This window comes from Cricetulus griseus, chromosome 3 (assembly GCF_003668045.3).
Source record: "Cricetulus griseus strain 17A/GY chromosome 3, alternate assembly CriGri-PICRH-1.0, whole genome shotgun sequence".
NCBI classification, from domain to species: domain Eukaryota; kingdom Metazoa; phylum Chordata; class Mammalia; order Rodentia; family Cricetidae; genus Cricetulus; species Cricetulus griseus.
Window position 1 is genome coordinate 156,531,108 of NC_048596.1, and position 144,179 is coordinate 156,675,286.

A 144,179-nucleotide genomic window follows, 5' to 3' on the forward strand; every position below is an offset into this window, starting at 1 on the left:
CCCAGCCCCTCAATTCTTAAATAATTCAGCATAACTAGAGTGCTGTAGATCTAAAAGCAGTACTTTCCAAAAAGCTATGGAGAGAGTAAACAAAAATAGTCATAACTGCTACACAGAGAAACCCTGTCTCGAAAAACAAAAAACAAACAAACAAACAAAAAGCCATAGCTGCTTTGAAACTGACTGATGGGAAGATCTAAACTATTTTTATACTTATGGGTGTTTTGCCTACAAACATGTCTGTGTACTGCGTGTGTGCAGTGTCCTCAGGTCAGAGAGGCTGAAACATAGGTGCTAGGAATTGAACCCTGATCCTGTGAAACATAACCAGTATTCTTGACTGCTGAGCCATTTCTCCAGCCCCAGGAAAAATGGTTTTGAGACAAGGCCTTAATGTAGCTCAGGCTGGCTTTGAACTTTTGATGTTCCTGCCTCCATCTCCTGAGTGCTAAGATTATGTTTTGCCACTATGCCCAGTTGCCCCATTTATGCAGAGCTGGGAACCAAATGCAAAGATGTGCACAAACTAGGCAAACACTCCAGCAGGTTCCTAATGTGCAGCTTTAAAGAAAGGTTTTTACTTCTGGGTTTATCATTCATCATTGTGTTTGAAATCTAAAAATATATTCATCTTCTTTTTTTTTTTGAGACAGGGTTTCTCTGTGGCTTTGGAGGCTGTCCTGGAACTAGCTCTTGTAGACCAGGCTGGTCTTGAACTCACAGAGATCCTCCTGCCTCTGCCTCCCGAGTGCTGGGATTAAAGGCATGCGCCACCACCGGCCGACCTATATTCATCTTCTACACAACACCTTCTCCTAATTTTTACACCTGTGTCTCAGAGTTTGAGAGTTTTGGGTATGTCAATGAGTTTGGCTTTCATTTGGAAGTTTTGTTACAGAACACAATTCAAGGTGTTTAATTATATTCAGATGCCTAGGAGTAGAATGAGCCCTGTGCTCCCTTTCTTTTCTTGCATTGTTCTGTATGCCTGATGCCAAAGGAAGTCAGAAGAGGGTGCTGGGTCCTCTAGAATGGAGTTACGGACAGTTGTGAATTCCCACATAGGAATCAATCAAACCCTGGTCCTCTGCAAGAGTAACAAGTGCTCCAACCTCTGAGCCATCTCTCTTGCCCTCTGCCTGCCATGAACATACACATTCATGTACATATTCAAAGAGAATATGTTCTTAACAACAACATTTTTTTAAATTTTACTTTTAAATGTATTTGGCTGCTTCCTCTACATGTATGTCTGCACATGTGTGCAGTGCCTGGTGGCCAGAAAAGGGAGATTCCCTGGAACTAGAATGACAGACAGCTCTGGGCTGCTATGTAGTGCTCAAATTGAACCCCGGTCTTCTTTAAGAGCAACTAGTGCTTTTAACTGAGTCATCTCTCCAGCTCTTGTATGTATTTTCTTCATACTTGTTATTTGTTCACAGAAAATTATAAAATAACTCTCACACACCGAACTCAAACAACCTTTTTTTTTTTTTTTATTTAAAAATCCACCTCAAAATTCAGTTCTGGGTTTTAGTTTTTGTTTAAAAAGAAGCGAACATTTAAAAGCATCCAATGTTACTAGTCTATAGTTCATCTAGTTACGACCAGTTAGCCTGTGGACTGGGAAAACAAGTGTGGACGCGGAAAACAAGCGTAGTACATGGATTAGGCACAGTACTGTGGCCACTGGGCCAGAAATCAGGGTACAGTGTGTACCCAGGCAACAGTTAAGAGGTCTGAATGGCGGGAGACAAGCCTTGGCCACAGACATTCTGTTCTGTGTCCCCTCCCCAAGCCATGAGTGAGTCTCAGAGTGTATGTAACTTGGGCAGACAGTGGACAATGCTAGCTGCTTTCCAAGTCATATGGCAAAGCCAAGACAGACAAGTGCAATTACAGTGACACTAATTCATGGTCTGAACATCCACGCCAGATGGTGTCATATACAGGTGACAGACTCGGGCACCATTCCTTTGCTAGATTCAGAGATCTGGCTGGGTGGTGTTCACCACTGCGGGATTTCACAGCACAGCAAGGCTTCAATGGTTCGAGAATTGGGGCAGTGAACACAAATCACAGTACAAAATTCTCAATTCATTTACTCACAAAAGCAATAGGTGCTACATATAAGAATCACTTAAAATGACGATTTTTTTTAAAAAATGCGAATATAAAACATTAATTGCATAGGGATTTAAATATAAGGCCAAGAAGAATATTAAGTAAAAAGAATTATAGGAAGGGCACTACGGTGTCAAAGAGAGAATCTCATTAAGAGTAGTAATCTCGAATTACTGTCCACTTAATTCAAAATCACAGTATGCTGCTGTAACTGACAGTGAATGTCAACTGTTTCAGTAACTCTAAACCAATATTAGGATTAACAAAAACCTAACTGAAGCACTTTGTCTAAACCTGATCAGTGTATTAGCACGTCAGTGCCCTGTACGTACCTGATTAGTTATATAATCTACCTTTTGCAAATAATGTTTAATACATGTATGTGAACAAGTGTAGGAGCAGATCACCGATCCATGCAGTGGATGACTTGTGGGCTGAATAGTGTGACTAGTGTCAGTCTCTCAAAGGTGCAAGACCCTGCCCAGCAGGACCTTCACGCAATGAACAAAAAAAACACTGTAATTAACAAAAAATTACAAAGCTCTACTATTAAAACCTAAGTATACATGAGCCAAAGAACTAGGTCTTGACACCAGTATATACATTAGCCCCAGTATTTTGGAAAACAATGAGGAAGAAATCGAAACATATCCTATAGTTTAAGCTAATGGTTACCACCTTTAAGGGAAAAGTGAATTTGTGAACCTGCTTCTCATTGTAACGGTGTTAGCCTGTAGCTTCGGCTGGAATTTCCAGAACTAAAAGTAGCTCATTTCACTTAGTACTGTTATACAGAGTAGTGTGAAGAGACAAAAAAGAACTCCCAAGGGAATTCTGTTAAGGTACATCGGGAAGACCCAAACCAATGTTTTAAATGAAAAAGTGCATCAATAATAATACTACAGGTGTGTTAACTAGGGACAGATTTTCTCTGTGAACTAAAACACTATTTCCCCATATATTTACACATTACAAATTCAATACCACACAGCACCATTTACAATTCAATTTGCTTGAACATGTCTGAGAGGTCCTCTTCTCTGTCCCTGCTTGCTTGAGGCTCTACGGAGAGAGTAGAAGCATCGTCATCGTCTCGGGGCATTTATTGTTTTCCTCAGTTCTCGCTTGTTCGGCAGTGGCAATGCTGTATCTTCACTTTACACTCTTGGTGGGAGTTTCCGATTCTGTGGACTGCCTCCCATCTGTCCAGGCTTCCCGGGTGCTCTTCAGGGCTAGAGTCTTCTGCTGGTCCACCACGACATAATCCACCCTCTCGTCAGCCATGCTGCTGCCTGAACCACTGCTCTTTTGCTAAAAAACAACGAAATCCCCCCAAAGTGCCATTTGTGAGAGTGCTTCTGAGCAAAACTTTAAATAGAAACTGGGCATGGTAGTGCCCAGCACTTGGGAGGCATAGATAGTTAGGTGGATCTCTGAGTTCAAGCCAGCCTAGTCTATATTGAGAGTTCCAGATCAGACAGGGCCACATTGTGAAACCCTGCCTCAAATACAAGCAAACAAGCAAACAAACATAGACATATGCATTTGTGAAATTACATACAAAAGAAGACATTGCCCCAGTTTAACTGTATTGTCTGTCCCCTCCCTAACTAATATTCCCATCACAGATGAAAGTAACAAAAAACCAGGTTCATCTAAAATGTAGAGACTGGAGTCTCTTTAGCTTACATTTGACCTTTTGAGGCCTGGATCAGCACCACACCAACCAGCTTACTCTTAGCCCTAAGAAAAGTAATATTCAAAGGAAAACAAACTACAAAGGGCAATGCCCCTCCCTCTCTCCTAATGTGCAGCTAGATGTAAGGTAACTGAAAATGCAGTTGGTAATGCTCTCTAAGGCTCACTAGACAGCAAAGAAATAGCTAAGATTTGAGGGGAGTGCTGGGGAGGAGAAGCATGCCTCTGTGTGCCAAAGGCCTTTGCCATAGATGTGGAGCGATCAGTGCAATGGGGAGGTGCGTGGGGGGAGGCAGAGAAGGAGTGATGCTGGGGTGGGAAGGAGTGATGCTGGGGTGGGAGTGGGGTGGCTGGAAATCCTCTCCAAGGAAGCTGATGTGGTCCTAGAGTAGTAATCTCAACCGGCTTCTAGCAAGGGAACTAGAGATGTTTTACTCAGGAAATTCGGGTCCTCAAATTTAAACTCTGAATTTGCAATACAAACACATAAATAAAAATGCTTGCCACACTAAGAGGCAAGCCATAAAGAATGTGGGCTAGCAGAAAGGGTAAACATAAATTCCTGCCTCTGAGACTTCAGATACCGATATTACTATATCAAACTATAAATTATGTGCAGAGTATTAATGGGTGAGCCAGAAAAAGCACTAAACGTACAAGTAATAAATACAAAGAGATGAAAATCAGTTAAAGTGAATCAAACAGAATTTTGTTTCAGAGATAAATATGTAAGATAATGAAAAGCAACAAAAAAGAAAACAAAACAATAAAAAAACCCCAAAACAACAACAACAAAAAGAACTGAGAATTAGTAAACTTGGTGATAGAGCTAAAAATTATCTAAAATTAGACAGAGAAAACATAGGACAGAAAAATACGAAGATGTGGAAATAGAAAGTGTACTGTGTCTTAATTGGCAGGTAATAAAGGAATAAGCAGGGAAGCAATATGTTAAAGCTGTGGTGACAGACTTTTTGGGAACTGACAAAAGGTTATAGATGGGGGTGGGCTGGGCTGGGGTAGCACAAGCTCTACAGAGCAGGATCAGTAGTGAAAAGAAGTATATTATATTATCTACACACACTCTCATGAAATTGCAAATTCAGACAGGAAAGAGCTGAAAGCAGCCAGATGACAAAAAGGACATGCACAAAGGGAACCTTCCTTCACAGGGGGGTCCCTAAGTGGTAAAAGGCTCCATCAAGAACTGGTTGCAGTAGTTCAACTCCCTGCCAGTACATGACAGTGTTCTTTCCAACATAGGAAACAGAGCCTTTCTCATTCTGTTGGGAGACAGTGTCATGTCAACACAACTGTGCTGAGCTTTTCTCTGGCACAAATAATGACATCTAATATAAGCAAACTTTTCAACTGTTTTCAAACTTTATTTTTTATTTTATTTTATTTTATTTATTTTTGGCTTTTCGAGACAGGGTTTCTCTGTGGCTTTGGAGGCTGTCCTGGAACTAGCTCTTGGTGACCAGGCTGGTCTCGAACTCACAGAGATCAACCTGCCTCTGCCTCCCAAGGGCTGGGATTAAAGGCGTGCACCACAAATGCCCATCGAGAAGATGGTCTTTCTAAGTGTGCTTGAACCATCTACTGGGTGCATCTCACTTACCTTCCGAGGCGGTGTGGATTTCCCAGAGTCTAGGTCTAGATCTAAGTATTCGACTTGTTTATCTCCTTTGGGCTTGATCATAGAGCTGCTCCCTCCATCAAGGCTGTTACTGCCAAAGAGATTCTGAAAGCACAGCACAGCAAACATTCAGGAGACACACTCTCCCCAACCCCAGCTTCTTTCCCTGGGGGATGGGAAAGGTTCACTATGTGTCCAAGACTGGTCTTGAGCTCCTGGACTCTAAATTAAATTTAGTTAAAGCAAGACTTGGCTTAAGGAAAGCCAGCCGGCAGACGACTACAAGGGGAGGCTGTCATATTTCTCAGTGGTGTAGCTATCTTGCTACTGGTAAGCATCCCTTGCTCAAGCAACTAACCCCTTATCCATGCTTGTGCAGGCAACCTATCCCAAGCACGAACACATGTATGAAATTGTGAAGAGCAATAATAAAATAATAAAAACACTTAGACATCAAGACACAGATGGCTGCAACAGCTTAAGTAAAGATTCTTTTTTGTTTGTTTGTTTTTGTTTTTTGAGACAGGGTTTCTCTGTGTAGCCCTGGTTGTCTTGAAACTCACTCTGTAGACCAGGCTGGCCTCAAACTCAAAGATCCATATGCTTCTACTTCTTGAGTGCTGGGATTAAAAGGCGTGTGTCACTATGCCTGGCTTGATGTCAGTATTTTTAAATGAAGGATGCTTGGTAAAGACTAAAACAGTTTAGAAGATTTGTATATGTACCCAGCTCAATTACATTTTTATAGTGAGGGACGCTCATATGTCTTGTTTTTAAAGGGTGGAAGGATCTGGGAGGACTTTGGGGAAGGGAAGAATATGGCCAAAACATATTGCATGGAAAATTTAAAAATAAATATCCACATTTAATGTTAAGCTATTTAGAGAAAAACAGTTCAGAGTATGTTAACTGAAGGGTATGGATCATGACCGGCTCCACTTTCTTCACTTAATGCCCTCTGTTTCCTTTCTCTTAGCCCGATCCCTTCCTTCCTCAAGGGAACTCGGCATGATAAAATGACTCTAAAATCGGGTGACCAGAGGGCAACACAAAAAGCTTGAGGTGGTGAAGTGAAAACAGACTCTGGCAAGGACTTTCCGACCAGCAGCACAGCTCACAAAGATTAGAAACATCTGGGTGCCCAATTAAAGTGGCTGGCACCCTCTTTTCCTAAATTATGAAAAAACCAAAACCTCTGCAATACACAATCACACTTTCTTCCCTCTGAGGGACAGCACTCTCAACTTGAGTGGAGGTAACACTCTGTGTCTGAAGGTGACCAATGAAAACACACTCACATTTCACCCTGGCTGGGGCAGTTACTACAGTATTAAAAAGCTATAAAAGTGATATATAAATTCCTAGTACCCACACAGTTAATTCCAGCTAGCTGTTCCTCAGAAAACTGTCAGCACTCATCAGCCAAATTCCATGTCTAATTAACAGTAGAACTGGACTTTCTTTTCGTCTTAAAGTAGGGCTGAAATTTAGCTTCTAAAAGGAGTCTGTTGGCTCCTGGTCCAGTCTCAGTGGGGAACAGCCCATCTCCTCACTAGCCTTGCACCCAGTACTTTCCCCACACAGTTGTTAGAGAAATTCCAAGATTCTGAGACCCCTTTATAAGCATTCTGCACATTAAGTAACAAAACAAAACAATAGAGTTTGTTGTTTTAAAGTTCATAAGAAATATACAGAATTGATTGATGTTTTTGTTATTATCTAACAGCATTTATGGCAGTAGTGTTGGACCACGACTTGAATTTTAGGCGACCCGTTAAGGGTTCATTTGATGAATATGTGACTTGATCTTTACGTACAAATCAGATGTGGTATGAATTTGTCCTAACTTTTTGGAAACTGTTTTTGTTTTTTTTTTTTTTTAACAATGATTTAATAAACCCAAAACCATGTTAGAGCATGTGAATTTCCATGGCATTCCATCAATACATTGTGTTCCAACAGCTAAGAGTTCCAAGGAATCTTAAAATCACACTCTTTTCTGATGAAGGGCTGTGTGGGCCACTGACTCCTGGCAGTTGACAGCATGGGGAGTGGGAAAGGACACTGTTGCCTTTTCAGTTGTACCTGGCACACAGTAATTTCCACTTGGGTCGTTAAAAAAAAACTGTACATGTATGTGTTTGTATGTGGATATGTACATATGTGTGCAGGTACTCACAGAGGCCAGCAGAGGGCACCCTCTGAAGTGGGTGATAGGAACTGAACGTGGGTGATCTTAGCTGCTAGGTCACCTCTCCAGCCCCAACTTGAGCCACCATGGCTTATTTGGATATTTTAAAAATTCATCAGCTCATGTTTATTTGGACATATCAGGCAAATCAAAGTACTTTCCTGCCCTTCACGTCATATGGCACACACCATTTTAAATCTTATTTCTTCAGTTTGACTCCTTATTGCAATGTCTTTCTTTCTAGTCTTCCCTTTAGCCTAACTGAAAGATCAGAGACCTTCTGCATAAGACAATTCTTCGAGAAGCCCAGAATAACGTGGGCCTGGAGGATTTCATTGTAACACACTGCCAGTGGATTTTCTTGACAACTGTAAGAAATGGCTAAGAATATTTAAATGAACTATCACTGTAACGACTGTAAACCCCTACAGTACGGATGTGAAACACCCTTCAAAGGGCGATGTGTAGGAGGACTTCATCTTCACAAAGGCATTATTGAGGGTTTTTATGTCACTGGGTCACATCCTGAAGAGGGTGTGAGATCTTGGCTCTTTCTCACTTCGATATAGGTAGATCTGCCACAGCCATGTGTCACCACAGGCCCAAAGCAACAAAACTGAGCAACCACAGACACTCTTAACACTCTTTTGTAAGTTGGTTGGGGAGTTGTTTCAGCAGAGCAAAGCTAACACAAAACCTTCACGTTTTCCAATGATTCACAACTGTAAGGACAGAACAATTTGACCGTGGCTGGTATTAGACTGTGACAGTACTTAAAAGAAGTATGCAGATGGTAAGAGCAGTTGAAGATGATGGTTTCAAAGGGCAGCTCAGGCAGGGAGAGATGAACATGAGGACTACACATACCGGATCTTCACTGGACAGGTTTGGGTTCATGGGGACATAGTTTTCTTCACTGTCATGAGAGTCGCTGCTCGATGTCGTACTGTGCACAGAATCAGGTCGAGGGGACATGGGGAATCTAGAGGAGCTAAGGACAGAAATGAGCATCATGAATGCTAGGAACGGTTGTTAGATAACTCCCATATACACATAAGTGATAACATTAATTCTTTTAAAAATATTCATTAGTTTACAGTTACACATTGGACATTTTTATTATAACACATGAGAGTTTTGACTTTATAGAACCTTGGTAGGAGCCTATTCTCTAGGCTGTTGTTCGACCTATTGCCCTTGAAATAGGCATTTTATAAAGCTATTTCATAAAATAGACTATTTTAATTGTCCTGCTATCCAAACTCCGTATTTTCAGCAAAACACTTACTTCCGAGCGAAGCTCCTGGTGATGGGAGATCTGACTGGGGCTTGCAGCTCTTCCCACTCTGGCAGTGGCTTTATTTCCAGAGGTGCTGGCTTGGCTAGAAAGAAAAAGAAGAGAAGGTCTGGGCATGCAGGGCCTCAAACAGCAAACAAGACCCTCTCAATCTCTCAGTCCCTCAGTTTGTACTTGGTAGCAGACACTGTCTTACAAGAACAAGGCCTACAGCATCAGAGCCAAATGCTCAGTGACAAAAGCTAAAATTCCAGGCATGACCCTCAAGGTCCAAGCTGCATTACTACATGCCTGTTTCTTAATGAAAATACACACCTTGTAGATATACATTAAATGAGAATGTACAAGTATGAATTCCTTTAAAGTTGTGAGCACTATTCTCACTAATCCATTGTTTTACACATATCACCTTCACGGGATTTAATCATCTGTGTGAAACGTACTCCCCACTACTGAAGCATCAGTGTATAACAACACATGTAAAAGGATGTGTTGAAAGGACTGGAAACTCAGCTATACCCCAAACCAAAAGAATCATCAAAAATTTCCCCAGGTTTCCTTACATTTTGTTCAAAAATATGTGATCTTAATCAACTATCTTATAAATACCACGAGAGCAGAAAACAGTCATTTCAAAGCTACAGGTCACACAGGCTCATAGCTTAAGACAGTTACCGAATCCGAGTTAAGAGTTTTACCTATCTATACCCTTAAAATAGACACCTATAACATACTGGCTGAATGAAGGTGCCTTTTCTTCAAGTTCCATTTTTTACTTTTATTTTACATAGAAAGGTGAATAAGAGTTTAGCTGTCAATTTCAAAGTCAACATTGAAATTATTCTTTATTCTATTTCAGAACAGAAAACATACATATACAAAGACAGGAGACAACTGGGGCTCACAGCAGCCCATAAGCAAAAGCAAAACAACCTGCTGCTGCCTAGAAAGTTAAGGGAATAATGAGGAGACAAGGCTGACTATAGTGGACATGTAATCAAATATTCCCCGTGTAGCTACTGCCTGTCAGAAAGAACAGGCTCATTGGGCATCTTCAGATGTACTCTTTAGAAATAATATACTGGGAAGCAATTTGCAATAGAAGTACTACTAAAGCTCCCTTTTCTTTTTCTTTCAAAGAAAAAAAGTATAAAAATACACAGATTTCCCAATGCCCCATGTAAGTACATACCCTTTCTTCTTGTAGCAAAGTCAGCTATGGTTTGTGAATCAGTTCGCTCTAAACCATGGGGTTTGGGTCTTAAAATTTTAGGACTCTGACCTAATTGGTAAAAAGAAGACTCACTTATTACAATGTTATTTTTATATTGAAAAATGGATTCTGTTAAAAAAAAAAGCCACAGAGACACGTGCAGAAATGTGACATAATAAAAGCACAAACAAAAATTTGTTAGTGAAAACCATTCAGTCTCTCGGGCCATGGTTCATGCTTGGTACAATGAAATGAAGGAACATGCATGCTACGGCGTGACAGGCACAGGGGACCAGGAGAGGGCTGGGTTAGGGAGACAACCAGCTGCTTAGTCTTCTTTGCTTGAAGAAAGGGAGGAAGAACATGTACCATGTTAGTGTTTCTTCTAACATGTCTTAGGAAACTAGACAATGCAGCCTCTACTTGTGTTCCTCTGCAGAGAGCCCAGGTGGCTCATCCTTTGGAGTTCAGTGTTGAGTTCTCCAGGTCAGCTTGTGATCTTACAGCACTCTGGACCCCATGATCATACATGGAGTCTGTCCACTCACCTCAAGCAGATAGGTGCTCAGAACTGTTCTTAGATGGGGTCTGTTACTACTCTGAGTATTTGGACATGGCATGGGCATGACCATCTGAACACCAAAGACCACTGGCACATGGAGGGTCTATTATGTAACCACACAAACTGCAACTGGAGTTATCTTCGGTTTGTTGTTGACACAGTGGTAATCAGAGTAAAGCCAACTGTAGCTTTACTTTGCTCCTGAATTTTTCTCCTCAGAACTCTTTAAAATTTTTTGTTTGTTTGAGACAGGGTGTCCCTACTTAGCCCTGGAACTCATTATATAGACAAGACTGAATTCAAACACACGGAGATCCACCCGCCTCTGCCTCCTGAGTGCTGGGATTAAGGGTAGGCATGAGCCACTATGCCAGGCTGTACTCGCCAAACCTTATCTGTGTTTGCTTAAATAATGGCTGCTGTCTATGGTTTCTCACATTTCTGTAACTCCATACTTCAACTGCCTGTAATTGCTTTCCAGTATTTAATGGATCATACCTCCAGGCCAACAGCCTTAGCAGGGCTAGCACAGGGTGTAAGATTAAGATCTCTTTATTCCAGAAGACACCAAGGTAAAACACAGGCCAGAGCTAGGTTATAGAACCCAGCCAGCGAGGCCAGAACAAAAGGTGCAGCCCCTTAAGAAGCCCCCTTACGTCACCCCGGCTTTCCTTCACCATGCCCTTATGGGCGAGTCCTGGGTCCACCTGGTACCTGTCCCAGGACTATTGGGCGGGGCTAGGGTGTCTCCCTACAACAGGGGTTCAAAATTTCGGGGCTGTATGAGAAGCCTGGCTCCTTTGAGGAGCAGTATCTGGACTAAGCACACTAGGGAAGGGACAACTTTGAAATGAGAGGCATTAAAATAGAAGGAACAGGTCACTCAGGGGAAAGAGAGCCTGTGTGAGTTTAGGCCTGGTGGCTGCTGCCCAGAATGATCTCAGCTATGAAAACTAGTGAGACTCTTTACAAAAAAAAAAAAAATGTTTTAAAAAATAGAACATCAATCTTCAGAGGTCCCTTCTCCTGTTTCTACCAGGACAAACAGTGGGGTGGGGTGTCCACAGACAAATCAAGGGTCTAATGACGGGAGTCCCCTGATGTCCTCTGAACCTGCTAAATGCTTAGCTATCTAAGCAATGATTCTGTTTTAATGTCCCCCCCCCCCCGTATTTTATAGATTTTTTTTTCTGGGTGGGGTGGTTTCAAATAGGTAAAGCAGGGAAAGTTCTCATTTATATCCCCTTAAGTCTCCTCTATTAAAATCTTATTGTGGTAAAACAAAAAAACCTATGTTTACAGGAAGAAAAATAAGAATAAATTTACTATTTGGGTTCTTTCCTTCTTCCTTTCTTCCTTTCTTCCTTTCTTTCTTCCTTCCTTCCTTCCTTCCTTCCTTCCTTCCTTCCTTCCTTCCTTCCTTCCTTTCTTTCTTTCTTTCTTTTTTGAGACAGGGTTTCTCTGTGTAGCCCTGGCAGTCACAATGCAACCAAGAGGCACCCAGTGGCCCTGCTGTGTAAGACAGCACAATGGAGCAGGCAGACCCTTTCCATGAATTACACCAGACATGCAATGATTTTTGCAGACAACATGTAGTTAGCGGAGGATCTGTCATGAAAGCACAGTGAAGATGCCCTTCTCACCGCACTCTACATGAAGTGCTCTGCACTGGCCAGACTGTCCCCGGCTGTTTCTCAGACACAACAGTATCATTCAGTCCTTTTCTCCATGCCGTCACTATATCACCCACCAGTGCTTCAAGAATCCACATCCCTCGTTCCTCCTCTCTACACAAAGCTCACTAAATCACATTCTGTAAGACTGCCTTGAGATGCATCGTGGCCCTTAACGACCAATAACGAAAATGGACCGAGGACTTCTGGTAGCCAGTGATTGCCTGAACTCACCTAACCCTCTCCGAGCTCTTGAATGAAGGTCTGGTTAGAACCAAAAATTCAAGCTATCACTGAGGAATGAGGGAGACTGTTAAGAGTCACAAGAATGGTGACAGTGCCAATAGAATTAGAACTTTCTGAGTCCAGGTCGAGGATTCATTTTCTTACCACCCTGTGCCTACCTGGAATCCTATCACGGCTGTTCTACTTGCATACTTTGTCTTTTCAATTGCATTTAAACTATTACATAGGTAGTGCCTTCACAACTAGGAGACCTCTTGTTTGTTACTATAAATAAAATGTAAGTAGGCACTAGGGAGGTGGTTTAGTCGGTAAAGGAGGAGGAGGAAAAAAAAAAATCAAAAACTGTTATCTAGAAAACATTTGTCTCCCAGAAGCCAGTGTGCTCAGCACACTACCACAGGCCATGCTTGCTTCAAACACACAGGTACAATCCCTTTTGAAAAGCCCTGCACACCAATGGTATCCTCAAAGGTAATGCTACACGAGAACTCTCTGAATTAGCTTATAATAACATAGCCTACATTATTACTCTTCTAAAGTTCGCTATTATTTCTAATGGGCACCCCCAAAATTAAGGTAGAAGAAAAGTAACTCCCAAAGGCACTCTCTTCCCTAATTTCAGCAGGTAATTCTTGTGAAGAAAAAACAAAAAACAAAAAACAAAAAACAACAACAACAGCAGCAAAACATTTTTTTTTTAAAACAGACTCTGTGTAAGGAGGAATGCAATAATTTAATAATGATAATTCTTACACAGGGGAAACTGTTTCCAGCTAGTAAGGCTATGCTGTAAGAATATATTCCACACTTATTTCCCTTAAGCCATATTATCCCCAGTCTGATTTAGGATTCAAACACTAACTCCTGTTTATTAAAATGAGTGAAGGGGTTGAAGGGATGGTTAAGAGTGATTAAGAGCACTGGCTGCTCTTGCAGAGGACTTGGGTTTGATTCCTAGCACAATAAATCCCTATACAAACAGATACAGCTAGACAAAACACAGAGAAACTGTATCATTGGTGACTCTAACCTCTGGAAAGATGGAAGTAGCGGAGTCGGGGCAAGCCAGTGATTAAGCACGCACTTTTTGTGTGATGGCTTACTTTTACTGACACCCAACAGATTATTTTATAAAAGTTTTCCAAACTTCACTCCATTGCTTTTCCATTTTAAAAGCTAAGACTTCACAGCTACTGGTGCTGTTCTGCTCTGTTTCTGGTGACTTCTCTGCTTTTTGGGTATCTCTTACAATGTGCTTAAAGTGCTGCTTATTCAATGCACGTAAAATCTGGCTCAGAACAACACTCCGGGACAGGACAGTGAACGCTGAGCTACCACTAAATGTCGGACTGCAAAGAGCCGGAGCCACAAATCAGGTGTCTGGCATCCACAGCATCTCTGTCCTTCTACAGCTTTGATGAGGCAGGAGCACTTGAAAAACTGGCCAGTACTATACTATGACAGCTGATGTCTCAAACTGGGGCATAAACAAGACTAGACTATTCCTTGTTTGTCACAGACTCTTTCAAAGAAAGCAATCGCAAGAAAACAGCTGAGGCTCTGAGAGGAATCAAACGCATCTGACAAAATCAGTGTATCTTATGAGTTAGCTAATAAGAGACACTGAAATAACAGCTCAAGCAATTTATTGGGGGCTACTGAACTGGCAGCTAAAATACTCACTTGTTGCAGGAACAGTGAGAAGCCTCTCATGGCCAAATGAGAAGCTTGCTCCCAGCACACATATTCAAGATAAACTTAGTTGTGAGATTGTGATTCCAGTTTTTATTTTATCTTGGTTAGTGTTTTGAGACTGTATAGCCCTGGCTGGAACTTAGAAAGATCATGAGCACTGGACCCATCTGGTTGGAATCTGGGTTTTTTGTTGTTGCTGTTTTGAGACAAGGTTTCTCACTGTAACCCTGGCTGTCCTCGAACTCGCTCTGTAGACCAGGCTTGCCTCAAACTCACAGAGTTCCACCCGCCTCAGCATCTTGGGTGCTGGGATTAAAGGTGTGCACCACTGCCGCCCAGTAATTTCTTTTGTTTTTAATTACGTGTGTGTGTGTGTGTGTGTGTGTGTGTGTGTGTGTGTGTGTGTGTGTGTAGGGTATGTGTATGTATGAGTACAGGTGTACCTGGAGGCTTAAAAAAGGTTTGGATTCCCTGGAGCTGGAGTTATAGGAGAGTGAGAGCTGCTGGCCATGGGTGCTGGGAACTGAATTCTAGTCCTTTTCAAGAGCCATCTTTCCAACCCTGTCTTTAAAAAACATGTTTTATTATTATTATTATTAGTTTTTTGAGACAGGGTTTCTAACTGTAGCCCTGGTTGTCCTAGAATTTCACTCTGTAGATCAGGCTGGTCTCAAACTCAGACATCTACCTGCCTTCCCAGTGCTGGCATTAAATGCATTCACCACCACTGTCAGGCTTGGAACCTAGGTTTTAAACTGTGCTTTTCTTTTCTTTTTAAAGATTTATTTATTTATTTATTTATTTATTTATTTATTTATTTATGTATGTATGTACAGTGCTCTGTCGCATGTATGCCTGCACACCAGAAGAGGGCACCAGATCTCATTATAGATAGTTGTGAGCTACCATGTATTTGCTGGGAATTGAACTCAGGACCTCTGGAAGAGCACCCAGTGCTCTTAATCTCTAAGCCATCTCTCCAACTCCTAAACTATGCTTTTCTTAACAGTTATAGCTTCTCAGGGTGAGCTGACAAAGTATCCCTCATTCAGCAAACACTTTCCCAGGCCTCCTCCTTGGTATCCCATTGATTGGAATTAAAAGTACATGTGTGTATGTAATTTATGAGGCAGTATATGTCATAGTATGAAACAGACCTAAGATAACTACATAATAATACAGGACATGCCAGCAATGTCAGACTCAGACCCTCTGCCTTTCCCCGCTCCACCCTACCTCTACTTTTATATGGAGCCTAAAGATAACACAACTCCTTAGTTGGGGGTTAAAAGGCAGAGATTACAGCTAACACGAACAACCACAGGCAAATAACATGCTGGTTTAATGTTTTAAAAAGGATCTCAATACTTTGTGCCTACTGTGTGTACTGATCTTTTAGTGATCTGTGACCCACTTATGGATACCTTAATGTTCACTTACAATTTATGCCAAGAAGAAAACAATTAGTGAGATTTCTAACCGAGTTAAAGACAAGGACAAACAAAAGGGACAACAAAAACCCTGTGGCATTTGAACCCTTCCTAAAACAACTGCTGATCTTGATCAAGAAGAATGGGTGAGGGAGGCTGTGGGTGAGACCAACAGCGGGTATCTGCCTCAAGAGCAGCTAGGCTGCCTGGCCAGCTGTGTGTGCAAAGACAACCTGGACCACTTGAGTGATATCTAACCAATCTGGAGCCTACAATGATGGAAAAGGCAATTAGAAGCAGATGTGGACAGGGCAAGGGCACAGAAGGGATCCATGCATAGAGCTGAGGCCATGGAGAGGCGCTGCAGGCCAAAGATTGCAGGATCCAATCAAGGTGGAGAAAACAGGGAGGGAAAGAGATAGGGAGAGAACAGGTGGATGCAGAGACCCCCCCCCACATACAAGCGTACAGGGTGAAGATCACGGACTACCATACAATGTCAGCAGAATACATCCTTACTGTATAAGAATAAAACCAAACCCTTTAGTCCGAAGTAGTCTGAGTCTCAGGCTCTGGTCCCCACAACTACAACATCATTCGTGGTAATGATTTAAGCCCAGGTTAATAAGAAGTTTGCATAAACATTACATCTCCTGAAAAAGCTATAGATAGCATGTGGCTTTTCAAATGACTTTAACTCCCCTGCAAAAAGCCAGGAACCTATCATACCACACAGTCTAACTTTAGTTGGTTATCAAGACTAAGGCATATGCAAATGCTGTGCTGGGCACAGTGAGTTATATTGAAAGGACTTATCCAAATTTGTTTTGTTTTTGAGACAGAGTCTTAATATACATCTCTGGGCGACCTGGATCTATGTAGACCAGGCTGGCTTTGAATCAAAGAAATTAGCCTGCTTCCCAAGTACTGGGATGCAAAGCACTGGCCACTATGTTTGGCTTGCACCCAAGGTTTTAAAACTTGAGGAGACATTATCCAAAGGGGCTGAGAAGTTTCCTCTGGAGAAGAGGACCAGGCCAAATAAGCTCTGCTGCTTCAAACCCAACTTCCTTCGAAAGTCCAGAACGAGGGCATTCTGGAGCTTCTGCCTATCCCAGAGCCAAAGCAGACTTTTTTTTATTTTTAAAGTTATGATGTAGGATAAGAGAGAGATTGTACAGACATGGCCACTATTATTACATAGTCAATCAAGTGCATTATAATCTTAAATCTAATTTGATTCAATACAAAACAGCAAGGGAAGGTCATATCTAGCGTTAGGTTTGGTTTGCAATTCTTTATAAAAGCAAAATAGCTGGCAGAAATTAACAAGAAGAAGAAGAAGAAGAAGAAGAAAAAAAAAACAATCAAGAGGATGATACACATAAACCCCTAGATTTCAGGTCACTTTTGACATGTGCCAGAGTGACACGTCAGTGCAGTGGGACAGCAAGGCTCCGGGAGTCAGGTGCTTCGGGAAGAACAATACAGGTTCTCCTAGTGCTTGCCTGCTGCCCCCTTTGCCCTGGATATTTAGTTTGTAACCACTATTCTAGATTGAGGCAACTTGGAAATCCCAACCAGGCATCAACATATTCATTTACCAATAGCAGGATTTCTGTACTTAAGTTAAGGTCCTCGGTTGTATGAAGTGTTTCAGATTATTGCCAGTTGGTTCTGTGTTTAGGTATGGCTAAAGGCAGCCCTCCCTGCAACCCTCCCTTATCGTTTTACTAGCCACAGTCCCCTTACCTTTTCTGTCTGGCTTGAGGTTCCTATCGACTGGGGGTGGTTCACAGTCAGCAACAGGAACAGGCCTCCTGGGAGGAGTCTTTGGGCTGGACCTGAAGCCCAAATGAGCAGGAGGAGGGACTTGCATCCCAAATGAAGAAAAATCAAATGTCCCAGGGGTCATTGGCACATAATTTGGTTCCTGAATTGGTTCCGTAAAGCTGCTGGAATGTTGTCGTGGTGGCGAGTTGGGATTCATGGGGACATAGTTTTCATCCAGTTCTTCACTTGAGACACTTCCCACTGTCAACACATTTTTGATTTTCTAAAACACACATACATTTCTCTTAGTAAGCAAAGCCCCTGTCACACATGAAGACACAGTTATCAATCATATCTGCTCATAAGGGATCTGTAGTCAGTTTCATTTCATGGTCTCAGAGTCCTGGGGTACTAAGTTAAGAAGATTCAGAAAATGTCACAGTCAATTATACTTACAGACTGGTTATGGAAGCCTTCCAGGGAACTAGATCTATCGCTTGGAAAGGTTCGTGGAATATCATAGCAATCTTGAGAACTAGCATCTGGAATCAAGTAAAAACTGTCAGTTTTTGTTTCCATTTTGCCAGCTTGCAGGTGTTCTATTCCCACGTCACACTTGTCCGTGCACACAGACTCTTCAACCTTCAAAGGACACTCATCAAACAGGGTCTCAAGTGGGCACATTAAACACACACCTATATGTTTACCAGTACCATGATCTGACTATGACAGCAATGGAATGGCCAAGTCTGGCAAGAGGAGGGCTATCTAAAGATGGAGAAAAGAAATGGTACCCACCTTGAGGCTAATATTTCATTGACTTATAACTAGGTTTTACAGCCTCTTTGGAAAGAGAGAAGACCGTGTGTGGTGGGGTCACACCTACAACCCCAGTAATGAGGGGGTAGAAACAGGAAATCAGGAGTTCAAGGTCATTCTCAGGGCCACATGAGATCTTGTTTCAGGAAGAAAGGAAGGGAGGGAGGAGAGGGGAGGATGGCAGGGAAGGGAGGAGGGGGGGAAGGAGAGGATGACAGGGAGGGAAGAAGGAAGGAGCAGAAAATTTAAAATTGGCATTGGAAGGCTGAACACATACTGATAAAATATTTTTATGGTAATATTAATTCTTTGGCTTTTTTGCAACAACTAGAAAACTCTACCACAAAATACAGAAATGCCAACACACAGTTTTTAGGGCATTGCTCCTAAAACATTTTCTTTTAAATTTTAAGACTTTAAAATCTTAGAGAAACAATGATTCTAGCACAAAAAAACAGACACATAGACCAATGAACTAAGAAGGCCTAGAGATAAACCTAAGCAGCTACAGCCTCCTGATGGTTTTCACAAAGATGCCAAAAATACACATGAGAAAACACAGACTCTTCAATAAACAGTGCTGGGAAAACTGGCTATCTACCTGAGAATAATGAGACTAGATCCCAGGAGCTTATCCTGCAAAAATCAACTCCTGGTGTATCAAAGACCTTACTGTAAGACCTGAAAGTCTGAAGTTGCTGGAGGAAAAAGAAGGGGCAACACTGCTGTGTGTGCAGAGGCAGAGGCAGAGGCAGAGGCAGAGGCAGAGGCAGAGGCAGAGGCAGAGGCAGAGGACATTCTCAGCAGGGCATCACCACCTCGTACATAGAGCCAGCAACTGACAAATGAGACCCCGTGAAATTAAAATGTTTTTGTGCAGCCAAGGGAGCAAAGGGAGAAACCAATCAAGTGAACAGACAGCCTACAGAATGGGAGAAAGTCTTTGCCAGCTATACACCTGACAGAGGACTGATACCAAGAATAAATTCAAAAAACAAACAAAACTACCTAGCTCAGCAGTTCTCAACCTGTGGGTCTTGACACTTTTGGGGTCAAACAACCCTTTCACAGGGGGTTCTTAAGACCATTGGAAAACACAGATATTTATGTTATGATTCATAACAGTAACAAAATTACAATTATGAAGTAGTAATGAAAATAATTTTATGGTTGGGGGGGATGTCACACACCATGAGGAACTGTAGGTTGTAGGTTAGGAAAACTGAGAACCGCTCACCTAGCCAATAAATGGGCTAATTAAATGAGTATCCAGCACACAAAGGAAGAAATACAAAAACCTGTTTCACCTCACTAACTGTCAGAGAAATGCAAGTTAAAAATACATTGAGATTCTCCCTAGTTAGTATGTTGGTCATTAAACAAAAACAAACAGACTCAAACCCAAATCCAAACCAAGACCACAAAAACAAAAACAAACAAACAAAAAACAACTACTAAGTGCTGGCAAGGATGAGGACAAAAGAGGACTTTCAAACATTGCTGGTAGGAATATGAACTAGAGCAGCCATTGTGGAAGTCAGTATGGAGGCTTCCTAAAAGCATAAGTAAAAACGCATGTACCTTATGAGGCAGCTACTCCACTCCTGAGTATTTCAGAGTGGCAGATCAAACAAGTGCACATCAGTGTTCTCTGTGTCCAACAGCAGAAGGATGGATAAGGAAAGTGTGCTATATACACAGTGGGATTCTTTTCAGCCATAAAGAAGAATGAATTTGGGCTGGCCAGAAGGCTCAGCAAATAAAGGCACTTGCTGCCAAGCCTGGGGACCTGAGTTTGTTCTCTGGGACCCACATGGCAGAAGGAGAGAACTGACTCTTGAATGTTGTCCTCTACTCACCTACACATAATAAGTGAATAAACAAAGGCAAAAAAAAAAAAAAAGAATACCATCACGTTATTTGCAAGAAGATGGATGTCACTTGAGATAACTACATTAAAGGAATTGAATCTCATAAAGATAGATGACATGTTTCACAGTTACCAGATTTTATATTGATACACAAAATCGTATGTAACATGAAAGTAGAGATCAAGGAGAACCAACAAGAAGGGGAGGAAAGGAAAGATAGGGGACATAGGGACAAGATGGTCAACACATGGTATTCATACTGTACAAGAATTTAAGACTCTTAGAGAATAAGCCAGACTCATTTCCCACTCCTAAAGTCTTCAGCTTGTGTTTGCACAAGATGGAGTAAAACAAGTGTCAGCTAAGGTGGAAAGAGAGGAGACTCAGTGCTCTAAAAATTGAAAAACAGGAACAGCATAATGGTTTGATTTGAACAGCATCATCGCCTATTAAGACAAAGCCCCAAAAATTGCTGATAGGGGAGAGAAGGCAGAAAACCCAAGAGAGATATGACATAGAAGTGGTCATGATGACACACAGACACAGGCAAGGACACGGCTAGAAGTATTTCTGTTCAAACAGCCCACTTCTATAGAAGCCCTAGAAGGTGGGAGGGAAAGACCACAATTTTCTAGGCATGAGATCATCTTTTCTAACAGAGCAGGCAGGCAAACAGACAGACAGACAGGCAGACAGACAGACACACCCTTCAGGGATGCACTGACTCTGATATCAGGACTATATGTGTGGGAGCTGCAGGGCTACATTAGAAAAGGAATAAATACCCTTTAACACCATGTTATACTGAAAAGAACAATTATTCGGTTTTCCTGAATGTATATGTATGTGTCTGCATGAAGGTGGCATACGTGTACATGTGTGTGTGGGTTTGTTTGCCTGTGTGCCTACAGTGAGTGGAGACAAGAGGCATGCCCTCCTCAATCACTCTACTGGCAGGGTTACAAACTTGAGCGGGTTCTGAGATCTGAGGTCCTATGCCTCAGCATTAAAGGTTCTGACCCATTGAGCCATGTCTCTAGCCCCTCAGAGAAACAGACTTTCTATCACTGACCCCTAGTAGAGTGGAACCTGCTGGAGCTGACCTTTCCGTAACTTGTTCAAATCCACGGTGGAAATGGTATTACTCCGGGAGGGTGGCATGCCAGCTGTAGGGACACAGTAACTGCTGTCGGTGTCTGAGGCTGTGCGTGGGGTGCCACACGTTTCCACAGGAGACCGGTCATGAGTTGGATGTGGCTTTGGTGGCCGAGGTGGGGGAATATCAGGAATGGTGTCCAGCTTTGATGACTGTCCCAGCGTGCCTTCTGGAAATGTCCTTGGAATCTGGTAAGTGTTACCAGGTGTTGGTGGAATGTCGTAACTGATTGATACATGTCTCATCTGAGCTTCTACACTCGAAGTCCCAGATGGGGTATTAAAGACGTAAAGCTCTCCATCTGCTTCAGTACTTGACGGAGATTCCTTTGGCAACACGTCATGGGAATAACTCCTGGGCAGGTTATAGAGGCTGGAGTCTACAGAGACGGATGCAGCCCGGGATGGTGGGCAGTCATACAGCATTTGCTGCTGAAAAAAGCCATTCATCCCATGCTTGCTCTGGGAGGAAGCGGGAGTTTTATGGGAAGGGACGTTGTCATTGCAGTCTGTCTCGGAGGAGGTGAGCTTTGCAGAATCAACGTGGGTTCTGAATAAAATTGTGAATGTCAGAAATAAAATACGGTCAGGACAGACAGATACAGTTTTGACACACATATTACAGTTGAGCAATCAAAACATAGTTTTCTGTTAGATTGTTGTTTTGTGATCCAAACGATTCAAGAAGCATAAATGTTCTTTAGTTGCTTATAATTATAAACCAACAAAACACTGCCACCAAACTGCCTGAAGCATTCTCAGTAATTCTTATACTTGCCCACACCCAGTTGTACCAAGGAAACACACACACACACACACACACACACACACACACACACACACACACACACACACACACACCCCACAATCTTCAGCATGCAAAACAAAAACAAAAAACAAAAAACTGCCACTGTCCAGTTACACAGTTCATTTATTGCTCTTTAACCAGCCTTGACAAACTGTTCTGCAAAACCAAGTGGGAACTGCAGAGGACATCCAAGGGGATAACAGACTTCTTGTTGTCTTCCCTTCTGTCTGAGAGACATTCAGCCCATGCTATTAAGAGCAACAAAATCCATGACATGGGGTTAACTAAGTCCTAACAATCATGGGAAACCTCATTTGAGAGTAAACCTGCTTTGGATATATTGTTAATATCTGCAAAAAGATTTACTTTTATTATTTTTAAAATTATGGGAATGTGTATGTATATGTGTTTGGGTATGTGCACATAGGCAGGTACCCAAGGAGGTCACAGAGGCATCAGAACCCCTGCAATGGAGTTCCAGGTGCCTGTGAGCTGCCTGAGTAGGGCTGGGAACAGAACTCTGGTCCTCTTGCAAAGCAGAACATGAGCTTAACTTCTGAGCCATCTCTTCAGTCCTGTATATATCTTAGTAACACCTGGGTCTATGTTACATTTGCCCCGGCACCCTCCCACTTTGGGGCAGAGGAGCCCACTATGCTGCGTTACTTACCTCCTCTCTGGCTTTGTTACCCACTGCCTTTTTTCAGGGACTGGCCCCTCCCTCAGTCTCTCCTTAGAAATAAATGGCCACCAAAGCTACACACACTGCCTTAGAGGACTCTTTCTCACATCTTCACCTTCTCCAGGGGATGCTGACAGCTCTCTTCTGCTCATCAAACTCCGAGTCTCCTATTTGCAAGGTCCTATTTCTGCTTGGTCATTGTCTATAATGTACCACCCTGATCCTGTTCACGTACCCCAGAGCAAATTGCATTTCCCTTACAAACTAGCTGTCCTCCTTGACTTGCCTAGACAGAAGTGACTCCACTAAGACTCTAGCTTCAGTATCCTCAAAGCTTGATTCCCTGCGACCCCCTAATACCAGTCAAGCATTGAGTCCTCCTTCTCCTCCCTCTCTCCCCCCCCCTTATCTGTTCCCTGCTCTGTTCCCACTCTACTCCAAGTTCAGACAGATCTCTATGACGTCTGTGGTAGAATATTATTTTAAGGTGTGTAACTTTTGTTTATGCTGCATTTGTTTAACTCTGTGAAGCTGTGATTCTTTGTCTAAAACATCTGATGGTCCTAATAAAGAGCTGAATGGCCAATATGGAGGCAGGATCAAGGACAGGCAGGGCTGGTGGGCAGCGAGAATCAATAGGAGAAAACAAAGAGAAGCAAAAGGAAGAGCAAGAGAACAAGGAGAGGAGGACATCAGGGATCAGTCACCTAGCCACCCAGCCACGGAGTAAGAGTGAAAGTAAGAAATATAGAAGGAAGAAAAGTGAAAAACCCAGAGGCAAAAGATAGATGGGACAATTTAGATTAAGAAAAACTAGCAAGAAACAAGCCAAGCCAAGGCTGGGCATTCATAACTAATAAGCTTCTGTTTGTGATATATTTGGGAGCTGGGTGGCAGGTCCCCCAAAGAGTCCAAAAGTCAAAAGATCAAGAACAGCAACAGACATCCTCAGCACAGATCTTCCCCTTCCAATCTGCCCACTTGAGCTAAAGCCCACATTTTCAAAACATGGTTTCTATAGTATTCACTTAATTAGAGAAAAACCAATAGATTCCTAGAGGCTGTGGGACTATATGGACAAAGACTAGCTCAGAGTTTTGTTGTTGTTGTTGTTTTCGATACAGGGTTTCTCTGTGGCTTTGGAGGCTGTCCTGGCACTCGCTCTGTAGACCAGGCTGCTGGTATTGTACTCACAGAGATCCACCTGCCTCATTACTTATGTATGGTGTGTGTGTGTGTGTGTGTGTGTGTGTGTGTGTGTGTGTGTGTGTGTGTGTGTGTGTGTGTGTGTGTGTATGTGTGTGTGTATGTGTGTACACATGTGCGCATGTGTCTGATGGGGCCCTGGACAACTTTTTAGAGTCAGGTCTCTCCTTCCACCTTCACATGGGTTCTGAGAATTGAGCTTAAGGTTGTCCAGCTTGTGTGGTAATTGAGCTATCTTACTGACCCTAGTTTTCTCATCTTAAAAATAATACTCAAACTATCCTTGTAGATTTTCAAAAGTAACCATGCATGCTCTGAGATATGCATTTCATTTAGTCTACATGCAGGAGCCCTCAGCAGTTGGAGAAACGAGTATAAAGACGGCTTCTGACTCCTGCCAGCTTACACTCTCTTGGTGGGGAAGGAAAATCATCCAGTGATTTCCAACACCACAGGAACATAGAGATTTGGGCATTGCATAGCTAGCATAAAAACACAGAGAAGGCTGGCAAGATGTCTCAGTGGGTAAAAGCCTTTACCACCAAGCCTGAGGATGGTTCCTGGAACCTACACAACAGAAGGAGAAAACCAACTCCTTTATAAGCTGTCTCCCGTTGTCTACACATGCACTGTGTATGGGCAACTCCCCCACCCCACCACATACACACAAATATAAACAAACAAATGTTAAAAGACAACAATAAAACCCCACCAACCTAGAGTGATATAATTTCAATCTAAGAGACTGGCGACAGGCTTCCCAGAGGAGTGTGTGTATGCACTGAATCCTAGCAGATAAAAAAGAGTGTGTGAGACAATGTCTGAATGTATAAGTACTTCATGCTCATAGTCTCTGGCTTCTTCAGAAGGTTCATATAAGAGTTCCCAGGGCTGCATCTCAGGGGACTATGTCCTATGGAATCAGTTTGTATCTTAACAGCACTGAGCATAATCATGGGCATGGGGTGGCTACTTCATAAATACTGTTATTTAACTGTCACTTCAGCAAAGTATTTTACACAGTAATTTCTAGAACAATTTCTCCTGTAGAAGCAATGATGTACCAGTGAAATTCATGAAAGGCACTGTCATAAAAAGAAAATACACTTAACACTGGCACTAATCAGTTGGTTTCTCAAAAGCAACACACCACCAGAAAGTTACGGTAAGTCTCCAGCAAGTAAAGTCTCAGTTAGTTGCACAGGGCCAAGTTCACAAGTGTGCAATCTTCTATATTCACAGCAAACAAGCACAGTTGAGTTAGCATTTGACAGTATTAACTAGTGTGGACTTACACAATTTTCTTGCTCTTACAGGTAAAATTCCATTATAACAGGCAAAACCATCTGTGGAATGTTCCCAGCTCTTCCACTATCCCAGGGAATGGTTTACAGAAACCATTTCTGGAGGGTTTTAAGTTCTACATTTTTGTTTGTTTGTTTTGTTTTGTTTTCAAGACAGTGTTTCCCTGTGTAGCTCTGGCTGTCCTGGAACTCACTCTGTAGACCAGGATGGCCTTGAACTCAGAGATCTGCCTGCCTCTGCCTCCTGAGAGCTGGGATTAAAGACGTGTGCCACTAAACCTGGCAGGCTCTACATATTTTTTGAACAAGCATTCTCTGTAATCTTATTCTAACCAACAACACTTTTTCAACACTGAAAAAAAAAATTTTTATAAAAACAATAAAGCTTAAATTCCTCAACACCTTGTTTTTATAAACATCTTGTGTGTGTAGTATGCAGGCCACTGCCACTTTTGTACTGTGAACAAAGATACTAGCTGGCAGTCCTGTCACCAATGGCCACGCACGGGCTGTCAGCGGCAGATGCTGGCCTGTTTACTGATCTTCATTTTCCTGTTGTTCTCCGATCTCCTCTGCCACTTTATGCCTTCCAACTTCTCCATACTAACAGCCAAAGATGATCGACAGGACAGGGGTGTGTGTGTGTAGAGGGGGTGACGGCCCTGTACCAAGCAATGGGAAAAGGCCTTTTGTATCCTCTAGGCCAGTCATACACTCCACAGATTTCTTTTTTGTTTGTTTGTTTTTGGAGACAGGGTTTCTCTGTGGCTTTGGAGCCTATCCTGGAACTTGCTCTGTAGACCAGGCTGGCCTCAAACTCACAGAAATCCACTGCCCCTGCCTCCCGAGTGCTGGGATTAAAGGCGTGCGCCACCAACGCCCGACCACTCCACAGATTTCTATTTAAAAACCTGTAAAGTCAATACTTGGAGGTCAGCACTGCTTCATGGCCGAGGGGGAGGTTTGAAAGGGTCACACCTTTTAGCAGTCTTTCTGATTTCATGAAATGTCATTGTCCCCAGTCTGTCTAGCCTCTAGGATTTGCCATATTGGGATTTTACCTGTATTATTAGTTTCTCACACAGATCCAAAACTACAGCACACTCACTGCAATGGGATCGTTTTGCTTTCAAAATCTTCTAGTAGTAGGTACTCCTCGCCTTCTTCAGAAACAAAAGATGACCCTTGGCTGGTTTATAATCACATAAGAAATGGAGCAAGGTCACCATTTATAAGTCAGTGACATCTGTTAAACAAGTAACACTCGAGAATCTATAACAAAGACTGTGACTCTTTTCAAAGAGTCTTGTAGGTTCAACTGTGATGGCCATAATGGCAGAAACCGTGTTTCATCAACGAAAGACCTCCCAGATAACAGAAATCATTGACAAAGGATTGTTATACACCTATAATACAAACCTGCAGTGTTTGTTTTGAGATGGTTCCGTGTAAGTTTCAATGTTTAAAAAACCTAAAGGCTTTTGAATGCACACACACACACATACATGTGCACATATGCGCACATGCATGCGCCCACTCACACACATTTGCACCCACACATATATGATGGCATGTATCATGTACCTGGTGGGTTCGGGCTTCTTGCTTTGACAGTTGATCAGCAAGAGGTAGTCTTGTGGGTCATCCTGGAGGCCTAGAGTCTCTGGGTGAGGCGGGAGGCTGATGAGCTGGTAAGAAGGAGGTAGCGTGACTGAAGAGGCTTCCAGCTGGGTGGAGGCTGGTGCTGTACTTACAGCAAAAGGCGAATCAACCGGTGCTTGGGAGGAGTTGCCAAGGGGCTTCACGGGATCTGCAATAAAGTTTAATTTTCAATCTATCACAGTTTAAGATTCTGTTGTTGTTGTTGTTAGACTAAGTTACTTGGAGACAAACAGCTTTAATGCACGAATAAATGACAACAGTGTTAGTTAAAACAAAGACTACCCAAGGCCACAGGCAGTGCACATGTGCAGTGCTAGTTGTTCTGAAGACTGATGGGGAAAATTGCTCACACTCCAGAGTTCAAGGCCAATCTGGGCAAAAGAACAAGATGGAACCTCAGAACAAAGCAACACATACTATCTAAACAGCAAAATTTATCCGCCAATTAATTCTTGTCAAAGACATCTGAAGGAGACCCTTTCCTTTAGTCCAGGGCCCTAAAGAAGTCACAGCTGGGGCTGAGGAGATGCTCAGTTAGTTGGTAAAGTACCTGCCTGCAAGCAGGAAGGCCACAAGCTGAGATTCCCAAAAAAACAGGTTCCAAAGCCAAGCAGATCGCTAAAGCTCACTGGCCACCTAGTCTAACCCTCCAGACACAGTTAGAGACTCAAAATGGACAGAGATAGAGAAAGACATCTGATATCAACCTCTGGCCACCACATGCATGTACACACGAATACACACATGTCTATACCCACTCCCCATGAGGCCACAATAATATAACCCTGAAAACTATGTAGTCTTGAAACTATGTACATTAAAATAAAAATGTTCTATGACCCCAGCAGGACACATTTTTAATGTTAATTGAATTTAGTGTGCATAAATATCCTGTCTGCACACATGTCTGTGCACTGTGTGCATGCTTGGTGCCCTTGGAGGTCGAAAGAGAGCATTGAATGCCCTGGAACTGGAATCACAGATGGCCACAGGCTACCATGTAGGAGCTGGGAATGGAACCTGGGTCTTCTACAAGGACAGCCAGTACTCTTAACCATTGAGCCATCTCTGCAGCCCCAAGATATAGGCATTTTGTTTGTTTGTTTGTTTTTGTTTTTGTATCTCCCATTCCATGATGAGGAAATGTTTCCTAGGTCAAGCCAACCTTGCAAGGAGACACACTGATGGCCTTGATGGCCACAATGCTGCTGAGTGTTCTTAGGTCTGCTATCCAGGCTATACCTAGGTCATTCTTTCCTTTCTACTTGTCACTAGGCTTGGGGACAATCTGTCGAATTCAGAGGCTAGTAAAGACGAACTCTTAATCTTCAGCATCAGAACCTATGCCCTGTGCTCACACCCACACCAGTCAGTTTGCAGTATTTTCAGAAAAAGACAGCGAGCAAAGAAACAATTCCGAAATCCCTTAACCATGTTCCAAAATGATAAATGAAAATTGTGCAGAAAGATATAACTAGAAAATAAGTTGTACATCTAGAAACAAAACCCTAGCTGGTCTTGGTGGCACATGCCTTTAATCCCAGCATTTGGGGGGTCAGGGGACGACCCAGGCAGGTGAGTTTGAGGATAGCCTGGCCTACAGAGTGTTCCAGGACAGCCAGAGCAACACAGAAAAACCATGTCTCAAAAAACCAACAAAACACAACAAAGTAAAAAGCTCTCTGTAGTTTCTGATATGACAGAGTATAATTTTAAGGGGCCTGACAGACTTTGATTAAACACAAGGCCATCTATAGTCAAGGAAAAGCCAAATACTCAAGATGTGAACAAACAGAAAGGAGAAAGCTGAGGGAGAGTTAGGTGTTAAAATAAAATATGCAAAGAATGCTAAAAAGTGTTAAAGGGGTAAATGTTCCATCAACTCTGATTGAATGTAAGTCATTTAACCTGATGACCTGAGTTCAGTCTCCAGAACTACATGCTGGAGAGAAGTGCATATTGTTCTCTGACCTGTTCTGTGGCATACACACACACACGCACACGCACACGCACACACACACTCACACACTCTCATGTACACACAGGCACAAACACAAATAAACACCCTCACACAAATAAATGATGCCAATTTAAACATTTTGAACTGTGCCTAAATAGTCTCTAATTTAAGATTTCTGCTTAAATTTAGAGTCAAGCAACTGGTCCCCCAAAGACTCCTGTTTGACCTTACAGACGTGTGAGAATTCAGCCTATGCTGGGTTATAAGCTCCATGGTTTAGATCACTCTGCTCTCTGCCTTGTTTGGATTTCTGACTATTTACTCTCTCTATCTCTTAAAATATAAACACTGGTTCAAAGTTTGCATGCACATGTAAAATCACTTCCCACTTCTTAACTTAGAATGCACCAAGAGTATAAAGCATCCATTAAAGGCCTGATAAGGCACTGGAACAAACTCCTAATTGAAATTTACTGAGAAAGCTAATAGGGTCTGCTCAGGCGAGGCCTTCCAGCAAGCAGGCCTTCAGTGCAGAGGGGAAGTTATGATTTGATTAGACCCACAAAGAATAAACTGGCTCATATAGTCTATGTATTGGTCTATACTATTTAGGGCCATCATGCTTTGTGTTAAAGTTAAATATAGAGGATTGACTAGAATGGGGGGCAAGAGAGAAAAGGTGTTTTTTGTGGTAGTGTATATGATCAAAATACACTATGCACATGAATGAAAAGATATCAAACCTACTGTTATATATAATAAATATATGATAATAAAATTTTACTGTCCCAGTGAGATGGCTCAACAGGTAGAGGCATTTGCTGCCAGCTTGATGACCTTAGTCTGTCCCTAGGACTCCCTAGGACCCACATGGCGGAAGGACATGACTCCTTCAGGTTATCCTATGATCTCCATGCAAGCAGTAATTTTCTTTTCAATTCAAAAAGGTCAATCTGATAAATTGATATGAGAGATTCTGTAGTTGTAGTTGCTGTCAGTGAAGCAAACTGTAGCCTCCACAGCTTAACCAACCAAGTGGGACCCTGAGCCAACTTGTTTACTGTGTTTCATGTACAAAGTGTCTCTTAACTTTCCAAGCCTCTATCCCTCACACATTTCAAATACCTTCTTGGAGCCTTTTAATCCTTAGGGGATGCTGACAAATGCCATCATTCTTATCTGAGGTCTGATGTTATGAAAATAAACTGTAGGGGGAATGGTTCAGAAATCTACGTGCCTGGGCCCTACTACAGGATGCCCACTGAATCACGACTGAAACTGAGCAAGAGTTTCAAACAGAAGAAATACACTTTCTGGTTTAATCGCTTCTCTGGGAAACACAAAATAAATCATGAATGTGCCTCTGCGCAGCCACTGGGAAGGACAAGATGAACCACTGACTAATATCAAATGTTGCTAACAATATGGGCTAACAATGTGTCACACACTTCTGGTAGGAAAGCAGTTGGTACAATGACTTTGAAGACATAGAGCTATGAATTCTACAAATGCTAAATTGCAAATATCCTATGATGTGGCAGTTCTACTCACAGGCATGGTTCCAAAAGAACTAAGAGTTAATGTCTATCAATAGACACACACTTCATAATTGTCTTATAGAGAAGCATAGAGAAGCTGGGTTTGATTTCTTTTCTTTCTTTCTTTCTTTCTTTCTTTCTTCTTCTTTCCTTCTTCTTCTTCTTCTCTTCTTCTTCTTCTTCTTCTTCTTCTTCTTCTTCTTCTTCTTCTTCTTCTTCTTCTTCTTCTTCTCTTTTACTTTATGTGCACATTTGTCTGTGTGAGGGTGTCAGATCGCCTGGAACTGGAGAGCTGCCTATGAGTGCTGGGAATAGAACCTGGGTCCTTTGGAAGAGCAACCAATGCTCCTAACCACTAAGCCACCTCTCCAGCCCTGGGTTTGGTTTCTTACACATATGCTAGGCAGTTCCCAACTACCTGGCAGGAACCCTAGCTTCAAAGAGATCCAATGCTCTTCTGGCCTCCCTGGCACCTGTATTCATACACACCTTTTGTTTGTAGAACAATAAGATGTTCATCTACCAACATCCAGACAGATCTATATTGTATGACAGTCTCAGGAAGGAATGCCGTAATGGGGAAACCCACCACACATTCAACATGGTAACTCCCAGGGACTAAGGTTGGAGGAGGGAAGCCAGACTCAAGGATTCTGCATCTATGGCATTCAAATCATGCAAATTGAATGAATCAACGTAAGTTAAAAGTATCCCAAGTTTTTTAGGTGGGGATATCTCCAGGGAAAAAAAAAAAAAAAAGGATTCTCTGGATGGAGTGTGAATGCTGAAATTCTTAATCTAATCTAGAACTTTATAGCACACTTACATTTATACAGGTGCAGATGGACATATACAAAGGCTTGGAGCAACACATTGATGATCTATGCCTACACAGCAGTAATAATAGATAATGCTTTCATACAAATGGTAAAAAGAGAGCTGGGTATGGTGGTACACACATTAAGTTCCAGTACCAAGAGAGGCAGGAGAATCTGAGTTTGAGACCTGTCTCAAAAAAAAAAAAAAGTTAAAAAGAAAAAAAATTAAAGCAATGTTAACTTATTTATTTATATGTAAGGGTGTTTGCTTGTATTATGTCTGTGAACCACTGGCCTGCCTGGTGCTTGCAGAAGGCAGAAGATGGTATCAGATCCCCAGAACTGGAGTTAAATAGTTGTGAGCCACCATGTGGGTGCTGAGAATTGAACCTAGGTCCTCTGGAAGAGCCACCAGTGATCTTAACCACTGAGCCATCACTCCAGACCCAGTAAAAAGAAACTCAGAAGTTCTTTTTTCCTTTTTTGAGACAGGGTTTCTCTGTGTACCCCTGGCTGTCCTAGAACTCACTCTGTAGATCAGGCTGTCCTTGAACTCACAGAGCTCCACCTGCCTGTGCCTCCCCACCACCAGGCTGGAAGTTCTTGATTAATACTGCTGTATGGAAAAGGAGACACTCGATTCTGCGCCCCCCCCACCCAACGCACACACACCTTCCTTCTTTTCCATCTGAGAAACAGTCTTCTATGTCTGTGTAGTCAAGTATGACCCTGAACTTCTGATCCTCCTGCCTCCACCTCTCAGATGCTGGAGTGTACAGGCATCTACCATCATGCTGGCTTTATGCTGTGTGGAGCTTTGTACATGCTAGGCAAACAGTGTACTAACTGAGCTACATCCTCGGTCTGTGTATATTTTTTGTTAGATGTCAGTGTATCTATCTTACTAAAGGGAAGAATATCAAACTGAGAATTGCATTTTTAAAACTAAACTACTGTGATCTGGATGCTCTGAGAAAAGCAATTTGTGCAGCTTTCTAAGCTCATGCACTAAAATTAGCCCAGAAGTTTTGCTAGATGTCAGTGAGCTTCCTGCAGCCCTGGCTGGACTTCCCAGTGCTTGTTTAGCAAATTTAACAGCTTCCACCTTGGTTCGCCCAAACAAAAAAAGTCAGCCTGCACATTTCCAAGAAAAACAAAAGAAACCAGTTTCTATCCTCAAATCCACTAAAGAAAAGCCTCCATGGGAGCCACACACAGTTTAGTGTGCTAGAATTTAAAAACAGGACAGCCTGCCAGCATTCTGAGTGTTCAATAATAGCAGTGGTCACCTGGGGCAGCGGAAATAACATGGTAATGATATTTTGAGAGGTTCCTGGAATCAGAACATAGGTCAGATTTTTCCCCCTTCCTTTTGTTTTCAGGGGAAAATGAGTTATTCTCACAGGGACCAAGAGGCTTTGCTGTCTGGGCACAGTCTATTTCTTCCCACATCTGGCTTGAAACTCAAACAGTAGAATAGAAAAGCATCTTGAGGTATAAGCCAATGTTTGAGCAAGGACAGTGCATATTCAGCCTTTAAAATTGAGAGCACAGGGCTTAGGGACAGACTCAAGCAAGGCAAAGGTACCTATAACTGTTAGGGATTCGTTATGAGGTATGATTGTAAACAACAGGACATAGATTGGTGGCAGAGGGACTAGAAAGATGATCCACTGGTTGAGATCACTGGCTGCTCTTTTAGAGGATTCTGGTTTGATATACAGCACCACAAGGCAGCTTACAACTGTCTGTAACTCCAGTCCCAAGGGACCCGACACCCTCTTCTGGCCTCCTCAGGTACCAGGCATGCATGTGGTGCACACAGATATAATACCCATACCCATTAAAAAATAAATGCCCCCCAAAAACCTGTCTGCAATTCCAGATCCATGGGATCTGATACCCTCTCCTGACCTCTGCTGGTACCACACACACACACACACACACACACACACACACACACACACACACACACGGTGTGCATATATATATTTATACATGCTGGCCGAACATCCAAATACATACTGATAAAAAATAAAATTTAAGCTGGGTGGTGGCATACACCTTTCATCCCAGCACTTGGGAGACAGAGGCAGGTGGGTGGTTCTCTGTGAGTTTGAGGCTGGTCTGGTCTACAAAGTGAGTTCCAGGACAGCCAGGGCTACACAGAGAAACCCAATGAATAAACAAACAAACAAACAAAAATAAAATTTAGCCAGACACACACACACACGCACGCACGCACGCACGCACGCACGCACTTTTTAAACATGGTAGTTAATGGGGAACATAGACAGTCCAGTTCTTATCACATAAAGCTAATATGACCAGAAAGCTCTTCTCCACTGTTAGAATTCAACACAGATCTTCAGAAAAGCAGAATGATGGAGTACATTGATCTTTCTGGCTCTCTAATTAATATGACACAATAATCAGTCATCATCTATAGATTTATTTAAGAAACTCAGCTTATATGTCAATACAGTATATCAAGATATTTCTAACAGTGGCTATTTGGGGGAGACAGCCAGAAGGAAGCTGTGAAAAAATATGAAGTAATAACATCTAAAATATAATTTCTACTCTATTTATATATAGTTCATGAGCTATAGAAAAAATCAGGGAAACTGAAACCACAGGGATAGATGGAAATGAACAAATAAGAAGGACTTATGATTAACAACGCTGTTCTGGTAACCAGCTCACAAATCACACATTCCATGTTTGAATAATGATTATATTAATCAGCCCACAATCTTCTACCCTTCACACATGATCTCAAAGACACAAAGAGCATAACTTCAAAGTCTCACTCAGCCCAAATATACAGCTAACTGATTTCTAAGGACTTCAGAGTTCGGCCACTAAAAAGGTCACTGTAGCTTTGGGTTTTATCTCTAAATACCCTCATCAAGCTAGTTTGTAAAGCAAACACTGACACTGTAACCAACTGATTCTGACATCTAAAAATCAAGGAAAATGTTTCATTAAATATATTTTTTAAAAAACCACTCAGTACATTTATCACACAGCATTTAAAATGTGTCCTTTTCATGAAAGTAGAAATGGCACGCCTGAAGGGGGGAGAGGTCAACAGGTCAAAGGGGGGACAATGGGGGGATGGGATATATATATATCACAAAAGCTCAAGGGACAAAGGAGGGGGATGAGCAAGGAGTGAAGGTAGGGAGGGGTCAAGGGTCATGGGGGAGTGAAAAGAACAAAGCATATTGACCCACATGTATTTCACAATCTATTACACATGGAATCTATTTTTTATATTATAACAAACAATTTATTAGCAATGTTCTCAGGCCAGTAAGGTTTCTAAGTAGGTAAAAGCACTTGCCATAAACCGGAATTAAAGCTCCAGGATTTACTTACATGGTGGAGGGAGAAAACAAACTTCTACAAGTTGTCTTTTGACCCCCCCACTATTGACCCCCATGTCACATTGTAGCATGCACCTCCCCAAACTACTAAAATTCAAAAATTTAAAAACGTTTCTTATCACTGTCTTCATGAGAGCAGTTATTTAGACACTGGCCCCTTTCAATTATGTCTCTCAAAACCTGTAGAACTATCTTCTCTCCAAACTTCCTGAAGAGTTCAGTGTTTGCTCTAAGTGTCAAACTCCTGTTGCAAAAACAAAATAATGGAGCATATAACTAAAACAAAAAAGAATTTTGTAACTTTCTAAATCTATAGAGAAAAAAAAAAAAAAAAAGCACTGCCCAATCTAATAACAAGTCCTTAGGCTCTGGGTCTGGAGACAGATCCAGGTTCAATTCTCAGCCCTCGAACACTCAAAACTATCTGTAACTTGACGCCCTCTTCAGGCCTCATCAGGCACTGCAATGCATATGGTGCACAGACATACAGGCAGGCAAACACAATCCATACACATATAATAAATTTTGAAAGAGTAAACAAAACGGGGCCTTTGAACCTACCTTCTTCTGTGGGATTGAAGCCACAGATGTCACAAATACAACGGACCCACTTGTTCATGTCCTCCTCACTGTCTGCGACCAAGTAGAAAATCCGGTCAATGGTGTTGATATCAAAGATGTAGCTGTTTTCAAACTCCTTCTTGTTGAATGTCAACCCAGCATCAACTTGCTGACATAAATTTAAATCAATAATCCGGATAGGTTTCTTGGCGTGGTCATTTTTGTAATACTCCAGGACATCGGGGTCTCCAGTCAAACGGCCACTTCGCAACACGAACCACCTCCTTTTCCATGCCTAGAAAAAAGCACAACACCCGCCTGCCATCAGGAAGGAACATTTTGTGGCGATGCACGTTTACTAAGCTAATTTTATAACAGCATTGTTTGAAAAAGTTGTAATATCTTGTGTCAGCTCTCCTATGACACAGCAAATCGTCTCAATGAATGATGTTGGGAAAATCAGGTCAGACATTATGCTAAGTGAAGGAAGCCAACCACAAAGTTCTAACATGGTGATCTTGTTATATGAAGCAAGTACAGTAGCTAAATCCAGAGTGGGGGGGGGCAGGCAGAGACAGACAGAGACTGAGACAGAGAGAGTAGAATAGCGGTTGTAAGACTGGTACAGAAAGGGGTAGAGAAGGTTCTAGAGTAGTCAAAGTGAAAGTACTTAATACCGAACTGGTTACTTAGAATTAGTTAAAACGGTAAATTGCCGGTTATTTTACCACTTTAAAATGGCTTTCTGTATCTTACAATGTCAAAGAAGGGCTGGAGAAATGGTTTGGTAGGAAAGAGTCTGCTGTGCAAGCAGGAGGGCCCGAGTTCAGGTCCCCTACACCCATATTACAAGCTGGACGTGGCTGTATTTGTATCTCTATCCTCTGCTATACAGGACAGAGACAAAGAGGGTGGCTGGGGCTTTCTGGTCACCAGCCTAGCTCTGTGTTCAGTGAGAGATGGTGTATCAAAGGAATATGGTAGACCATGACAAAGTGGGTCATCTGATGTCCTCTTTGGGCCTCCATGAAATGACACACACGAACACTGTTCCCACCCCTACACACAAGAGGATATACTCATTATGCTTCTTTGTAAGATTTTAAACCATAAAATTTTAAAATAAAGAATTCTGCTTTCTCAGTAGTGAGACAATGGAAGAGGGAGAGATGGGCTTGGATGCTTTCCTGGTTGCTTCCCTGAGCAATGAGCTGCCATCCTAATGGTATTCTAATCTGTTGTTCTAAAACTACAGAGACCTGTATTCCTTGTCATATTTCTCTTCCCAACACATACACGTACTCATGACACACAGACACACACACACACACTACACTCAGCATTTCCTTCCTCTGTCTTTAATACCATTCCTGGAGAAGGCTGGGGTAGTTAGATGACTTAGTAGTTAAGAGCACTGGCTGATCTTACAGAGGATCCAGATTCAGTCCCCAGCACTCATGTGGCAGCTCAAACCATCTGTAACTCCAGTTCCAAGTGATCCAACAACCCCTCTTATGGCCTCCAAGGACACCAGCACACATTTGATGCGTATACACACATGCAGACAAAACACTCAACACATAAAATTAATGAAATAAATAAATCTAAAAAGAATCTTTAGAAGAGGCTGTAATCCTTACCATCAACTTCTCGGAAGGCTATATTCTTTGGGTAAAGCAGGACTAGATGGCTGACGGTCTTCTTTGTCATCTTTGACCCCCCACAAATCTGGCCCTGGATCCAAACCAAGCCTCATTGCTCTTTGAGCTTTGTTCTTTGGCATAGACAGCTAAATAGTAAAAGGCGGTATATCTCAATTACATCCTAAGAGGCATCTACACTCCAGAATGAACCCTGGAGACAAGGTTTCCCAAAGATGGCACTCTGAACTGCAAGGACTGAGACATGCATTTCTGCAGGTCTAGAGGCATCACATGTGGCCACTGTTTCGCTCAGTGCACAGTATATCGATGTTTTAGTTTAGGAAAACTGTACCGCACACACCGCACATCCTTCCAGGAAGGAGGAGATAAAGTCACTTCCATACTCAGTGTTTTCAGTCCACCCATCACCCGATAGGAGTTTGGTTTCCTATGGTCTCAGACGGAGAGTGAGCTTCATGTTTGTGCTGCTAATGTAAGTTGACCCCCAACTCAAGTACTCCCTTGTCTTCATTAACACTATCTATGTGTGTTCATCAATTCCAAGTAATCCTGTGTCTTCATTAACACTACAGATGTGTGTTCCCCAACTTAAGTACTCCTGTGTCATTAACACTACAGTTGTGTGTTCATCAACTAAATACTACTCTGTCTTCATTAACACCTATAGATGTGTGTTCATCAGAAAGTACCTCTTCTTTAGAAACACCAAAAGCAAAATGACAAGTGCTCCACATCTTCCATGAATCCCAAATCTGGCAAATTTAACTAACAGACATTGTAATAGCAATTTAAAAACAGCTTCATTTTATTCTGAAAACATATGAAAAAGGGATTAATAACTAATATAATATCCATTTCTCTAGCATATATCTTAGGTTTTGCCTCCACATCAGCCAAATTGTATAATAAATTTGGGCGGAAGTGCTATGAAGGCACAAAAGAAGGGTCTGAGGTAGAGGGGATGGATTTAATAATTCTCATACTGTACCCACAAATGAATTAGCTTGGGTGACAACTTTAGGTTTAATATTTTAGAAATATTTTAAACTATATCAATGATGTAAATTTTAAAACTACTTTAAATTATATCAAATTAGGTGAATTAAGAAAAACATCTATGAGTTAATCAATCAATGAGTTCTTGATTATTCTGAAAAGACTGAACCAGATACTAGTGAGAAGACAAATAAGCTACTTGGGCCTGTAAGCTCCAAGGAGTGTCCCAACAGTGAAAGAAACATTTCACATCCATGCAAACACTTCAGGATATAACAACGCTGGCAAAATACCCACAGTAACAACAATAAATGGACAGGTATTCATTTATGTAAAATTGTCCTTACTGCAATTCTTGTTTTGGGGGAAGGGTTTGAGATGTTTTTTCTGTGTAATCTTGGCTGTTCTGGGACTCACTCTGTAAGACCAGGCTGCCTTTGCTCCCCGAGTGCTGAGATTAAAGCCATCAACATGCAATTTTTCTTCTTAATCTTCTTTAGATTATTTATTATGTATACAGTGTTCTGCATGTATGCCTGCATGCCAGAAGAGGGCACCAGATCTCATTATAGATGGGTGTGAGCCACCATGTGATTGCTGGGAATTGAACTCAGGACCTCTGGAAGAGCAGCCAGTGCTTTTAATCTCTGAGCCATCTCTCCAGCTCCCAACATGCAATTAACTATCAGTATTTTATTTTTCTTTCTGTGGAAGCAGGATTTCATGTATCCTAGGCTAGCCTTGAACTCTTGATCTTCCTGTATCCTGGGATTAAAAGCATGTAAAGACTTGGTCTATGTGGTGCTGAGGACCAAGCCCAGGGCTTCCTGCATGCTAGGCCAATGGAGCTCCATCCCCCACCCTAATACCAGTATTTTAGATTAACTTTCCAAGGAAATAAAGAATGTGCCCAGAAGAAGGCAGCATGACATTCTGTGGATGTTCCAAGTAACAGGAAATCACGAGGTGAGAGATACACATGAATGTAGTACAGGATTACATAAATCCACTTACTTAATTCAAATAATCAACAGCCATCCTAGTCAAATGACCACCTTTTCCGGGTGTGGCACACACACACACACCTAAGAGTACGCACAAGACTCTGCAAGACTCCGCACTCCCCTTCCCCCTACTAAGCCTGACACAGCAAGGGAGAAGTAGAAAAGAAAACAGTATTATTTATGCAAGGCCATCACAGGAACCTCTCTCTGCTTAGTGATTTTTCCAGATTGAAGAGGTTCTGTCTTTAACTACAGAAATGACTTTTAAAATTTTAATGGCTCACAAAGAAATCTTTCTGAAATGCCTTACTACATAATTCATCGAACATAATTCATCCATTCCCCAATGACTCAGGCTGAACAGTAAAAGTATCAGCTTCTAAACTGCATCTCAGTGAGGACCTCAGAGGCTGCTGGGCTACGGAGGGGATCAGCTCCACACTGAACAAGCCCACTTTGGGGTCTGCACAGTTCCCCTAATAGTGTTTAGGGGTGTGTGTGTGTGTGTGTGTGTGTGTGTGTGTGTGGTGTGTGTGTGTGTGTGTGTGTGTGTGCCCATGAGTGTGTGCATGCATGTAGAGGGTAGAGGTCACCCTTGGATGTCATCCTTGGATGCCACCCTCAAACATTGCAACCTTGATTTTAATTTTTTTAGATTGATCTCTCACTCATCTGGAGTCTGCCAAGGAGGCCAGGCTGTCTGGCCTGTGAGCCCCCATGATCTGTCCCTATTTACCTTTCCAGGGCTGGGTTTATAAGCACATCCCAGCATGCCCATCGTTTATGCATGGGCTCTGGGGATCTAACTCCAATCCAAATGCTTGCATGGCAAGTATCTTCTCCCGTAAGCACCTTCCAGCCCTGCCTACTATCCTTCAATCGTGGTCTCTAGCCTCTCTCCTTACATTTTATCATCTATCTTCTGTCTTTGAGAGACAAACTCTTGCATATTCTTTTTCAAAAGTCTATTATGTACCCGCCCCCAACCTTCTTGGCCTTTCCTTCCATGGCTACCTTCAGAGTTCCCAAAGGAAATAAAGTTGTACAGTTTGGAGGAATATTAAATGCATTCATTGGCCACATTAAAGGGAGATCAGTGCTTTCCAAACCTCTTCTATGTGAGAAAGACATACATGTAAAAAGCATGTGTAAAATAACTGCTCCAAAACGCTGCTAGTGTGGTGGGAAAACTATAAACCTAGAAGAGAATGGGTTTGTTACTCTTCCTGGGTGCCTTTGAGAAACTTTCAAGTAGCACTTCCTGTGTCCTGTTTAATCAGCTTCCCTCATTTGGTCTTTGCCATCAACAACATCGAAAAGGCCTTTAGAAACTGCACTAGTCACAATGGCCAGAGACTACAGGAGCTGAGCAGACACCATCCAAACAGAACCCCTATGACAGGAAACGGCAGCATTGAAACACAGAACCAAGCTAGGCGGCACCTGCCACTTATTTATTTATTTGTAGCATGGTCCAAATGTGAACGTTTGTCTCGGTCACAAAATGAGTCACTCTCATTGAATCTGGCACCGATGAAACGGAAAAACAAAAGCAATTACATAAACTCACACTTTAACAAGGCAGATACAAAGGTCCTCTGGACTGTGGGACAAAGCACAATTTAGCCACAGAATAAAGCTCGAGGCTTGACAAGACATCTGACATCAGCTCCTTTGCTAAGCACAGCACAAAGGCTTCTCTGTTTTGTCCAAGCACAAAACAGGCCTGCATAAGTCAGTCTTTGTTATCTGAAAATATCTGGGATTCTAAAAGTTTGTCCTATTTTTATCCCACTGTCTCGGTAGCCCCAGAGACAGCTGTGTGCCGCCTTCCAGCCCTGCTCGGTAGCCCCTGAGACAGCTGTGTTCCACCTTCCAGCCCTGCTTGAGCAACAGACAAAGCAGAAAGTTTTCTTGAAAACTTCACGATCAAATGCACAGAATAATTTTAAATAAAAATCTTGTTTAAAAAGCATTTTAACTATTAGACTTTCATGATGTACAGGTTATGGAACACTATCCATAAGGATAGCTGAGAATAATTATATAACAATTATGGGATTATTATCTGTTCTTACATATATATAACACCAACTCCAGGTAATCAGTATATTAACGAAGTTCTAAATGTACTGTCTGCTTACTGGGTGACTACTTGCTACAGGAGAGAGCCCCAATTCTCTGACGGGCATAATAACCCAGCCTCCAGCCACACCTCTGGCCCCAACACATGCTGTTTTTTAGTACAGGCTCCACCCCTGGACTCAGGTCAGCCCTTCTCTCCCTGGGTTGGCTTGGAACCCTCCATTCTCACCTTAGCCATGCATTGTTTGGTATTCTTACATTCAAATTACTTGGGGGGTTGGGGAAGCCTTGTCTTCTCACCTTGCCCCAAAGGGACCTTCTATCAACCACTGTTGATGAACCCTTTGAAGCAAGGATAAGAATATGGATGTTCTCATATGACCTACCTACACACCACAGGGATGCTGGCCTGGGCACAATGGGCCTAACCTTTTCAAGAACTTTGGTGGGGGGGAGGCTGGAGAGATGGCTCAGAGGTTAAGTGCACTGAATGCTCTTCCAGAGGACCTAAGTTCAATTCTCAGCAACCACACGGTGGCTCATGACCATCTATAATGACATCTGGTGCCCTCTTCTGGTGTGCAGGCATACATGCAGGCAGAATGTTATATATATAATAAATAAAATCTCCTTTCGGGAGAGGACAGGGTGCATAAATACTCTACTTGTTTTCAACCTCTAAACATTCGAGAGGATGTCTACGAACCTCAGTGGAAAGGAACTGTCTGTATAAACACTTTCTGCATTTAAGCAAATAATTTGGCAGACTGTCACACTCTAGCGAGCTCTGAAAATATGCTTCTCAGCTATTAAACAGTATGAACACATCAGCAACAAAGTACAGATGAAGTTCTGTCCTTTAACAGGAAGGACCAGAATTCCCACCTGGACTAGCCCCATACCATCCCTTTTGTGCTAGTAACACGTTTACACAACATGCCTAATTAGCCTGAGTGGTGCTTAGGTTCAGTTTTAAAGAAAAACGCCGTTTCTGCCATGCACATGTTCTTGGAGCCTTCTGTAGTTAGAAATAACTGGAGAACTCTGCTTAGAGGAGGTGAGGGGAGCCTTCAGAATAGCTACACCATGGTAGTGTGTATGTGGTGGCCACAGGGTAGCTGACCGCCAAACACTCAGTACCTTTTCCAAATGCTTCTGAGATAATTTTCCAACTAAAAGGGAGCCCATTCTTTTATTTGTAGTTTTTTTTTTTTTGTATCATCATCAATTCACAAATTATTAAGATCTTGAAAGTCTTGATAAGACAATCTAGTGTTTTCTGTCCACCAAAAATCACAGAGAGACAGTGAACTAATGAAAAGACCTCAGGGAAAGAAACCAGAAGTCTACATTACCCAAGTTCTAGTGGCTGTTAAAGGATAGCATATGAGCCATGTCTTCCGCCCCAGTGTCTCCCGAGCTCTCCCCTCCATGCCATTACACTTCAATTTCCTTGTTTGTTTGTACTCCCAAATACCCCTCACCAGATAATCAACTTTCTTCAAAACCCACATCAAGACATTCACTTAAAAAGCCTTGGCTCCCTCCCAGTGAAAGCACCTGCCATCTCCCACTCCTCTGTGCTCTTATAGACAGCAATAGAGAGCCCACAAACAGTCCCACTTACTCTTGGGAGCTTAGGAGAGGCCTCCAGGACCCTGGGGGGCTGCTGAAGCCCACCAAAGTTTCTGTGAATGAGACACAAATGGCCACAGGCATCTCACCAGCCTGCATTCACCCGACAAGATGTGGGGAGAAAGCACAGCAGAACTAATTTTGTTTTGAAGTCTCCTAAAAGGTACCACACAACTGATATTTTGTGGGTGTGGGAAACTATGAATAACAAGCTCTTTGGTAGATGGAATGCAAACTTCACATATAATCGCTGAAATATGTAAACTGTCATGAAGACACTGGAGTTTTTGTTGTTTAGGTTTAAAAATTTGAGGCAGTCTCATGTAGTTCAGGCTGCCTCTCACCTGCTATGCAGTAGAGGCTGGCTCCCATCTATCTCTACATCCTCCTCCTCCTGAGTGCAGGGACTAAAGGCACATGCCACCATACCAGGCTGGAACACAGAATTTTTTAATGACTAAAGTTCAAGACCAGGAAAATGGGTAAATTGTGTGATACCTGTACAATAAACCCATGGAAAACATTTTAAAACTATTGAAGATATATATAAAAAATGCCCATAAGATAACTGTTCAATGAGGAAAATAAAGTTGCATGGTTCATGTCTGTCTATAATCCCAGTACCTGGGAAGATGAGGCAGGAGAATTGCCATAAATTCAGTCAGATTGAAATACACATCAAATTACAGGCCAGCCTAGACTGAGACCTTGTCAAACAACAACAGAACAGTAAAACAAAAGCTGTAGAATTGTACATAAGGTATGGCTCTATTTGTCTGAAATCATGTCTGCATACACACAACGTTTAGAAAAAAGATCTGAAAACATGCATATTCCACTGTTAACAGTGATAACTCTGTCACAGAGCTCAGAGGATCAGACAAGTTCACATTCTCATTTTATATACTCTAGTATAATCTGATTTTTCAGTGATCTTACATTCATTACTTTTTATTTTTTTTTCCTTTTTTTTTCGAGACAGACTTTCTCTGTATAGCCTTGGCTGTCTTGGAACTCACTGTATATCAGGCTGGCCTTGAACTCATAGAGATCCTCCTGTCTCTGCCTCCCCAGCACTGGGGTTAAAGGCGTGTGCCACCAACTGCCTGGTTCCATTTATTTTATAATTGAAATGTTATACATTTTAGGTTTATGCCTAAAAAGATTTTGAAAAAGAAAATAATTCTTTTAAATCTAGGAACAGTGTACATAAAATAAAAATTTTGTGTTGCCTCAAAGTGCTATTTTCTTGTTCCTCTGCAACTAGTGAATGAATTTAATGTTTTTCTCAAATATAGAATCCCAGGATACATCTGGAAGCAGCTTAGTCAGGAAATGGCTTAAACAAAGATGTGGTTATGAGGACTGAACTCAAGGGTTAAAAACAAACAAGCAAAGCTGGGGAACACTTAAAATAGAAGAGCACATTGCCCTGTCTCCTTTTAACATCCATGGCTTAATCAGTGCCTTTAGAAGCCATGCCAGTTAGAAGTCCTGCACTCAGATGTTTATATACCTAAAAACATGAAATTCGTGCCTAGGGATTTGCTTTCTCCATTAAAACTACTAAATTTCCAAAATACTGCTCCAAGTGTAAATGAAATCAAGAAAAACAAATTATCCATGAGCAGGGACAAAGGAAAAGCCATGTGCTTTGAAACACTCAGTTGTTTTCCAGGAAGCATTATCTTCTCTCTTAGAGCAAAATAAGGAAAAAGCAGGCTTTGTGGGAATTTCCACCCCGCCAGCTCTATCATTACAACCGTCTGTTCCAAACACACACAAGCCCCAAATTTCCTGTTTTCAAGCCATGGTCACCATTTTCTAGCCTTGTTCTATCTGTGCTAACTTTAGTTTAGTAACATAAACAAGAGAACATGCTGGAAATGCTGCAGAACAACGCCTTGCTCCAAGCTCTTGCTGTCCTCCGAACTTCCAAAGTATCAGTTTTACAGGTTTTGCTTGGCTAAAAACAGGTTAGCCAACTGTGGAGAGGGTGAAGCATTTTAACAACAATGAAACCAAATTCAACAGTAGCTGGAGAAGCTTGAAGAGGTTTTGTATAGAGAGTTTCCATTTAGCACAGTTGGTTGTTAAATTGTTGTCTCTCTGATGGCGGATGTATAAATTCTACATTAAAACAAGCATGCATGGCCACAGTAGAAATGTCTTAGTGTTTAATATTCAAAGTTGTACTAAACTTTTTCCTGAGGCACGAACTGGCTTTGAGAATTTGATGAAGGCAAGCAGAGTGTTTCCTGGGGGCATTGGCGAGCACTAGGGAGCAATAGACATAGACTAAGAACCACAAAGCAGGTTCACTTTAATACTTACTACAGAAAAGGCTGCTTTGCCTCAGACTTCAGGCTGGGAAACGGAGTTACCAACATGCCAAACCGGTCATCTCCAAACCGGTGCTAATTCTCAATAGAGCACTTTGGGGCATCTGGGGTACTTTTTACTAGTGGATACTAACTACTGCTTGTATCTAGTTGTACTTCCAATTGTTGAGACACATCCTCTGTTCCCAGATTTTCTTACTTATTCCAACCAAGAGAAGGCTGGGAAAAGAAAACCACACCACTTTCTATGTGAGCTGCATGTGACCTAGGGGGCAACGTAGTTCAATATGGACAGGGAAGAGAGCCAGCTTGCCTTGGCTTCATTGTACCTTCAGACACTGGGGTGAAAACTCAGGTGGGGATAGGACAACTACTTCACATCTGGAGAGCAGCATTTGGCCTGTTGCTGTTCTAGGCAAGAGGCAGCTGCAGTTAGTTTCTATAGGATCCAGGCAGCTGAGAGCTGGAATGAGTTTGCAGCTAATGAAGAAATAATATGTAATGGGGTTCCTCTCCTGCGAAGGCAGAGGTGGATGGAATGCATGTCAATTTAGCTGAATACAGCCAAAGGGCACAAGAGTTATCATGAGCCCCAAACATGCCCAAGGGGGCACAGGAGGTGGCAGAACCAGGCCCTTAACAACCACTGCAAAAACAGAGCTGATTTTCTGACTTCATTCAAATTTGGCTGCTGCAGCCTGCAGCTGTCTTGAACACTACAGTTTGAAAGGACGATTCTGTAACTCACGGATGAGGCAGCATCATTCGGCAAAGCACAGCTCCAAACAATGAGACCCACAATAAACATGTATACCATGTCCTACTGTGAGCTGGGGTGTCTGCTCTACACAAGGAATGCACATTGTGTATTACACATTGTGTAGTAACGCCACTCATGTTACTGCCATTGTTATTTAGAAAACAACAGCCTTGTTTATACAACTTTGTATTTTAAGAAATGGTGCTGGTGTGGTGGCACACACATTTAATGGCAACACTGGGAGACAGAGGCAGACAGGTCTCTGTGAACTTGAAGCCAGAGTGAGGTGTGGACCAGCCAGGGCTACATCCCAACACCCGTTCCGCTGGTCTGGGGATGTAGGGTGTGTTGTAACTTAAGAAAAGTGGCAGCTCGAGAGAAAGACACATGAGATAGAGTTCAAGCAGAGGTGTTTTTTTTTTTCTTTTTCTTTTTTTTTTTAAATTAGGGAAAGGGATAATAAAAAGGGGAAAGGGAAGGGGGAGACGGGGGCCCCAGGAATAGCAGAAGAAAGGAGAAAGAAAAGATGGAGGGGGGAACTGACAGGGAAGACAAAGGAAGAAAAGAAGGAAGGAAAGAAGGACAGAAGGAAGGAAGGAAGGAAGAAAGGAAGAAAGATGGGAGGTGGGCAGGGCCTTTTAAAAGGGAACATAGTGAATGTGCACAGATGGTGCTCCTAGTGGCTGCAGCTGAGGGCGTATCTTGTCAGAACCCCAAGGATAGGCCAGTACAGATGCCTGAACATTAACAGGGTGGTTGCCTAAAACACAGGAATCCTCATTGATAGCCAGTACCACAGAAAACCTAACACGTTGGCTCATACATGTAATCTCAGCATTTGGGAGGTGGAAGCAGAAGCAGATGAAGTCTAAGGCCAAACTCTGCTGTTGTGGAATGCTGTCCTCTAGAGCTGTTCCCTTCTGCAACTCTCAGCAGCTGTGATTATCCATAGCAGTGGTTCTCAACCTGTGGATTGTGATCCCCATAGGGGTAGCATAGCAGATAGTTACATTACGATTCATAACAGTAGCACAATTACAGTAAGGAAGATGCAAAGGAGTAAGTGTATGGCTGGGGTCACCACAACATGAAGAACTGTATTAAAGGGTTGCAGCATTAGAGAGGTTGAGAACTGACAGTTAACATTTCTGGAAAGAAGAGAGATGTTTTCTTGAGTGGCATGGTCACTTAGCTGCTTGCAAACTGTCTGTGCTCCTTTAGGTAACCCTTAATTAAGCACACTGGTTCACCCAGCTAGACTTCAGTCCATGGTTAGTACCATTCTGGTGAAAATAGACTTTTTTGTTTCTCTAGAAAAAGTTCACACAAGGCTACATAGTAAATCCAAGGCCAGCCTGGGCTACATACAACCCTGTCTCAAACCAACACCAAAACCAAAAACACATAATAAAATCACCAAAAAATTAATAGCAATTGTGTGTGTGTGTGTGTGTGTGTGTGTGTGTGTGTGTGTGTGTGTGTATCTTCTGGCTGGAAAGATGCTCAGGAGTTAAGAGTGAATACTGCACTCAGTTCTCAGCACCCACACCAGACAGCTCACAACAACATGTAATCCCTGCTCCAAGGGACTCAACATCCTCTTCTGGCCTCCACAGATATCTGCACGTATGTGCACAAGCCCCCACACAGAAACACACATGCACATAATTACAAATAACAAAACAAATCCTCTAAAAAAAAACATCTTCTGTAAAAACCCTCACATCTCTCAATTCCATTTCTTGTTCACTGACCCAATCCAAAATAATTTATTTCTGGGGCAAAATGGGTGTTTGAGTTTTCAGCAAAATGTAAGAACCTGCTGATTTCCCAAGTTTCTTGTACGGTGAAGCAGAGCTCTGCTACAGTGAGAACTGGGTCACAGCGGGCCAGAGAGTGGGTCATCAGGAAGTGTACATGCCGCTCCTGCAGAGGACCGAGGGCAGTTCCTAGCATCTACATAGCAGTTCCCAATTGCCGTCATTCCACTTCCAGGGAACGAGACGCCCTCTTCTAACCTCCAAGGGATCCTGCTCATGTGGTGGACATACATACACACAGTAGGCACACACACATACCCATAAAAACAAGCAAATCACCCACATGACAGCTCACAACTGTCTGTAACTCCCATTCCAGGGGAGCTGGCACCCTCACAGACATACATGCAGATAAAATAAAAATAAATCTTAAAAAAAAACAAGTAAAAATAAATGTTTCTTATTGGGTCACAGTTCAAAAACAATACTTTCACATGAATCACTGAAGTACTGGCAAAACAAATTAATTTCCATAATGACATTAATATGTAATAAGCACAGGTGATGCTCAACTCCACTTTCTCCTGAACCTACAATTCAGTTTAAGGCTTCCGGATCAAAGGTCTGAGGCAATTATGAGTTTTCCTGGGGGAAAAAAAAAACTTCAGTGAGATAAATCATGCGCTCTAGAGTTACCGATAAAGACAACTGACTTATCCAAAGTCAAGCACAAAATGGACCCCAAGACAACAGCAATCCCTTCACAAAGAAGGAAGTGAAGTTCTCTAGTGCAAGCATGGAAGGCTCAGCTCACTGAAGTGATGCCATTCATGTAAGAAGCCAAGCATGATCCTGTCACACTAGAAAAGCTGTAGACTATTAACCTCTTTTTGTTTGCAAAACATGCAAGTACTAGCCAGCTCATCCTAGGCTGTGGCCCCAAACTGAACCCACCTTCCCATTTCTTGTCAACTTTCTAGCACCCTCTTTACCACACTCAAGCCTCATAACCTTTGGCCAGCAGGAAAGTAGTAGTACCACGTACTCAAGAAAATAGTAACAGCAAGGATTTGTGTATACATGACAGTGTTGGAGGGCTAGAACACAGCTGGTGAAGTGAGAACAGGGGTCAAGGTCTTCTGCCTAGGAGTGGCACCTGATGGATCCTCAACTGGAGTAAAAACTACGGCCAAAAACAGACAGTTCATAAAAACAAAACCAACCTCACTAGATAGTACAACAGTCACCTACACACAGCCACACAATGCAGCTGACGCCAGACAGCCTACACGCTCACAGCGTTGGGTGAGTTGGGAACCCTGGGAGACAATCAGAGCCATTGACAAAGTGTACTATCTAACGTGCAGGCAATAGCTACAACTGCCTCTGTCTACTGGCCAACTTAGAAGTTCACTAAAGTCTATGAAAGCTAAAAATAACCACATCAACATGTTTACAGCATTTAAAAAATACAGAACCCACACAGTCATCTAAATATAGCCTTTGAGTTCAGACTGCAGGGGCTGGCTTTGGGTTTGCAGAGATGTCTCCCACAGGTTATCATCACATTTTGCTATTGTACTTTAAATACACAACTGCTGATGTTTAACTAGAAGGAAGGAGCAGTGGACTGGGGGCGAGGGAAGACAAGCAGGAAGGAGGAAGGATGTCACTTTGCCCCCCTTTAACTAGAATGCTTCAATTAACCACAAACTCCTACCCCAATACTTGATGGAGGGACCTGGCATCCGGGGGGTATCCTGATGGTACTTTTCCACTCAGCACACCTACTCTCCTTCCCAGTGCTCCCTGCCCCCTTCCTGTCCTTCCTTACACAGAAGACTCAGAGAAATGAACACACAGAAGAAATAAAGAATGGACACATGATACGTCGCCATGTACCATGAGGCACAACGGGCTTAGGCATGTGAAAGACAGCACTCTGAATTCTAATACTGCTCTTTTATTTGTCTGCTTTGGTTTTTCTAGACAGGGTTTCCCTATGTAGACCAGGCTGGCCTTCAACTCAGAGATCTACTTGCCTCTGCCTCACATGACTGCTGGGATTAAAGGCGTGCACCACTACATTAAGCTTCTAATTCTGTTCTTGAGAGGCAGGATGTTCTCAATTGAACCAGGGAAAATATTCCCAATAAAAACCCTAACACTGGTCCTTGGTGGGATCTCAGGGGAGCCTCATGAAGGCTGGCAGAGCGACTGAACGTCTCATCAGTGTGGTGCTGTTGAGACAAATGTTCAGATTCTGTTGGTTTAAATTTTATCCCTGTAAAAACACAAGTGAAGGAAACTCTTTGGTCACAGCTCAGCCCTGTACCCGGAAGAAACTGCAAATATCTGCATCTCTTAGATGGTGGAATGGTCATTTCTGAAGATCATCTAGTGTTTCAGGAAAAGTGTCCAGTTAACGTTGTGCAGGTGTTATTGTTTCCTTTAACAAGTTTTCTTTGAAGAAATGAATAGTAAAACTGAAAAGTTAGGGTGTGGATATAACTAATATCACAACCACCAATAGGTATATTTTGCATATTTAGATCCAATTTTCATTCACATGCTCACAGATGCTTTCAAGTAGCTACCTGCTAAAATTTCCTGTTTTGGATGGAGCTTCACCAGCCCTGTACATGCTAGCTAGGCAGGTCCTCTATGCCTAGCAACATCCCCAGCCCTGTCTTTCAAGACAGGTTTCCACTAAGTAGTGCAGGCTGGCTTTGAACAACCAACCCTCCTACTTTAGCTTCCCAAGCACTAGCAGGTGCACTAGCAGGCCTGCTTGTCTAAGAACTTCACAAAGAATAATCAAAATGAGAAGCTTCACAGCACGGGTGTTATCACGAATCCCCGTTTTCCCTCCTATTGTAGTTCTCTCACCAAATGGCCTTCAGGGCCACCATATCTACTCTCTGTGTATACTCATGTTCTTGCCCTCTCTCTCTGCTGCTCTTCTCTCAAAACCAACACATAATAACCCAACAAAATGGAGTGTGAATGAGTGAATTAATGTCTCTGCACATAGATGGATGCTACAAGAAACACCAGAATAGTCACCAATGGGCTGGAGAAATGGCTCAGAGGTTCAGAGCACTGGCTGCTCTTCCAGAGGTCCCGAGTTCAATTCCCAGCAACCACATGGTGGCTCACAACCATCTGTAATGAGATCTGCCCGCCCTCTTCTGGCCTACAGGCATACATGCAGACAGAACACTGTATACATACCAAATAAATCTTTTTTAAACAAAGAAAAAAAGAAGGTAGTCACCAGTGAGTCATCATTCATTCAGTAGTTTGATGATGGATGTACCAGGAAAGCAAAGGACTATGTCAACAAGCTGAGGAATTGCCAATGAAACTGTACAGATTTAAATTTTATAGAACTAAATATAGGAAAAGCAAACTAAAAACCACTATATGAAATGTAAGTAGAAAGACTTGCCCCAAGCGTTTGGGGCATAGGAATGAAGACATGTCTGCCCCCTAGTGGAATGCAGGGGTCAGGGAAAGTTTAAAGTAATTTAAAGCAGGCTTGCACTGCAAAATCCCAAACAAAACATATCTGAAAAACAAACAGTACTGGGGGAGGGAAATGAAACATAAGGCCAGAGGCTGTTTCCATCTTCTACAATCAGCCACTCAAGAAAAGAAAGGTGCCTATGGGCTCCCAGTGAGCACCTCTGACCCAGAGGCAGACGTATCTAGGACTTGGGCAAGATGCTTCTTCACGTCCTGATGTGGGGGATCATTACCTTGTACGGAAGAGTCCTCATTTCTAGATTGTATCTAGTTACTATGTGGGTTTCTCCACAGATAAGTCAACAATTTACCGTTTTTTAGCATCTAGGCTGACATAGGCCAGCCACCCTATTTCTGGTTTTTGAATGCCCCAAACATGAATAATTAAAATAAGAACATTCCATGAAGAGGCCTCTGGAGGCCTCAGGACTGCTTTGCACAGGCGCAGGCAGGTCAGGTGCTGGCTAGGGATGGGGCAGCAGGCGAGGTGGTTTGCCTCCAGAAGCACATTTATCTCTGTGGGCATCTTTCTGTGGATAACGGGGTATGTGGTTTGCTTATGACCTCATCCTCAACCACAGCTGCCTTTTATATTAGAGTTCCCCACTAACACACAAGGGGTTCCTGACAGACAGGATGACAGGCAGGGAAGCAGGCCTGCGCACACGGTCCATCTGGGGACTCCTCCCCCAAGGACTAGTGGCACAGGTTTCCAAGACAGATGGCCACAGGAGGAATGGACAGAATAAAACACAGAGAAATGGTGCCTGAAGGTGAGGCCCAAGTACTGGGCATAGTTTCTGGCCTTAAATGATGGGTGCTTCAATTTCGTTCCTAAGCAACCAGAATGCATGATGACTGTCTCCAGAGGCGATTTTAGATTCCCCCCATATTTAAGGGTGTATAAAACTCCTCCTGCATCAGTTGTTAATCTTAGAACTGTACAGCAGTCAAATGAGAAAAGATATACAAAAATAATCTGAAACTGGAATCAAGGTACAAGACAGCACATACTTAGCCACTGTGTCACCTTCTCTAGAATACACTAATCACTTGGGCAGGTTCTGAAAGCCATCAGCCACTCGTGATCTCTGTAATCACACCTTGCCTGGATGCAGTGTTAGCTTGAAAGACCCCTACCAGCTTTTCTGAAGGCAGTGATGAAACAGCAGCTGAAATAGGTGTAGCTAGAGTAAGCACAGCTGCAAATGCCCAGGGTCTAGGAAAACAAAGCTTGATTTTCCTGCCTTCCTGTTCACTCACTGTTGGGAAGCCATGGAAGATGGATGGGAGGGGAGAATCCATCCTCTGTTTGCTTCCCTTTTTCCTCTGAATCCAAACCCTTCAGCAACAGGGCACACTATGACACCCAGATGGATGGACACTCCTGTCACTGCTTGGGATCTCTATCAGAAAAGCAAATCTCAGCCAAGGCATTCTGAAAGATTTGCTCCAGTTAAAAGGTTCTTGTGTCGGGAGGAAGGAGGTAGGAGGGTGTCCTCAGTTTGATATTCTTAGATATAGCTCCCTGAGTTAATTTTTATCCCTTGTCTCTTTTCTGTCTTCCTGCCAAATTATTTACGGTGGGGAAAACAGCTCAGATAATTCACTTTCTTAAAATTCACTATACAGAGAGAATGATGTCACCACTCAGTTTGAAACACATGATATAAGTCTTAAAGCATGCTTATATGTCTAACTTCACGTTTTGGAGTCTGTTCAAATTATTCATTAAAAAGAGTAACAAAGAACAAAACACAGAAGCGGCAGCTGTTGCATGTGGCTATCTGATTTGCATCAAGTGGTGTATTTATAGTTGGACAGCAAACTGGGCTACGCAGGAAAGAGCCATTGCTACTACCAAATAATTATATTGCAAAAAATCAAGCAAACTATATATTCAAGAACGAATTTTCATAAATGTGTTTGTGCATATGTGTGGAGGTCAGAGGACGACTTCTGGGAGTCTGTTCCCACCTTCCTCCTTGTCTTTGAGGCAGGGTCTCTCATTTCTGTCACTCTGCAGCACTCCAGACTAGCTGGCTCCAGATTCTCCTGCCTCCCCGTCTCACAGCAGGAGTGCTGGGATTACAGGTGTGCACAAACACATCCAGCTTTGTACACAAGTTCTGGGAAGCAAACTCAGGTTATCATTTCCCTGACCCCAAGAATTAATTCTTTTTACAGTGTTCGTGTTTTTATAGGTTCTAAATTAAGCTCCTCTCACCAGTCATAATATGCAAACAAACTGAGGGCAGAGACTGAGCCTGTACTGTCTAACAAGCTCTTAGAACATTAAACGACATGTGCAAATGCAAACCTTACTTTAAATTGTCCTATTAAATCCATACACACGCAAAAGCAAAACACCACGTAGTACAGAAGAACTTGCGAGGCAACAACGTAATTGCTGTCCCAGGCATCCTGGATCCCCGTTCTACACAAGCAGTACTCCAGGCTTGGGTTTCTCTTCATGGATACCCACTTCTTGTCTGGTTAGCCTTTACCCCCACCTCTTCACCTCACCTACCATCCTCTGCCCATCCTCGTTTTGGAAGGGAGGGCAGACTAATCCCTTCCTCCTAAAGTAGCTGCTGGGCACCAGCATGCTCTCTGGAGCTTGCTCATGCACTGCTCTGATGTCCACAGCTCTTAGGCAGTTTCTTGTTTCGAGAGACGGGATTTCTCTTCGTAGCCCTGGCTAGCCCCCAAACCTCTACCTCCCAGATGCTGGGATTAAATGGCATGTGCCACCACCAGCAGCCTAAGAATAGTTTTTGAAACTGACATTTCTTGTTTGTATTTTTCTTTCCTGTATCCTTCAACTCACCTAAACCAAAGGAGGATTTAAAACATCTGGGATAAATTCAGTTTATGGTGAATATGCTAGGAAGGAAGGAAGGAAGGAAGGAAGGAAGGAAGGAAGGAAGGAAGGAAGGAAGCTATGTGTTCACAAGTAAAATGACATGCTTCTCTGTACTCTATCACTTTGGACCTCTGTTCAAGCTCTGTAGTTCACTTAACACTTCTTCCCAATGTGGTTTTCCCTTGGCTGGAGAGGCTTCAAGCCACACACTTTTGCTGCTCTGTCTTTCCCCGACTTGGAATGCCTAATGTGCAACATGAGCTTCATCCTCTTTCTCTGCTGTTTCTCATGCCCTTGGACTACCTCTAAGTTCCATCTGCTGTACCTAGACTTTTAACCATCAAACCTGGTGTACAAGCAGCTCAATATTTTTTCCCCTTAGTTTTAAAGTTCACATCACTTTAAAATCAACACAGTAGCCACAGTGCTATGACCATAGACACATTTTCCCTAAGTCCCAAGAAGGTCTAGGATTATCTTCGCTTCTCTGCTTATCTAGTGTCCTTGTCATTTCCCTCACACCACTCAAAGGCAAATGCTCTCATAGGCAGGCTCTCATGGAAGCCCCTGTGTTTTCACCTCACCATTGCCTTTCCAAAGCTGTGTAGCTTGAATATGAAATGTCCCCCACAAGCTCAAGTGTTCAAACTCTTGGTCCCCAGATAGTGGCGTTGTTTGGGGAGGTTATGGAACCTTCAGGAGGCAGTCTTGCTGGAGGAAGCAGGTGACTGGGGAGGCTTTGAGATGTTAATTCTGACATCACTTCCCATCCTCTCTCTCATTGTTTCCCTAGTGTACATGCAATGTGATCACACAGTTTCTTGTTCTTTCCACCAGGAACCATGTCTTCTCGGCCATGGTGACTCTATCCCTTTAGAACTAGAAAGTGAAATAACCCCCGTCCTGTAAGATGTTTCATTGGTCAGGGTATTTTATTACAGCAGCAGAAAATTAACAGTTACTCCCCCGCCCAACACAAATAAACTTACTTAGCCATTCTGCACAGGCAGATTCTGCTGGTCCCTTGGTCCTCTCTTTCCTCAGGGATGGGGCTCTTAAGTCTGACACATTAGCCCACAATCCCTACACCTTGCATTCCTCCTTGGTGTGTTCATCTTACTCTATCCAGGGCCCAGCAAATGGTGTGGAAGCCAGGCTTTAAAGGACTCATGCTGTAATGATTAACTGTACTGTGTAATTCATTCTGTCTCAAAGAGAAGTTAAATGAATTTTGGTTCTTGCTGCATTACCATCTTAGAACACAGAGAGCAGCAAACTTTTAAACGTGCTCTCAGATATTCTTAGAGGTTAAGACTTCTGACTGAAGCCTTCATTGCCTGGGCCGTTGCATCTAACCATCGAGTCAGTCACCATTTGCCCTGCAAAAACATGAGTATATGAAAGCCTTAGTTGAATTTCCCTTTTGCACACTCAAAACTGTGTATCTGTTCAATGGAGATCATTCAAAATTTACAACATTCTTCTTAGCAAAAATGGACCTAGAATAATGCCAACTGGCAACCTACTTCCATCTGGGAGAGGTATTTTATTCGGAATAATGGTTATATTTACTTAATCCATTCATCTATTCACTTATTCCAAAAATATTTATTGAGTACTGACAAGTGCCACTGCTGTCACAGTTAGAAGGTGGTATTTTAATGAAGTAGAGTGAGTCTGCCTCAGCAGACTCAGGAGGACGAAACACAACAATAAGAAACAATTCATTTTTGTTTAAGTCTATCACTGCTTCCAAAGAAAACTCAAGTTGATCTGTAAGCCCTAACATTTCCTAAATTATCCTAAGGACATGAGGAAATGCCCTAACAGGGTCCCACAATGTATTTTAGCAGACTACCCTTGACAGGGTCCCTCTGGGAGATGACAATTAGGAAGCTCTTAGGCTCAGATCCTTGGAGCTGCACAAGCGTAAAAGCACTGCAATCTTCTTGAACGCCTCCATCAGCTAATAAGATGAGGTAATCAATGTGGCTTCACCATGCAATCCTCACACAAGGCCATTACTCCCTGACATCATCAAATACCCACCCTTGGCCACTCATCATTCCAGTCCAATATCCATCAAAACAATGTACAGCTAGAGTGAAAAGGAGAGGGTGCGAGAATCATATTGCATTAAATTTTAAAAAGCATTTTCTACATTTTCTAAATAACCATTTGTCCTTTCCCTACTTGAAGGCCCAAGTGAGGAAACAAAGGTATCAAAGAGGACAAAGACACTCAGACACTGATCAGATGTTTGATGGTACCCGTGGCTGTGTGACTAGTCAGTCACATGTCCTAAAAACTAAACATGCACAACATGATGAATATGTATTCTTGGGGGGGGGGTTCTGAGGTGACATTTACAATGTATGATTATTTGATGCTGAAAATTTATCTCTACAACAGAAAAGAATCAAACAAAAGGAGTCACATATTCCTTGGAAGCAGAGAGATTAAACCGGACCCTGAGCAGTCTTTGTAGACGCTGACACTGGACACCACTGAGAAGTCTCCAGCTTGTCCTCAGCTATGTCTTCCCTCCCCTTCCAACGTTATCTTCTGTTATGTGTCTCTCACTTCCACATCACTTCTTCTGCTTCACCCAAGTACATCAAAGGACCTTTGTGTTTGCTTTTTTTTGAGGCAGGGTCTTTGCTCTGTATGTCTTAATCTCCAGAATGTTGGGATGACAGGTCATGCCTGTGTCAACATGCCCAGTCAACACAGAGCTTCTACTGCCCTTAACTTAGGGAACGTCTCTGTGTATGTCTCCTTTTTTGTTTTTTCCAATCATTTTCCTCACATTTGAACATAGATCCAACTTTTTTTTTTTTCAGTAAAGCATTCACTATTAAAAAACAAACCAAACCAACCAAACAAACAAAAAAAACCCAAAAGCCAAACCAGGCTTCCCTCTTCATGCAGAAATCACAAAGTGGGTTAGAGCATTTGGACATGTACCAGCTGAAAGCCAGAACAATTCAGATGCTTGTTAGGTCTTTTTGACCACAGGAGTTCTGATTAACATTTACAGAGTTCTCATTAATCCCAGACATTGTTCCAGACACTTTATACATTAAGTTAATCCCCACCACAACCCTATGAGGCAGGGTGTAATTATTCCCAATTATAGATGCAAAAACAAGTCAGAGAGATTAAGTAATTTGCTCAAGTCAAACTGGAAATGATAAAACCAAGATCTGAACCAGTGGCACCTCTAACCACATGCAGCTTGTCTTCGAGGGGCAGTGAACATTTTGTAAAGGCTAACTAATCCTAACAGCCCTTTCAAAACAAATCATTTTCTTAGACAAACCCAGCCCAGCAGTCCACTTTGCTGACCTCTGACCTACAATGTTATTATGTGTGTGTGTTTGTGTAAATACATGTACATGAATGGTGGCAGTGTATGTGTGTATAAAAGTGTAAGCTCTTGTTAACATGCATGAGTGCACATGCCGGTGCAAGAACATGTGTATGTCAGTGTGTGTGTACAGAGGCCAGGACGTGGGTGAGTTCCTCCACTGATCTGTTATTTTTTGAGACAGGGTGTGTCTGTCATCAACCTGAGGCTCGCTCACACGGTTGGCTAGGCTAGCTGGCCACCTAGGTTCAAGGATATCTATCTTCACCCTCTGCCCCACTAAGGTCCCCAGTTCCCTCAGCAAAGCCTAGGCTTTTCACATTCATTCTGGGGATCCAAACCTAGGTCCTCATGATTGTGCGGCTGACACCTTAAGGACGAAGCCATCTCCCCAGCCCCATATGGGCCGGTCTACTCCTTCCACAGAGACAAGTTCAGGCAGAAGTAAGTTACAGTCCACAACACAAGACCCAAGAGTGATCAACTTCACAGGCACAGAACAGGTAGAGATGCAAGCATCCGAATCCACATCGTCTGTGGTCCGTGCATGCACACAGGAGAGAAGAGCCAGGCGCAATAATCACAAATGAGAAGCAACAGCAACAATAAAAACCAACGACCTTGAATTTCACAATGAAACTTAACTTCTCTACCTGTTGGACTTAATACCACTGTTGGCATCACTTGCTGACGTATAGCAGTGTCTGCAACTGAGAGGCAATCTTTAGTCAGTCACTTATGAATGCTGTCTCATTGTTTCCTTACCAAATACTATCTTAATATCAGAAATGAAAGAAAAATAGTATAGTTGCTGCTATCTCAGTGCTCCTGAATGTGAATGCCATTTGGTACAGACACTCATTTGCTATACAAGGCTGGTGACCTGGGCTTGATCCCAGGAGCCCACATGAAAGTGGATGGGGAGAACTTGCTTTACAGAGTAGACCTCTGACCTCCACACCTGCTTCCCCCACCTCAAAATGATAATAATTGTTTTAATTATAACTAATATTAGAATTAATAATACAAAGATACAAAGCTGTTTTGAATTAAGTCATTTATACTCACTTTCTATCTACCAAGATACATGGCTCTGTCTACAAAGCCCACACTCAGAAGTTGCTCCTCATGATGAGTAAGTATTTATATAAAATTTGGTTACATTTAGCCTGAGGGAGGGGCACAGACATTAAGAAAGCATCTCACATCTACTTTCTTTCCTATTAAATCGGGGCCATCTGTCTAGAGTAATGGCGATTGTTTTTAGCAGTGAGACAGGAGGGTACTTATAAAACAGCAGCCACCACTTCTTCTACATCAGCTCTTAACCAGAGCAGGGGCTCCCTCCATGTCTGCACACAGCTCTCAGGGTGCTACTTGCACACATACTCTTACAGATTGCTCTAGAATCCTCATTTTGTTTTTGTTTTGTTTTTTTCATTCCTTCTGGTTGTTTTCAGCAGTTTCTGAGCACGGGAGAGGAAGAGCCTGCGGTCTTCACTGGATCTGATAGTACCTGCTGACAGCCCTCACTGGTACAACTTGTCAGTCCTTAAGAATTTGTGAGACTTGGGGGGCAAGCTGCTTACTTCCTATTTAATTTCTAACCTGAATTCCTTCCTCTTCTGCAGGAAGGAATTCAGAATGCAGAAACCTGTGTCTTCAGCTCCTTTTCTCCTGGGGGGGGCAGTGACAAGGGAAAGAAAACTGGTGTGCGGATTTTCTCCTTTTCATACTGCAGTGGGGCCCTTCACAAGAATGTCAAGTCCTGTAACCCCACACTTTGCCTGCCCTCCAGTACTTGAAGCACCTGCACTGCTTCTACAAAGTTTCTTTGGAAGCCAATGCACTTTGCCCTTGCCAGGTCAGATAAGGGCTTCACTTCAGAGAGGGCCTTTCTAAGTGTTTTCATGTCTTAGTTACTGAGTTAATTATATATACTCATGAGCTACAATTTGATAGCTGGGAACATCATGTAACGATCCAATCATGGCAGTAAACATATGTACTCCTTAAGTGTTAATTTTTTCAACTAATGCAATAGTCATATGCATTTGTAAGGCACCGGGCAATGTTTCAACACATTCATTCATACAATATATACCGGCAAAATCAGGGTAATCATGTTTCCCTCCTTCTCATTAGTTCTAGTTTTTGGCAGCTCAATTTCCAAGATGTGGAATCAATCTAGATGACCATCAGTGTAATGAATAAGAAAATATGGCACAGTAATTTCATCGAAGTACCCAACGACATACCATTTGGTCATTAAAATGGTACCCTATAATAGGCACCGAAATTGGTGGGGCTGAAGACACTGTGTTAAGTCTACATTAGTCAGTGACAGAAAGATGCTACATGTTCTCACATGAGTGCTAAAGAGCTGGTGGCAAGTGCCGCAGTGATCTTAAGTGGCTAAGGAGGCTGGTGAACAACGAGGAGCCAGTCAGTCAGAGAGAATTGGTAAGTTCTAGAATACCACAGCACAGTGGAGGAGACATGGGATATAACAGATATGAAAAAGTTTAGAAACTACTAAGGAGAGGAGCTGGAAGGCTCTAAACACAACACAATGAGAAGTAGTACCTTTCTGTCCTCAGTATGGCTGAAGGACAGGGAGGAGGGGCCTGGCTCTCCACAGTTACCCTTGTGCTTACCTTCATCCTTTGGTTGGTTTGTTTTTTTGTTTTAAGGCAGTGTCTCATGTAGCCCAGGGTGGCCTTGAACTCCCTATTCAGTTGAAGCTGCCCTTGAACTTCAGGTCTTACCTCCACCTTCCAAGTGCCTGGATTACAGGCATGCTGAGTTAACGGAGCCAGCATCTTTCTACTGAGTTTTATTCATACTTTATTTTTTAAATCCAAGGTTTAGCTGAAGTTTAAATTCAATACTCAAAGGCCTCCATCAAAAAAAGAAAACTCAAAAGAACGTTTATGTGAGAAACAAGGCCTACGGCGCGGCTCTGAAATTCCTCTCCCTGAACAAGGACGTTTAGATCTTTATTTGAAAAGCTGTTTTAATAAATATTGCCAACACTGTGAATGAGCAGTAAGTGAACATGCAGAAACCCACATAGAAGCAACACTTCCCAGTGTCTCTGACAGTCAGCTGTAGCAAGGTGACTTAAATTTAACAGACACAGCGTGGCAAAAATGAATCATTTCTAGGTCTGGGCCTACTGTCAATGCACAGTCTGACTTCCCAATCCTCCCCCGTCCAGCATAGCATGTCCTAGCTCCTACCACAGAGATGGCCTCTAATAGGCTGGGAGAGGGACCAACAGGTGGAAGGAATGGGAACCCTTGGAATTCAGTTCTACCAGGGGCATTCTGCCTTGCACGCATGTGATGTTCTCCCTGCAGGGGCAGCATTTGGTGCACCATTAGCTCCTTCATTTCACAGATTCTGAGGTCTGTGCTCAAAGCACAAGCGTCAGCCATTATGGTTGGTAACAGTACTTACTACATGCCACAATGTTCCAGCTGTTTCCCATGGACTGTCTCATTCACGAATTCTGGGCACAAGTCCTGTTATTATTCCCTTCCTTAAAATAAAGAAGCAGACAAACAGATATGGCAGGCTGGATGTCTCATTGTTCCCTCAAAGACAAAGGACAGTGCAGGTTGATGAATGATCAACTGTAGGTCTTCGTGTGTGATGCCAAGGGCAAACAGCTAATTACTACAGATGGTACGTCTTCAGGGACTGCTCCTTGCCACACAGTCTTTCTCTCTGAGATTTTCCCTCTGTGGACTCTCTCATATCTGGGCCAGAAACATTAGCTCAGAATTATGGGATTTGTATTTGATTTGCTCAAAAATACCCTTAATCTACTATTTATTTTTATTACATTATAAGAATACGTACGTGTGTGTGTGTGTGTGTGTGTGTGTGTGTGTGTGTGTGTGTGTGTGTGTGTGTGTATGTGTTTGTCACAGTGCCTGTGGTGGCAAGCATCTTTACCTGATAAGCCATTTCACCAGGTGGAGATTTCTGTAAAACTCCAACTTTGAAGGAAGTAGACAGCAGCCCAACCAGGAGTTTCTGGGGGGGGACCTTTCTTTTGTTTATAAATTCTACGATGCAGAGGCAGGCAGATCTCTGTGAGTTCGAGGGCAGCCTGGTCTACAGAGAGAGTTCCAGGACAACTTCCAAAGCAATACAAAGAAACCCTGTCTTGAAAAACAAAACAAAACAAAAATTCTACGATGCCTCATGTAAGGCCAAGCTCTGTGCCACAGCTCAGTGCTGTAAAACACTATTACAAATCAACTCAATCTGCCATCCATGTCTATTACAAAAGGGTGGTGAAATCCTGTTATACAACACAGGGGTTCTCCTTTTCATAAAATGAGGCTACATACCTTTACTGTCCCTTCTAAAAGCAGGAGAGATGCTGGGGAGGCATGAAATGAGGAAGACCTCAGAGTGAAGGAGGGGTGCCTGGAAGATAACAACTTTTTGTCTTTTCCTCGTAAACAATCATTCTGCTTGGGATCCGTTCATCTTCCAGAAAGGTCTGATAATTAAGTGCCAAATCCACCTAATTTATTCATTCAACAAACATGTATTGAGTGTTTACTGTCTGTTGACAGTTGCCTCAGCAAACTGAGAAGACAAACCAGAGACTTTCACACACCCATCATGGCGAACATCCTAACTTAAGCTTGAGAAAAACTTCATATTAATTTGCTTTACCTGAGTCACAGAAACAAGGAACAAGACCCCTTCGCTTTCCTTAAGTGACAGGTATCCCTCTGTCAACAGGGGCTAGCAAGCCCCACTGTATTTATGATTCAAGCACCACCCTGGACTGAGAGGAAACCCCCCTCCATGCCCACCCCTGCCCCAGGACTATCTTTCCTGCTGACCCTTTTAAAAGTTCATGGTTGCTTCCTTCCTCCTCCTCCGCCGGCCTGACCCCTACCGAGGAAGAGTGTACCCTCTACTCCTGCCCTGCTCCTACCCAACTTCCCTTTCACCCGGGTATGCTTTCTGGGCCTGTGCCTGCTTAGAGTGGACCCGCCCAGGCAGGGAAGAGCTCCCTCAGTCTGGAAACAACTCACTCTTCCTTCTGCTTTCCAATGACAGTCTGACTCTTCCCGTTACCAAGTAAGGAGGCTATCAGGAGAGGCAAGACCATCCAGAGCTGCACACACACCACCAGGTGACAAGAGGAGATAGACAGACCCCACCTGCACCCACTGGAAGAAGACTGAATAAAAACACACTCAACAAAAGAAAGACCAATATGACACCACCAGAATCTAGGGACTCGACACCAGCAAGATCTGAAAAGCCCAACACAGAGGATGAAGAAGAGATGGACCTCAAAAATTATTTTAGGAAGATGATAGAAACCTTTAAAGAGGAAACAAGAAAATCCCTTAAAGAAATAGAAGAACAAGCAAAAAATTACATGAAGTGGAGGAAAGATAAACCAAAATATTCAAGAAATATCTCTTAGGGAATCTAAAGAAAGCCAAGAAAAAAACAACCAAACAAGTGAAGGAAGCACTTGAAATAGTTCAAGGCATGAAAGCTGAAATAGAAACAATAAAGAAAACACAGAATGAGGGGATGCTGGAAATAGAAAAGCTGGATAAACAATCAGGAACTAAAGATGTGAGTATAACCAATAGAATACAAGAGATGGAAGAGAGAATCTCAGTTGTTGAAGACTCGCTAGAGGATATACAGTCATCGACCAAAGAAAATATCAAGTCCAACAAATCCCTAACACAAAATATCCAGGAAATATGGGACATTGTGAAAAGGCTGAACCTAAGAATAATAGGTATAGAAGAAGGTGAAGAAATACAGCTCAAAGGAAAAGAAAACATATTCAACAAAATCATAGAAGAAAACTTCTCCAGCCAACAGAAGGATATGCCTAAGAAAGTACAAGAAGCTTACAGAACACCAAACAGACTGGACCACAAAAAGAAGTCCCCCTGACACATAATAATCAAAACACCAAAACTACAGAATAAAGAGAAAATATTAAGAGCACCACAGGAAAAAGGCCAAGTAACATATAAAGGAAGACCTAACAGAATCACTCCCGACTTCTCAATGGAAACTTTGAAAGCCATAATGTCCTGGATAGATATCCTACAAACACTAAGCGAGCATGGGTGCCAACCCAGACTACTGTACACAGCAAAACTTTCAATCACTATAGATGGAGAAAACAAGATATTCCATGACAAGACCAGATTTAAACAATACATATCCACAAATCCACCACTACAGAAAGTTCTGGAAGGAAAACTCCAACCCAACGAAGATAACTACACTCACAAAAACATAGGCAATAGATAATCAAATTTTACCAAACACGAAAAGAAACAGGAGGACGAAATCCACACACAATGACACCACCAACAATAAATCCAAAACAAACAACTATCAATGGAAATTAATATCCCTCAATGTCAATGGTCTTAACCTGCCTAAAAAAGATAAAGGCTAACAGAATGGATAAGAAGACAGAATCCATCCTTCTGCTGTATACAAGAAACACACCTCAACTTCAAAGACAGGCGTTACCTCAGAGTAAAGGGTTGGGAAAAGATTTTCCAATCAAATGGGCTCAAGAAACAAGCTGGTGTAGCAATCCTAATATCTAACGAATTAGACTTCAAACTAAAAACAATCAAAAGAGATGAAGAAGGGCATTTCATACTCATCACAGGAAAAAATCCATAAAGATGAAGTCTCAATCCTGACCATCTATGCCCCAAATATGAAGGCACCCACATTTGTAAAAGAAACATTACTAAGGCTCAAACCACACATAAAACCACACACACACACTTATAGTAGGAGACTTCAATACCCCGCTTTCACCACTAGACAGGACCACCAGACAGAAACTTAACAAAGAAACAAAGGATCTAACAGAAGTTATGACCCAATTGGATTTAACAGATATCTATAGAACAATCCATCCAAACACAAAAGAATATACCTTCTTCTCAGTGCCACATGGAACCTTCTCTAAAATTGACCACATAGTTGGCAACAAAGCAAACCTCCACAGATACAAAAGAATTGAAATAACCCCCTGTATCTTATCAGATCACCATGCTTTAAAGTTAGAATTCAACAGCAATTCAAATTGCAGAAAACCTACAAACTCGTGGAAATTGAATAACACCCAATTGCACCATTCCTGGGTAGAGGAAGAAGTAGAAAAAAGAAATTAAAGACTTCCTAGAATTTAATGAGAATGTAGAAAGAACATACCCAAACTAATGGGACACTCTGAAAGCAGTGCTAAGAGGGAAGTTCATAGCACTAAGTGCCCACATGAAGAAACTGGAGAAAAGTCACACTAGAGAATTGACAGAACAACTGAAAGCTTTAGAGCAAATAGAAGCAAACTCACCATGGAGGAATAGACGTCAGGAAATAATCAACCTGAGAGCTGAAATCAATAAAGTAGAAACTAGGAAAACATTACAAAGAATCAATGAAACAAAGAGTTGGTTCTTTGAGAAGATCAACAAGACAGACAAACCTCTATCCAAACTAACCAAAAGGCAGAGAGAGAGCATGCTAATTAACAAAATCAGAAACGAAAAGGGGGATATAACAACAGACACTGAGGAAATGCAGAGAATCTTCAGGTCATACTTTGAAAAACTGTACTCCACAAAATTCGAAAACCAAAAGGAAATGGACAATTTTCTGGATAGATATCACTTACCAAAATTAAGCCAAGAACAGATAAGCAGTTTAAATCAACCTATAACCCCTAATGAAATAGAAGCAGCCATCAAAATCCTCCCAACCAAAGAAAGCCCAGGGCTAGATGGCTTCACTAAAGAATTCTACCAGAAATTCAAACAAGAGCTGATACCAGTACTCCTCAAATTGTTCCACACAATAGAAGCAGATGGGATATTGCCAAACTCTTTTTACAGGGCTACAATCACTTTGATACCCAAGCAACACAAAGATACAACTACAAAAGAGAACTACAGACCAATATTCCTCATGAACATTGATGAAAAAATACTCAACAAAATATTGGTGAATCGAATCCAAGAACACATAAGAAAACTCATCCACTATGATCAAGTAGGCTTCATCCCAGGGATGCAAGAATGATTCAACATACGAAAATCCATCAATGTAATCCACCAGATAAACAAACTGAAAAAGAAAAACCACATAATCATCTCACTAGATGCTGAAAAAGCCTTTGACAAAATCCAACACCCCTTCATGATAAAGATCTTGGAGAGAACAGGAATAACAGGAACATATCTGAACATGATAAAAGCAATATACGCCAAACCAACAGCCAACATCAAACTGTTGTTGATGAAGAGAAACTCAAAGTGATTACTCTAAGATGAGGAACAAGACAAGGCTGTCCACTCTCTCCATATCTCTTCAATATTGTACTTGAAGTTCTAGCTAGAGCAATAAGACAAGATAAGGAGATCAAGGGGATACAAATTAGAAAGGAAGAAGTCAAACTTTCACTATTTGCAGATTATATGATTGACTACATAAGTGACTGAAAAACTCTACCAGGGAACTCCTACAGCTGATAAATACCTTCAGCAAAGTAGCAGGATACAAAATTAACTAAAAAAAAAAAATCAGTAGCCCTACTATATACAGATAATAAATGCAATGAGAAAGAAATCAGAGAAACATCACCCTTCACAATATCCACAAGCAACATAAAATATCTTGGGGTAACTCAAACCAAAAAAGTGAAAGACCTGTACAGTAAGAACTTCGAGTGTTTAAAGAAAGAAGAAAAGAAGATACCAGAAAATGGAAAGATCTCCCATGCTCTGGGATAGGTAGAATCAACGTACTAAAAAATGGCAATCTTGCCAAAAACAATCTACAGATTCAACGCAATCCCCATCAAAATCCCAACACAGTTCTTCACACACCTTGAAAGAACAATACTCAACTTTATATGGAAAAACAAAAAACCCAGGATAGCCAAAACAACTCTGTTCAATAAAGGGTCTTCTGGAGGCATCACCATCCCTGACTTCAAGCTCTATAATAGACCATAGTTCTGAAAACAGTTTGGTATTAGCACAAAAATAGACAGACAGACCAATGGAATTGAATTGAAAACCCTGATATTAACCCACACATCTACAAACACCTTATTTTTGACAAAGATGCTAAATCTATACAATGGAAAAAAGATAGCATCTTCAACAAATGGTGCTGGCACAACTGGATTCGGATATGCAGAAGATTCCAGAGGAGATCCATATCTGTCACCATGCACAAAACTTAAGTCCAAATGAATCAAAAATCTCAACATAATTCCACCCACACTGAATCTTCTAGAAGAGAAAGTGGGAGATACCCTTGAACGAATTGGCACAGGAGACTGCTTCCTGAACATCACACCAGTAGCACAGACATTGAGATCTGCAATTAATAAATGGGACCTCCTGAAACTGAGAAGCTTCTGTAAGGCAAAAGACACAGTAAGACAAATCGACAGCCCACAGAGTGGGAAAAGATCTTCACCAATCCCACATCTGACAGAGGGCTGATCTCCAAAATACACAAAGAACTCAAGAAGCTACCCACCAAACCATCAAACAATGAAATTAAAAAGTGGGGTACAGAACTAAATAGAGAACTCTCAACAGAGGAATCTGAAATGGCTCAAAGACACTTAAGAAAGTGCTCAAAATTCTTGGCCATCAGAGAAATGCAACTCAAAACAACTCTGAGATACCAGCCAGAATGGCTAAAATAAAAAACACCAATGACAATCTATGCTGGAGAGGATGTGGAGAGAAAGGAACGCTCCTCCATTGCTGGTGGAAGTGCAAACTTGTAAGACCACTTTGGAAATCAGTATGGTGGTTGCTCAGAAAAATGAGTATCAGTCTACCTCAAGATCCAGCAATTCCTCTCTTGGGTATATACCCAAATAATGCACGTTCACACAACAAGGACATATGTTCAACTATGTTCATAGCAGTGTTGTTTGTAATAGCCAGAACCTGGAAGCAACCTAGATGCCCCTCAGCTGAAGAATGGATAGACAAAATGTGGTACATTTACACAATGGAGTACTACTCAGCAGAAAAAAACAATGGGATCTTGAAATTCACAGGCAAATGGATGGAACTAGAAGAAACCATCCTGAGTGAGGTAACCCAGTCACAAAAAGACAAACATGGTATGTACTCACTCATATATGAATTTTAGACATAGAGCAAAGGATTACGAGCCTACAATCCTGTTCACCAAAGGAACTAGGAAACAAGAAGGACTCTAAGGGAAAAATGCATGGAGCCCTGAGAATGGGAAGGGGCAGGATATTGTGAGCTAATTGGGAGCATCAGGGTAGGGGAGAGGGAGCTGCCAGAATGAGAGGAGGAGAAGAGGAGGGGAGAGGAGGAAATGGAGGAGCAGAAATGTTGAGTTGGGGGAAGAACAGATGAGAGCAGGATGAGAGATACCATATCAGAGGGAGCCATTGTAGCTCTGAGAGAGATGTGGCACTAGGGAGATTTCCAGAGATCTACAAGGATGACAGGAACTGACAATCTAGGCAGTAGTGGAGAGGATAACCTAAATTCCCTTCTCCTATAATGAGACTGATGACTACTTTTTATTCCATCTTAGAGTCCTCATCCAGTGGCTGATGGAAGCAGAGGCAGACACCCTCAGATATACACTGAACTGAACTCTGGAACTTAGTTGAGGAGAGGGAGGAATGAAGATCAAAAGGGTCCGTACCAGGCTGGTGAAACCCACAGAAACAGCTGGCCTGAACAAGGGGGAGCACATCGACCCCAGTTGCTGTCTGGGAGGCCAGCACAGGACTGATCCAGTCCCCTGAACATGGATGTCAATAAGTAGGGGGTCCTCTACTAGGGGGGTCCTGGTAGTGGATTAGTATTTTTCCCTGGTGTAAGAAGGGACTTTGAGAGCCCATCTCATGTGAAGGGATGCTCTCTCGGCCTGGACACATGGGGGAGGGCCTAGGCCTGGCCCAGGATGATGTGGTGGACTTTGGGGAGCCCCCGTCGAGGGCCCTACCCAGCCTGGGGAGTGGAGGGTGGATGGGGTGGGGGGCAGGTGGGAAGTTGGAGGGAGGGTTGGGGAGGAGGGGAGGGAGAGGGAGAAGGGATTGCCATGTAAAGCAAGCTTGTTCCAATTTGAACTAATAAAAAAAAAAATCACAAAAAAAAGTTCATGGTTATCTTATCCACCCTTTTTACAATGCTGCTGCTAAGCTCACCAGGTTTTAATTAATGAGCGATGAGTGAATGATGTGTGCCCTTGGGCAGCATGAGACAGTATTCACTACTTATATTAGTCTCTTCATTATATGCTTGGTTACAAAGACTAAGGAAGAAAGAGGACTGGTACCCCATATGGTCAATCAGTCCTATCAAAATAAAAGCTCCCCTTACCCTTGATTAGTTGCTGTGGAAAGATAAAGGGACACACATGACAACAGCTGTGGGTAGGGTCCCTGGTAGCCTGCTGTGGAAAGTCCCTGTCCTCCCAAGTGGCCTGGGCTGCATTCTGACACTTCATGCTCCTCATCTCTCTCTCTCTGGCCCACCCTTAAGTTTGGAAATGGATCCAGTTGCAGAGAGGATGTACCTTCTATAGCCTCCTATGGATCCATCCACATGACATCAGCACCCTCTCCTGCCCAGTCATGAAAGAAGCAAGAGAAAAATGCACAATAATCTGTGGGGTGCAGGGGAGAGGGGACACCCCTGAAATACGGTATATCACCTTGAAGGCAGATGTTCACACAAGAAGCAACTGTCAAAAAGACAGAGTGAGTGAGTGAGTGAGTGTGTGTGTGTGTGTGTGTGTGTGTGTGTGTGTGTGTGTGTGCGCGCGCGTGTGTGTGTGTGTGTGTGTGTGTGTGTGTGTGTGTGTGTGTGTGTGTGTGCGCGCGCATGCCCACAGTGGCTAGAGAAAGGCATGGGATCCCAGGAGCTGGAGTTACAGGCAGGTGTAAGCTGCTTGGTGTGGGTGCTGGGAACTGAACTCAGGTCGCCTGGAATAGCATCAAGTGCTCATCTCTCTAGTCTCCCCCAAAGCAACTTTTCACACCCTCTTTCTTCACCCCCACCAAATAACTTCCTGCCTTGCTCCAAAAATCTATCCCTGAACACTGCTTCTTCAAAAATTACTTGCACACCAAGTAACTTTTCTGTGAGCTACAATTCTTCATAAGAACAAAGTTCCAGCTGTGCCTTTTCAAGAAAATGACTCACCCTGTTTCCCATGCTGCAAACTGTGGCAAAAACTATTGGTTACTCCTCTAATTTCATTTTTCCATTTTATTTAGTAGATGTCAACAAGCTTCTGAGAAGGGCAAGATAGTAAATGTGTTAGGCTTTACAGTCTATATGGTCTCAGAGAACTCATCTCATCCGTGGTACTATGAAAGGAGACAAACACCATCCACAGGCCACAGCTGTGTCCCAACAAAATTTAGTTCAGGTGACAGGCTGGTTTGAAACCATTAGCACCACTGATTCCTTGTGTCTATTCTATAGTCACCAAACCTGTGTGATAAAAATGTGTAGTTCACAGTCACCCTTGAAGCTAGCTATGATCACATCACTGACTGTTCTGGATAACTGGATGTGAGTGAAAATGACTCATAGAAATCTAGATAATGCCCCCTTCCTTGAGTTGAAATTAAAATAGGGGGAGCTATCGAGGGCTGTGGGGTTTGGTTGGGCACCAAATGTGGACAAATTAAGGAAGTCCACGAACGTCCGAATAAAAGAATAACAACTATTTATTTGGGGAGCACTCACACAATGAAGGTAAACAGCCCTTGTGGTCTTCTGTCCCTAGAGGTGCAGGATGCTCAGACCACCACCCAAGAGGGAGAAAGAGCTTGTTCCCAGTCCACACACAGCACCTGAGACCCCGCCCCAAAGGGCTTGGTACCTCAAAGACTATGGGCTAAATGAGTTCCCACAACAAGAACAGTGTTCAGAAGGACTGAAAAACCAGCTGGAAGGCATCATCTGGGCTGGAGAAAGGAAGGGGAGAGTGAGAAAGGAGAAGGGAGAGAGGGAGGGTAAAGGGGAGAGGAAGAGACTGAGGTGGGAAGGAGGGAGAGACAGAGAGGCAAAATGTTTTGTACTGTTGTTGAATACAATGGACTTGGAGATCTTTTAATAAAGATTTGCATTTCCAAGCCTAGTTCAGGGCACAAGACTGTAATGAATAGGAAAGGAAAGACACTTTGTTCTAAGACTACAAAATCCAATGATCCAACCACACACCCACACAGTGGGGTCTGGTGACTTGCCACAAATCTACTAATACTGAAGTATCTAGTACTTACAAAGGCTAAGTCAGAGCTATGCTCTTATATGTACCCCCCATCTTATCTTTGTAACAGTTGATACTACTGTCGCTTTTAAAAATGAACCTCAGGAGTCTCAGGAGTCCTTGCACAGATGTCTTGAGGACACAAAGTTCTTAAACACATTGTTTTCCCCAAATCAACTCCCCTGGGTGAAGAACAGCCCACAGTAACATTTAGTCAAATACAGTACCGTCCTTGAGAGACGGCATTGTGACTCGGTTTCAATCTTCTGACTGAGAAGCACAGCAAAGATCTGCTGTCAGATGGCTCTGGTTGTTTAATTATGACCAATATCAAAGGTGAAATAACTTGCTTGAACTCCTTTGAAAATCTTTAAGAATGCCAAAGAGTGGATTTCATCAGAGAGCCCCCAGTCTGTCAACTTCCAGCCCTGGCTAGTGCTATCACCTCCTTCCTGGCTGCCCAGTGAACATTAACCATCTAGAAACTTGCTGCACCAGCTGAGCAAGGCCTGCTAAGCAGTGGCAAAACCTGCTGGTAAAACCAAAGGAATTTTCCTACCCTATCAGTCTGGTGTGGCATCCACCTCTGCTGGAGGTTCGGCTTCGTAACAGGGACCATCTGGCTCTGTTGCCTTGACTGCCGTGGCCTTTCTTGTCCTATACAGCCTGGAAGGCCAAGAAATATCAAGTATACCCTGAGACTACATCATAAGTAGATAAACCTAAAAAGCCAGTTGCAAAAAAAAGTTAACCTTACTTCAAATTTAAAGAGAAAATTTCTTTAAAGTTTTTTTTTAAATGGGAATACAAGTTGATTGTTTGAAAATTGTGTTGATTTAATAGCTATGAATAATAGCCAACAAAATAACTATTCCAATTAATTGCTGCTATATACAGGATTTCTAATATATATAACATTTATATGTACATACATATATCTTCACTTTGTTACAGAAATTTCTCAAAGAGTAAGTCTTCTGTATGTCAACGTAAAGTTTGCATGCTGTCAATTAAACTTTGAAACGGATTATTTTTTAAATTAGGAAAGAATAGCCAGGTGAGTGTGGTTTACCAAGTCATGTATCCCAGTTTCCTAGCCAGGGTTTCTACTGCTGTGACCAATACCATGACCAAAGCGACTTAGAAAGGAAGGGTTTACAGTCACCTACATTTCCACATCATAGTTCATTGTCGAAGGAAGTCAGGGCAGGGACCTGGAGGCAGGAGCTGATGCAGAGGCATGGAGGGTGCTGCTTACTGGTTTGCTTCTCATGGCTTGTTCAGCCTGCTTTCTTATAGAACGAAGGACCACCAGCCCAGGGATGGCCAAACCCACAGTGAGCTGGATCCTCCCACATTAATTACTGGAGCACTGGCCAATCAAGGTTTCTTCTTCCACAATGACGATAGCTTGAATCAAGATGACAATATTAGCCCCACACCCATCATCAGGGAGGTGCAGGCAGGAAGATCATGAGTTCAGGGACAGCTTGTGCTACATGAGGCAATGCCTTAAATTTTTATTTAAAAGGCACAGGGGTGTTGGGAAGTTGGTACAGTCAGTAAATTGTTTACCATACAAGTATGAAGATCTGAGTTTGATTCCCAATACCCACATCATACTTGTAACCATACCACCGAGGAGGTAGAGACAGGACCTGGGGCTCCCTGACCAGCAGTTTAATGAAATCTGCAAGTTCCAGGTTCAATGAGAGATTCTCTCAAAAAAGCAAGGTGGAGAGCAACTGAGGAGGCCACCTCTGACACATCAGCCTAAAAGAACAGACTTCTCCTTTCACTGTGGTAAGAGGATGAAAACAGTGATCTGGGAGACTGTACAGTTCATCTTTCTCAATCATCAGAATCTTAAGGCTCACAAATTAAGCATCAAATGAGGACTCAAGGAACCAACAGTGGAAAATCTCAAGAAAATTAGATGGTATCACATCACATGAAAATACAGAGGCTCTGGAGAGAGGGTCCAGACGCAGCACAACACACCTGTGCTATGGCCACACTGTATCAATTTGACAGTAAAAACAGAGGGTGTGTGTGCAGCAGTCGAATTTTCTTAGAAATTATGATTCACAATTACTGTTTTTGAATTGAGGAAACAGAAAAAAAACTCCACCAAAACTGCTGAAATAGGAATGAAATGCATGCGTATCACAATTTAGCAGTGACTCCCGTCATGTAGAAAGCAGTTTTTACTCCACAGTGGAAAACCCCAATCATGTAGAAACATAAATCAAAAGAAAGTTTAAAGTCTGGATAATGTTATCTTTCCCATTCCCACTAAAACAAAACAGAATCTGAGGGCACACAGTTATTTTCAGATATTAATAATGAAAAAGGTTTTTTTGTTTGTTTTTTAAACAGCTCAGCTGCTCAGGCTAACACACAACATTGTCCGTCTCACTCAGAGGGTCACTCGATCCTCAAGCGCTTTCTCAGACTGCATCTTCCCTGGAAAACAATACCATCGTTCAGGAGCCAACACATCATCAAAACAGCCTTGGCATTGGCGTCTGCACTCTTCAAAATGTGGAACCTCTCCCGAGCTAAACGACTCGTATTCCAGGAAAGAGCAGGTAGAAAGTTCAGGAAAACGCCCAATGAAGTTCCACTGCCTTTCCCCAAAACACAGCTTCCCAAGCCCCACAGGCTATAGCAGAGCAGAAAAACAAGTATGCTTTTCAGCCACACTCCTCAGATAAAGACTCCTGCTGGTGCTTTCAGTGAGAACTCTTTCCACAGCATTACTTCGCTAACGGGAAAACACACACACACACACACACACACACACACACACACACACACACACACACACACACACACTCACACACACACACACACCAGTAACACAGACTCAACAATCGACATCTGACCTAGCATATTACAAAGTGCCTGTAGAAACAGCCAGTCTCATCGAACAATTCTACCTGCATTAAATAGACAAGATTTTCTGTATTGAAGTAACAATGGACAAAGGAAGACAAACACAGCCTCGGTCAGCCTAAGCAGAGGAAAAAATGGCGCCCAGTTGGAACGAAGTTTCAGAGATACTGAGCAGGATTCAGATTTAGTCACAGAAATTCGGAGAAGACAAACACACCTTTCATGTGGGGTGCCTAGACAGGCAGCTTCCCTGGCCCTCTGACTTCCATCATCTTGCTCGTGACCAATCCAGGAAAGTAATAAATGACTTCAGTAATGCTGCCTGGCCTTCACCCAAGTCAATGACTTCAACTGCTCCACATTAATAACAAAAGCCAGCCAGAGTGGATGCAGGGAGCAAGGAAGAGATGAAAGACCACAGCAGCTCCAAAGAGGACAGTTACCTCTTGTTAAAGATGCAGCCAAGGATTGTGTTCGGAAGCAAGACTTCCTTCCAATGAGCTATTAGCGGCTAATGAGCCTACTGTAGGCCATGTCCACACCAAACTCTCACAATGCAAAGATCTTCACTATAAACACAGTGGGAGTGCTCGGGAGTGCTCTTTGCACTCTATACAACTCCAAGTCTGCTGGGCTGCCAATCAGGTCGATGCTATTCACTTGAGCATGCAGATCAGGAAAGTGAGGCAAAATAGGAAGATATTCTTCAAGAGCACAGTTAGCTGAGGTGAATGCAGCTTGTCTGGCTCCTGAGGCTATGGGAAGAGCCATTGGACCTGGCATCACACAGTGAGTGCTCCCGAGACTCACAGCCCAACCCTTCTGAGGCTGGGGACATTGCAGGGGAGATGGTAGTGGCTTCCCACACAGAAAAAGGGCAGGAAGCTGACTTTTGCCCAGGTGTTCACGCTGGTCAGATCTTGTCCCACTTTGTTTCTATTGCTGTCATAAAGACCATGGCCAAAACCATTCGGGGAAGGAAAGCATTTATTTGGCTTACACATCCCAGTCTTCAGTAATGGGAGTCAACACAAGAACTGAAGCAGAGGCCATGGAGGAACTCTGCTTACAGGCTTACTCTCCATGGCTTGCTCAGCTTCTTATATATACAACCCATAACCACCTACCTAGGGTGGCACCACTCACAGTAGGCTGGACCCTTCCACACCAATCATTAATCAAGGAACTTGCCCACAGACTTGTCAACAGGCCCATCTAATGGTGGCAATGTCTCAATTGAGGTTCCCCAGATGACCTGAATTTGTGTCAAGTTGACAATGACTAACACAGCCCCTTAAGAAACAACACGAGTGTCGGGGAGGGAGGGAGATGCACAGGGCTGGAGAGAGTGCTCAGCATCAGTTAAGAGGGCTTCCTGCTCTCCCAGTGGACACAAGTTTACGTTCCAGCACCCACGGGCTCCCCTCTGGCTTCCTAAGGTCCATGTGTACACACATACAGTAAAAAAGATGCAATGATACATACTGACATCTATCTCGGGACACAAGCACTCTGATGAAAATGCCCACGTAACAGGTACAAAATAGACTCCGGGGAGTCAGGAATCTTGTCTAACACCCATACACATCGGTGTTCCTATCACTACAGAAAAGTTAACTCTTGAAACAGATGCCTCTCAGTCAACAGCTGAGGTCAATCTCCCGTATTTTAATGGACATATTTCTTTGGCTGTGGGCAGGGACATAGGAGAGGAGAAATGTATGCCAGCAAAACTCCAATACAATAAATAAACTCTCATGCCCTAGAACATTCCCCAAACTGCTTCATGCTGAGCAGTATTGCAGGGAACCAGGGCCTGTGAGTATCTGTCATATGGGAGCCAAACATCTGTAAGTTATGGGCCATTTTACACTTGACCGTCACCAAAACATTAAGAAACAATTCATTTTACATTTAAAAGGTACTGGAAATGGTTGCTACTATAAAGAACTCTGATGTTAAACTCCTCTATAAAGGCAAAAGTTCTTTCATAATAATCTAACTTTCTTATTCCTTGAATTCTCAGAAGCAGTTAGTCTATTTTAGGCAGATCTCTTAAGGTGTAATATATAGTCACCCAAATTATTTCGCAAGAGCTTGCTATGTGGTTTTGCCTTAAACTGGAAGAATGGGCCACTGTTCAGTTCCGCCTTTCTGCATTTCTATGGGTTGCTAAATTGCTGATCATAACAGTGTATAAATTAATCTGCATTTAACAGCTTCGCTCAGACTATCACAAACTAAAAAGAGCAGGCATCAAAAGCCTAATGATTATAATCATAAAAGGACAGTGAGACTGGAACTCACCAGTAATAGGGTTTCAAGATTTACTCATATTCTGGAGAGGAAGGCCAGGGACTAATAGTAAAAGTGAGGGTGGCAAAAGAGATGGTGGGGACAAGAAGAGGAGTATGTTCAAGAAAGGTAGATGACAGACAGACAGACGATAGATAGGTGAGCATGATATATTAATACACGGGGCTCAGGATGGATGGGGGGGGGCGGTGAGCACTGAAGTACAGGAGTTAAAAGATGCTTTCTAAATCTCAACTAGAGACATTGGAAGGAACACTAAACCCACTATAATGCTATCTACTTCCACACAAGGGTCCAGAACACAAGGCCTCAGATGCTAACATGACACTGTAACAAACTATGAAGGAAGAGCAACTGTGTCCTACTTGACAGTTTTCTTATTAACTGCACTGATTAGTAAACAGTGATTATTGTCCCTGGGGTGGGGTGGGGGAGACCACTAGGATCTTAATACATTGTGTTAAATGTATTAAGTTGTGTAAAACCAGTGCCAATTTACAGTGGACAGAAGGTGTGACAAGACCTGGTGTCCTCTGAAATGAGTCCAGGTTGGCAAGTGGAGATGCTAAAAATCAGCTAACACGTCCAGCCTAAGAACTGTCCACTGCAGGACAAGAAACTGCCCTTTCCACTCACTAAGCCATCATTCTCTCTGCCACGTGAATTTTAAGGCCTTGACACAAAAATCAATACTTCAATGAATCTTTGAAAACAAGGATTTTCGGGCTGAATAGGTGGCTTAGCAGTTAAGACTGTTCTTGCAGAGGACCCTCTGTAACTCCTCTTCTGACCTCCACCTGGGGACCAGGGGTTGGTGGTGTGAAGCTGCCTGAGGCCAAAGGTACCAGGGTCAGAGAGAGGCCAGGGCTGGGAATTTGTGGCTTGTGCTTGACCTGAACCCGGAGGTGATGAGGGAGGCATACCCAGCGGCTCTCGATGTTTATACTGAAAAGCCACCTTTTCTGAGAGACAAACTTTATTTGTTTTTAATTGTATTTTAAATTTTGACTCCTGGATTTAAAGGTGATAGCAAGTTACCACTGAACCCTGTCTGGATGTGCACCACTGGCCTGCACAAGAACATGAAAGAGTTGATGGGTTAACTAAGCTCCGAGGGCCTGCCTGCAAATTCCACACTACACACGATGAGCTGCCTCTACGGGGCGCTCCATTTCACGTTCTGGCCATCGGACTACAGAGTTAAGGATTATGCGTTCACATGACCAGGGCTAAAATTAACCACCACTACAAACTGAAGCCTTTCTTAGCTATTCCTTTTCATTTCTTTTAAGCATATGCAGACATACACAGAGCCTGTGTTCTCAGAGAGTGTGTACAGCATGAGAAGCTGAGCATTTCAGTGTAGCACAAGAACCTTCACAAAACTCCCACATATTACGATGGGAGATTACAGAAAGAAGTGAGAAAGTCCCCTCTGTCCTGAGGCTGTGCCAAGACATCTGACATGGTCACACTGCCAGGACTCTACAGTTAGTCAACCCAGAACCCTTTTTTTTTAGTTAAATCAGCATAGATATTGCAATGTTCCGAAAAGTTCCAAGTGACATTTCTTGCCAGAATAATTAACTTCTTGATGTTTGCCAAAAGATATGTTCTGAGAAAAATGTCTCCCTGCTAAGAGATTTCAAATACAAAACACAGAGAGGCAGGTTTTTCAGTTATTAATTTTGAACAAATACATGACCAAAATACATAGTCAAAAGTTTTTCCAGAAAGATTATATCAAGTTTAATATTCAAAAGAATTTTAGAAAGGGGAGACCTCAAGGTCTGACCGTGACTGCCATGTCTAAGATGCAACGGCAACATTAGCAGAAATTCAGCTAGCACAAACCCTCCCGGTGACTTCTTCATTACATAAAAACACTTATCCACAACTTTTCAGAAACAATTTTGTTAAGTCTAGGTGTGAGTGTCTAAGGTCTACATGAAACCAAACAGAAGACAAAGAACCATCCAACTAAATCTAAATAGGACAGGAGCCACACCACAGGCTACGGAAGCACGGGTCATTTTACTCTACCTCAGACATAGGTGGACACGCAGCGAGCGGCCTGCCATTTGCTCCTGGGATCTCACTACAGAAAGGCCCTCCAAGCTGAATCTTTGAAAAGACAGAGTAAGAATGATGGAGATCAAAGCTGAAACAGCTGACACGCAAGAGAAACTCTGAATTGCCTCATGTCTGTCCCAAACCATCCCCGGCTGCCGAGCCTCTCTGTAAGTTCTGAGGAACAGCATAAACCCACTTAAAGCTGTTTGCAGTCAGAAGGTACAAACTGTGAGAACCAAATTCTCTCAGTTATTGAGATGAGTCTTAAAATAACCACAAGCAGCTAATATTTAATTTGGTGTTCCTAGCTTCATATGAGAAAACTCAGTAAGACACAAAATGCCCCTTATAAAACATCAACCCACAGTAGGAGCCATGCACAGTACATGCTTCTACAGTCAGCCTCATCTCAATTTTCAAGAGAGAAAAACCAAGGTGGGTTTTTTTTTTTGGGGGGGGGTGGGGACTGGGCGGCAAATCATGGTCTCTTTCTTTCGTAAGTACTTGAAATTGTCATGAAGCTGGTAGACAGTTCCACAGGGCGATGCCAGAAGCCAGTTTCCAGTGAGTTTGCTTGGTTCATGGAAACTTGGAAATCTTTACTCTGCATCTTGCATTTAAAATATAATGGGCCCAGACACTAGTTTTTTTCTAGGATGTTAATAAGCCTATACAAGCATGCACTTTCTTAAGCTGATGACAACCAATGGCTCAGCAGGTAAGGGGGCTTTGCCAACAAGCCTGAAGACCTGAGCTTGATCCTTGGGACCCACAGGGTAGAAGGAGAAAATCAGCTCCCACAAACTGTCCTCTGGCCTCTACACATGCCATGATACCCATGCACCCACTCACCCCAGAATAAATACATGTATAATTCTTTAAAAATAAAACCAGTCCATCTTCTGTAAATAAACTTAAACCAAATAATCATACAGTCCCAACCCAGCACACACACACACACACACACACACACACACACACACACACACACGCACACACTTTTTAAATATTCACTAATTCAGAGTGGGGGTAGGGTGAGGAGTGCCCCGGAGGACAATAGGTTGTATGGTTTCCAGTCCCTTCCAAAGCTGAACTCCTTCCTATCATTTGCTGGCTGCCTTGCTCTGCATTTACTGGAAAGCTCATGGCTATTTCGCCCCCCAGGGGACATTTGGCAATGGCTGGAGACATGTTTGGTTGCCACAGGTTGGGGGTGGGGAAGTAGAACGGCATTTAGTGATTCGAGACCAAATATACAATTAATGACACATTCGATAACACAGGCACCCCACACCAACAGTCTTACAGGCCAGAATGGCAGCAGTGCTGAGGCCAAGACCCACTGCAGAGGAAAGTGTGGAAAACAAAATATTCAAGAGTCTGAGGCCACCCCCTCTCCCATTTCCTATTCTGAGACATAAGTAATGTGAGGGTTTCCAAGGGTCAAAGGGCAGCAGAAAGCAGGAGCACTTCCTCCACCTCGAATTCCTTTCTGGTCAGTTCTGGGACTCAGGGTGGGTAAGTCATGATTCCTGACTTGCAGAGGCCACCAACTATTGAAGAAGACAAAGCTACACCTTCAGGCCACCAAAATAGTTAGGTGTTTAGCAAGGACATAAAGTAAGCAGGAGTCTTACAGAAATGCTCGGGTTGTTCAATCTGCAGCTATTAATACAGTACCTTCTTCCTCGGTGAATTGTAAATAGATAGAGTCAACAGAAAAGCCTGGCTTTCAACCTAACAAAATCATGCCAGTTGTTCCCAAGCCACCTCCTAAGGGAGGCTATGACACAATATCCCACCGAGAAAAAGAAGAGTCTTGCCGTGATCACTGAGTCAATTAGCTCAAGGAGGCATTTGTCTTTTTAAAGGAAAAGGAGAGAGAGTGGGGAGCATACATGAGGGAGCAAAGCCTGTTTCCTGGGATTTTCTGGATTATATGGAGTGTTCCTGCAAACCCAGACACTTCTGAAAATGAGTCTGTCCAGATGGAGACGGTAAAAGCAAGACCAGACTCTGCCAGAGCCACCACACCAACGGTGGCACTTTACAATCAACCCATATGGACAATGATGCCCACATGAACTCTGTGTCAGCCACTGAGAGCAATTATGAACAGGACTGCTATATTTTCTTGTCAACCGAAAGCCATTTAGAACTAAAAAGACAGACCTAGGACCCCTGGTATAAAATCCACCGACTTCACATCCTGTTGAGGAACCTTATCTAAGACTCCGGGAGGGTGCCTACCAGGCACTTCTTCAAAAAGTAAGCCAACCATGTTGGCACAAGTCTGTAACCGAGGCAGTTCAAAGTCAGCCTCAGTTACATAGTGAGCCTGAGGTTAGCTAGAGCTACAGGGGGCTCTGTCTCAAACAAACAAAAGAAACTCACAATTAGTCACAGTCATTTAAGCAGAGTTAATATGTGATATACATAATTTTAAAGCCCTATAAAATAAGACACCAAACAAAAGTATAAGTTCTGCTTTTTAAAATTCATTTGTTGTTATTATCATTTTATGTATGTGAATGTGCTTGGGGTGGTTCCGGGAGGCCAGAAGAGGTTGTCAGGCTCCCTGGAGCTGGAGTTCCAGACCATGTGGAGCCACCCCCACATAGGAGCTGAGAATGGAACTAGGTCCTCCATAAGAACAAAAGGCATGTTTAACAACAGAGCCACGGACTGGAGAGATGGCTCAGAGGTTAGGAGCACTGGCTGCATTTCCAGCGGTCCTGAGTTCGATTCCTAGCAACCACAGGGTGGCTCATAATTACAAGATCTGGTGCCCTCTTCTGGTGTGCAGATATACATGGAAACAGAATGTTGTATATATAATAAATAAAATCTTAAAAAAAAAACCAAAACAAAACAGAGCCACCTTTCCAGCCCCTCCCCTTCATTATTGTTTAGTGACGTAAGCTCAAGAGGTGTTTAAATAAAACACTCTAACCTTTAAAGCCATTTCAACCATACTTGTGGGGGAGGGACCACATATGCCACGGCACTTGTGTAGAGCCCATAGGAGTCTTTCTACCATGTAGGTCCCAGGGACTTAATTGACCTGAGAACAATGTAGTCTTATACAGAACTCATAAATTAAACAACTAAAGCCAAAATATGCCCTAGTGCTTTGGCAGTTAACTAAGACTGACTGTTAAAAGGAATTTGCCTCCTGAAGAGAGGTCAGATAAACTGGACAGAGCCCAACAAGAGCCAATGGCAGCAGCAGGGCCCACAGGGAGCATGGTCCCATTCTCCCACTGTCTTTTAAAGATTACCAGAAGCAAGAAGAAAATAACAGGCAAGAGGGTGCCAAGCCTTCCCAAAGTCAGAAGACAAATGATGTTGCTTCTATTTTACCCAAGTTTTCTAGATAAAGATCAAGGCAGGGACTTCAATTGTAGCCATGTCTCATCTTTAGGGAGTAAGGAGCCACTACAAACAATGCTTGCATAAAATGAAGTCACAGATGACAGAGTCAAGATTGTTCACAGTTACTGCATGGCACTTAAAAACATTTTTTTGGTCATTGTTTATGGTTTTTAAAAGGGACTTATTTATTTTCATTTTCTGCATTTTTGCCTCTATGTATATCTGTGTACCACATGCATCCTGGTACCCACAGTAGCCAGAAGAGGGTATTGGATCCCCTGGAGCAGGAATTTCAGGTGGTTGTGTGCCACCATGTAGCAAGGGCAGCATATGCTCTTACTCACAGAGCCATCTCTCCAGCTCCAGACGATGTCATCGGAAAGGAAAAAAACTTACTTAGAGACTGGCATCATTGGAAGCGACCTGGTATCACTTCACCATAAAGCAATAGTATTAATCACCTCGTTGAAGCCTGAGAATGTGCTTGTCAGTTTTGCAAATGACAACGTTAGATGAGAGGCAATACTCAAAAGGATCTTGGGCTGGAGAGATTGCTCTTCCCAAGGACCCTGGTTCAATTCCCAGCACCCACACAACAGCTCACAACCATCTGCAACTCCAGTTCTAGGAGACATGACACCCTCTTCTGTCCTCTGCTGGTACCAGCCACACACACACACACAGTGCATATACATACATAAAAGTGAAACAGTCACACACATAAAAACAAACAAATAGCCGGGCGTTGATGGCATACACCTTTAATCCCAGCACTTGGGAGGCAGAGGCAGGCAGATCTCTGTGAGTTCGAGGCCAGCCTGGTCTCCAGAGAGAGTGCCAGGCTAGGCTCCAAAGCTACACAGAGAAACCCTGTCTCGAAAAACCAAAAAACAAACAAACAAAAAACCCCAAATCCTATTTTTTTATTTGTTTGTTTTTGCTTTTTTTTCAAGACAGGGTTTCTCTGTGCTGCCCTGACTGTCCTAGAACTTACTCTGTAGACCAGGCTGGCCTCAAACTCACAGAGATCCTCCTGCCTCTGCCTCCCAAGTGCTGGGATTAAAGGTGTGTTCCACCACTGCCTGGTAAAAAATCGGATGTGGACAGAGAATAAAGCATGGATAGCAATGAACTGAGACTTTAAAGAGAGAGAAATATAGGTTACTATACTGTACACATGAATAAATTATACAGATGCAAATACCAGGGAACTGGCCTAACAGTACTTTGACGCTGAGACCCGCCAGATCAGTCTTCTGTTTTTGTTTTTTACAGATAATTCAATTCTCAACCACCTCACTAAATGGAAAAACTAGTTCAAGGAAGAAAGTCAAAAAGGCATTGCCCAAGAAGCCACACCTGGAGAAACAAGGCACATTCTTGGAGCAGCAATGTGGGAAGGAATTAATTATCCGCAGCAAGACTAGCACCACATGGTTAAAAGAGAGATCATGTGTGTGAGAAACTTGATGGAAATGGGAAGGCTAAGCCCAGAATCCTGCAGGAACCAGGAACACAACAGCTTTCTTCAGTGGTTTAAGGGCTCTGATGGGGGGACCTCCTAAATGTGTTCTAGTTTGTGGCCGTCTCTCCAAAATGTAAATTGCAGCATTCCAAGTCTGGCTTGACAGCAAGAGAGCAAACAGGACCTCAAACATCCAAGGGCAGAAGGATGACGCAGCCTAGGCTGGAGTGGGGCTTCTTGGCAACTACATCACCTGGTTGACTCATAATGAATTGAAACCTAATTTAAAGCAGTTTTCTTTTGTGACCGGGGTTAACTGCTCTTAGTCTCTGCTGTTATCACCGGCAGACATCATGTTTTATGTTTGTTGGCTCAATGTCAGTCTTCACCTTCTAAGATGCCTCTGTCTGACACTGGGCACCGAGAACAAATCATGCCCACATGGTTAAGTATGAGCTGCGTACACAGATGACTATTACAGAAAGAACAAAGACACTGTCTGTAGAGAAAAAAGACAGATGCAAGGATGTAGCATTGTCCTGGGCAGCTCCAAAAGAAAGAGAAACAAGTGGCCAGGAGAGATGGCAGGGGACACAGGCACTTGTTGACAAGGCTGACAACCTGAATTGGATCCCCAGATTCAACATGGTGGAAGGAAAGAAGTGACTCCCACAAGGCAACCTCTGAGCAAGACAGGAGTGTCATGGGCCGACTGTGCACTGTGGCGCACACCTCCTCCCCTGCACCAAACCAACCACCCAACAAAATGGCTTGGAAAAGAAGAAGTTAGAGGGGGTAGATGTCAATGCAGAGAGAACTTTCTACAGGGATTCCCCAGCAACAGAACACACTGCCCCTTAGAGCACAAGCTTGTTCCTTTTAAATGAATATAACAAGTTGGATGTTGAGTATACACATTTTAGCTACTTGGCAGGGTAACTTCAAGGATCTTTGAATCAACCACTCCTTAGAGAGTCCCATGATATCAATATGGAAGACAGTGCTGGCCCATTTGAGAGGACATCTGTGCTAGACAGTTTCTACCCTGCCTCTAGCCGGGTAGTAGCATCAAGTTCTATGCTGCTTTCAGACTGAGGTGGCCAAGCTAACAAGGTCCTCTTAGATGGGCTTGGTCTGGAGGCAACAAGGGCAGGAGATAAGAAAGGAAGCTGAGATTGGGGGCTGGCACACCCTTATCCCCACTCAAGGTTTGGCTTTGTGCTGGATGGAGTCTTGAGCTCCTTCAAGGCAACCCTCTACACAGCCTCCTCACTGTCCAAGTTTTAAACAATCAAAACCAACATCATCTACTCCAAAATTGGCAGAGTCCAAGAAACTTGACATCTGCTGTGGGGAAAACAAAAACTAAGAGAACCCCAAGAATCTGGATTCTCCCCTCTTCCCAAACTGGGCTGTGGACCTGCCCACAGAGCCTCTCCTCTCATGTATGACCACAGAAAGTAATTCAGCAAGAAAACCTAAGAAATGGTTTGCCATGCTGACAGAAACCCATCTTTGTTTGTTTGTTTTCTTTTTTTAAAAAAAGGGCGGCAATCATCTGTATTTTCTTCCAATAAACCTGGGGATATGGCTAAAGCACAATAGCAAAGAACCAGATTCTTCTACGTCACACTTGACAACTACAGAGCACACAAGGCAAGAGTATGAAACTTCTAAGAGTTTCAGATGTACCAACCTCAAAAATCATCCAGAGAGAAAAATGATTTTGTTGTTTTTTAAATCCTCAGATCAAGTTCGCTTTGGACATTAAAAAAAGAAATGTTATATTAACCAAAGTTAACATGAATCTCAATCTGAATAAATGTTCTCAGTGTGAGAATAGCACCCTCCCAGTGAACTGGGTGACAGCACCCTGAGGCCATGCTCCATCCTCCATGCCTCTGATGCCACAAAAGAGACCAGCAATTTGCAGGTATCAGTTTCTGTTAAATAGTCTTAATTTTCCAAATCTGGCTGTTGACCTTCTTTTCCATCGATTTCCATCTTTTCCAACTATTACTTGGCTGTGTAACTATTCTGTGCCAGTTATGAAAAGAAAAGGTTACAGCTGTGGAGGTGCCTCAGTCAATAGTGTGCTTGCAGCACAGGTCTGGGGACCTGAGTTCCATCTGCAGCACAAATGTAGAACACCACCTATCTTGGTAGTATCTACCCTTAACCCCGGTGCTCCAGCCCTGCAGCCTCACCGAAGCAGGTTACTGATGGGCTGTTCTTTCACTCAAACAGAACTGATTTCTCAGGAGTGACGTTTCAATTTCTCATAATTATGGGAACCAGATTCCAAAGAAGACCAAGTTTCATATTAAAAGAAATGACTGTGATGTTGGATAAGGAACTGAAAAATTGTAGTTTATCCGTAGTTGTGGAGAAGTAAAAGTACTCTAATTCTGACCGAGCTTCGTGCATGAGTGAGCAGGCAAATATATGATGGTGGGAATAGCAACACACAACAGCTGCAAAAGTACGCAACCACGGGAAAACACGGAAAGCAGAAAAGTATGTATTGCCAACACTCGCAGATGCAAACTCAGGTTCCATACTGATTTGGGAATTGGCACGAGCCGATGCTGACGACTGAATGAATGAAGTCTCCTAAGCTGGAAATAGTGACAGCTTCTCTCCAGGTCCTGGAAGGAAGCAGGCATCAATTCACTCTACTTGATTTACAGGCTTTAATAAAATAAAAGCTATCCACCAATAAGAGGTCTATTGTTCGGGGTGATGGGGAGGGGGAGAAGAGGAGGAAAAGGAGAAGGGAGGAGAAGGGGGAGGGGAGAAAGGCAGGGAAGATGATTTGCAATTAGTTAGATAACTTGAGTCTCAAGTTTGAATGGAGAAAAAAAATAACTAGTTCCACACAACCGGTCACAATTCAGAAAGCTGAAAAATAAAAATATAAAATAAAAAGGTTGATGTAAATTTGTAGAATTTTCCCCACTCCCAGTGTTACTCAGAGATGCGTGGAGGTGGTGTATACAGGGGTACCTGACCTTGAGTAGCCTGAGTCACTCAAATACACTTCTGAGTCTAAAGACTGCTGTGTGCATGAGTGAGTGTACACACATGAAGACGGAATGAAAGAATAACACAATCCTTGTAAAAAGTACACAGACTACAAGAAAATGTAAAAAAAAAAAATCAGGCAAAAATATGTATTCCTACCATGCATACATTAATCCTTGTGGAATACTACATGACTTTTAAAGCAGATATATGTGGACTTTAAGTTTTTGTCATTCTACCTGTATGTCAGTTTCCTGATGTGTCTTTATTCTTTTTATTATTAAAAAAAAAGAGAGAACTAAAATAAAAATCCACCGTGTGGGCTACCAAGACTGCTCAGTGGGTAAAGGCACCCAAACTTCACAACCTTTGTTTGATTACCAGTACCTGAAGGGGACCCTCACACATTGAGGGCTCCTGCCTGACTCTAGATTAGGCACAAACCACACCAAAAACACCTGTTTCTCTGAGATCCTTTATTAAGAAGGGAAGAAAAGTTAAAGTGGCTGCTTTCTGACTCAGGCAGAAAACTGCAATAAATGACCTTGCAGGTGTAAGTTTGAGAAAGGGGAGGACGTCTGTGTTAGAGTGGTCTGAGATGTGGTGGTAAAGGAGACAGAGGATGAGGGAGAAGACGAAGGGGACAAGGGAAAGGGGCAAGGGGTATTTATTGTAGACGGACAAAGGGCTGCCTCTGGATAGGGGGGAGACAGACGTGGCACATGGGCAAATGATGGTTTTTTTTTTCAAGATTTCTTTATTTATTATGTACACAGTGCTTCTGTATGCCTGTCTGCTTGCACACCAGAAGAGGCACAAGATTTCATTACAGATGGTCGTGAGCCACCATGTGGTTGCTGGGAATTGAACTTAGGGCATCTGGAGAGCAGCCAGTGCCCTTAACTGCTGAGCCATCTCCCCAGCCCTGAAAATGGTGGTTTATAAAGGTAAAGGGGGGAAACTCCATGGTAGGATGAAGTGTTTAATTTTAATTGGGCATGTTACTTAGGTGAGCCAAAGGGGGCTTCTGATTGCTGGACCTTGGTAGTCAGCCTCAGGAGGAGGAAGTGGCCAAATAAGGGAACAGACCTTGGTGGCTGTAGGAATGTGATCTATGTGTTTTTAGCAAGGCAGAGGGAATGGGAGAAGGGTGAGGCCTGCCAGAGCCATGTTCCCATGCTTGAGCTGGCCAGAGTCCCTTCAGGACCCATAAGGTAGACATATTGATTGACTCCCCAAAGCTGTCCTCTGACCTACATACTCCCCCCCCACCCCACCCCCCACGGCTAAACCACTTTGAAGTTAACAACTGGCTATGTCACAAAATAAAATCAAATGAAATAATACCACACTGTTTGTGCCCAGATTTTACAGCGTAACAGCAGGATCAGGTCTAGGTTCTAAAGGGGTGATACTGCTTTTGGCTACTTGAGAATGTCACTATGCTTTCATCCACTGTCACCTAAAAATAAATTTGGTAGCAGAACCACATAAATCAAGGAAAAGAGGCACATGGATAAAGTAATTCAAAGGCACAAAATCAGCACGTCACATTGTGAAACCACCTCCTAGGCTACAGCTGAACCCTTACTTAAGTGAACGCTCATGTTTACCTCTGCAGGGTAGAGTCTGCTTCATTCACGTGTGAGTCCTTCCCACACCATTGACTGGCATGTGCTAGGCACATGGCAAATGCATTTGAAATAGACTACCCATGTTTGTCAGATGAAGGAAATTCATTTTAATGTAATAATTCATAATCTCCAGAGAAAAGATGCCTCTGGCTCTGGTCCTTCAGCAAAGTAATGGCCTGTTCACTTACAGAAGTGGCTAAAAGCTGGCCAGGAAGCACGTGATGGAGGTCTCCCCCTGACTGGGAAGTTCTCATCCAGAGCTTGGATGTAATGGATCCCTCAGAACTCAGAAATGCATGCATGTTCCCACAGAAGCAATGTCCTCTACTGTTTACCTCTTCAACCAGAAGCCGAGAGACACTAAACACCACACAATGGTACAAAAATGCTCCCTGCAGAAACTACTCAGTACCCCAGAGTGGGAACCACCTTCCCAGGAGAAGGACCCCTTCAAGGTTAGTCTGGGGGACACACGGGAAGGACAGAGAGAGATGGCTGGTCCGATTGTCCTCCCGCCCTTTGGTGGAGTTGGGGATGGAACCCAGGGCCTCAAATAGTCTACATGGGTTCTAGCACAGAGCTGCATCCTGGGCCCCAACCAACTGAATTTTGAGGCCTCTCATATGTCACACTCCATGCTAGACAAGGTTTCTAACAGGGAAAGAAAAAAAAAAAAAGCCTAAAGGGTTAGAAACAAGAGGGATGGAGGTAAAAGGGCTGTGTGATAAGCAGAAGGGAAAAGGGGACCAGAAAAATCAACTATTGCTTTTCCCTTCCTTCTTCTCCACTTGTGCTCCACCCATCACCAGGGTGAAGGGAGATGGGAACAGAAAGAGACCATCAGAAGTGGACATGGGGAAGCTTTATTTTTTTATACCTTAGGGGTGGGGGACGAGCAAACACTGAAGCTGCAGCCTGATTTAAGAAAGGGCTCCTCATGACCCTAGGACCCTAGGACAATGGAAAGATGCAGGGCTGGGATCACAATGAACAAGTTGAGGCTGCTCCTACAATCAGAAAGAAAGGCGTGCACCCACTCAGATCTCTTCGAGAGAGACACCAACTCAGGATTCAGTCACCAATATGCTCCAATGTAGATGCCATTGCACCCATGGTTTTAAAGAATAGACTCATTCTTTCCTTCACTGTGATTATACTTGGTACCCTCCAGGTGTGTGATGGGGGAGGGGGTTGATTCTAAGTTCAAGTCTCTTTAAAAAAAAAAAAAAAGTCACAGTATTTGCATAAAACCTACCCACATCTTCCCCTGCTGGCTAAATCATCTTTATGTTAATTGTAGTAATTAATACATGTAAGTATTTTATAAAGTACTGAAGCCTGTGCATATACAGTAGAGGTGAAAACTTTTCCAAGTATTTTCTACCTATGACTACTTGAATCCAAGAATTACAGAAGCCACAGGCACAAGCAATACTGCTGCATGGCCAAACACTATAGCTCTTTTTAGAAGGGATGGTTAGGATGTGTTAGCTAGCCGCATTTATATTTTGTTATTGATTTGTTTGTTTTTTAGTTTTCTGTGTATGGGTGTTTTACCTGCATGTCTGTTTGTGTACCATGTACGTGGCTGGTGGCTCTGGAAGCCTGAAGAGGGCAAGAGTCACAGATGGTTATAAACGGCCATGTGGGTGCTGAGAACCAAGCCGGTCCTCTAGAAAAGCAACGGTGCACGTGACCCTTGAGCCATGCATGGCTTCAACCCAGAAACCACATTTAAAGCATCATCCTTCATGAAGTGAATTCCAATGATCCTACAAGGTGACATCAGGGAAAAACAAGCAGAGACCGGCCTTACAGGGTAGAAGGGAAGTGGCAGATGAGCCTCTGTGTAGACACATGTAAGAGACCAGTGCTTCTTACCAGAGGACCACCTAAAGCAACAGCATGGAGTATGGGGGGGGACACCCTAGTTCAGAGTCAGCCCCCAAGGCCAAAGGGGACAAAAAGTGGCCCTACTGGAAAAACCACTAAAAAACCCAAGCACAAAACTGCACCTGTCCCAGAATAAGGTAGGGTTGTTTGTTTGTTTGTTTGTTTTTAAAATCACTGTGCTGCTTGGCTGATTTAGAGGGAGAAAGAAGGCAGATAAATTACACAACATCAGCATAACTTCCTGCTTGGCCAGTTTACCCCACCTTCTCCCAAGCCTCTGGCCATGGTCCACTTTGCATTTAAAGGTGTGCTCTAGGCTCCCTCCTCCTGCCAAGTGAGAAACAATCTTTGGATGGTTCCTCCTTGTCTAAGCTGCCCCTGAGCTAGTGTTCTGGTGGCTTCTCCCTTCTCTTGCAGAAGGGATGGATTCCTTCCGAAAGACCTCCTCTAGACCCAAATCACAGGGACTCGTTCAGCTTGTAACTCCAGAATCCATGCTGGCCCCTGTCACTTTCTGGGGACTGGCAGGGTCTTGCAACTCCAGATAAAAAAAAATCTTGGATTAAGGGCCATCACACAGAAACCCTCTGGAAAGTCTACTGTCAAGACAGGGAGCTCGACGTACACTTGTAAAAGATTTCTGTGTGTAGAAAGCCAACTCCAAGGCCAGAGCAAGGTTTAGGAGCAGACATAAATGTCTTTGAATCTGTTGTCACAGTCCAACTGTGTGGGTTGGGGCCCTATTCTGAGCACCACTTTCCTGTATAAAGAAGGGAGCAATGGTGTCTATTTTTCAGAGTTGATTTACAGATTAAAGAAAAGAACAAACAGAAAAATCTAACCCAGCCTCTCTAGAGGGCTTACCAGTGGCAGTCACTGGGCCACCATGGCTCTGCACTCCTGAAGGTCTCAAGAAGGGCCTCAGAGTGACTGAGAAAGTGAGTAAGCCCAGGCACAGGTGGTGTGGAAAGTCTATGCCAGGCACATCACTGAGTCTCCCAAGTTCCAGCAGGGTAACATCTGGGAGCTGTATGGTTTGACACCCTAAAAGAAGTGCCCACCAGAGCTCCAGGGTTGTACAGGAGGGTGAGGACACATTCCATCAAGAGGAAGTCAAAGGATAGCCACCACAGAGGACCACTGAGCCCACTTAAAATAGACCTTTGTGTGAGACACCCCCAAGTCCCACAGTTGTCCAACACATAATAGCTACTTTTGTGTTTGTGTATGCTATTATAAGAATATTGAAAACTGTGGTTTTACTGCATTTTCCTCATTGCTATTAACAGACATTTTATAGTTTTCAAATTCTTTTTTGTGTGGCGTTATGTATGGGGTGGGCAAAGGTCAAAGGACAATTTGCAGGAGTTAGTTCTCTCCTATCACGTGAGTTCAAAGGACTGAATTCAGGTCCTAGACAATTTCACTGGCCAGATATTTCTTTACAGTTAAAGTATTATAAGACTGTAATTCATCTTTATTTTTCTACATGCTGCCACGTGTGAAGGAGTTAATTTTTTTTGTGTTATTCAATGTCTGAGCTCCCCTTCCTATGTCAGAAAAGTGTTAACACTACAAAAATGAAAGCCCCAAGCTGGGGGTGGGGGCGCACATCTTTAATCCCAGGACTCGGAGGCAGAGCAGGCAGATCTCTGTGAGTTTGAGGTCAGCCTGGTCTACAGAGTGAGTTCCAGGACAGGCTCCAAAGCTACACAGAGAAACCCTGTCTGAAAAACAAAAAACAAAAAAATAACAGCAACAAAAAAGAAAGCCCCAGATAATCATTTTCTCAATGACCCTCTGACCTAAAGTGTAGGTACAAGGTCCACTCCATTGGCTCTACCCAGGAAATACATCCTGGCTTTTGAATCATTTTGAGGAACACAAAGAAGGCCCCAAAGATGGCTTCTTGCATGAAGGCGCTTGCCACCCAACTTGATGGGTTCTTTCCCCAGGTTATGGTGCAAAGGGGGAAAGAACTGAGTCTCCCAAAAATTGCTTACTCACCTCCTTACACACTGTGGCATGCATGCCTACCCTGCCCGCTGCAATAAATAAATGTAATTTTAAAAGTTATTTCAATAAAGAACCATCAGTTAGAACTATATTAAAAAATCTGTGTCAGGGATTGGGCTGAGAGGCAGTTGGGGTGGTGGTACTGTCTCATGTCATTGGTGTGGGCAATGTAAAATGTGGGACCTATGGTCATGGCCCAGAAGTTGGTTGTGATAAGTTCCTTGGACCAGTCTGGATGCCAAGCTTCCATGGCAGGTCCTCAGATTACCCAGAAAGACCACGGGTTATGTAATATCCACCCCCCAAAAGTAAGAGAGAAGGAGAGGGAGGGAGAAAGGGTGGGAGGAAGGGAGGGAAGAAGAGGAAGAAAGAAGAAAGAGGAAAGAGAAGAAAGAGAAAAAGAAAGAAAGAAAGGAAAGAAAGAAAGAAAGGAAAGAAAGAAAGAAAGGAAGGAAGGAAGGAAGGCAGAAAGAAAGAAAAAGAAAAGAAAGAACCCTTGTCTCTGATTAAAGCAGAGATTTCTGTTGTTTACAACTCACCTTTAACTGATATGCCATGTCAGTTAACATCTTACTGTTTTGGTCAAAGCCACTGTTAAGTTTTCAGAGCAACCATGTACAACGAACCATTTTAGGCAGATTCTGTAAGTTGCCGAGCAAGAGGTTAACGGCATTTCTGAACCACTTCTTAAAATTAACGAAAGGATGAATATATTACCATTTTTCATGGTGATATCTATGACCCAGGGCAGGCTGAAGTAGGAAGATACAGAGGTGGAGGCCAGACTAGAATAAACTGAAAATTCAAAGCTAGACTGGGCTACAAAAACCCTAGAGCAGAAAAAGAATAAAAAACTAAATAAGTAAGATTTGTTTTTACCAATCAGATGGAGAGAGGCAATACCACTCTCTACACAAAAAGCATCTATGGACCAAGAGATGCTCGATGGTTATGAGGGTCAGTTCCCAGCATCCACATCTACCTGCAAACTTCGTTCTGGGAAGATCTGATGCCGTCTCCTGGCCTGTGCAGGCTCCTGCACACATGTGGCCTACATTCACACAGACACAGATACAGATACAGACACACACAGACATACACACACATAAATGAAAATTATTTTTTAGAAAAGCCATCTTGTATGTTTGACAGTTTTTCACACCAAAAAGCCCTCTGAAAAACAAACACTGGTTTCGTTTTTGTGAATGCTGAGTTTTGATCCAGGGCTCTGACTTGATAGTCTACCACAGAGCTACACATCCAGCCCCAAAGCTTCAGCTTGTTTTCCTGTTTAATACAAGGGATGCTACTCCATTGGACAGGGTCAGCCAGCAGCAGAGGGTTGTGGTGACCTGACAGAAAAAACAGCAACAAGCTTCAATGGAACTCAGACTAGCTCCGAACTGAAGTTTATTTTGCCTTTAACTACAACAGACAGTCATTCCCATTTTAGTCACTGTGGGTAGTGCACTTGTCTCCTACTCACTGTAACTAAACTGTATGAAACTCTATATTAAATTTCCCTTTTGGTTAATCACCAAAAACATGTACCAATGTACTTTAAAAAGGAGGCAGAGGCAGGCAGATCTCTGTGAGTTCCATGCCAGCCTGGTCTACAGAATGAGTTCCAGGACAGGGCCCAAAGGTACAAAGAAAGCCTGTCTCAAAAAAACAAAGAAAAAAAAAAGTCTTTTCGGTAAGACCCAAGTTGCTACAAGAAGTCACATGAAAAACCAAACTTTGGCACATGAAAAGCTTTCCTCTGAAAGCCAGCATCAGGATTCTGAGAAGAAACAACTTGCAAGAAAACTTTTTTGTAGCATGAGGAAGGGCAAGGGTTTGGGAAAGGGACTTTGGGGAAAAGGCCCTCAGGCTGCCAACTATCCCTCACACTCTTGCTGCTGCAGCTGCTTCAAAAACATCCAGAAGAACTCATTTTCCTTTCCACTGTGTCCTCTGACAAAGGCAGCCACTGTATGTATGAGTGGAAGTTCACCAACCCTCAGCTCATGAACACAGAAAAGAGCAAAAAGGGGGGTGGGGTGGAGGCAAGATGGCTCAGCAGGTAAAGGTGCCTGCCACTAAGCCTGAGGGAGGAACTGAGTTCAACCTCTGGAATCCACATGGTGGAAAGAGAGGACTGCACCCCACAAATTACCCTGACCTCTGCACGAATGCCAGTCCACATACAGATACAGGAGGGAGAGAGAAAGAACACACACACAAGTGTAAAAAATAAATTGTATAAATAGAAAAGTTTCAAAAAGCAAACACTATTTTTTTTTTTTTAAGAACAGAGAAAAGTAGTTAGCTTGGCAGTGATGCCAAACACCTTTAGTTCCAGCACTCAGGAGGCAGAGATAGCCAGATTTGAGTTCGAGGCCAGCCTGGTCTACAGACCGAGTTCCAGGACAGCCAGGGCTACACAGAGAAACACTGTCTCAGGGAAATAATAATAATATAGAAAAGCAGCTTCTCAATCCCAAATAACAAATGTAAATTTAAAACAGGAAAGTGCTTTTTAAAAAACAAAATCAGAAAAACAAACTGTTTGAAAACCATCCCAATTCCAGAACGGACTGTTTTCTTAACAGGTATAACACACATAGGCTTATCATCTCCCTCACTATTTAAGAGTAGGACAGAGAGGGGAAACCTCTTTACACAAAGGACTAATTTGTCTGTGAGCCAGACTTACAGTTAGATCATCAGTACAAGGCCACACAGTTTGGGCATTTCCTCTTCTGAAACCATTCAACACCAACCTTGCAAAGCAGGCAGGCAGGTTGCAGCCTGTCTGACCTACAGAAACTAGACTCTTTTTAGGGTATTTCAAACTAAGAGTGACTCACTGGGCATGGGGGGGGGGGCACGACACAGGTTGTTGCTAAATTGAGATCTTCTGAGCTCCCTGTCTCTGATGGTAGAGACAGATCCTATGGAGAAGAGGGACCCTCCAGGAAAGGACATATACCAGCAAGGAGGGGCAAATGGTCCTACAGAGCTTAGAGCCCATAAGACAAGACATGTCCTTTATGACATTAACAGGGACAGTGTTGTTTTGGGAAACTTAGAAAGTAACTCTCCAACTGAGGCAACACAATATCTCACAGAAATGGCCACGCTAAACACTCCTACACAGCAGGTCCCATGCAGCCTTCCCCGTTTCCACAGTGGGCACAGGTGGAAGAAAATGCTGCCGCCATGGCTGTAACCCTTTAAGTAGCAGAGTTAGCAGCTATCTGCTTTCAGCCCCAGGCATTCGTAGTATCAGGCACGACATGCCCCATGTCTCATTCGGAAGGTGTTGTCATCAGACCAGGCCTTCCTTACTATAGTTTCCCATTTATTTCCTGTAACTCAGAAAAATGGAAACTGACCCAAAGAAGGCAGTCCCTGGGCACCTGGCCACGGGTCCTTTAGTGCGTCACTCTTCAAGTACTGTTTAACTTCTAATACCATTTAAAATGTTATCACATATTTACTTAGCTCCGCAGTTTATAACCAACCAACCAAACAGGACAAGCCAGTCTGAATTATACAATGTACCAGGGAGCCAGCTGCCTGTGGGACGGACAAGTCAGAACACGGACTGAGTGAGCTAAAGCTAACTACACTTGAAGGCAGCCTCTCTCAGACTGCACTTTTGTCCTAGAAGTGCCTTTACAGCTAAAATGTGGAGAGCCCAAACAACAGTAAAGAGGCTGTAGGTGAGGCCACAAACATCAACAAAGCTGCTGCAGCAGCAACATTCATGTAAGACAAAAAGGCATTTAAGTTTGTCTTGGAAATCTGGCACACCCCCTGAATAACTCTTACTTGGGTCTGATAACAGTAAAGCATTCTGAAGAGATTATCAGTAATTAGTTTCTTCTTCCCCCACCAGCTCGCTACCAGCTTAAAAGTGGGCCAGGAGCCAGAGCTCAAGTTTCACTAGTGTTCTTTTATAAACTGAATAAACTGTTTTAGTTTCATGCATGTACTTGCTGAAAAGGAGATTTTACATCAACCACCTCCATGGGTGTTGAAGAGGCAGCAAAGCAGTTAAATTGGTAACACTTTGGAAATATCCCTGGAGAAGCTGGTGTGAAGGAGCTCCACAACAAAACCACAAGCATTCTATCCCAAAAGAAGAAAGACTTTGTGAAATGATAGTCAAAGGTGTTACCAACTCACTTTGCTTCATGGAGAGCATAATGGCTTGTAATTTTTTTTAACAGTCTGTTATAAATCCACTGGGGAAAAGTTAGGGAAAAACAAGTTATGTTTACTCTTTTAATTGCACATGGTGGTCATATAAAAACACAAATCACGGGCATTATTGACAAGATTCCAAGTCAGCATTGAAGTTCAACAAAAGAAAAGACACCACATAGTGATTTCAATCTAGAAACTTAAAAGCTCATTAGCTACAAATAGTATTGAAATATAAATATACATGGCTCATTAAAATATCTATGAAAAATGTTGGGCTACTGGGCACAGTGGCAGATATCTGTAACCCCAGCATTTGGAAGAGTAAAGTGGGAAGAAGAAGGTTAAGAGTTTGAGGCTAGCCTGGGCTACCTAGGGAGTACTATGTCAGCCCAGGACACATCGTTTTCCAATTTCAAGTTTCCCATTTCAAAATAAGGAAATAAATAGAGCAACACTGAACTTAGTTTATGGAGCCAGATACTCAGTTCCAAAAGGAATCTGGGAGGGTGGGCATGGAATATCATGTAGCCCAGGCTAACTTTAAACTCTCTATATAGCAGAGGATAAGCCGGAACTTGTGGATCTTTATACCTCAATGTCCTGAGTGCTGGGATTACATGTATGTACCAGCATGTTCAACCCATAGGGGACTAGGGATTGAACCCAGGGCTTCTTGCAGGATAGTTCAATAAACTACATCTCCAACTAAGATATACCCTCCTTTAAAAGGCTTTTTAAATAGCAATAATCAAATTTGTTCTTTTCTATTTCTGATTTCTGATACTCTGTTACATGATTTAAAAAAAATCATGGCATCACACATGAGACAACTCAGGAGGCTGAGGCATGAGGATCAGGAGTTCAAGGCCATCCTGGGCTACAGGAGACACTGCTATCAAAAACCAAGTATTAAAATGGCACACGCCTTTAATCCCAGCACTTGGAAGGCAGAGACAGGTCAATCTCTTGTGAGTTTGAGGCCCGGTCTGCAGAGTGAGTTCCAGGACAGTCAGGGCTACACAGAAAACCCTGTCTTTGAGAACAAGACAAACAAGTATTAAAAATCAGTTGTGAAGAGATAAAAGAAAAAGTAAAGCCCCAAATGGGCGGAGGAACCCATTTCTGACGAGCTTATTTTTAGATTTATTTTATGTGATGAGTGTTTTTGCCTACATGTATATGCACCACCTGGTGCCACAGATCAGAAGAGAGCATCAGATGCCCTGGATCACATGGTTGTAAACCACCCAGTGGGTGCTGGGAACTGAACCCAGGTGCTACAAGAGCAGCAAGTACTCTTAACCACTGAGACAACTCTACAGGGCCCTCGTGAGCCACCTAAATGTACTCTTTAAAATTTCATTACTGTATTGATGATGATGATGATCAGAGACAAGTTCTGGCTGGACAGTTTAGGCTATCCTCAAATGCCCGATCCTCCTGCCTCACCTGCCTAAGGCTAGGATTACAGGCGTCCAGCTTCATTTCATCTTCTTTGATGGTCAGAGTTGCTGTCAGTAATCAGGAACATCCCATCCCAAAGAGTAGGCATGAGCTGGGAATGCAGCCCAGCAATATGCCTGTCCTGCATTGAAACCCTGAGTTGAGCCCCGAGCACTGGAAGGAGAAAAGTATAAAACAAAAGGAGCAGGAGTGAGCACCCAACTAAAGAACCACCACACTGTGGTACAGGCTCATTAGAGAGTCATCCTCCACACCCTTCACTGCAAATCAATCAACTGGAGCAGTGCTCCCAGATCTGCCTCCCAAATGAGAACATCTAGAAGCCTTCTCTTTTGTCAAGAAAACATCAAGAAAGGATCTAGACAGACACAGGTCCCAGGCCTCATCTTTATGTGGCATCTTTATGATGTGAGCATCACTCTGCAGGGCCCCTAGTTTATCCTGTCTGTCCTGGTACACACAATTATGATCTCACACACAAAAACCCTCAGAGAAGAAGATCTTCCTCCCAGAAAAAGTCTCACACTGTCTGGACAAAGGTTGGATTACCAATCTCCTATGGCAGTGTTTAAAATTAAATTAAATAAGAAATATGGGTGTGGCAGCTCACACCTGTAATCCCAGCACTTGGGAGGAGGCAGAAGTAGATGGATCACTTAAAAGTTCAAGTGTAGCTTGGTCTACATAGTGAGTTCCAAGCCAGCCAGGCTACACAGTGACACCCCCCCCAAAAAAAAAAAAGTGGTAGAAAGAAAAGATCCAAATTTACTCAGAATTGAAACAAAACAAAAAACAGAAACAGGTTTCTAGGAGAGCAGACAATAGTCTTAATGCATGTTCTAAAATCTTCCCCTTCCAAGAACAAAAAGAAAGAAGATTGCAGGCTCACATCTCCACACTCCTCTCAGAAACTCCCACTGCTGTCTGGAAGGTTTCCAAATGCCTGGCAAAGCTGGCACGAATTCCAATTACAGTTATTCAAAATATGTTAATGAGGCTAGCCCAGGGCCCACATCACACACGCCTCCTTCCTTTGCTTTGTGGGAAGTGAACCTGTGCAGGTTAAAACAGGCATGCCCAACACTTGCTCAGTGGGATGACTGACGCTGGCTGGACAACTGCCAGATTTAAGACAAGCTCTCAGGGGGCACAGCTCCAGGTTTTACTTTTGGGGATCAGTTACTGGCCTTCACACTTTGCTCTACTGGTATAAAAAGTCATTAATGATTTACATTCTTTGAAATTACCCTAGAGATTTCAAGGCCCCGGATAAGGACTGCAAACTTTTAAGATAATTTTCAGTGTGAAATGGGTTGCATTCTACAAATGAAAAAATGGAAGCAGCTCTTACACACTGTGTGGACAATGATGCCAGGGACATCACTCTAACAGTGATGAACATTCAACAGTATCTCCTGAACCCAGCAAGTCTGCCTTTGGGGGACAGAGTGAAATCACAAAACAGCTAGTCACTCAGCTCAATTAGTGTACATTTGAGAACTCAGACTGTCTTATTTTCCCTGCCTCCCCAGAAAAACATTTGCTTTCTTGTCTGAACAGACATTCCAGTCATAGCCTGCATTTCAGAGCTCAAGCTATGCAGCTTCGTTTGTAGAACTAAAAAGCACTGCTTTAAAAAAAAAAAAAAAAAAAAAAAGAGGGGGAGAAGAAAGAAAAGAAAAAAGGAAGGAAGAAAAAGGGGGGAGAGAGAGAGAAAAAGAGAGAGGGGGGAGAATCTCACCATCTTCCCCAGACTTTAAAAGCAGCCTCTGTGTTGGACCTTACTCACATGCCAAGGTCTGCAGTTTCGGAAAACTAAAGTGAAGATGGAAGGTGTGAGCACACACCTCTCCAAGGTGACTCATCCTCAAATGCTCAAGATTAAGCACAGCACTGAGTCCAGCATCAGGAAGAACTTTTTTCCTCAGGGGCAGAAAGGTGTGTAGGATTTCCAAAAGTGCACTATAAGATCACCTGTATGGGTTGGGTGAGCAAATCCCACATAAAACTAATGTCCTACTGCTGTGAGAGCACAAACACCACGGAGGTACAAGCCTTCCTGAAATGTGTTTGTACAGAGCACCTGGGATGCACCATGGACGTGGAGGTCAAATAGAGATGCCAGGGATGGGCTACATAGCAATAAATAGCACTAACACTGCTGAACTCCTAAGTGGCTGAAAACTGAGCCTGGTGGCACACACTTGCAATCCCTGGGGAGGAGACCAAGCTCAAGATTTTGAGCCCTGGGATCCAGTGGTCTATTCGACAGTATGTGGCGGTCATTAATTTTTAACCACATTTAAGAAATAAAAGAGGCAAGCTGGGATGGATAGACAATATCACAACTGCTTTGGGGCACCTACAAGACTCTTCTCATGTGTGAAGATTAGAAGTGAGCAGCTTGTGAGGATGGAAGAATTTGCAGGCTGGGAGGAGCCTCCAATGGACAGCTGGAAGCCGAGTTCCAGTCCAGCTCTGATTGCTGGAACCAGTGGTTCTGGATAGAGAATGCTTCCTAGACTTATATTTCCTATAGGCCTCACTTTCTTATAAGAATAGGAAGAGGGTTGGGGGTGTGGTTCAGTAGTGAGGCACTTGTCTTGAAATGCAAGGCCCAAGGTTCAATCAACCCCAAGGACTAAAAGGGAAAAAAAAAAGAAGTGTCAGGCAAAAGTAGGTCGAGGTTGTACAATCACACCCTCAGCATTTTGGGGGACTACCTGGAGACTACTCTGGAGTGTGCAGTGAGATTCCACAGGGTGTTAGAGGCCAGTCTGTCAACAGTTTAAACTTCTGCTCATATAGGCACATGCCTGCAATGCATTGTCCACACCAGACTGTCACCAGGCTGAGATCAGCCTGATCTACATAGAGAACTCCGCGCCAACCAGGGCTACCTAATGAGACCCTGCCTCAAAAGAAAACAAAAAAGATAAGAAACAACAATATAATTTTCTCCGCTCATTAAATTAGAAAAGTGTGTGTGTGGTGTGTGTGTGTGTGTGTGTGTGTGTGTGTGTTCACCATCCATCTTATTTCCAGAGACAGTGTTTCTCAGTGGCAAGCAGGCTGGCTAGCTAGCAAGCCCTGGGGAGCCATCAGTCTCTGAGGTCCCAGTGTTGGATTAAAACAGGAACCACCACGCAGCTTTACTCATGGGTCTGAGGATGAAACTTGGGTCCTCGTGTCTGCAAGGCCCTTGCTGACTGCACCTTCACCCAGTACCCATACTTCTTCTCTCTCTTCCATCATTTTCTTTTACTTAAGATGCTTCGATAACCACCTCAGACTTAGAAAATATGTGACGTATAAAAACAAGAAACCCTGTGTAAAAACAGACAAGACCAACTGCGTTGAAGACAAGAACTTACTTCAAAGGTGAGAAGGTATTTAAAGACCAGGCTCAAACTGCCCTTAGTATAAGCTCAAGCTTCCCACCAAATAACTAACTTCCTAAGTTGGAACTAAACATGCTTGCTAAAAAAGAAAAAAAAAAAATCGGAGTATCTTCTCCTTGCTTAAGTTACTTGACATCTATCTCTGCTGTTTCCCCATCTCACTCATTTTACAAAAACTGAACCCAAGCTATAGGGATGGACCAGAAACAGGACAAGTCTCTGTTTTTGGTTAAACTCTGATGCAGACAGGCAGGTGGACAAACAACCAAGTAAGTAGTAACCTTGGAAGCAAAAAAAAAAAAAAAGTTACTGGGTCATATAGCTAGGTTTTTAAAGGTTTAAATACACTGGGTATATTAAGATTTATGACCTAAGCAAGGCATGGTGGAGCACACCTTTAATCCCAGTGCCTGGGAGACAGAAACAGGAAGATCTTTAGTGAGTTTGTGGCCAGGCTGATCTACACAGACCATGTCTCTGTCTCAAAATAATAATAATAATAATTATTATTACCTGAACTCAAATACCAACATGTATAAACTGCAAGTGTGTCTATGTATATATTCTATTCAAATATAAGCAGCTATAAAAACATGAACATGTTATAGGACTAAATACATTATAGTTCAAGGGTAATTCTAATAAAGAAATAGTTCCCTCTGGGCCACATGAGACCCTGTCTGCGTGTGCAAGAGAGAGAAAGAGAAAGAGAGGGGGGGAGGGAGGGAGGGAGAGAGAGAACATTTTCCTTTAGCAGTTTACAAAGACAGTAAATCTGTTAATCTAATAATACCTTATAACCTTTTATCTCTGTGCTAGACCCCCAAAAGAACACTGAGTGGCAACACTTTAACTGACAGTTTATAAGCCATCATTTTTCAATTGCACTTAGATGACTTCCTGTGAGCACTATGACTTGTTTTCTGGGGTAACTAGAAACCTCCACCTTTAGTTTAAATATATATGGAATAGAGTAGGCTCCATAAAATAAAACTAGGACTACTACGGCCAGTAAAGAAACATCTAACAAGCATACGACCACAACAACATCAAAAAGCAAGGGTATAAAGTCACCTGGGAGAAGAAAGCATTCCTGTGTTTGGCCTTCAGTGCCTAGAGAAGAGTGGAAGTCATGGAGAGCGCCCTCTCGGGTTGCCAGCATCAGTAGAAGCTGGCTCTGGGATCACCACCAGCTCACAGGAATAACCCTCCTGCTTGCTTCAGTAGCTAAAGATCTACTGACCCAACTCACTTGCTCCGAGCAGTGCACAGGTGTGGCCTCCACTTCCCCTAATGACAGTAATGATCCTCAACACTTACCAAGCAGATATGAAGATGCTCGGAGATCTTGTAGGCAGATGGGCATGGTCATTAAGAGGATGAAGTGTTCCTGTGTAAATAAGTAGTCAAGGAGGAAGGCGGAGAAGGAAGGTAGGAAAGACAGAAGATGGGCAAAGTAGTTAGCATGACCGTATGGCGGTAAGAATTCTAAGGAGTGTTGTGAGTGGAAAAGCAAACATGCTGGTGCCAAGATGGATGGAGCTATCAAGCTGGAAGGTTTAATAAAGGTGGGTGACACCCATCACATTATAAATATCTCTCAAACCATTATTAATATTTATGTTTAATATCTCTCCACGAGGCAACTGAACAGAATGTTAAAATTCTCAGAAGGAAATACTATGCCAGCAACAACAAAAACCAGCCTTCCAGAGATAAAGACTGAGTTCTTTAGGGCACAGCTGGAAGGAGATTCCTTCATTCCCCTGCTAGGGTGAAGCAACCATTCTTACCTGGTCCACTTCTTAGATGACTTTCTACCATGCATGGGGTCTCTCTGGTACTTTCTTTCCCTAAGTGTGGATTTTGGGTTATACACATATAGAAATAATAGCTGAAAAGAGGTTTGACTTCTGTCACTAAGAACAACAGCTTGGTGCTTTTTCTAAATGAATCACATCTCAAAACCACAAAGTAGGACAAGCCAGTTGTGTCTTCAACAGACAGTGGGAAAGGTATTTGAACTGTGAACGATTCCAGGAAACCTGACTTTAATAATACTCTTTCAGATCCTATAACCAGAATAACCAGTACTGTGGTGAAAAACTAATCCCCCCTCATCTCTCCTCCTCATCTCTAAGCTATCCACAAAGTCTGGATCCTCTTTTGAATGGATACACAATCATGTCTAATGGATGTCAACTTAATACCTTCTCTGACTCGACATCTTTTGAGGACTTAGCAACACCTAGGTACTTTTTAATAGTCTAACCATTCTGAAAACTCTTTTAGTTTTGTCATCTTCAAGTACATCCTCATGAATGGATAAGTTGATGTCAATCACAACCAGAAAGGAAAATAAAAAAAGGCAAAACTAAGCACCTATATTTCCAAGAATCCTATATTCCCCTCATCTCAAGGAAAAAGGAACTCTGAGCATTGATTCTACCTTCCCATTCCAATGTAAATATTTCCTTTTATTAGATTTTTTTTGTTCTTTTTCCCTTTGCATCAAGATTAATTATTTCTCTAAATACTATCTGAGGCCACCTCCATCAAACCAAGAGGGTTGGTCAGATTTTTAACTGTGGGATTCTAGGGCTGGGGAGGCGACTCAGCTATGATCCTCTCGCTATGAAAGACCTGAGTTCAGATCCCCAGCAGCCGCATAAAATAAACAAAAAGCCAGGTGTAGCAGTGTACACCTGTAACTTTAATGCTGGAAAACCAGAGCAGGGGGATTCCTGGGCCCTACAAACCAGCCAGTATAGACAACTGGTGAACTCAAGGTTAGTGAGCGGTCCTACCTCAAAAAACAAACAAATGGCCGGGCTTTGGTGGCACACGCCTTTAATACCAGCACTTGGGAGGCAGAGGCAAGTGGATCTCTGTGAGTTTGAGACCACTCTGGTCTACAAGAGCTAGTTCCAGGACAGCCTCCAAAGCCACAGAGAAACCCTGTCTTGAACGCCCCCCCATAAAAAATAAAAAAACAAAACAAACAAACAAACAAACAAACAAACGAGGGGAAGAGAAAGTGAAGACCTTAGCATGGACCTCTATCTTCCATTCCTACATTACACACGGGTGCACATCTGCAACTATGCATACCTACAAATCCCACAGATAAACACAAAATATCTATATATTTGCCTCTGTAAAAAAAAAAAAAAAAAAAAAAAAAAAAAAAAAAAAAGATTTTTCTATCTATGTGTATGTGTGTCCATGTCTGTGTACATGTGTCATGTAATCAGATCCCCTGGAGCTGAGCCACCCAATGTGGGTGCTGGAAACAAATCCAGGCCTTCTGGAAGAGCAGCAAGGACATGTCCTGCTAAGTCTCTCCAGCACAACACTTGGTTTTTTTGGAGTTTTTTTTGCTTGTTTATAAAAAGTTTATGGACCTTACCTATACTTACGAAAGTCATCAGATGGGGGAGGAAAATGAAAACAGGAAGGCCTCGCTTTAGAAGTGACACAGGTGACGTCAAGAACATGGAAATTTGAGGACCACTACCTCAAAGCTTTCATTTTCCCAAACTAAAGGGCAAGGACTCTACCAGGTCCTAACTAGGGGTCTCATGACATCTGAGAACCCATGCTTGGTCTCTTCTTTTTCCATTTAAAATACAGGTGGAAGGGACAAGTAAGCTTGGCGGGTAGAACTTGCACCCAACAAAAGACATCAGCACAAATGCAGACTCGTTGGCCCGGCTCTGTGGCAACTGCCAATTACAGTAGCCAGACCTGCAAGAGGGCTTGATTACATGTAATTTATAAAAAGTAAACAAGCTGGGCGGCTTATGAACAATGACTGGTGATCTTCCAGCCAAGAGGTAATAAAAAGCATGGATAAATGACTCAGCACTCCCCCACCCCCCAGACAACAACAGCTCTCCCTAGTTAGGAGAGTGAGGCAAAATGAGTATTTTGGGTTGTCATTTGAAGAACAACAGCTCTTTGGACAGAGAGGTTCTACCTTGTACATAAAGTCTTTCCCAACCTGTAGCATTCAGAAGTCAGCCACTTAAATGTCAACTTGATCAAAGTGAAGAAATGCTTTGACTCTGGGGATACAATGAGCCCTGCATCTGAATTGAAGCTTCTAGTGGAGTTACGGGAAAATAAGCCCAACAGATAATGAGGGGGTGAGAACAAAGCCTTAGAGGGTTTCTCCATAGGAGCTGCTCACCATGGCACACACACATCCCGATTCTATCTCCAGCCAAATGCTGCAAGAGAAATCAGTCTTCAGACACAGCCAAATGTCCCATGACTGGGCAAAACTGCCTCCCAACCCCACACAACACTGACCTCTCTATGTAGAAACATGCTTGTTAGTAAGCCAGATCCTGGAACACATTTTTGAAATCATAAACATCTCAATGATTCTTGCTCTTAAACATATAGAAGGTAGTAACTATACACATTTGTGAGTATATCTTTCTAATTTTCTGAGATTTGTTTTATTCCCAGGGAAAAAACAATGACTTCTTAGGATTACTTGTGAGCTACCTGGGCAATTACTAAAGGGCCACATAACTGAAGAGCTGAGTGATCTTCTTGCCTTTGTCTTGATCCATCAGCTGGCATATTCTGTTGACTTTATCTATAAAGTATTTCTGTCCATTCAACAGTTGGTACACCCATTCATATAAGTGGGACAGTATTGAGGACCATGACACCTTAATAAATAGAGCTTAGAATATATTTATATTGCAAAATATATTTTTGTTTACGCTGGCCCTATGTGTGTATGTGTGTGTACACATTCATACTTTTTTTTTTTTTTTTTTTTTTTTTGCAATTTGCAATTTGCAAGAGTTGGTTCTCCCTATCCATCATATACTCCAGAGATCAAACTAAGCTCTTCAGACTTTAGGCAAATACCCTGTGGTGGTTTGAAAGAAAATGGCCCCCAGTGGGAATGGCACTATTAGGAGGTGTGGCTTTGTTAGAGTAGGCATGGCCTTGTTGGAGGAAGTATGTCACTGTGGAGGCAGGCTTTGAGGTCTCCTATGCTCAAGATACTGCCCAGTGTCTCAGTTCACTTCTTGTTGCCTTTGGATCAAGATATAAGGACTCTCAGCTCCAGCACCATGTCTGCCTGCATGCTGCCTTGTTTCCCACCATGATGGACTGAACCTCTGAACTGTAAGCCAGGCCCAATTAAATGTTTCCCTTTGTAAGAATTGCTGGGGTCAGGACTGGATAGATGGCTCAGCCAGTAAGAGCACTGACTGCCCTTCCAGAGGACCTGGGTTCAATTCCCACCACCCACATGTCAGCTAACAATTGTCTATAACCACAAGATCTGACACCCTCACACAGACACACATGCAGGCTAAACACCAATGCACATAAAATAAAAATAAATAATTATTTTAAAAAAAAAGTGTTGGAGTCCTGGTCTCTTCACAGCAATAGAAACCCTAACCAAGACACACCCTTTGCCAGGGTCTTGGTATCTCTTCACAACAATAGAAACCTAAGACACACCCTTACCTAATTTTTTACTTTGTTAGTTTGGTTTTGGTTTGTTGACACAGGACTTCACTATGCATCCTTGGCCAGCCTGGAACTCATTCTGTAGTCCCACACTGCTTTCCAATGTGAAATCACCTTGTCTCAGCCACGAGAATGCCGGAGAGTACAGATCCATGCCACCACACCTGGTTTTACATTTTATATGCAAGGAGATCCCACGAGAGTAAAAGTGTCTGGAGCTCACAGATGTCACAATGTACACTACACATAGTCTATCGGAAAATGAACAACTACATAAGTAAATAAGACCAAGTGTAGCCAATGGTATGCTAAAGACACAAGAGTCTTGCACAGTGTGTCTGTCTGTGCTGGTGATGAAGTCCAGGGGAGGCTGACAAAGAGGAGAATGAGAGTAAGCAGAAGTTAGTACAGTTGTAGAGGTAGATAAAGAAGGTCAAGAATTCAAGCAGGGGCTAGAGTATGTGCAAAAGCCCAGAATGGCAGGTCTCAGGACAACACATCAGTCCAGCAAAGCTGAGGCAGAGGCTGACTGAGGAAGGTGGCAACAAGCCTCCTCGATGGATGTGGTAATGCCACATGATAAAACCCAGTGAGCCAAGGGAAAGGCCTGGGTATTACCAACAGCAAAGGAACGCAGCAGAACCAACAAGCTCAGCCCAGGGCGATGGCATCATTAGATTTCTGTTTCAGAAAAGTTGCCTAGCTGCCTTCACAAAGAGATCTTTGCAAGACTGGATGCTGATGCCAGTTAACGACCACAGCCTTCCAGAAGAAAGGCAGCAGAGGGCCAACAGTCAAGAGCTACTGAGGTGGTTTGTTCTGGTCACTGTGTACAGAATGAGTAAACCTGTATTCTCAAACCACTGCAGGAGGGTAGCAGTGCTGTCCACTGGGGGTGCAACAGGGAGACCAGGCCTGAAGGGTGAGATGCTGGCATGGGCACTTGACACTTCTGCAGACCATCTAAGCAGTCTGATCCACAGAATGGGTTGAAAGAATCTCAGATCACGAGCATAAAACCTGAGTGCATTTAACTATGCATCAAGATTTGCAGATGGGCTTTTCAGGTCAGAAACCATACAAGTTACAACACTGGTGAGTTTCTAAGAATTCTTATGAAACTGAGGGCCAGCACTTTTTATCCTTTAAACATTATGTCTTGTAGGCGTATGTCTGCCACACTACACATGAGACAATCAGAGAAAAACTTGGAAGAGTTGGTTTTCTGGGTCTCTTCTTCTACCATGTTGGTCCTGGGGATCGAACTTGGGTCATCACACTTGGTGGCAAGTGTCTTTCTTTAAAGCTGGGCCAGCTGACCTACCTGAGCACAAGGCTTTTAAACTTTCAAGGAGTTCACAGCTTCACAATGGATGAAAAGCCACTGACAGAGACAGCAGAAAAAAAAAAAAGCCAGACTGGCACTCTTAGGAATTCCAGTCTGTGTCAGAAAGGTATAGGAAGGGACTTGGTCATATATACCCAAGAATTTCAAGAAAGAACTACAGTTCACTCCTAGACTTGGTAACAAGGGGCTTCCAGAAAGAAGATGGTGTAAATGGTTCTAGTAAGCACCATGGAGAAGGACTCAGGTTGTCTTCTGTTACAATACTGAGTGGCAGGTGAGGGCTGCAGCTACATCTACATAACTCAGGAGTAGCCAAGGAAAGAGAGAGATACAAACGGAGTCCTATATTCCTGCTGTCACTTTTGAAAATGGAACTGTCCTTAATTAAGCTCTGAAGAAATGGTCCCTTTTTATGAAGCCTTCTGAATCAATCTCTCTTTGCTGAGTTCTGTGAGAGCCCCATCTCATATGTCATCACTGAGTGCTGAGTGTGAGCACATCCCATGTCCTCTACTAGTATAGCAACTCTTGAAGGTGATGGCAGTGTCCCCTTGGCCTCTCCTTTTAAATTCTTCACCATGCCTTACTTATAGCCTGCACTCATACAGTGACTAAAGGATTTACCCTGAACCATGACCTATCTGACCCTGATGGGACAACTGGTTACAATGCAAGACCTTGGACAAACTGCCCATCCTCCCTGAGGCTCATTTTCATTCCCTGTAAAATGAGGGGGTTGGACTCTTTTCCATAAATAGGGAAGGAGATGTGGACAACTGGAAATAAAATACTCAATATAGTTTTTTGCTATGCAAATCAAAGGCAGACTAAATGAAAAGCCAGAGACAATGAACACACCAGAGGAAGAAATTAGAAAAGTTGAAGAGGCACTGAACAAGGTGATTTCTAATTCTGGACACAAAAATGCAGTGGTTTGGCTATACTGTTCCAGAGATTGCACAAGGTCCCACATTTTAGACAAAGTGTAGATGCCTTCTGGGAATTAATACCCTGCCACAAAACCAAAGAACAATAAATGAAGCAATGATTGTTTGAAACATATAAATACACACTTTTCCTTTATTGTGTATACTGTGAGTCACTATGAAAACCATCCTGGAAAATGTAGTGGGCTTGCTGTCACTGCTTGGAGCATCGCACACTGAGAACTCTGACGCCTGACTACCTGATGGCTTACAGAAAAAGAAGGGAAAACACTACTCACTGGTTTGATTCCAGCCCCTTCCTGGGGGTGGGGGCAATGACTTACATACCTAGTGAAGGCTTGTACATAACAGTACCATTAGAGTGAGCCCCCTTATCAAATACTCAGCTCTTCCTTTCGTTTCATCTCGACACGTAAAACCATTTAAACCTGAAATGATCAGGGAGAACTAACTTGTCAGTTCAATTATAACCACCAGAGGCTGGGGGTTCAAATGATACCTCCCACCATTCCTCACCAAGCCCTACACCACCATCAGAATTCAAGTTATGGAAGGTGGCATCTTACCAAGTCCTCCCAAACTGAAATATTACAGTGCTTCTCACTGAAGGTCAAGTGTCACCTTGACAACCAGCAGCGGTTAAATCTTGGCTGCTAGACTCTGGCCAGAGCACTGGGCTGAGCTACAGACTGGAACTGAGAAGACAGGGGGCATTTTAATTCTTTAATCAGGTAGTCATTGATGGGCGGAGACCTGCAGTCCAAAGTGGCCCAACCATTTCCCTGTGCACTTGTAACTAAAGCTGTCTATCAGGAGGGTGAAGCAAGCAAGCTGCCTACTGAGTAAAACACCATCACTACTCCAGTCTTGGCTACCTTACTGTGGTAACACAAGTTAAGAGCAGAGGAAAGAGGACTCTGGGGACAGAGAAAGACTTATTCTCCTCTGACTTATGAAAGTTAGCAAAAACAATTTTACAGCAACAGGTAAGCCAATGCTTTAAATATAGCAGAAACCACAAAAATAATATACCAAACTCTCAAAATCCCTAATGCCATAGTACACGTCAGAGAAAACAGGTCTCCTTACTAAAATTATGTTTACCTGGGCTAGAGAGGTGGCTCAACACTTAAGAGCATTTACACAGGTCCCAAGTTCTCTTCCCAGCACCTCCACAGTGGCTCACAGCCATCAATAACTCCAGTACCATGGGATCTGACTCCTTCTGACTCTACCAGCACCAGGTAAGCACGTGGTGATGGTACAGACATGCATTCCAGCAAACATTCATCCATACAAAATTAAATAAGTCAGTCAAAGAATTTTTTAAATAAACAAAATCATATTTATCTGCTTATTTCATGTAGTGATCTAATGCTTAGATAAATTCAACTTACTCTAGTGTTATGAAAGTGAGTAATAAAACCTTATTTGCTTTTTGATATTTTCCCCCCTTTCTTCAGAGTGGTCAGGCCTCTTTCCTAACAGAAAATAGGCTGTCACTGCTGTCCATGCGCTGTCTGTCCGTTTGAGAAGAATGTCTAAAACTGGACTCAAGCTACCCGAGTCAAAGCAAAAGAAAATAAATAAAATGGGGAAGGGAAACACACTTGATAGTATACTTAAAGCACAGCTTAGTGTTTTTCTTCTCTAAAAAAAAATGACAAGAGGTTTTTACATTGAAAAGAAATGTTTAGACTTTAGTATATTGTTTTCAATTTCAAAAAACAATGTGGCAATTTGGTTTCCACCGCCCTTTTAGGATGTTATTTTCTAGAACAGACATTTACCAAGGCCAAGTAGGAATTCAAAGCAAGAAGGGGGAGGGGGAGAGAGAGAAAGAGAGAAAGAGAGCACAGAATAAGAAAAAAAAAAAAACTGCTAGTAAATGCAGCACTCTTTCCAATGTATAAAAATGAAAGGTACCTTAGTTTAGAAAAACGGCAAACATTTGTGGAAAACATGCCAAGGCAAGGCAAGGCAAGGATGGCTTAAACAGTAGGAAAATATTAAATAACTCACGTTATCCCTTCTAGCAGCTTTCTCCTTTACAAGTTACAGTTCCTCAGTGTGTTGTGCCTACAGCAGCACGGCCAAGGCAAACCACATGGAAAATTTTTGTTCCAGATAATAGTGCAGGACAGGTCTTGGCGGCTACAAGTTGTAATCAGTAAGCTTCAAGAGCTAAAGTGACAGAGATAAGGACCAAATATGCATTCACGGCCCTGCCTTTCACAACGCTGCAGGACGGCCAAAGCCAGTGAGGTTACCACTTTGCTATGAATTTGGAAATGAGAAATTTTCAAATAGGGAGATTCTTCCCACTCTAGATGGATAAAAGAATTGCCTAAAACATAAACACTCTTTCTCCCAGTTCAGGAATCCTTGTATTATTTAAGGGGCCCATGTATATGAATCCAGAATGGTCCACGGAAAACTTCTAGCTCCTGAGGTGACATTTGCCTGCAATTCATGAAAGTTTCTGAACCACTCCTACCCCTCACCAGGAGTTAGCAGTGGAAGGATCTAAATATTTAACATTACAATGGACCACTTTCCCCTCGGGAATCTAAAGAATACTAATTTTATTTGTGCTGTGGTCCAAGAGGAGAGGAGAAAGAGCCTCGTGATTCTAAGTGTTCAGTAATTAGTGAACACAGGGACTGAGATAAAAGGAGTCACACGAATAGGACTTCCCCCCAAGTTCAAATGGCAGATTCAGAGGGAGCTCTAGCTGGATGGAAACAAACCATGTCAATACAAAGAATGTGAAATAAGAGGTCCCCACATCCCATCAACAGTCAGAAGATGTTTCATGGGATTCAATGGCATTATTCCCACCCCTCCGACACTGGCTGGCACTCACACAGCTGGGCTAAGATGGCTTCCAGAGTCCAAGTTCAGGCGCTAGCAGCTCAGATACAAACGAGTCAAAGGCTCTTTTATTCTTCTCCCTACCCGAACACGCTCCCTCTCTGCTGCAAGCTGAAGGCTTGCCAGAATGAAGTATTTAGCTCAAAACAGACATAAAGACATCTTAAATAACTCAGGTCCCTTGGAGTTTTAATAAGCCCAGGCTGCTGTGTTTCTTTCTTCTTGGTTGCAGAAAACACTGTGGTCAGGTGCCCACAAGAACCTGCTTAGGTCATAGCAGAAACAAACTTCTCCAGTGAGAAGTTAAGTTGGCATCCAAACTGCAGGCATGAAGCTTAAGTGTTGTGAAACACTTGTTGTCACTTCGACATCCTCTTTCTTTATTGAAAACCATCCTTCCCTTAGGATTCAGCTATGGCTGAGGGTAGTACAAGTCTTCCTGGACCGGCCTGAAACTCTAGTGGCCAGTTTTCTGTGGCTGTCTTCTTCCTGCTCAGATCTCAGTCTGAGGCAAGTACAGCCTGTAGCCCTCATCTGGCAATTAATCACAGATAGTTCCACAGCCAATCTCTTAGTCAAGCTATTTAAATGTTCATGCATCTATAACCTGTTTTCACAGATTAGAAACTCCTCACAGGGAGGGAGTGGACAGATGCCTCCACTGCATTCCACAAAAGGCCCAGGACCAAAGCTCCTGAAATACCTGTTTATTTATTCAACCAGCAGATAAGCTGCGGGACTTCTACCCTGAGCCAGGTATCGCTTGTGCTTGTGGCCCTGCACCTGAGCCTTGCAACCAACTGTCCCTGTGCATTCTGCACTGAGACACTGGGGAGGCCACAAAGAATCCCCATGTTCCTGCAGCTACCAGAGAGGGGCAATGAGGCGTAACTAGCAGCTCCCTGTCTTCCCTTGGAAATGTCTAAGAGGATGCTCTGGCTGGAGCTATTACTGCTCCTCCCCCTCCCCCACACCGCCTCCCCCTTCCCATAGGGAAACAAGATCAGAAAGTCAAGGATCAGGTGGGAGGCCAGAGCACAGTCCACACTCAGCCTGAGGTTCCTCCCACAGCAGGCATAAGACACACTGAAACCCTCAGTGCTTTTCATCCGATTTCCGAGACACGGTTTTACTATGGAGTCTCAGACTCACTCCTGCCTCTGCCTCCCAGGTGCTGCAGGTCTAAGCTGCAAGACCCCCTGCTCATAAGTAAAATTTCTAAAAGAAACAAGGTCTTTTTCAAAAGGCTAGTCTCAAACTGTATAGCTATAGATGACCTTGAACTTCTGATCCGTCTGCCTCCACCTCCCACATGCAGGGATAATTGGTGTACTCCACCATGCCCATGTTTATGCAGTGCTGGGGATTGACCCAGGTCTTCATCTGTCGCACATGCTTGCCCGGCAAGCAATCACTCAACTATGCCACATCCCCAGACCAAAAAGGATCTTTTATTTTCCAGAGAATTCTAAATCTGTAGTCCAGACAGATGCCTAGGCAATTTAGCTGACCTTCTACCCCACCCTAATCTTTTTTATCTTCAAGAACAGGGTGTCCAAAAGCCACAAGTTCCTCTTGAGGTGGGCTAGCGAGCTGGAAGCTGACTGGATCTAAGTTGGCTGAGAAAGAGACCACCAGATGGCTTCTAGCTCTATTCTAATCCTATCTGCATGGCAAACGACACACCTCCCGATGTCAGTTCAGTTTATAGTTGCCATGTTGACACTGGAAGGAACCATAAAATGAACAAAGAAAAGTGGCACCTGGATGTTCCATGAAATCTCCACCTATTCCCAGAAAAGACCTGAATATTCCTGTACTTCATTAGCCTATCCCTCCTCTCATTTTTTTTTTTTTTTAAGTCTGTATCTATAACTTTCCCAATCCTAAGAGTTGAAAAGTTTCTAAATTCACTTCCCACTTCTGTTCTTGGCAGAGCTGACTGTTGTTGTCGCAATCCCGTGAGTGCCTGCATCTTGGTTTTGATTCCACAATTTTAGAAGGAAAGGAAGGCTCCAGGCCAGGCGGTGGTGGTTCACGCCTTTAATCCCAGCACTCAGGGTGGCTCTATGTGAGTTCGAGCCTGGTCTACAAGAGCTAGTTCCAGGACAGCCTCCAAAGCCACAGAGAAACCCTGTCGGGGGGGGGGGGCGGGGGCGTGGATGGAGGGAGACTCCAGTTTGGGGGTAAAAAATGTCAATGAAACTACCACACGATACAGCTTCCAAATAATAATTCTGAACCCCCAAAAGGTAACAATGGTATTTGGGGATCCAGCAAGCCTAACAGGAATTGGGGAGGGGTTCGTGTGTGTGTGTGTGTGTGTGGGGGGGGGGGCACTTTATACAACTTACCATGCTGCCCAGGCACAACAAAAGAATTAACTATCATTAACTAGCTGGAAGGCTTAATGTAACTGAACACAGTTAAAGCCCTGTGTTACCCGACAACGGTTCCACCACACTCCAAAAGGTGTCGAGGAGACAGCAGGACTTGATGTGAATGTTCACTGACAGGACAATACCAAGGAAAAGACGTTGGACTTCAATGGAAGGCCAGGAGAGTAGATCACTGGCTTCAGTTTAGCACATACCCTGTTATCCTTGGGCGAAGGGGATGCTGCACAGGCTCCCCTCCTCCACGTCAGAGGTCAGGTGCCCACCCAGTGAAAGAGGTTACTCCTGTTTCTAGGCTCATTTCCAGAACTAGGGGGGTGTTTCCAAAGTCCAGACAAAAACTGCCCTGTTAATTGACAGCTGCAGCAGACAGAGCTCAAGCTGGGTGACAGATTAGCCACCCAAGAGCTGGCTGAGGCCTTGCTCCAGGGCTGTCTGCTAACAGGCCACCTTGCTCTGGCTTCCCAGGCAGGTTCTTCGACCCCAGATGGAACACCTGCTCCTGCTGACACCTGCCCAGAGCTAACAGCCAGCTGGCTGTGTGGAGGAGTTCACTGGGTGTCCAGACTGGAGGCAGGCCACAGGGAAGCTCCCCCTGCAGAGATATGGTGAGTGCCAGATGGCTTGAGGCAAGCCTTTATTAGCTCATTTACATTGATGTCTATGAAAATTTCAAATCCTAATGAAAATTCCACCAATGCTTAAAAACAAAAAACAAAAAAACAACCTTTTATTGGGTTTGTTCTTTGAAGTTTTCAAGTATGTATAACATGCACTCTGGATATTGTAATCCTCACTGGTACTTTTAAAAGTAAATCCTTATGAATCTGAACACTTTCAAAATGTATGTTTTATAAAATACCAGGAAAAAACAATAATATATCTGGAGAGATGTCCAATGGCTGCCAGCACAAACACAAAGATAAAATGTTTAGGGAGAAAAGAAATCTAACTACCCTGACCTGATCATCACATTTTACACACACGTACTGAACCACCACATTGTAGCCCCAAATGCTTAGACAGCAGCTAAAACATTTAAATTGTTTATTTGGTTTTTTATTTTTGAGGTGTTGCCTTGGCAAGCCTCACATCTTCTAGTAAGGATGATCTTACTGATTTTATTTCTTATTAGGTGTGTGTGGTGTGTGCGCTATAGACCTTGGGTTGAGGTCAGAGGACAACTCTCAAGAGCCTATTCTCTCCTTGCAAGGATCAAACTCAGGTGATCGGTGTGCTCTTATCCGATGAGCCATCTCCCCCAGCCAAGATGGAGTCTGAACTTTGGATCTTCCTGCTTCCACCTCCCAAGTGCTGGGATTACTGGCTTGGGACAGGGTGGCTGGCTCAGAAGTGCTAGAGATCAAATACAGGACTTCCTGTACAGCAGGCAAAGCCGAGCTACCTCCCTGCCCTGCCAATTTAAATTTTAATAAGAAATCTGAGTGCTACCTTCCAGTCCACTCATTTCCCTAACCCTGGTAACCAAGCTCTGGGCACCACTCAGCAAAACTGAGTGAGCATGGGGAGCTCAGCTCCACTGTAAACAGACGCTAAAAAGCAGCTAGAGAGCGAAGCATACAAAAAGCTCACACCGTTCTGCACAGAAAAGATTGAAATGAGTAAAGAATCAGCTTCTGACTCAGGAGTCCTCCTTCCTTTACCTCGTGCCACTTTCTCTCTCTGAGAAGTTCACGGAAAGTTCCTCTACTAGATGAGCACGGGGCAAGTGACGGAGAGAGCAGACACAGAAGCTGGAGTCAAGGAAGATAAAATCAATATAACTTTGTTCTGCATGTGCATGTGGTATGCATGTGTGTGTATGGGCACACACCTATTCACACACACAGGGGCACGTGTGTGAATACGTGTGCGGGCCCACAGATGAGATCACACATCTTCCTCAATTGCTCTCTACTTCATTTATTGAAGGAGGCACTCTCGTCAATGTGGGAACTTGCTAATTCCAGCTCATCTAGCTATGCAGCTGGCCCTCAGTATGTGTCTAGTTCCTTCAGCTGGAATTACAGTCTGCCACCCTATCTATCCTGCTTTTCACAAGAGTTCTGGGGATCAGAGCTCCAGTTCTCATATTCATGAAGATGAAGCAAAATGATTTGTCCACTAAGACAACCCCCTGGCCCTAAAACAGACCTTAACAGTCATGTCCATCAGTGTTTGAACATCACTGCAAACAGTGAGACAAGCGTCAAAGTCCCACAGGCAGCAGCAGAACCATGATGCACAAAGAAGTCTCATTTAATAATTACAGTACAAGCCTCCAAGACAAACTTTTCATGGGGAATCTGCTCATTATAATCATTATCAGGCAGTAAGATGGCCCAGAGGGTTAAGGCACTTGTCCCTAAGCCTGGCAGCCTGAGTTTAAAACTCAGGACCCACATGGGGGCAGGAGAGAACAGCCTCCTACAAGTTGTCCTCTGACCTCTTGTATACACACACACACACACACACACACACACCTAAAATTTTTTTAAAAAGTGCTAGGTGTGGTGACATATGTTTCATACCAGTACTTGACAGGCAGAAGCAGACAGAGCTCTGTGAGTTTGAGGCCAGCATGATCTACATAATCGGGTTCGAGACCAGCCATGGCTACACAGTAAGATCCTGTCTTTAAAAAAAAAAAAAAAAAAAAAAAAAAAAAAAAAAGAACAAGGAGGTGAAAGATGGCTCAGTGCAGATCACTTGTTACTACTATGTGTATGTAGGCTTCAGGGCCTTGGGTTCTACCCCAAACACATACAAAAAAAATTGAAAAATAAAAACCATTTTCTTTTCTTTCTTTCTTTTCTTTTCTTTCTTTTTTTTTTTGTTTGTTTTTCGAGACAGGGTTTCTCTGTGTAGCTTTGGCACTCGCTCTGGCTGGCACTCGCTCTGGAGACCAGGCTGGCCTCGAACTCACAGAGATCCGCCTGCCTCTGCCTCCTGAGAGCTGGTATTAAAGGTGTGCACCATCAACGCCTAGCTAAAAACCATTTTCAATCAGTCTTTGACCTGCTTTGCAGGATTATTTTCACCAAAGAGAAAAAAGAATAGAAAAAAAATGCATATGTACACACCTCCATCTTCCCTGGTCAAAACTACTTTTGCAAAAACAAAGCCAAAGGTTTGATAATCGAAGGATGTCAAATCTTCTGGGGAATAAAGCACTTGGCAGTCCTCCATGTCATTTTCTTGGCAGTCACCTGTCTACTGTCATCCCAGGCCATCCTCACCTACTTCACTAGTGTGTAAAGAAAACGCCAGTCAGCTGGAGAGATGGCTCACTCAATCCCACCGAAGCACAGGGACCTCAGTTCAACCCCCAGGCCCCTTGTAAAACCCAAGCAGATACTGCACCTTGTAATGCCACACCAGAGGGGTGGACACAGTAGGATGCCTGGATCTCACTAACCAGCCAGCTGATCCTAGTCGGTGAGTCCCTAGTCCAAGGGAGACACTTTGAAAAGAACCAGGGGGATGGCTCCTGGTTGACCTCTGGCTACCACAGGTAAACACATGCATACCAGCACGCAACACACACAACACAAACACACACACACACACACACACACACACACAGAGAGAGAGAGAGAGAGAGAGAGAGAGAGAGAGAGAGAGAGGGAGGGGGGAAGGGAGGGTGGAGAGAGAGAGAGAGAGAGAGAGAGAGAGAGAGAGAGAGAGAGGGAACACACTAGTTTTCCACCAAGCAAGAAAACTCTCGGCGTCCCCCCACACCACTTAACTTGGACACTCAGATAAAAACTGCTTTGCATTTTGGCCGTTTTTTTCCACACACATTTACTTTGTTGTTCCCAAAACTTTAAAAGTATTTAACAGCAAAGGCTGGGTTTTGCTCTTCAGCACCCTGCATCTGATGGGTACTTCTTGAGATCTCAGCTAATAGTCAACTCACAGAAAGCACAGTCTGAAATGACTCCCTGACCCCACCAAGCCCCACATCTAGCAAACTGCTGTAGTACATGGCCATATCACCCTGAATGAACCCACTCCAATGGGAGAAAATTGCTGTTGTCAACAAATGACACATGTAAATATACATAATCATACACATATATATTCTCCCACACACTTCTGCTTATTGTTATCTATGTATTTATTATTAATATTTGTATTAGTAACAAACTTTATTTTGTTTTTGTGGTTTTGTTTTTGAGATACAGCCCTTGTTAGCCTAGAATTGCTATGTAGACCAGGCTAGCCTTAATCCTTCCATTTCTGTCTCCCAAGTACTGGGTGTTAGGAGCATATACCACCATGCCCAGTTTTTATTTTATTTTGGCCTTTGTTAAGACCATTCTTCCTACAAGGCTTTCCCCTTCTGTACTACCTTCCCTTGTGGCTGGTGCCTAGGACCGAGTTCAGCACCACTAGTGAGCCACAAACTAATGGGAAAGAGTGTGCTGAGTTTCTATTGCCATTATCAGCCATATATACTGTACTGTAGTTTCCCTGAGAATCCTAACGCCATCTTCCCTAAGCAGTGCGTCTCAAGCCTAGTATCTCCATCTCCCCACCCCTCCTCCTTCACACAATAGTCTCTTTACAACTAATTCTGAAGACACCACTACCACTCTCTAAAATTTTTGGAATCAAATTGCCATCTTTACCAAGAAATCCAGGAAAACGTGACAGGCATCTTTGGGGATCCTCCGACAATTTAACGAAGCACATCTTTCAATAAAACTGCTTGTCTGTAATATATTCTAGCAGAAAGTAAACCAGAAACTCGATGGTGAGCTCTGTGAAATAAATATTGCCCGTTTCATGCAAGCAAGCAGTGAGTAATCGGATTGACTAACTTGAGGTGGGTACTTGGTGTAGATTCCCTTCAACCAGAAACAGTTTCCATCAAAACCGGTTAAGGGGGTACGCTGTACGTTTTGCTTTAGGAAAACACGTTTACTCAAAAAATAATTGCTTCAGCTGCCAGGACAAAGTGTCATTTCTTCGCTGGCAGGGGACATCGTAAAATTAGTCGATCTGGAGTAAGATTTAAGATCCCAGACTCCTGAGTAGGACACAGACTTCCACTGCAGTAGTGTAGATTCCTTCAAGATACAGTTTTCTTGACAGAGAACACAGTTTAACACACAATCAGCATCTTGAGTCAATTACACAAATACCATTTAAGCCGTTCTGGTGCCCTGGAAAAGAATCACAACACCCAGAAATCCCTGCTGCCTTCAGCTGTCCCCTCTTGCGGGGCTTGACAGCGCGTCCGGGGAGCCCAAACATTAGCCACCATGCTCCCCCCAGCGCCCTCCGGTCGCATCAAACCGCCGGCGTTCTCGGGCCACACTCCAGTGTCCCTCAAAGCAAAACCGCGAAAATGTGAACCCTGCTAAGCAGACGGTAGGGCGCGTAAGAACTCCCCCCAACCCCCGCCCCAACACTTTCCCTTGTGTGAGTAGTTTTGAGAAGTTTGCCTATACGATCCACTTCTCGCGTCCACGATTCGCTTCCCTCAACCTCCTAGAGGCGCAGAGGGGGCGCGGACCCAAGGGAGAACTGATGATCACTACTAGCCCTCGGTGCCGGGAGATGTAAATAGCTCCATGTGAATCAGATGCAGATAATAAAAGAAGGCTCTTTCTTTCCGTTTTCACCCCACCCTTGCTCAGTGGAATTAACAACAACGAAAAGTATGCAGCCGGCTTGAGCCTGGGCCCCTCTAAGGGGCGGCGAGGCCTGCAGGGGAGGCGGTCTGCAACATGGAGGGAGAAAGTTTGGCCGCCAAGTGGACGCCAGGGTGCGAGTGGACCGCACCCGGTCCGAAGCCAGCTGGCCGAGAGAGGGATCGAGGAAGCGGAGGGCGGGATTCGTGGAAGAGCTCGGCGGCGAGCAGGCTGCTGCTGCCGTGGCCGGCGGTGCCCTGACCTGTACTTACATAACGCTTCAACTTCTTCTCCGGGGGGGACTTGCGGAGCCATCCCGAGCAGACCACTTCGCCGCCGCTCATGGTGCACGCCGTGAGGGCTCGAGGGCCAGACACCGGAGAGGTCGGTGGAGACAGTGGGCGCGCTCCCGGCACACACGAACCCGAGGAATTCGCCGATTCCCTCGACGGGGCGGCCGGGCTCCGCGCGCCCTGTGTTGGCGATCGAGTCTCTTCCGCAGACCCGCGGATCGAAGCAGAACCCGAGCGGGAGCCGCGGGGACCAGAGCTCACCCGCCTTCTTTCAGTGCACCCTCCCGGCCGCCAGGCGCGCCGTCCCGCCGCCTCGGCAGCGGTCGGGCTCAGCTGGGACTCAGCCGGGACACGGAGTCGGGAGCTCGGCGCCTGGCGCTCCGCCCCTTGGGGGGGACAGGACCTCCCGCGAGCGCTCCCTGCTGCGGACCCCACGCTGCACGCGCGCACACAATGCCCGCGCGCGGAGTCCGCTCCGCTCCGCCCGCTGGCGCTTTCAGCGAGCGGGGCGCGATCTTCTCCTTCCCTCTGCTCCGAGGAGGGCCCCCGGGAAGGCGTGTGGCTTCCCGGTGGCAGCGGACGCAGGGGCAAGTCCCGCTCCCGATCCGCTTAGGGAGTGCGAGCACCGGCGGCGAGGCGCGGGGCGTCGCCTGGCGTCGGGGAGGTCGCGGGTCCGCGGCGGGAGGGTGGGTCTGCGCTCCAGCCTCCGACGAGGGCGGGGATCAGCGCAGGGACGAGGCACAGGGCGGCTCTGCTCCGGGAAGGGACCCCTCGGTCCCGTCCCCTGCGCTCCTCCCCCACCCGGGGGCGCGCGGCGGGTTCGGGGAGGCGCGGCCCGGGGTGGGCCCTCCTTCTCCTGCCTTTCCGCCTCCCCTTCCCACGATCGGTCGCCTCCAGCTTCTGCCCAGACTTTCTCTGAAACTCCTCCGGAGCGCTTCCAGCCAAAACAAGGGCCGGGGAGGCGGGGCCGGTGCTGGGAGGGAGCGAGATGGCAGAGGCACCCTGGGATCTGTAGTCAGCGGCGCGCTGGGGTCCTCGCCGCCCTGCCGCCCCGGGCCCGCGCGCTGGGCAAGGCGGCGGTCTCCGGGAACGCAGCGCCACCTTGGCACGAGCGCGGGAGCGCCGGGCATGCTCGCCAGCTCCATCTGAGTTTGCCATCTTGACACTACCTGGTGTCAGCTAGGAGTTTGGAATGGGCTGTACCCTCGCGATCCGGAGTTTCGAGGGCTTTTCTCGACCTGACAGCCTGAAAAAATAACCCAGCCAAGGTACCGGTCGCGCGAGGCTAAAGGGCTTCCTCCCCAGGACCAGGAGCGCGCCCTGCTGTGCACCGGGAGACGGAGAGGGACTTCCAGGACGCCTAGGGCCTGACCCAGGAGCCGTTCTGCCCATTGCGATTCCTTAGCCTCAACAAAGCGTTCAGCAGCATGTAGTTCTGAGACACAATAAAGTCTCACACTACCTTCATTCGTGGGTTGTTTCTTTCAGTTGGCTTTGTATTTGCTTAAAACCTGCCCTAGGACGTTGGACAGGAAACAGAATCGTACTGGATGCCATAGTTCTATTTGCCTTCTGTGTGTTTTACTTATTATACCTGGGACGAGTTTGACACAGTCCTGTGGTAGAGCTCTTATTTATGCGTGTTATTTGGAACAAAGCCTTGGAACAAATTTTAAAAGGTAATATAGATAATCAGATATAAGTGCTGCAGAGCATGGTGTGGTGGCGCATGCCTTTAATCTCAGCACTCGGGAGGCAGAGGCAGGCGGATCTCTCTGAGTTCCAGGCCAGCCTAGTCTACAAAGTGAGTTCTAGGATAACCAGGACTACAAAGAGAGATCCAGTCTCAAAAAACAGAGGACTGTGTGAAAATATGAATTGATAAACCAGCATTTCTGAAAAGTATATAATACTTGGGACTCTCCTAATAAACAGTTCTAGCCCGGAGGTGGTGGTGCATGCCTTTAATCCCAGGAAGCAGGAGGCTGAGGCAGATGAATCTCAGTGAGTTGGAAGCCAGCCTGATCCACAGAGTGAGTTCCAGGACAGGCTCCAAAGCAATACAGAGAAGCCCTGTCTCGAAAAACCAAAACAAACAAACAAAAAAAACAGGAGTTCTGAGTTTGCAATGTTGTAGTTTGGAGAGAGGGAAAAGTGCCGAGAGCCTGGCATGGTGGCACACCTGCAGTCTCCGACCTGAAGGGGGGGGGGGTCGGAGAAAGATGGAACAGAGGGAGGAACTGAGGCAGGAGGAGGCAGAAGTGCTGCGTTAGTAATGAGACAGAAGTCCCTGAATATATAAAAAGGGACAGCACCCTCCATTCTTGCCACAAAGTGCTTTCAGATGGAAAAGAAAAGTGGAATCTATCTTGTATGACTTAACGTTGAGAATTTCAATTACAGCTTTTTCTTTCAAATAAGTATCAGTTATTCCATTCTTATATACAAAATTTTTAACTGTTTGGCAACTTACATCTGTAATCCCAGTTCTCGGGAGACAGTCAAAATAATGTACCAAATTACCTCTTTAACAAAATATCTATACACATAAAAAATAAAAAGTATTGCCTTAGATTTATGTTTGAGCCCATGAGATATGCCCCCATATATTACACATTATTATGGAAAAAGTTTACATTCTTACCTATACACCACCTTTACATCATTTATTGAATCTTATTTTGTATGCGTGCATTAAAGATTTGCTAGTGTGAGGGGTTATGTGTCTTTTTTTGAAGGGTGAGTTGAGACAGGGTTTGTTGTAGTCCTGGCTATCCTGGCACTCGCTCTGTAGACAAGGCTGGCCACAAACTCACAGAGACCCGCCTGCTTCTGCCTCCTGAGTGCTGGGACTAAAAGGGTGTACCACCAACACCCAACTCATGCTTCTAACTTCAGCATTTAGGAAGCTGAGGCAGTGTAAAAATCTGTCTCAAAAAAAAAAGCAAAATAAATGAATAAATAAGTAAATAATTGGCATGCTGGGAAAAGGCATTACATATAATTAGGCTGGGTTTTATTCACACAGCAAATACAGAATGTCTGATACTGGGATACAATAGAGAGAAAGGGCCTTATCTATTCTGGAAAGAAAAAAATACAGATAATTAACCACTAAATATCTATAATTTAGCTGATAAATGATGCATAAGGAAAATAAATATTTGGGCAGATAATGGAGAATCTACCCTTTGAGAGAGGCGGGGAGTGGGCTGAGATTGAGCTCTCTCAGGACCGGCAGGAGCTACCTGCCTGAGGAGACAGAAGAGACTCTAGGTCTGTGGGTCCTCAGGCTGCCAAGAGCTTTGTAAGAACTGAATACATTCAGCAACAGAGTGAGCAAGAGCGGCATTAACACTGTGAGACTGCAGAGGTGGCCAGACATGGAGCTGCAGATCCTTGGGGGGGGGGGTTGTCTTGAACTGGTCTGGTGAATCCCCAGCTAGCCTCACCGTGAATGACCCTAAACTTTTGACCCTCCTGCTTCCACCACCTGCTGCTAGTATTACCAATGAGCACCACCAGGCCCAGGTTGGGGGTCTTTATGAGTTTAGACCTTTTCCATAAAGTATATGGCTGTCCCATCACCACAATCAACTCTGTAGATTAGCGTTCCCACTTTAACTGCATGTTTCCTACCTTATTTTCACTTCCACCCTATGCCATCATTCTTGCTTCTCTGGCAGTGAGTACTCTGATTTTGTGCAGTCCATCTGAATTCCCCGTTACTCAACACTGTCAGGTCTCTAGTCTAGGATCCATGGCTTCGACAGCATGGGCCCAGCCTTAGCAAAACCCAGCTGTGCTGTTTTCTGCACCCAAGTCACAGTCAGATGAGTGACAGCACTCTAGAATGTTCAGTGGGTGACTTCAGATCCTCCTCTGGCTTTTCAGTCTTTCTATGATGGGATCTAAAGTTTATACAGTACAGAGAGTCCTTTAAAAGAAAAAGTGTAGGCTGGCGACGTGGTTCAGTTGGTAGTGTTTGGCTAGTATCCATGAAGCCCTGCTGGATTTGATCCCCAGCACCACACAAAAACCAGCCAGCAGTACAAAACTGTGATCTAGCACTTGGGAGATAGGTGCAGGAAGATCAGAAGTTCAAGGTCATAGGGGGTTCAAGGCTGGCCTGGAATGCAGGAGACCCCATCTCAAAAAGAAAGAATACCTTTAGATTATATTTATACAATTAGTATGAGTATGTCTTTACAATGAGGAAATAAATCACCAAGACATTACTGCAGTCTTTAAAGATTTACAGGTGATGTCTAGACCCCTTTTATGTATAAACTTGCTTATAGCTTTTCATCCTCTCAACTAGGACACTCTACCCTTCCCTCCAGGGTGTACAGGGACTGACCTCGTGCAAAGCCTCTTCAGCTTCATAGATGTCACCTGGTGTTCCAGTTCATTGAGGCCATTATAATGAAATATGTCACCCTGGACATACAAGCTATAGAAGTTCACATCTTAGAAAACAGGAAGCCATCTTCATAGATCCAGAAGGTTTGGTCTCCAGTGAGGGCTGATTCCTCATAGAAAGTGCATTCTGTATTTCAGGAGATAGCAAAAATGGCCAAGCTCCCTCAGGTCCCTTTTATACAACATTAATGAGTGGCCTCCTGAAGGTTGAGCCCATCGTCCTGGTGCTTAGCTCTCAGCATGTGTATTTTAGAGAGAACAGACATTCACACTCCAGCACCCTCAACCCCACTCTCCCTCTTGCTTGATCTGAATGGTTTATTTGCTTGGTCTCCACAGTGTGCTTGCTCTCTCTCTCTGTCTCTCTCTCACTCCGCCATTGCTAGGGGTTGAGCCCAGGGTTTTGTGTGGGATAGCAAGCACTCTATCATTGAGGTAAATTCCAGCTCCCAGCTTTTTTCTTTTCTTCCTTTTAAAAAAAAAAGTGTGTGTAGAGGCCCGGTGGTGGTGGTGCACACCTTTACTCCCAGCACTTGGGAGGCAGAGAGAGGAGGATCTCTGTGAATTCAAGGCCAGCCTGGTCTACAGAGCAAGTTCCAGGACAGGCTCCAAAGCTACAGAGAAACCCTGTCTGGAAAAACAAAAGAGGTGTGTGTGTGTGTGTGTGTGTGTGTGTGTGTGTGTGTGTGTGTGTGTTTGTGTGTGTGTGTGTTGGTTTAAATGAGAAATGTCCCCATAGTCTTGTGGCACTGTTTGAGAAGTATTAGGAGGTGTGGCCTTTGGCAGGAAGTATGTCACTGGAGGCGGACTTTGAGATTAAATCCTCTGGCCATTTCCAGTTTGTTTTCACTCTGCTTTCTGCTCTCAGTTTGCTCTCCTGATGCCTTGCTTGTTTTTGCTGCCATAACTCCACTGTACAATCATGAACTTAATCTCTTGGAAGTTATAAATCAGTACAAACTCTTTCTTCTATAAATTGCTTTGGTCTTGGGTATTTATCACTGAAGGAACCGGCTTCCCTTTTGGCAGCCATAACAGCCGAACACGTGCTTGCCATAAACCTGCCTTGGTCACTTAGAGGTCAGATGCCTGTCTTGTGACAAGGAACCAATCAGAAGTTAGCTGGTGGCGCTATGCTTTACGACCCTGGGTGTGCTTTACGGACAAGCGCACAGCAATGACGTAGAGAGCATAGCAACCACCCTGGGAGGGCCTATGAGCCATAACAACCAGTTGACCAATCAACACAGGGCAAGCCCTCCAAGCCTGGAGGCACACCAATCATGAGCCTGTGCGTACCCCTAGACACTCCCCTTACGCTGCCCTATAAGATCTTTTGGGAGACCCAAGGAGCCGTCTTTTCTAGCCGTCCGCCATGACGGGTGGGTGAAAGACCCGAGCTAACATGGGGTTAGCTCGTTAAATTACAATAAAGCCTCGTGCAGTTTGCAGCAAGCTCTCGAATCCGCCTGGTGATTGGGGTGACCGCGAACGTGGCCTGGGACCCCGGATACTTGAGTTTTCAGGGTTCTAACAATCACAGCATCAAGAAAGGTTCTGTATTCAAGATTTGCCTGCCTCTGCCTCCCTAGTGCTGGGGCTTAAGTACACCACTACACCCAGCAAAAAAAGGAATTCTTGAAATAAGATTTATAAATAGTGAGAAAACAATCTTTTTTTAACATGGAAATAAAACGTTGCTTGCTTTGGGAATATTTCAAATACAAGAGTTATGAGATAATAAGCTTAAACATATACCTAACTTGTCTACTTTTATTTCTAATCTAATATTTCAGATTTTAGATCCCTAACTGGGACAAATGAGGTCTTCTTTGGAAACATAAACCGAATCATTTGTGATTATGATATGAAAGAATTCATGTCACCATGCTATAGCCATTTACCACAGTAATAACTCCACACTGAGTTCAAGCTACCTTCTCCTTGTTTTGCATAAGAAATCAAAAATGTGTATTGGGCCCTGTTTTCTTTTAAACTTGGTGTTATTAAATGGCTGTTCAGATAGATGCTGTCAAAGTAAACACTGCACAGGTAATAAGGAGGCATGTCAATCAAGGTTGACAGAGAAGTAGAACAGGTGACAGTCTCTCATTAAATGATACTGGACCAAGGGACACTCATCAGGAAAGACATGGTTCATGATCTCATCTTACGATACAGACAAAACTCAATGTTAAAATACAAAGGAAAAATGGTAAATTGTAGATAGATTGTAGACTGAGGCCAGGGCTACGGAACTCAATGGAAGTGTTTACTTAGTGTCCACAAGACTTCGTTGTCATAAAGAAGAAAAAATAGGGGTTGGTGAGAGGCCTCAGTGGGTAAAGGTGCCTTCCACCAAGCCTGTGAGCACAGTTCCATCCTAGAGGTCTGCATGGCATGAGGAGAAGGCCAACTCCCTCCACTGTATTCTGACTTTCACGTACACTCATCATAGAACTTGTGGGGACAGACAGGCAGACAGACAGACAGACAGACAGACAGACAGACAGACACACACACACACACACACACACACACACACACACACACACACACACTCATGCCCAAGCAAGTATAACAAAATTTAGGTTGAAAAATTTGGGACAAATAAAAATAATCTAAAAGATTTTTTAACTGCTCTCTTAAACTTTGAGAAAGATAAACAGTTACAGAAAGCACTGACCTTAAAATTTTAAAGTCAGATGTTAGGCATGAGTAAAACTGAAGCATCTCTTGGTCACAAAACATCTTTTTGAATTTTTCGTTATTACTTATTTGTTTATTTTTATTTTCTGAAACAGAGTTTCCCATTGTACCCCTGACTAGTCTGGGACTTGTTATGTAGACCAGGCTGACCTTGAACTTTCTGCAATCCCTCTGCCTCTGCTTCCCGTGTACTAGGATTACAGGCGTGCCTGTCTAAGATCCATCTTTAAGAAGGTACAAAATCAGGGCTGGCGAGAGGGCTCAGAGGTTAAAGATGCTTGCTGCCAAAGCTCACAGCCAGCGACCTGTGCATGCATATATCATGTACACACACATATACACTGTGTGTGTGTGTATGTGTGTATATATGAGAAAGAAAAACATGGAGAGTGAAAAACTGAGCTGGAAAGACAGGTGCATGTGTAAAGGCATTTGACGTGCAAACCTGACAACCAAAGTTCAGTCCCCAAAACACAAGTAAAGAGCCAGACTCTGTAGGGCAGTTCTGTGCTCCCAGAACTCCTATAGTGGCAAAGTGACATGGGAGATGGGACAGGAGAACTGCCCAGATGCTCTTGACCTCTCTAGCTGGAGAAAGAAGAGCCTGCTTCAGCAAGGTGAAAAGCAATAACTGACTTCCTCAAATCTCCATTTGACCTCCTCATGCACACTGGGGGACACACAGGAGTACACACACACACACACACACACACACACACTTTTTTTTAAAGAGACAGTTTAATACATGTATTTGTCAAAGAGCTTCCAATTTTTTAAAAGATTTATTTTATTTATAGTTGTATGTATGTGTGTGAGTATGTGCACATAAGTGCAGGTGCAAGAGGAGAGGAGGCTGGAGGGGCTTCAGACCCCTGGAGCGTGTATTAACCACTCAACCATTCTTTAAACGCATTTTTAAGGTTTTTTTTTTTTTTTTTTTTTTTTTTTTTTTTTGAGACAGGGTCTTAAGTAGCCCAGGCTAGAGTCAAACTCAATCAAAGAAGACCTCAAATTCATGATCCTTTTGCCTCCACTTCCCAAGTGCTGGGGTTACTACACTTACAAGTGTAGGTGTGTGCCCCTACTCTCTGCATCTGGAACATACAAAATTCTTCAGGAATGACTATAACAGGCAGACCATCCCAAACCTCCGCTTCCAACAGAGATGGAGGAAAACCAGCTTCTGAAGGACTAAATATATGAACAAATAATTTTTATGGTAGTGGGCATGAGGCGACCAAGGACAGTCACACCCCAAGACAGGAACCAGAGCCAAAGAAGTTTCCAGCTCACTGCTTCTGGGCTTTCTAATCAGTAACACAAGGAGCTTAGCGGGACGGGGGAGGGGTATGGGGGGGGGGACACGAAGCGACATGACACGTGTTGGGGGGGCGGGTGCTGAGGAAATGGAATTTAGGGTTCAGGGAGGTTAATGCTCTTCAAGGCTGCAGGATAGATTGCCTGACAGGAAATAGTCACAGAGAGGGCTGGGGAGAGCCCCTCTTCAGTGGCCTCTCTCTCCAGCAGAACAGAACGCGGTGGGGGAAGGGTGGGGGACAAGCAATGACCGTCACTATGCTAGGAACAAAACACCGGAAAGGAAGAGAGGATCAAGAGTACCGGAGACAGTGAAGGTTGGAAATGTGACTAGATCTTCAGAGTTTACAGGGCATTCTAAAGGTCTCTGGAAGCCATTGTCTCAACAGTGGTGTAAAATCAACATGAGCTAGATCCGCTGTGGATTTAGGGAAGAAAACTTACAGCATCCTTACATTCAAGCTATTTCTAAGTGAATATTATAAGTATGACTATGCATAAATACAAAGACTCATTATTTGTAGGAGATAAACATGAAACATCCAACAAAATAAAATGTATAGTGTCTAACAACATGATATTGTCAACTTGACAGGACATAGAACCATGGCAAAGACAAATCTCTAACAATTTTGTGGGGATTATCTAAAGAGGTTAACCGAGGTGGGAAGACTCCCCTCTATGTGGGTGGGGCCATTTCATGGGCCTCATTTCCGTCCCCTTCCTGACTGTGGAGGAACGTGACCAGCTGTCTGCTCTGCTACAGTGCCTTACCTGATATGATAGACGTGTTCCCTTGCAAAGTGAGCCAAAGCAAATTCTTCCATCCTTAAGCTAATTTTGTCATAGTAACAGGACAAGTAGCTAATGTGAATGTCCATTCAGAAATGACAAGCCGGTAAATATGACCCAAAATGAGGAGAAGAATCAAGAATCTTAGTTGGGGCCAACTAAGAAAGTTGATATAGTGGATTATTGCCTATACTGTCAGCATTCAGGAAACTCAGTACAGAAAGAGAATAACTTTGAGGCCAACCTAGACTAAATAGTGAGTTCAAGGCTAGCCTGAGCTATATGGTAATACTCAGTATATAAAGTAAAATAGAAGTCACATATACATGGTAAAATTAGTGGGAGGAAAACATTAGAGGAGTTGTTATGGGCTGGGGATATGGCTTAATGGTAAAGTACTTGCCTAGCATGCATGAGGTTATAGATTCAACTATTAGCATTGCAAAAACTTATGCTATATCCCATGTTCAGGAAGCTGCAGGAATGACTTCATGTTAGATAAGAAAATTATGTTATAAAGCCCAAAATCAAACCTCCAAAGATGAGCACTGTGATGACAGACAAGAGAAATACACTATGTAAGATCAACAGTCGCTTAGATAGCAGAATAGTAAGTTTGATATATGGAATATGAAAGAAAAGATTGAATATAACATTAATAAAAACAGGATCACCCCAGCTAATACATGTATAATGAGTATCTCCTATGGTGGGTGAAGGATATATTTGAGAAAATACTGGTAAAAAATTTATTATCCCAATTCTTTGACAGCTATACATAGACATATTCAAGGGAGGCATTGCCTGGAGAAATTAAAAGAGAACCTAGTAAGAAATGCAGTTTGTGAGTCAAAATGCATTCTCAAGTTGCCATCAATTTTCCCCCATTTGATCCTTAAGTTGGACATACAGTCATTACACCAGCACTCAAACACAGCTCCTTCCCTTGAAAATGTTCAGGCTGATTCAGACATGCAAGGACCTGGAGTGCCTCAAATATCCTTGATAAGATAACCAAGACAGAGAGAACACAGGAAGTTTGTGGGGACATGGAAAAGAAAAGGGGTCACTCACCCAGGAGTCTGGTTAAAGCATTTCACCAGCATGGAATCAAGAGTTCCAGCACAGTTGACTCCATTTGCCTTGAAAATTGCCCATATGCAGACAATGTGCCTTTTAGTAAAGATATTTTCCAATAAGAATGTTACAATAGCAATGACCCATGCTTGAGGCCAGAGTGTGGATAACCTTGAGTGTGGCCTTACTCCTTCCCAGATATTTTCTGAAACTTTCAAGACTATCAAGTTTTGTTTATAGTGAAAACATCTTCCTTCACTACCATTCCTGTGATCTGGACGGCTACCACATAGGCCATAATTTTGTCTGTGGCAGCCCAGGAACCAAGAGGTGCTCTTATTTAAACTTTCTTTCTTTCTTTCTTTCTTTCTTTCTTTCTTTCTTTCTTTCTTTCTTTCTTTCTTTCTTTCTTTCTTTCCTTCCTTCCTTCCTTCCTTCCTTCCTTCCTTCCTTCCTTTCTTTCTTTCTTTCTTTCTTTCTTTCTTTCTTTCTTTCTTTCTTTCTTTCTTTCTTTCTTTCCTCTTTGGTTTTTCAAGACAGAGCTTCTTTGTGTAGCCCGGCTGTCCTGGAACTCACTCAGTAGACCAAGCTGGCCTCCAACTCATGGACATCTGCTTGCTCTCTGTCTCTGGAGGGCTTGGAGTAAAGGCATGCACCACCACTGCTGGGCTAAATTCCTTAACCATCCTGAAGATAATTTCAGGGCCAGGAGGACTAGTTGGGTAAAGAGTGCTTGTTCCTTGAGCCTGATGACTTGAATTCAGAACCCTAGAACTCACATAAAAGCCAGAGGAAGAAGAAAAAAATAAGTTGTTATGTCTTGGAGATCCCAGTACTTATATAAAATGGCAGGTAGAGACAAGAGAATCTCCTGGAAGTTTGGAAGCCTGCATCAACCTAACCTGTAGCACCTATCACAGTAACTGACAAAGAGAGACCCTGTCTCAAAGTAGGTGGAAGGCAACTGATGCCTGGGGTTGTTCTCTAACAGCTTGCACACTGTGATGTATGTACACACACACACACACACACAGAGAGAGAGAGAGAGAGAGAGAGAGAGAGAGAGAGAGAGAGAGAGAGAGAGAGAAAGAGAGAGAAAGAGAGAGAGAGAGCTAACTAAATAACACTTTTTTTTTGCTTTCTTTTTTTTGAGACAGGATTTCTCTGTGTAGCTTTGGAGCCTGTCGAGACCAACCTGGTAGCTTTGTAGACCAGATTGCTCTCAAACTCACAGAGATCTTCCTGCCTCTGCCTCCTGAGTGCTGGGATTAAAGATGTGCACCACCACTGCCCAGCCTAAATAACACTTTTTAAAAACTAGATAATAACTTTAAAATCCCATGTATGGTTGTTAGACATACACTAAAGTGTGTCTTTCTTTTGGGAAGCCCACACTCACACTCTAGGTGTCTTATTCCTTCCTTGAATGCCTCCCTTTCTTTCAGCTCCCCACACAAGATTTAAGGCTATGTTCAAAAGCCCTTTTAATAAGCCACAGTCCTGTTTTGTGCTGGCCCATCATTCAACTCCTTTTTGATTCAGCTTTACCTGAGAGAGAACCCTAAAATGAACTCCTCAGGCTGTTGCAGGCAACATCATGGAGCTGTGTGTGTCCAGTCCTCATTGGCACTGATGTATATAATGCTACAGCCATGAAAGCAATTCAGTACTAACATCAGGACAGACAGACTGCTGAAACAGAATAAAGCCAAGAAACAGACATACACAGATATGATCCGTTGATTTGGACAAAGGTGTATACCCAATACAAAGGAAAGAATGGATTATCTTTGCAAGAATTGATCCTGAAACAATTAACCATAAAGTGCAAACTTCGATCCATGCCTCAAACTTCGATCCATGCCCAGAATATATAAAAAAAAACCCTACAAGAACGTAGTAACAACAACACAAACCAATTTCAAACAGATAAGATTTGTACAGACCCCCAAAACCAGGTGACAAATACACTAAAAGATGTGCCCCAAACCACTAGCCACTAGGAAGGTGCAAGCTAAAATCACAAAGTCAGAATGAGACAGCATTGTGCCTATGTTAGAATGTCTGGCAAAATTGATCACAGTAAGTGTTCATGAGACAACAGAACAGTGAAAGTTCTTACACACTCCTTGTGGGAATTTGAAATGGGAGGTGCTTTGTCAGTTTCTTATAAAGTTGCAAGAATATAACCTGGTCAACTCCATCCCAGAGTATCTATCTACCCATGCAATGCTAGGAAAGACTTGTGCGTAGAAGTTGATAGCCTTCATCTTTTAAAAATTGTATGTATTAGTCCAGCGTTGGTGGCACACGCCTTTAATCCCAGCACTTGGGAGGCAGAGGCAGGTGGATTTCTATGAGTTCGAGGCCAGCCTGGTCTACAAGAGCTAGTTCCAGGACAGCCTCCAAAGCCACAGAGAAACCCTGTCTCGAAAAAACAAAACAAAAAATTTATGTATTATATATTTAAACATTTATTTAGAGCATGTGTGGGCACATACAAGCACATGCACTCATGTCATGCCATGCATGTGCAGGTTGAAAGACAATTTGCTGGTCTTGGTTCTCTCTGTCTTCTTCATGTGGGCCACAAAGGTCAAACTCAAGTTGTCAGGCTTGTGGCAAGTGCCTTTAGCTACTGAGACATCTCACTGGCCTTGTGGCCTTTATCTTAAGAAGCTTCAGGCTGTAAATAATCTAAATATCCACCAGCAGACTAAGAAATGAAGTTTGAGGGTTTGGGGATGTTATTTCAGTTCATGGAGTGTTTGTCTCTCTTCGATCCTCAGCAACAAAAAACTGGACATGTGGTTACATCCCTGTCTTTGAAACAGTCAGGAAAGAAGGATCCAAAGTTCAAGGTCATCCTCAGCTATATGGCAAGAGGCTAGCCTGGGCTACACAATACCCTGTCTCAAAAGCTAGGTAAGTTGTTTCTTTGCCGCATTTACAGAACAGCTACTGTTCAATAATGAAACAGAATCACGTAGTGATACATGTAATGGCATCAATGAGTCTTCAAACCTGTATGCTTAATGAAAAAGCCAGATAAAGATAAAGGCATGCTATACAATCCTGTTCCTATGAAAATTCCAGAAAAATATTAACCCTTTTCTGACAGAGGTACATCAATAGTTGCTTGGGTTGAGAAATGGAGGATATGTTCACACCTCTGCTACTTTTTTGAGACAGGCTCACAATGTAGCCAGGCTAGCCTTGAACATTTCATCCTCCTGTCCCGATTTCCCAGTTGCTGAGATGACTCACGTTATCACACCTGTTCTGTGTGGTGATGGTGTCATATGTACACGTGGCCAAAATATATCATATTATATATATTTTTCCATATCAAGTACACCTCTACAACATTGTTTTAAAAAAAACAAAACTTGGGACAGGACGTCTCAGCTGGTAATGGTGTTTGCCACCAAGACCTGAGTTCCTTTCCGGGCCCCACATGGTGGAAGGAGAGTACCCACTCGCACACGTTGTAGTCTGACCATGTGTGGTGGCATGTATACCCCTGCCAAATGAACAAACAAACAAACAAAACAACAGTAGACAACTGAATGGGTAAAAAAACAGTCAAGGGCTTGCACAGAACTTGCTGTGGGATAGAGACTAGGTGCTTGCCAGGGACTGAGAGGAGTAGGAGTCTGAAGCTAAGAGCTGATATTTGCAATTTTTTCCTTTTGAAAATACGCACAGATTCTTATCTGTGCACATTTTTGTCTTTATGCTATGCTTCCTACCAAAAAACTTATTTCTAATGAAAACAAAGCTTGCATCTGCCCTCCCGGTGTGGAATTTTGCAAGTATGGTGGCCAGCTCCGTTTCAGGGTAGGTCTCCGCCACTCCCGGTTCTGGAAGATGAAGCCTCTTGCTGTGCTTTTCCAGGTGCTAGAAATTTTTCCTCAGAAGTTTCTCAGAAAGCTGCTTATTATTTTTATATGTGAGGGCTGTGCCTATTTTAGCTTCAAAGAAATCAGCAACCTCTTCCAGACAGGAAATTGCTTGGGAGATGCAATTAGATTGTTCAGAACACTAATGCAGTTAGATTCCAATGGGCGGTGCCTCAGAACTAGCCAAGTCCACATGCCTCTTCCCTGGGAATTGTCCCTCTTCCCAAGCCCACCGGGGTGGACTCTTTGGTCACGGTTTTGCTTCCACATGCTGCTGTGAGTTGTGGGGAACAACTGAAATATTTATGCTGGGAAAATCAAATTTGTTCTGAAGAATTTGGAATTGTAGAAGTCCCAGTTAGATCTTGATGGCCCTGGAGCTGGGAGATCTTGTAACTCTCCAGAAAGGAGCCATGAGGTGTTTGCTGAGGGCATAAGGTGCCACGAAACATGAGAAAGACTGAGGTCCTGTTCTCTCAGCTTCCTCAGGGGCTCGTTAGAGAACTTGCCCTTGTAGTCCATGAGTTAGCACATGTCGAAAAGTGCTGTTTGATTTAATGAACCTGGAGTGATCTTTCTCCCACGCAACCAGACGCTGTCTAAGAGACTTGGTGAGTGGAAGGGAAGCCAGTGGGGTGGCACATGCTTACCTTCCAGCTACCCAGGAAGATGAGGTAGGAGAATCCTAAGCTCAGGAGTTCAAGGTCAGCTTGGGCAACACAGTTAGACCCTGTCTCAGAAGTAATAGATGAATAAAATAGTCCAAAATAAGCCAAAAATCTGGCTTCCGGTAGGAGGCAAGAGTCCTATTGGTGCCAATCTGAGGTTCGTAGTAAAATTTCACGCTACCCAAGCCAGACTTTGCCCTCATTTTAGAAATTCCTTTGCTGTTGGTTTTCTTCTCACCCCCTTTTCCTTTCTCTTTCTCTGTCCTCCAACAAATAATATCCATTGAGAATTTTCTATTAGCCAGGCACTATTCCAGGCTCTTGGAATATATATATATATATTATATATATATATATATATATCTTAATATATTGCAATATATATATTGTTTAATGGGTCTCATGTAGCCCCATGTTGTCTTTGAACACATTCTTATCTGAGGATGACTTTGAACTCCTGATATTCCTGCCTTTATTTGCCTCTTAAGGGCTAGGATTTGACTAAGTGGTGGGATTACATCATGCTCAGTCTATGTGGTGCTGGGGATTGAACCCAGGATTTAATGTATGCTAGGCAAGCATCATGCTAGGCAAGCATTTTATTGACTGGGCTAATTTCCTAGTCCCTGGATCCCCCCTCCCCCTGCAAAAGCAAACAAACAAACAAGCAGGTGGTAGTGGTGCATGCCTTTAATCCTAGCACTCAGGAGACAGAGGCAGGAGGATCTCTGTGAGTTCAAGTCCAGCTTGTTCTACAGAGTGAGTTCCAGGACAGTCAGGACTACACAAAGAAATCCTATATATAAAAAAACCCAAATAAACAAAACAAAACAAAGCAAAAAACATAAATCAGGCTAGTAAGATGACTCATTGGGTAAAGGTGCTTACTGCCCAACAATGTAAGCCAGAGGACCTGAGTTGGATTTCTGGAACACACGTACACGTGGAAGGTGAGATCCAACTCTACTAAAGGGATTTTGCACCTGGTATCATAGAAGTGTAAGTTACTTTCTCATATTCTTGCTTATTACGGTTACCATCACTAGAACATAAACTCCATCAAGGCAGAAGATGTTTCCATTCATCATCATCATCATCATCATCATCATCGTGTGTGTGTGTGTGTGTGTGTGTGTGTGTGTGTGTGTGTGTGTGTACATGATTGGAGGTGGGGACATGCCACAGCCTGTTGTCCCCTAATCATGTACACAAAATCCTTTGAGGAAAACAGCCAATGAGTAAGGACCATAGTGATGTGTGAGGGTCTTGCCTCCCTGGGAACATGCCCCTGGAGAGACATTGAACTTAAGGAACACAGAGGACTCAGAATCTACTGGAAAGAGAACTGAAGGAGATGGGGCTGGAGTTTTCACAAGTGCCAACCCACATGGAGTTTCAGAGCCATAGAGCCAAATTCAGGGTGTGGGTATGTATGAGTGTGTGAGTGTGTTTGTGCAAACAAAAGAGTGTCAGATCCGCTGGAGCCACACCTGATGTGACATGGGTGCTGGGAACTGAACTCAGGTCCTCCACAAGAGCAGTAAGTGCTCTTGGCCACTGAACCATCTCTCCAACCCAAATCTAGAGTCTTTGGCTCTTCCTCTGTTTGAGCTGAGAAGCCTTCATGTGGCTCTAGGCAAATAGATTTGTGTCTTAGCGTAACTGGCTTCTGTTTTGAGAATAGACTTTGAAAAGCCAGGTCAGTTTCAGAAACAACATGGTTATTCCTAAGGTATCTGGTGACATGTAATTTGCTTTTGTTCTAAACTCTAGAGCACTTAGAATTAACCTTTTTTGAAAATTGCCTAATTTGCATTTAATCTATGTGTATATGTGTTTGGATCACGCACACTCATGTGATGCACAACAAGGCCAGAAGAGAGTGTCAGATCCCCTGGAGCTGGAGTTACAGACAGTTTTGAGCTTCCTGATTTGGGTGCTGGGAACTGAACTCAGGTGCTTTGCAAGAGCATCAAGTACTTTTAGCCATAAAATCATCTCTCCAGGCCCATACTGCCTTCACTTACAAATATTTTTTAATCATACTTATTTACATGTGTGCGTGTGTTTCTGGAAGGTGGACTAAGGTCTGGAGAAAGCCGTGTCACACAGACAAAGGGACACCATGTCTGGCTTCCCTGTTGCTGCTCCATTACTGGAGCATCCTGGCCTTACTCAGCTCACTCAGCTATATTTCTAACTTGGATTCTATGAGACACTCCTGTTTCCAGGGGGATAGTCAAAATATTTAAAGCCAGTACTCTATGGGAACTGAAGAGCCAGAGTGGATGCCAAAGCTCATGCTTACCTTACCTACACATCTAACCTCACTGGCAGCCTGTAGTGATGTCACACACCCACCCTTGCCTAAACCACCTGGACTATCTTTCGAGACAGAAGAGGTATAGTTGGCACAGAGTCACTGCTCTGGCTGGATGGTTGTCCTGGAAATTCCCTGAGTGGTGGAGAATCAGACCTCCCCAACTTGCTCAGACTCCTTGAGTTGCCTGTGACTAGTAATGATCAGATTATTAGCTTATGATGGATAATGTTAACTATAAGGTCACAGAACCTAGACTCATCCATAAGATGGGCCTCTGGGAAGATTATCTTGTATTAATTAAGGTGGCAAGACCTGTCCATTGTAGGTGGTGACCTTCCCTGGTGGACTCTATGAGAAAGGGAACTGAGCAACAGTGGCATCTCTCTTTGCCTCCTGATTATAGACATGATGTGCCCAGCTGCCTCATGCTCCTGATGACCTGACTTCCCCAGCATGATGGACTGTACTTTTGAACTTCAAATCAGGATAAACCTGTTCTTCCTTACATTGCTTTTGTCGTAGTGTTTTATCATAGCAACTGATATGTAACCAAGACAGAAATGTCACAGTCTGAATGTGAAGTATTTCCCACACGCTCGTGTGTTGAACACTTGTTTTCCAGCCAGTGGTACTATTTTGGAAGGCTGTGAAACCTTCAAGAACTGGGCCTATTGGAAGAAGTAGGTTACTAGGGGTGAGTAACACCTGGGCAGTTGTCTGTTGCCCGGCCAGTTGAAAGGGAATGCCTTAACTATTTTATGTTAAAAATAAAAGGGGGGGGGGAGGTCTGGCTGCTTTGTTCTTTCTTTCTTTCTTTCTTTCTTTCTTTCTTTCTTTCTTTCTTTCTTCCTTTCTTTCTTTTTTAAGAAACAAACACAATTCAGAGTAATGGAACATCCCAGCTCTAAAAGCTAATTCTTTTATGATATGCATTAATTAGTGGGATCAAATCCAAATCAGGCGAGGCAACTGTCTTAGTATACCTGTGAGGTTTCATTCTGTTTTTGGTACTAGCCTTCAGAGATCTTGAGAACTTCAAAAATCTCCATCATTATTATAGCCATCTCTTCTAGCTTGTGTCTTCCAAATCTGAAAACTTGGCTATATGGCCTGCTTGCATGGTTAGGCTTGCTTGAAACATCTGGGGTGTATGAGTAGAATCCCGTTGATATCAGATCTTGCCCAGCATCTGGATTTTGGTCAGACAGCTGAGCTGATAAGAGGTTTTCTTGGGAGAGGCATAGAACTGGTCCTCAGAGGTGAAGGGAATCTTCAGACAGCTGAATTGCAAGGCCAGTGAAATACCCAGTTTTAGAGAGAATCACAAGTCACTGAGGAAGTAGTGATAGGAGCCTAGTTTCAGAAGACTCAGCCCAGAACTGCCCCTGTCTGCTGGAGTGGTGAACTCTGCTATTCCATTCGCTTCACTGACATGTTTCCTGTGGAGAGGACCTGTGCTAAGAGTGGGCCTTCATTTTCTTGGGACCTGGAGACCCCAGATTCTTTATAGCTGCAAGAATGTATTGAGAAAGGACGAGGACTTCTTCCAGGGTTCAGACCAGCTTATCTAATCCAACTTTCCTAGATTGAATTGGCTAGTAACAAGCCTGAGCTATGGGCCAGCAAACATTTATAAGATTACTTTGAGTCAGTCATTTGTGAGCAGGAAGTCAGGATAGGAAAACTCTGCCTACAGAGTATCCCTGTGTGTTGGCAACTATATCTCATATTGCAAATTGAGTAGAGCAGCTGGGAAGTCCTTCATATCAAGACTATGTTTATTTCTTCATGTATGTATTCACTGTAGGAACAGCTCTGTGTCTGCTGTGACCAAACCAGTGCCCATGGCTCAGAAGGTGTGGTGTTTGAATGAGAATGGCCCCCATAGGCTTATATGTTTAAAGGATTGGTTCCTAGTTGGTGGAACTATTTGGGAAGTATTAAGAGGCATAGCCTTTTGGGAGGAGGTTTTGAAAGCCCACACTATTCCCAGTTCTCTCTCTCTGTGTGTATCATGCCTGTGGATCAGATGTAAGGTCTTAGCTACTGCTCTAGCTCAATGCCTGCTTGTCTGCTCCTCACCATGATGGTTATGGACTCTAACCCTCTGGAAACATGAGCCCCTAAATCAAATGTTTTCTTCTATAAGTTGCCTTGGTCATGGTGTCTTATCACACCAATACATAAATCACTAATACAGAAATCCCAAGTCCCAAGGAAAACTCTGCTGTTCTTTTCTTTCCACTTCCACTGTCCCACCTAGGTCTTCACGTTGCATCTTTGTGCTTTCACTGAAGAAAACACTGGGTACAAATCTAGAGCAACCCCAAACCATGTAGGCTTAGTGGCCACACCTGAATCTTCTGGTACTTTACTGTCCTCAGCCCTGAAGTCATCACCACGCCACTCAGACCATGGCCTGGTGGGATTTCTGGTCCTCCTGGCACCAGCTTGGCTGTGGCCACCAAGTGTAGGTTTTTGGCTAAGTCTCTATCGTTCTCACAGTCAGATATTGGGGTAAAATGCTGCTAGTTCAGAGAAGTCCAGAAGCAACCAGATGACCTTCCTTTTTGGCCAGAGATTCAACAAGAGAACCATCTCTCTACTCGTCCTAAACCAAAAGACCACCAATCTCTAAGTCCCTCCCGACTCCTTCCTGTGTGTCTCTCTATCTTCCTGGCTCCACTGTCCTTTCTATGGCTAGTTCCTGTCAACTACTCACTGCCTCTGCCCCCTGATCCAAGGTTAATTTTATTAATACAGTCTCGGAGTTTCACAGTGCAATCAAATATCCTGCAACACATGGGGCTGTGCACTTGTTACTGTTGGTAACCCTAAGTAGTAAACATGGGAGACACAGTGCTCTGATTCAGATCTGAAATGTCCCCAAAGACTCAGGTGTTAAAGATTTGGAGGCCAACCCGCATTTAAAAAATTATTTTTTTCACTCTCTCTCTCTCTCTCTCTCTCTCTCTCTCTCTCTCTCTCTCTGTGTGTGTGTGTGTGTGTGTGTGTGTGTGTGCGCGCGCGTGCGCGCGCGCGTGCGTGCATGCGTGTGCACTACATGTATGCAGGTGCTAGCAGAGGCCAGGAAAAGGGCTCCTGTGGAGCTGGAGTTAGCGCACATGTTTGCTACTGCTGTGGGTGCTGGAAACTGACCCCAGCCCCAAGCCTGTGGCACTTTGGGATGTGGTGGAACTTTTAGCAGGTGGAGCTCTGTCTTAGTCTCTCTTGTGTTACCGTGATAAAAATGCTGTGACCAAAGCAACTTTAGGGAGAAAGGGTCTATCCTGGCCCACAGTTCAAGGTAGAGACCATCCTGATGAAGAAGTCAAGGTTTTGTGTTTGCTTCAACAGTTCTCAGTCCCCTGCCCCCTCCCTCCCTACAATGGTCACATCTGTCTAGGTAATACATTTGAGATTTCCATGGCCTTAACCATGGTCCAGATGTATTAACTAAAATAACTGTCATGTTAGGTCTAAAGCGGTCATTATGCTCTGCAGAAATGGACATTTCAAGGTTACTCTGACCCTCTTTAACTTCGATGTAAATTATGGTCTTTGTGATTTTTGCCTTTGAAAACTCTGTGTCCATGAACTTGGGCACCAAGAGGCTTTTAAGAGGTACAAATCTGCTCTTGGTCTGACCATCAATCAAAAGGACTTCAAACTTTTAAGTGGCCTTATCAGCATGGTTGTCAATAACTGTCTCTCATGGATCATTACAGAGGTGTCATGAAGCCGAAAGCACTGGTCACGGTGTATCAATAGTCAGAAGAGTCATGAAGTGGACTAGTGCTAAGCTCACTTTCCCCATTGTGTATAGGCGTAGCCACCTGCCTGGGAGTGTCTCCACTCCCTGTTCAGTTGGATCTTCTATCTAGGAACATAATTAAGATGAACCTCACTGAATGCCTAGAGGTCCATTTCTCAGGTGAGTCCAGACTCTGTCAACAATTAACACTAGCCACCATAGGCTGAGAAGGAGGCCAGGCAATTGGAGATGCACCCCTGAGAGGAATGCTGGGACATTCGCTTCTGCCTCTCTCTCTGTCTTCTCCTCCTGGGTACCATGTGCTGAGCAGCTTTGTTTTTCACCACAAACTCCTTGCCATGATGTTCCACATTACCACAGGGCCAAAGTCACATGGCCAGGCCACCTTGGACCAGTGAAACTATGAGTCTATAAACCTTTCCTTTTTTGATTGTGTCAGGGATTTTGTACCAGTAACAGAAAGCTAATATACTCAGTCAGAGCAGAGCTTTGAGCCCATGCCAACAGAGTATGTGTATTAGTTTCCTAGTGTTGCTATAACAAAGTGTCAGGCAACTAGATAGCTTAGAACAATGGAAAGGCTCTGTCTGGAGTTTGGTTATATGTGGCTGTTATTTCCCTGTGCCTCTTCATTTTACCTGCTCTGTCTCTGTGCCAAAATTTCCCTTTCTCTGAGGACATCAGTCAAGTTGGATTAGGGTCCAACCTAATGACTTCATCTTCTTTTGAGCACATCGTAGCTTGGCTCCCTCCAAATAAGGTCACATTCTGAGATACAGAGGACTAGAACTTGGATATATCCTTGAAGGACACAATTCAATCCTTAATGGGTCAAAAGTCAGGTTCCAGAAACAGATGTGAGAGAATAGACAGAAAGTATCACGAAGTTAAAAGGCCAGGAATTCTTGGAAGCATATTAAAGAGCTTTTACTCACACACTCAGAGTTCAAGCCAAGTTTACCTAAATCTCTGAGGGACAGAGATGCAAGTATTTGTGTGAGATCTGGGATACAGAAGCACAGGAAGAGGCAAGGACATTGCCTCCGGGAAAGAAACACCCTCTTTGATGGAGCTGTAAGAATCCTTACCCCACGGGGTAGATTTGGGTCCACAGGAAGCCTGTCTCACAAAGTTATTTCCAAGCCTTTTAAAGATGAATATTAAGAGGTCTTCCAGCTGCCACCAGGAAACATAAACCTAAAATATAATCTTGCATCATGTTACAACATCATTAAAGTATGGGGTGGGGAAGGTGGGGGGAAGCTGGTTGTTCTTACCCAAATGGAGGAGAAGCTAGAAAAGGAGAGTTAGAGCAACACCAGTTTTTCCCTCTGATGTTCTCATCAGTGGGGCAGTGACACAGGGTGAACAGTCTTGGGTTGCTAAGCTCTAATGAAACATTCAGGTTTGCTCAACCCTATCTAGGTGTACACCCTTGAGATGCTGATGTCCCCAACATGGCTTGGTTCTGTTTACTTGCCAACACAGTTCTGACTGGAGGAAGGAATCATGTCAATTGCCCTTGGTTCCCCGCACACCAGCAAAGCATCACTGTCCAGCTCCCTTGCAGGTGTATTCCAAATCTAACCTCCAAGTCCTGGCTCTGTGCCGCTGACCTGTGATGAACACATTTCCTGGTCTGTGGTTTGCTCATCTATGATGCATTTACTCCACTCAATGCACACACACACCTAACTATATACACACATATACATACACATGCATAAACACATCTATATATATACATGAACACACAAATATACGCATACATATATAGACACATGCACACACACACATATACCACATACACATATATAAATGCATGTGTATACTCAGTCCATATATATATGTATATCAACAAATATACAATGCATACATGCACAAACAGCTATATACAAACATGTACACACATAGACACATACACACATGTGTAGTGCAAAATACACATATATACACATGCACACACACATATATATACATGCACACATATATACACATACATGTACATATCTACACATACACATACACACATGAGTGTAAATTCCTCTAGGGCCTTTGAGCTGTATGATGGCTAATACTACCAACTTGATAAGACCTAACATCACCTAGGAGTGCTATGTGGACTGCACACTCAAATTTTGAACCAAAGTGAGTCTTTCTTGCCTAAAGTTGTTCTGGTCTTTGCTTGTCACAGCACTAAGACAACTGAAATCTGGGAATGGAGATTGTCATCTTACAGTCATTTGTGTATCAGCTTGGTTGGTGGGTTGGCCCAGCTTGGCATCAGCAAGGCTGTTTTTCCTCTAAGGGTTGCACACTAAGCATTTAGGCTTCGCAGCCCTTAGGTACTCTTGCAGTTACTCAGCTCAACAACTGTGGCTCAAGCAACCACAGGCATGTGTAAAATAATGGGCATCCATCTCTACCTGTGAAAACAGGCAGGAGGCTAGAATTGGCCCCCGGGCTATTCCATGCCACTAGTCTAATCTGTAACCAGCTTGTGCACTGGCTCATTTGACACTCTCTGACTTCTGCTCCCTCTATTTCCATATGTTTTCTGTATGTTGCTGAGGATAAAACACCACACCTTAATATAAATCTCCAAGACAGTACTTTAAACTTGTGTGTGAGTGTGTGTGTGTGTGTGTGTGTGTGTGTGTGTGTGTGTGTGTGTGTATGTGTTATGTGCATATTTGTGGGGTGATATACATAATTATGAGCAAAGCTGAACAGAGGAGGATGTTGCCCTATCACTTTCCACCTTATTTCGTTGAGATAGGATCTCTCAATGAACCAGGAACGAGGCTCGAGGCCAACAAGAGATCTTCTTACCTCCTGCCTGCCACAGCTCCAGTGTTACAGGTTCAAGAGCATCCATGTCTGGATTTTTACATGGGTGCTGGGGATTTGAACTCAGGTCCTCATGCTTGCACAGCAAGTTCTGTTTTGCCCTGAACCATTTTTTTTTATTCCCCAAGAGGATCCTAATAAGTATTGGAAGATCAGAGAGCAGAGAATCAATTACTATTCCATCAGAGGTCACTTAGGTAGCTACTGCATTTGTTTTCTAGGTACGAGATCCTGCTATGACTCTCTGATACTCACTGCTCATGATCAGTTGCTGTATCCAGTGTGACTCCTTCCTCACTTCTTGCTAAGGAACTCTGGCTTTTGCTCAGCCCTAGTTACAAGACCCAGAAATGTATCTCTCTCTGTCTTACTACTCCCTAGTGTAAGAAATGGAATTTATCTACAATTCAAATTGGATTGTATTTGGGCAATGGAATCTGGAAGAAATCCAGTTGGAGCTCCAAGGAAAGAATTATAATCTGTGCTGAGAAAACACATGAGGAGCAACCCTTCACACACACTGATGGTTATTGCAGAAAGACAATATTCTTGGACTCTCTTTGCATCCCCCATCTTGGGACCATGGTGGATACTTGCTACCACTGAAATGTTAGTGTCCTAGGTGTCCTCCATAGACCCATGTGTCCAAGGCTTGGTCCTCAGACTGTGGTGTTGTTGGAGGTAGGGGAACAATTATGATGCAAAGCTTAGTGGGAAGAAATTGGGTCAATGTACCCTAAATTTTTCCTCTCTTCTCTCTGTTCTTCCCAGCTGCTATCAGGTGAGCCTGCTACGATGTTCTCCTCTGCCATGGGCAGAAGAACAACAGAATTTGGGGACTAAAACCTCCAAAACTCTGGGCCAAAACAAATCCTTCCTCTTTTAAGTTGACTTCTTGGGTATTTTGTCATATTAGCA

At 43.4% G+C, this 144,179-nt stretch overlaps 1 protein-coding gene across 2 annotated transcripts; it reads right to left on the reverse strand.

Annotated features, from left to right (window-relative positions):
- Positions 1 to 1,473: 1,473 nt before the first annotated feature.
- Gab1 (GRB2 associated binding protein 1) lies at positions 1,474 to 120,347 on the reverse strand. Of its 2 annotated transcripts, XM_027404875.2 has the most exons (11): positions 119,406 to 120,347; positions 35,318 to 35,612; positions 26,971 to 27,196; positions 21,335 to 21,936; positions 17,998 to 18,083; positions 17,521 to 17,824; positions 10,142 to 10,231; positions 8,941 to 9,034; positions 8,520 to 8,643; positions 5,444 to 5,566; positions 1,474 to 3,435 (listed from the first exon to the last, which is right to left on the reverse strand). In XM_027404875.2, the coding sequence occupies exons 1-11, from the start codon at positions 119,475 to 119,477 to the stop codon at positions 3,277 to 3,279; spliced, it is 2,175 nt and encodes a 724-aa protein (XP_027260676.1). In that variant the 5' UTR covers positions 119,478 to 120,347; the 3' UTR covers positions 1,474 to 3,276. The 2 variants fall into 2 exon arrangements, with proteins under 2 accessions (XP_027260676.1, XP_027260678.1); XM_027404877.2 differs by lacking the exon at positions 10,142 to 10,231 and having other exon boundaries at positions 119,406 to 120,346.
- Between the last annotated feature and the right edge of the window lie 23,832 nt (positions 120,348 to 144,179).

Excerpts from the sequence above, each read along its gene's own strand:
- Gab1 (XM_027404875.2), bottom strand. The coding sequence starts at position 119,477 with ATGAGCGGCGGCGAAGTGGTCTGCTCGGGATGGCTCCGCAAGTCCCCC. Across the intron at positions 27,197-35,317 it reads CTTCAATCCCACAGAAGAAG|ATCCCGTGAAGCCCCTTGGC; the intron begins GTAGGTTCAAAG and ends ACTTTATTGCAG. Across the intron at positions 9,035-10,141 it reads CTTTGCTACAAGAAGAAAGG|CCAAGCCAGCACCTCTGGAA; the intron begins GTATGTACTTAC and ends TTTTCTTTCTAG.